Source organism: Dermacentor andersoni, chromosome 6 (assembly GCF_023375885.2).
Source record: "Dermacentor andersoni chromosome 6, qqDerAnde1_hic_scaffold, whole genome shotgun sequence".
NCBI classification, from domain to species: Eukaryota; Metazoa; Arthropoda; class Arachnida; order Ixodida; family Ixodidae; genus Dermacentor; species Dermacentor andersoni.
In genome coordinates, this window is record NC_092819.1 from 141,250,107 (window position 1) to 141,394,285 (window position 144,179).

Genomic DNA, 144,179 nt, shown 5'->3' on the forward strand with positions numbered 1-144,179 from the left:
GTTATAGCGCCCCAGCGGCCTGATGATGACACGCCTGTTTCCCAAACATTGCTCTAGAAACAGCCATCATTCGACAACTGTTGATCTGTTCTTAGAAGTGAGAATTGTGCCAGAAGTTTTTAAATGAACAGTACAATATGATGATGAACTTGTTTCGTAAAACTTCATACGAAAAGTGTGACGAGCATGTGACACCCCCTCTGGCATAATTTTCGTTGCACCGACAGGCTTGGTGGGCAACATTGGTCGCAGCACCAAATAAACACTGACGAGCACACCTACTCGCGGTCAGTCATCGTTTCACCACCACCACGCTGCAGAGTGTCTCTCTGATGGAAGGGGCCTCGAGCCCTCCCTCACCCCCAAACCCGAGCGGATCGTGACACTGGCGACGAGTACGGCCCACGGATCGACCCACGCCGCCGCGAATGGCGAAGCACCGCCCCCCGTTCCTGCCACCATGCCGCTGTACGGGAGGCTCGAGCCGTTCGAGGGAGATGGGTCTGCCTGGCCAGTCAGGAGGAGGAAGTCAACGTGTCCTTTCGGGCAAACGACACACCCGAGACGAAACAGCGGGACATTTTCCTGGCAAGCTGTGGGACCCCAGTCTTTAGTCTCTTGCTCGACCTCCTCAAGACGGCCACACCGCATCTTAAGACGCTGAGTGACCTGCTCACCATACAGAGCCCGCATTTCAGCCGGGCACCGTGCACGCTAATGGAGCGGTTCCGTTTCGACAACCGGAGCTGCAGGGAAGGAGAGACCCTTGGGCAGTTCGTCGCTGCGCTACGAGGGTTAGCGAGTACCTGCGCTTTCGAGGACCAGTAGGACTTGATGCTTCGGGACGGTTTCGTCTGCAGCATGAACAACTCAGACATGCAGACATGACTCCTAAAGCTTCCTGACTCCTAGGTGGACGACGACGTGAAGGCAGCACTGGCGATGGACGCTTCGGCCAAGGACGCCGGCGAGATTGCACGTGCGACCGGCTCGCCGTCGGCAGAAGCGGCGGACAATAAGATGGCGACAAAGGGCAGTAGCTGCGGTCGCTGTGGTGGCGTTCACTCCCCCTCACAGTGCCAGTTCTCCGAAGCACACTGCTTCACGTGCGGGAAAACTGGGCAACTGGCACGGATATTCCAAGGGGGAGGATGAACAATGGTCAGCGGCAGCAGCCTGGATCCAGCCCAGGTTACACACAAGCCCGTGGGTAGGGTAGCCGTCATTATGTACGCAGCGGGGATGTGTGGCAGCAGGACCGCCGATCTTTGGCATGTGGCACACTGGCCTTGCTCCGTTGTCTGTGCCACCGTACATGCTGACCGTCGATGTCTGCGGGGGCACCCCATTTCCATGGAGCTGGACACAGGGGCCAGCGTGTTGGTCATGGCTGGGAAACTATTCAAGCATACCTTCCCGATCATGTCTGTCAAGGCTTCGGGCGTCATGCTGCGCAGCTACTCCGGACAGCTCTCCCAGGACCAGGTCCTGGGTCAGGCCCAGGTCAGCATTCGCTTCGGCGACAGGGAGGCAGTCCTTTCCCTTTACTTCAAGAGGTCGTCGCCGACGAGGCTAGATCGACAATGGACTCACGCACTGAACGTTTGTCTGCCGGAGTACCAGGAAGGCGTCCTAGATGGGGTGAAAGACTTCCCAAGCCAACTGACTGATTTCAGGTTCCTGTTTCAGCCAGGGGTGGGCACATTCGCGGGCACGTCGGCCGGCATCTATGTATCTGAGGGGAGCCTGGCCTTGTTTTTTCAAGCCTCGCCCACTGCCGTTGACCCTGAATGAAGGGGTCGCCCAGGAGCTGCAACGGTTAAAGCGAGAGTGTATCCTGGTGCCCGTCAAGACGTCTGAAAAGGCCGCTTTCATTGTACCCGTTCTCAAGCAAGACGGCAGTGTCAGGATCTGCAGGAATCTTAAGGTTACCGTCAACTCCATCGCTACAGTCGAGAAGTACCCGCTTCCAAGGATCGCAGATCTCTCGTCATGCAAACGAGTAGTGATGAAGCGCTGGTAGGAGACACCACCTGTCCTGGAGCACCGAGACCAGAATGGCCAGGAACACTCTGTGTCAATTGCTTCTCGTCGGCTTCATGCTGCAAAGCGACGTTACAGCCAGCTGGAGAAGGAAGGCTGGGCCGTCATGTTGGGGATCCAGCGCTTTCACCAGTATCTGTGGGGCCTGAAGTTCTAGGCGATCACAGACCACAAGCCGCTGTGGGGGCTGCTGGGGCCTGACAAGGCTGTTCCCAAGCAGGCGTCACCTCGAATGATACGCTAGACCTTGAGGCTGCAGGACGCCAGCCTATCGTCCGGGAAAGGACCTGGGACCTGCTGATTCCCTGAGCTGCCTGCCCTCTGCCAGATATGCTGCTGAAGTGTTCATGCTAGCAAAACACGTACCCGGAGGTACTCTCAAGATCTTTGGCAAGCGACCACCCGGCACCCAGTTCTCTCCCAGGTGGTCAAGGCAATGTACCGAGGGGAGGAGTTGGTTCAGTGGGCCTGTAGGCACAAGACCGCCGAGCAGTGCCTACAGCAGGGCTGCCTACTTTGGGGCTCCTGGGTGGTGATCCCGCAAAGTCTCTGGTCCAGGGCCCTGCAGTTGCTGCACGCCGGTCATCTTGGCGTGGAAAAGACAAAGATGATGGCCAAGTCTCACGTTTGGTGTCCTGGCCTGGACCAGGACTTCGCTCACATGGCGCAGAGCTGCCAAGTCTGCCAGGAGCACCAGCGAGCCCCGCGTCATATGGAGGTCTCCATATGACCGTTCCCACAGAGACCCTGGTCCCGCCTGCATGTGGATTTTGAGGGGCCCTTCAAGGGCCATTACTTCCTGGTGGTGGTGGATGCCTTTTCGGAGTGAGTGGAGGTTCTGCCTGCCACCACTCTATCAGCAGGTTCGACCACTGCGGCGCTGCGGCAGGCCTTCGCCGCCCGGGGGTTGCCGGGCGTCATCGTGTCCGAAGAAGGTCCCGCTTTCGCCAGCACGGAGCACCTGGCCTGGCTGACGAAGAACGGAATCCTCTGGATAATGGTCCTGTCGTACTATCCTGCTTCAAACAGTGCAGCCGAGCGGTTGGTGCCGCTAGACCATCAAGCACAAGCTCAAGAAGAGCCAGGCAGGGGATTTCCGGACGGAGGTGGCCCGGGTGCTGTTACAGTACCGGACCATGCCCCCCGACATCACTGGCCATGCCCCGGTAAGCTCATGCTGGACCGGATGGCCAAGACACCCTTAGATATCTTGCATGCGGACCTCCGATCCACAGCGCTCCTGATGCAGCTCAAGCAAAAGCTGGCTGCAAACCAAGGGTGCCGTCCTGGGCCTTAGCTGGAGTCGTGAGCTCCAGCCTTGGCCAGGAACATCCGTCCTAGCCCACCTTGGTCCGCCGGACAGGTGGTAGCTCCTGCCAGCGCCTCATCGCTTCTCGTCCGCAAGCCGGACGGGACCACGTGGCAGCGGCACGCCGACCATGTTAGGCTTCGCCTTGAGAGTTGGCTTGCACCCTCGACTGCCACTTCAGAAGTCCAGGCCGCAAGGCGACCAACGGCAACACCAGTCGCTGCCAGCGAAGCACCGCCCACGGCAAGCGTTGCTAGTTGTGCGGCGCTCGTTCGGCCGGTGTCAAGTCCGGCGCCACTCTGAAGGCCCGTCACTGCGGACCCTCCGGACGGAGCGAGGCTGGCTCAGGCAGCACCCGGCGCTGCCACACCCGGCCCGCAAACACCGTTGCCCAAGCGGAGTACTCGACCGCTAAGGCCGCCGGACAGTGACTCGACTGGATAACAGACGCCATCGACCCGGTTAGGACGGCGGCAGTGAACCAGGCGTGAACTTATGCCATATTATACGTTGAGCCTGGGCGTATTTTGTTTGTATTGAAAAAAAAAGTATTGGTAAGAGGTCATGCAAAAAAGTGGAGTTAGGCGAGTTGGTACGGTAACATATTCTGGGATTGCAGCGCGAAGTGACACAGACAGAGGCTTGAAGCAAACAGAACGAGCGCTCCTCGTGTCTGCTTCTAGTCCCTGTCTGTGTCACTTCACGCTACGATCCAAGAATAAAGTCAACTTGCTTACCATCTCAAAGACATTCGATGACAGAATGTTCTTTCATGGAGCCTCTAATCAATGAAATTCGTGCTGTAGTATAAACATGCTAGCCCACAGAAGCAAATTGGATGTCTGAAAATTTTCAGTAAAACTATATTTCCTAGCTGCCTGTTTACTCCTTGTGAAGCGCAGTAGATGACTGTCTAATCTATGGTCACAAAGTGGAAAATTTGAGATCCTTTCCTGTAAATAACTAACCATACGTCTACCTGAACTCAGAAATACAAAGGTGAATCGCAAGTACTACAATGCTAAAAAACAGTAAATGCAATAACTAAATGAATTGGAATCCATCTTCATGTAAGACTAATCGTGTTAATTTTCTTTGTATTACACGAAAATCTGGTCCGAAAAAATATTGAAATCACTCACCATTGTGATTTGCAAAACGGTACAGGTAAGAGTTTAAGATGGAGACCCTCAGGCGGTATGTTGTGATGTTGTTTCGACAAAATGTTTCAAGGAGCCTTTCTTCTATATTGACTGCATGTAATCTTTAGTGAAACTCAAGGCATAATACTTGTTTACAGTCTTGTGATGAGACATGAACGTGACAGACGCGGGAGTTAAACGAAGCATTCTTATAAAATGCTGATGAAACTTGCAGAAAGAAAGTCGAAGAGAAGTTTCTACAGCCTCTCACAATACCGAGCTCTTGCTTATGAGCGTTGTAAGATTTCCTTGCAACATGCTGCAATTCTTTGGCAGACGCAGCTTGAATCACTGTATCTCAAGCTTTCGAAGCGACATCGCACAATAATTGGTAAACAAGTACATTTGAAGCCCTACCCCGACTGCACAGTCGCTTTCTTTTACACCAACAGGTGTAGATGGGTTATCACATCCGTTAGGCACAGTTTCTGATCATATATCGACGCATGAATCTCATAATTGCAACTTCTGCAAAAACGTACCTATGCAATTACTTGGGGACAGCACTAAAAGACGGTAGAAGGCTAGAGAACACAATCGCAGGCAAACAATTTTGTCTAAAGACGCGTGTGTATATATATATATATATATATATATATATATATATATATATATATATATATATATATATATATATATAATAAAAGGAAAGTTCCGGCTCTTCCAAGAGAGCTTTTAAGGCTATGGTGTCTTCACATAGGACGAACCCGTGCCGGATAAGGAAACCGGTGTGGCGGTGTTGGGGACCGCCGCCGCCGACGATCGGCTCAATGCTTCTTGTCGTGTTCCGAGGCGGGTTATGTATAGCCGTACACACGCACACGCACACACACAACCAAAAGCCGTCCAAATGGGCACAGTAATGACCCGCGGCGACCAGGAGATTCGGAGCGCGCAGCTCCTGCGAAGAGACATAAAACTTCCTTATGGGAGCCCCCAATAAGCGATAATTAATAACACTGCGCGTCAAAAGGTCAATAAGAACGCTACGCGGCAATGTATTACGCGTGCTGAGTTCTGTGGCAGACTATCACATGAAAGTAAGCACGCACCGCCTATTATTCCAGCACGTCCGGCACCCCGTATTATTCACGTGCAGACTCCGTAGTAATGTCAGTCAGCACGACGACCGCCAACCATGCTGCTGCTGTCACCACCGCCAAGTTGAGCTCTGAAAGAGAAAATTGTCCTCCATCCGACTGCAGCACGAAGGTGCAAAGATAACTCCTACGAGTGTTTTATAAAGGAAGCTTCGCAGTTTAAGGGAAATGTGTCCGCGTACGCACATCGACGATTTCTCGCTTTCGTGAACATTTCTGCGCCTTGCAGGCTTCTAAGAACAAATCTTCCAAGTTCATTATACTAACCTACCGCAGATACATGCATGATAGCCCGACAAACAGTTTTTCCCGAGTTCTTCGCTTGTCCGCACCCGTCAGTTCCGATGCATGACGTTGTGTTGCGTCCAGCTCTCGCTCACATTTGTCCGATCGTTAAATTCTACACACTCAACCTGTCCCGTACCCTCTACTGTCTGCCAAGATCGCAGAGTCAATACAGCCAATAGTCACTTCAATCATCTGCTCATCAAGCGTAATCATGCATATATGCTCGATTCGATCCACGAAAGATAACAGAGAACTTATTGCTCGGTGAGCTGGTTTTCTTTGAGTTGTCCTATATATATATATAGCACGGCGAGATTAACACAAGCACAAAAGAATTAAGAGTGTCCAGTCAGATATATATTTTAAATGAAGTACGCAGTGGTAGCAGTTTGTTAGTTTTTAAGGAAAGGGTGCTGTTCCTGCTTTCAGTGTACCAGTGTACTAATGGTTTGGTTTCAGTGCCGCTGTACTAGAGAATCCTATATATACCATACATTTCTTTTTTGTTTCTGCAAACCCGCAACCGATGATGCCGTATGTATTTAATCTGCCCTTTGACGTCCGATCACCAAATACTTGGGAAAGCCAATGCCGATTATGTGCATACAGATGCGAGCGTATAGCCTCTCGTTACGTCGCACAAATTTGATGTTAAATTCAAAAAGCTCTAACGTTTCAGGACTGAAACAGCATATTTTGCTACTTTCGCTTTTCAGTGTCCTGATTTGGTTTCTGCAGTACGACTATTTATTTTTATTTTATTGCTCTCTTCTGTTCCACCGTTTTCTAACATGCAAAGTAAAATACTTGGTAAGGTGGAGGGGCCACAGCTGTTTCTAACTTTGTATTGCATTAGATAGACCATGTTAAAAAGAAACAGACTTCTCAGATTATGTTACTAAATCCACTTTTGAACCAGAAGAAAAGGGGTAGACAGAGGGGCCCGATATTTGTCAAACATAGCATAAGAAGCCAACAAATAAAGACACCAAAGACAACACAGGGAAAATTACTTGCACTTAGTAATTGAATTAAAGAAATGATAAACCAGTGGAAAGGAAAAGTGGTGAAAAAAAGAGCTTGCCGCACGTGGAGAACGATCCACGTCTTCGCATTACGCGTGCGATTCTCTATCAATAGAGCTACTGCGGCGCCGTTCTCCCGTCCACTTTCCGTGGTATTGATGTCTTGCTAGTAGAACTAACCCTAGGAGTGTTAGCCAGCGTCACCACTCTCAAACCTTGGCGGCGGATGTGGGACATCCTTTCTGCCACAGGCGTCACGAGTACGTGATCTTTTTGGGTGAAGGCAACTGGTCAATAAACCCACACGTGCAACCTGAAAGCATTAATGTTGCCGAATTCGAGACCCTCGTTGTGTAATGATCGAGAAGAAAGGGGGTTTAACGAGGGGCCCGACATTTGTTAATCATAGCATAAGAAGCCAACAAACACTCTCAAACCTTGGCGTTTGTGAGTGTTTGCGAGTTAGTGAGTGTTTAGTGAGCGTCGCGGTAGCTCAATCGGTAAATCATCGCATGCGCAATGCGAAGACGTGAAATCATTCTCCACCTGCTGCAAGTTGTTTTTTCATCCACCTTCATTTCCATTAATTTATCATTTCCTTAATTTAATTAGCAAGTATAAGTAATTTCTCTTGTGTTGTCCTTGGTGTCATTGTTGGCTTCTTAAATAAACTTTCGCCTTAACTAGCACATCCGTTTTCGCCTTCTTAGAACGCGCGTTACGGGAAACAAAAGTCAAAATAATGAAGCAAAAAATCGACAATAACGGCGTATCCTGTCCTCGTAGGTGTACACATCATAAAATAGAGGCGCAGTCTTACATTTTCGCCGTGTGTAAATTCCTGCCCGTTCCGCACCCCTTCAGTCGGGTTACATTTATGGCGGTATATGGAAGGAGAGACCTAGCAAGTAAAAAGAAAATCGTAATTCGCAAGCGCATTCTCACGCTAACGGGGTGTATAGGTAACGACCTTGTCAATCAGCGGAGCAAGCTAGGGTAGCCATGCGCACCAAAGAGCTTCGTCGAAATTGCCTTTCACACACGAACCATCCGCAAAGCTGCTTCCCGGGCGCACAGGACGTTGTGCAAGACACACAAAAAAAAAGATGTGCCCCATTAAATGAAGCGCCGGCTTTCAGCGCCTGCACTCTCCCTCATCCCACCTGTATCCATGTATCTGTACGTATCTTCTCAGCGAACGCCATATGGTGCTGTTTCCGATGAACGAAACGCTTTACCGCTTCCACTGCGCACGTTGACCTGTGCCTACCCGAGCGCAACGACTCCATTTTACGTTTCTTCTTTTTCTATACATTTTAGCGTGCATGCCTGTTTCGTTTAAATGTTAAGATCGCTTGTGTAATGTTGAGCGTGAAAAATTTAGCGAGTCTAAACCCGCATGCACAGCGGTCCGTCAGCGCCGAGGCATTTACAAACCATCGTTGCAGCACCTAATGGTTCCCGCGCCTAGATTGGGCTGATTCATTTTCATGTAAATGCACAGAAATCGGTGACGTGCAGGAACGAAAAATTGCTTTTCCTTTGAACGTAAGCAGCACGTGTAGACGACCCCGATTTAGATATTGAGAATGTCTTAGTAAACACTACTTACTTCCTTAGTTCCCAGACATGGTTAGCTGCAGGCGGCATCACTTCGCCCTGCCCAATTTTGTAGCCTTCTGCCTATATATATATATATATATATATATATATATATATATATATATATATATATATATATGTGTGTGTGTGTGTGTGTGTGTGTGTGTGTGTGTGTGTGTGTGTGTGTGTGTGTGTGTGTGTGTGTGTGTGTGTGTCTTGCCTTCAAGCCAGCTGCGGTAGCAACTGATAGCTAGGTTGCCGGTTATGTTCCCGGCCTAATTAAGCGACCATATTTCTACGAGCGGCATCTTCCACGAGAGGCAACTAACAACGCAACTGAAAACTATGCATTTTATGCAAAATACACTCCAGCTTAGATATGAAACTTGAAATAGGTTCACCCGCCGTGATGGCGTAATGGTCATGGCATTGCGTTACTAAGACCGGGGCCGCGGGATGGAATTCTGGCCGCGGCGGCCCCATTTCAGTGCGGGTGTAATGTAAAAACGCCCGTGTATTGTGTATTGTGTGAATGTTAAGGAACCCAAGGTCGTCAAATGTAAGCCGGAGTACCCCACTACTACGTGCGTCCTAATAAAATGGCGGTGTTTGCGTGCACTAAATTAGCAAAATCGGTATGAAATTTTGCAAGACCACAAAGGCCAGCTTTGAAGAGCTCGTTCACACTTTTCGCCTCTGTTCTTAGTCCTCTGTTCATATACGGCCTTGCTTGCAAGCAAATTAAGGACGATGCCCAGACTCCGCACATGCAGGCAAGTCAATGGATGTACAGCGAACTTAAACTGCTAACCGAGTGATTACAGTATGTCTGAAGTACATAACGTTGAACAAAGAGTGAAGTAATCTTCTAAACAACGACACAATTGGTTTAACCTAACATACTGTACAAAGTCCCATTAGGGAAGTCGTCGGGAGCTTTGGTCATACGCGGCATACCTTATAGTACTGAATCTTTCGAGAGAGTGAATGGAGGAGGAGGAAAGAACTTTATTGGGTCCTGAGGAACCCCTTCCCACCCACTCTTGGTTTAGTGGTCGGCAGGGGTCGCGGGCCGCACCCACGTTGGGACGGGAAGCCCGTGAGCCTCCGCCCTTTCGTGAGCCCTCTGGACGGCCCGAAGCTGGGTCTGGTGGTCGTCGCTTCGCAGGGCGTCCATCCAGTCTTCTTCTGTGCTGAACACGGTGCCGCTTAACGCGGAGCATTGCCAAAGCATGTGCGATAGCGAGCAGTACGATTTTATTATGAGGTTTTACGGGCCAAAACCACTTTCTGATTACGATGCCCGCCTTACTGGGGGACTCCGGAGATTTGGACCACCTGAGGTTCTTTAATGTGCACCTAAGTCTAACTACACGGGTGTTTTCGCATTTCACCCCGAGCGAAATGCCGCCGCCGTCACCGGAATTCGATCCCGCGACCACGTGCTCAACAGCCCAACACCATATAGCCACTAAGCAACCACGGCGGGCTTTTGGAGAGAGTGAATGCACCTCGTGGTTTTGTCGACTTTAGCACAACTTAGAATAAGGGAACGAAATGTAGAAAAGAAAGAAAGGGCGAAAAAGAAAAGCAGAGGGCAGAGGGAGAAGAGAGAATGGAGGGTGAGTCGAGAGGACGGATGTGCCAATAAGACACAAGGTGGGGGAGAGAGACGCCAGTGAATGCATCCTTAACGAGCGTGTGGCTAAATCTTAAAGCCTGTGATTAACAGAGTTGCAACGCGACCCTACAACGATGATCCCATGCATTTGCTCTTCGTGAAATCGTCTCGACACGCGTCACCGCTTTTTCCCAACGCGCGAGGCTTGGCGCGAAATGGATGGCGCTAGCAGCAACAGCGCACGTCGGTAAAACCAGGGGGCGTTCCGCACGAGCGCGCGCTCGCGTTCTCGCTTACCCGGCGTGCTTTGCGCTGACCGGCCGATATCGGGAGGGCCTGTCGGCCTCTGCTGCTTCTGCCGCCCATTACCACTACGTTTCTGCCTCTCTCCATGCTTTCTCTTTTCCACGCAATAAAGCCGCGGTTGAATGACTAGTTTGACCTCGGACTTGACTCTGCCGCCGATCAGCGCGCGCTTCCCACGATCCCGAATCGACGTGCCCAAACGTGCACAACTTTCACCGAACCACTTTCGTTGCAAGCAGTGCAGGCGAGCGTGGCCAGTACCACTGTCACTCGATGAAAAGGCACGTGCGTCTGTCCTTTCCATAGAATGGTCGAGCCAGTATATACACCGGAAGGCAAGTATCGTAATTGCCGCACTATAGTCTGTAACAACCACGGCATATATTGTCACTTTGTAGGGACCGTGAAGAACCACAGGCACTATAGCAAAACTGTGAGTAACGAAATTACCGCGTTGTTTGGCAAACTAGTGCCCCCTCAGAAAGAACACGGGACACTCTAGCATAATGACAGCGGTGAGCAAACTCACTCGTAGCATTGCCGTCGCCTGGAAGAAAGGGCAGGTCGTTCCCATCTACAAATCAGGTAATAACAACTCACGTCTTAACTACCGACCGAATTCCCTAACCAGCCCCTGCAAGATAATGAAGCACATCATTTTCACCCAGGTCATGCACTTTCTTGACACTAACAACTTCATTCACCCACTCTAACATGGCTTCTATAAGGGTCTGTCATGCGAAACGCAACTTGCTACGTTCGTCCATCACCTACACGTTAACATCAATGCTAACACCTAGGTCAATGCTATTTTTCTGGATTATGCTAAAGCATTTGACAAGTTACCTCACCAACGCATATTACTGAAGCTCTCTCAGCTGAAGCTGCACCCCGACATATTAACTTGGATTTTTCAATTTCTCACTAACCGATTACAGTCATTGCATGTCAATAATTACACTTCCGCGCGCCTCCCTGTAAGATCTGGCGTCCCACAAGGTAGCGTTCTAGGCACCCTGCTTTTAGTTATATATATTAACGACCTCCCTCTTCGTGTTTCCTGTCAAATCCGTATGTTCGCTGACAATTGTGTCATCTACACCATAAATACTAACGACTCCGACCGCAGTATTTTACAAGATGACCTTAACAAAGTGCAAGAGTGGTGCATTGACTGGTTAATGGCCCTTAAGAGGATGCTTTAGCTCGGGCCCAACTCCGACGCGGCCTATTCAAATACATGTAAAACGCAAAAACGTTTTTCTGAGATAACCCCTACACCGATTTTCATGAAACTTGTTGCATTTGAGAGACAAAGTAAAATTCTAGTGACTGTTGGAAGTGGGATTTCAATTTGGGGCTTGAATTTTTTAAAAACATTTTCAAATATTTGACCGTTTGAAAAAAATAGAAGCACGAAGTTTACAAATTCATAGCTCGGGATCAAGTACAGATATCGCGGTTCTGTAAGGGACATCCATTAGTTCATTTAAAGCGGACAAATTTGGCATGTCATTTTGCATCTTACGTGAATTTGTTACGTTGGTTACAAGGGTTCTGCAAAAGCTGTATTTCGATATTACTAATTTTCTTATATTCATGTGTAACATATCAATTTTGTCCGATTTAGACGTACTATTCGATGCAATTAACAGAGTTGTATTATCATTTCTCGTGGTTTAGTTACAGAGTTGTAAGCTTGATAGTTTCGTTTTCTAAAAATTTTTGATTTTTGCCAATTTTTTATAAAAAAATTGACGACCTCACTCAAAAATTCGAAATCAACAGTCACTAGATTTTACGTTTTTATTTTAAATGCAACAAACCTCGTCCAATTTGGTGCAGTGGTGCCGAGAAAAACGAGTTCTCCTTTTACATGTATTTAGATATATGAGCACCCGAGCTAAAGCTTCCTCCTAACCCCAATAAATGTGATGCGCTTCACTCGCCGCCATCAACCCTTATACTCGCCGTATAATATTATACTAATACTACCTTATAAAAAGTGGACACATTTACATATCTTGGCGTCACCCTTTCATACGACTTAGACTGGCCTTCTCATGTCACGCGCATTGCTGCCTCCGCAAACGAAACATTGGGATTCCCTAAACGCCATCTGCGCCCAGCACCGCATCACGTTAAACTACTAGCATTCAAGACGCGCGTACGTACAAAGTTTGAATACGCATCGCCCATCAGGTCTCCACATAAAACTTACCTTATCAATGAACTCGAAAGTATTCAGAATGGGGCGGCAAGGTTCATTCATTCATCGTATTTTTATAACACCAGCGTATAACTCCTAAAAGCACAGCCTGCCTTAAACACGCTGTCATCCCGGCGTCGCATTGATTCGTTAATCCTCTCTCATAAGTTTTATTGCTAAAACCATATGCTAAAACCAGGCGGCATAATTTCACTATCACAAATGGTTTCATTTAACCAGGTTTCAGTCAAAACCCCCACCAAGTGAGGGCCGTAAGTAAGTCACAAAATTTCAAGTTTATCTCTTTTGTTGACAATGCTCCTGGCATTCAATGAAAGGATACCCAAAATTTGTCAGAGATCTGTGATCGCTATGATTCGGATCCCTTGCTGTCAGCAGCTAGAACTGGAACACGTGTGGAAGATGCATCATCCCATATACGTAAAGCATTTTTCCAATGCTAAGTTTATCATTTACGAGTGACACTTTCTTTCCCGTTTTGTCGTGTTTCGTAGTTTGCCATAGCTGTTTTCTTTTTCTTAGGGTTTCCAAAGAGTAATCATATTGAATAAAAATGTTCGTCCCTTTTAACTTTCGAGATCTGCTGAGCACCTTCTGTTTCTGAAAATAGTACTGAAAATAAAGAATAACCGGGCGGTTTCACGAGGATTTCCCAAGCCGGTGGATTCTGGCTACCGATTCTCAATTTATTCGAAGTCTATATCACAAAAAAACTTTATTTGTTACTTTGCGCCGACGTATCACTTCAGATTCATCCGGCCCCTCCGTAATTCCAAATACAACCAAGTTATTTCGACGATTTCGGTCCCCCAGTGCAGTAAGCTTACTTTGTTGCTGAATGATAGTGTTTTGAAGTCTCATGACATGATCATTTAGACTATCACTGGTACCAGCTTATACGCTCACTTCTTCAGTTTATTCTCGACTTTCTCTAAACGCGCACCGAATTTGTTCAGAATCATTTCAGTTTCAGTAAGTTTCAATTTCACTTCCTTTATCTGTGAAGCGCCTGTTATCTTCTTCTTTTCTTTTCTCATCGGCAAAAGGGCAAACATACAGAAAGGCACAGCCATCTTTCACACTTAACCAGAGCTTCCAAGATTGTATAATTAAATTTTTGCACTGCAAGAGCGACACATTGTTTGCCAGGAAGGAAGTAAACAAATCCACACTGAAACTAGAAATGTGTGAGCGTCACTAACGAAAGATGAAAAGTTAGATTAAAGGCAGCATGTGCTTGAAACGTGCGAGAACGGGTACTTCTCTCAGATTTCAATTTAGGCCTTCTTAGTAACATCCGCTCTTGCATTTCCTCTCTCTCTCTCTCTCTCTCGCTCTCTCTTTAGGATATGTTTTTTCAGCACTCGACAACGCGGCATTCTCGCAACAACGGCACATTTCAATAGCGCGTCAAAAGCGAACTGATATACATAACGCGCTTCCATGCACCTTCGTTAAAAGAAGAATTCCAGCCGCCTCGTGGGATTTTGCCGGCAGGAGTGGAAGCCTCAAGAGCTTTTTTTCTCGGCCTTCAAGGTGCTCACAGCGTTGCTTGACGAGACATCTTGCTTTTTCATGAATAGGCAGTGGGAAAGAAGAGGAATTTGTTATAAGCCACCGCTTTAATTTTTTCGTTTTCTTTTCCCAGAGCGAGAGATTAAGTTCCAAGGGTTTCGAGGGCTTGAAAAAAAAAGAAGAAAGAAGACGAGAGGGGCCTCGGTTGGGACGTGCCTATTTATCCTTCCAGCTTTCTGTCGTGCCTTCGCTTTGTCGAGTGGACGTGAAGAGTCCGCGCTACAAAATCACTTCTTTGGTGGTCTTCTTGCTGAAGGACAGTTTTCATGCAACGGTACACTACATGTGAACGCTTGGAGACTCCAGTCTGGGTCGCTGAAAATCAAAATAAACGCTTGCTTTCTCAGTTGCTTGAACGCGATATTCAGCTCAAGAGTTCAAAATTGTCACGTGGCAAGTCCTAGTTGTCAAAAGTGCGTATGCCATTAAGCCGTTCGGTCGTCTTGCTCAATAGCGTGGTTGAACTTTTTTTTTCGTGTATATATCTGCATACATAGGTAATTTAACTTTTTTTTTTTTCGTGTGCGTGTCGTCATTCTTCTTTCCTTAGAACGCGCGCCCACGACTGCACTTACGAGTGAAGTATCGGCGCCCAATTTCCAACGTGTCGGGGCCACCTGTGCCCGCATCTGGCTCTCAACGACTAAGAACGCGTTGGGCTTCAGTCAAGGCTTCTGAACTGCGACCTGCAGCTTGAGGATAAGAACTGCGAACAAAGGAGGGCCGGCACGGTGTGTGCGAAGAAATTGTCGCGCGCTCTGCAAGATTAAGGCGATCACGGGAAGTGGGCCGATGATTAAATTGGTTTCGCTAAAGCTATGTATGTGTACCTTTTTAAGCTTTGCGAAACGTACCCGCATCCTCAAAAAAAATAATAATAAGCAGAGAAAGAAAGCCTAAAGAAGCCACCGAGTGATCATCTGCGGCATGTTGGCAAATGTTTTAGCCTGGCTTCTTCGCAAATAATTGGCAAACCGTTGTTCTTATCCATTGCTTTCATGCGTTATACGTAGTTCGTATAGTCGGTTTAACCATGCAGTGTCCTCGGGGAGCCAAGCACGGTACCGTTTCTATATTCGTTTAATATTGGGGGTATATTATGGCCCTACCATTGTAATGTTGTACTGGCCCCTTATGTGAAGGCGAAGTTCAGAGTGTGCGGGCTAAGTGCGGACATTGCAGTAAATTGCGTATGGAAGCGATCTGAAGAGTTGTAAGTATTTTTATAGGAACAACGCGGATTTTCACCTGGTTCCCTGAGAAAACTATGAGAGCAACCAAGGTCAGCGCTATTTGTTCATTGCTTTGGCGAAGTCACAGGGGTGTGGACGAATTACCAACTTGGTAAAAATTTCCTTAAGAAGTTCTCGACATTGTTGTATCTGGGAAAGGTTTCAAACGAACCCCTCATACACGGGCAATGATCTAACGTATCTGATTGAACTACAGGCAAATGAAATTTTTGTTGCAACTGTATGAAAGAAAAATGTTAGCTGGAATTCGGTTTATGGTTCTGCGAACTAGGTCGCACAAGTCTGCTGTCTTTTTTTATTTGTTTCAGTCAAAGTTCAAGAAAACTGTTCCTTTACCATCGTTCGATGTAAATTAATTCTATTTATGCGTATCGGTAAAAAAACTAGATCTTACTTGCAGGCATAATAACAATCCTCAATCAGCCAATTGATGACTATGGGTTGGAGTGCATACGGCAAAATCTACAATCATCGCAATCTACCTGTTATAACATATGGGGCGGAAACTTGGAGGTTAACATCAAGAAGCTCCAGAAGAAGTTAAGGACCGCAAGAAAGCGATGGAATGAGGAATGTTAGGCGTAACGTTAAGGCGACCGGAAGAGAGCGGTGTGGATCAGAGAACAAACAGGGATAGCCGATATGTTATAGTTGACATTACGAGTAAAAATGGAACTGGGCAGGTCACATGCAATGCGTAGGGTAGACAACCGGTAGGTCATTAAAATTACAGAATGGGCACCAAGGGAAAGGAAGCGCACTCGACGACGACAACTTGCTTACTGCCCCGGAAAAAACTGAAAACCCTCTGCCGATGCATCGATGCAGGAGAGCCGATAAAGCAGCAAGGGTGCATGATAAATCGCCAGAGCCATTTTGTGGATTGCGCAGAAGCCGTGGTTTAATCTATACCAATGAAGGAAGGAAGGAAAAAGTGGAAAAGGAAAGGCAGGGGGGTTAACCAGCTTAGCTCAACCGGTTTGCTACCCTACACATGGGAGCGAGATGGGAGGGATGAAAGATGGGGAGGAGAGAGAGAGCACATAGCCCAGCACAAATATCGTCAGTTACAGTCCGTCACTCTTGCGTGGTACATGACGTCACTGTCACAGCCGCTTGTCCAAGCCCGTCTCTTTCAAACACCGAATTCCCGTCGTCGCCTTCAGCTGCGATGTCTTCTGTCGGCGACATGTGAAAATCGTTTCAACTGGAGATGGTCTATTGTCAAGGTGCGCTAGAACTAATGCCAGGTATTGTCTCTGAACATTATATTTAGGACAGTCGCACAGAATGTGTTCTAGCGTCTCCTCGCAAAGACAGGCACTGCAGAGAGCGTTGTCGGCCATTTCAATGCGAAATGAGTAAGATTTCGTGAATACCACCCCTAGCCATAAGCGAAAAAGACAGGGCGAACTTCAACATGCACAAAAGAAAGACTGAAGGAAGATAAACTTAGCGTCGAGCAGGCGAACAGGAATCTAGGTATCCACGCCAGGAATTGCCCTTGTAAAGCTCGTGCCGCAGAATTCAGATGCTGTGAAGTGCCGAAAAAAACACAATGACCAGCTGGTTCGGGAAATAATTGAGACAGCCGAAATTGCCAGACTTCATGACCAATGCATTATAGCACGCCGTCCTTGTTACTAACAAAAAAACAACTTGAGTTTATGCACGTACAGTCATTATCTTGAGTGCAAAAAAGAAGTGCGTGTTTCACACGATGCGCAATTAAGTGTCTGTGACACGTGTGGGCAAAGGCATAAAAAGCCGTGTTTCTTTCAAATTAACGTTATTTAAAGTCAGCGCTTGTGGTGTCGTCTTCTCGTCTCGTGTCCCGTCTACAAGTTTTGCGCTGTTAACACCAGGGAAAAAAAAATAGGTGGGTTGATGAAATTAAGAAATTTGCAGGCGCAAGTTGGAATCAGCTAGCTCAAGACGGGGGTAATTGGAGATCGCTGGAACAGACTTTCGCTTTGCAGTGGACGTAAATGTAGGACATAAATCGGCCTATATTTATCCCCAACTCTAGTATTTCTTGTCAGGTGTGAAGTGCGCGACGTGACGCGAGCCTGGTGCGTCGGATGGCCGGGAGAAACAGACGACGACAACGGCAACGGGCTGAGTGACTTTGGCAGGCGCGCGCCAAGCATCGCAACGGAAAAAAAAAGGAACAGGTGCTAATCGGTGAGGCAGAGAAACATTTAACAGAGAAAGGGACGACAGAAAAAGACGGGACAGAGTAGTTTACCACAGAAGGCAAACCAACCAACCAACAGAGCAGCGAGGGCGGAGAGGGCACGTGGGCGGTTGGAACAAGGGAAGGCGGCTATATGGTTTACATGTGCGACCTTTACCGGTGCTTGAACCCGGGTTCACGAGACCTCTATACCTAGCCGGCTCTATATATTCGCCGACGACCTGCATGGTGTCTTCCCGCAGCGGGCTGCGGTTTGCATGACAGTGAGCGTCATCGCGATTGGAATGCTACAGCACTTGCCGGATCGCGAAAGAAAAACCGCGGGCCTTGTACAATGGTTATTGCAGGCGTAACAGCAGCGTCAAAAAAACACCCACACAAGGTGGCTGTTTTTGGACGCTGGTGTTTTGCCTGCAATATGTGACCAACTCGCCCAAGAACTCGTTTTCCTGTTTTTCTACAATGCTGCATGTCGTCTCCTTTTTAGCTTCAGTGCAAGGAACAAAAGAAGAAAAAGCAGCTCTGCATGACATTTGTGCTGATTTACATGTACACGGCACATTTAATACTCGTTTTCCGAGCTCAAAATGAATCAGTTGCTATTTAACGTGACTCGGGCCTCGTGAATCGGGGCCGTGACGCTGGCTGGTGCTTGCTGACTCGGGCCTCGACGGATTAAGAAGCACATGGATGTAACTAATTTCACAACGAATTAAAGCGAACATAGCTGTTAAGGGCTAGTTCCTCCAGGATGATGTCCGTGTGCAGACACCAAACTCCCGATACGTGGGCCGATCCCGAACACGTGCAATACCTGGCCGACCCGCGGCGGACGGGAAGCAGGCGTTAGGCACTTCCCATACGTGAGCCGATCCCGAAGGCAGTGCAGTGCCGGGCCGACTCGTGGCGGAGGTACATTTCACCATTAAGGGGCTCAAATCGCTGGTCATCCTTCTTCGCAGAGGGGAAGGGCCCTGAATTTTGTCATCGAGGGAAGCCGTCCATCGTGAAGAGCCGGCACACATGCAGTCCTTATGTGGCAGCGGTCACTGAGCTTGGATACAGAGATTCATTCCATTCCTTAATATGCCGGTCGAAATTTCTGCGGTCAACTACTGCACACGCTTTCACTCTCCCGCTCCATATTTTGCAGCATGCACGGAGCACGATGCGTTAGCCAAAGGTCAGTTGCGTTTCCGACAGCTAGAAGCTGGGCAGATTAGGTGATGGTTTCGTATTCGTGCGCTTTTGCTGAGGCAACGTGAGCCGCGTAAGAGCCGCGTAAGCGCCGTGCTGCCGAAAGCGCCATCTCGTTTCTCTAGAGCAAACTACTTCGCGCAAAGGGTCAATAAGGAGCACGGCTGAGTGCAGCAGCGGCGGCGGCATGAAATCTGTCTGGAGGCGATCAGTGCCGAGAGATCCTTTCCGGCGGAATTCGCCGCCGTTGAATGGCATCCTGTGCTGCTCTAGCGGACGAATGTATCAGTGTGGGCGAGCCTCATATGTTAAACGGTTTGTCTATAACATATTCGTTGAAGCAAACATTAACGTGCGCGCGCGGGGCAATCTCGTAGTGAGAAGAAAGCTTTCTTCATTGTGGTGGCGAGGGGCTCACTAGGAAAGAAACAGCTATTTCTTCCTTCTGTTCCCTATGCACCTTCTCACATTTTTCTCCGTACTTCGTTTAAGCTCTTTCTCCTTGGTGCTAGATTGTAGGCAAGATTCATAGCGTGGATTCGCCTCACCGCATACGAGTTAGAGGTATCACCCTGTTCTCGAGCCGCAGTCTTTTTTTCTTTTCCGGAGCATCGGCACATTGGCTGAGAGGTAAAACCTCCGACTGATACTGTGGGACTGGGGTTCGAATCCAATACTGACACTGCACATTTTCTTTTTCTTCATTTCTTTCTAAAACCGCTAGGCACTTTGCATCCCTGCAATGAATGCCGGCAGAACTGCGCCAGCGGCAGGCATCAAAACAACCAGGGGAGTTCACAACAATTATCGCTGAAAGAAATCGGCCTATAGTAACGGCACTACTAAGGTTAAAGCTGAATTATTCGTTTGCTCAAGGCTGAAAGAAAAAGAAACTTCTCGCGCTTAATGTTTCACGATGTCAAGAAGCCTCAAACCGAGCCTCTGTTCTCTGAATGGAGCATAATCCGCGTGGGACAACGCGAAGGCACCGCAGTGTTCGGTTTCACTTTTAACACACAGCCAGGGCGGATAATTGAAAAAAAAAAAACTGTTTATGTGTGCCCATCCGAATGCAGCTCTACCAGACACGCGCCCTCCGCAAGTTTGGGCCCGACGCTCTCTAAACGCACACACTGTCGCCGTCATTGCGGTGCCCAATACCCAGAGCTTTGTGTTGGCGTAAGGGTTCGGTCTCTTGAACTGGGGCTCGCATAAGGGAGACTCGAAGAAAGCCCGAGGCTCCAAGCAAAAGGTGCGTCTCACATCTATAGGCTCCTATTTCCACCACTTTCCCTCTTTCCTACGCTGTCTGCTCGCTTCTCTCTGAAAAAGCCAGCTGAAGTCATGCGCCTCCTTTCATCTGGCTGCGGCAACAAATATGCGCGACCCTTTTCTATTATCGAAAGCATTCTCGCACCGGAGAAGGGCGAAACGCCGAGTATGTCGCGTCTAGAGAGTCGATGAGTCGGCCCGCTGTCAACCGAGCCGACATACGCACGCACGTGCACAAACACACACACACACACACTTGCGCCATCTGTGTGCGTACCGGGGGACTGAGTGTGCACACACGCCCACACACGCCGACACACATATGCACGCACAGACACGCACATAAAGTGGAGGAGGCAGGAGCCGCGACGGTGCCCACGCACGGGACGGATGTCGACAGTACACTTCTTTCGCGGCCCGCAGCGACAAATGAGCTGACAAATCGGCGCACCACGCCACCGCGTGTATGTGCTCACCACCGCGGAGCATGCGTGCGGACAGAGTGCCACCGAGGCCCACGCTGAGGGAGCCTTTCTCGGCCGCTTGACCGGTCGTTTCCCTGAAGCAGGGATGGGGCCCACCGCTACGTCCTAACCGCGCACGGTGGACAAAGTGGGAACGCGGAGAAAGGAGTCTCAAATGGCACCGTTTTTTCGTGAGGCGCACAGCCTCCTTTGCGTGCGTGCGGCCAAACAAAAGAAACATGCAGCGGCTGTCCTCGACGAGGGGGCGCGCCGACCAGGAGCGGGGCGGGATAAAATGGAACTGCCAGAGGAATGAAAGGCCACAAGAAGCACGGGCGAATGCGGCCGGCGAAAAGGAGCTTGCAGCCCCCTCTTGTTGGCGTCTTCGCACTCAAAAGGCGGGGACTTTATCGCGGTAAGTCCCAAAGGCAGCCGGGAGTCTATTGATGATGTCCCCTCGGCGACGAAGCCGCCGCACGGTTGGCACCGGATGGTGTAGACTTGGCTTCGCTGCGTGCGTATCAGCGTTGGCTTTCTGCTTCGTACTGCCGATACCTCAGCTGGCTGGTTTCTGCTAACGCGAGAGGAAGGATGAAAGTATGGAACAGAATGGCGGGGATTAGAAGACTTGCATGCCTGCGCCCTATAGATGGGGAGGGTATGCAATAGCCACCTGGATTTTTTGACCGTGTCGTCGTCTTCCAAACAGACGACCAGGCCGATATCTTGGCTTTATGGAATGGACGCTATTGCTTAACAAATGGCACTCGTAACTGCAGTGTTTCCAAAGCGCCGTATAGTAATACGAAAGCGAGTAGTATGATATCAGAAGCGTGGAACTATTACGTTTGTCTTTTGCGGTGTGTCCGGATTTCTTCCATTCTTTTGTAAATAATTTGTGAAACCCTCTGATAGCTATAAGAGCCTGGGCGCCAGAAAACGAGCATGAGGCATTTTAAGCATATCTTTTTTCCTTCCACCCCCACCCCACGCCAGACAAAAAGAAAAAAAAAGGAAGAAGAAAGGCTACAGGAAGGTTTGAGCCATCGGATGCCATAGTCGCTCACAGAAGTTAAACAGCAGATGAACGAAACAACATTTCGCACCCAGGTCATTTTGTCTGAATAGAGGCCCCAAAATAAGCGCCAACTTCTTTGTCGCGTTCCCACTGTCCTGCGGGGACCGGTTACCCTCACTCCCCAGAGGGTCAACAGGGGGAGCAAAGGCCGTGTGCCGCGGTAGCACTCTTCCTCGCCTCGGGTTCCTTTGTATGCTGGGCGTGCCAACAGGATCCAGACTGTTCAAGACCACGAGCGCTAACCGTAAAGTTCCTTCTTCGTGCACAAATGATCGAGGCGCCGTGGAGGATGACTTCATCACAGACTGCTTCATCTTCCGCATTCTTGTGCCGTCCACTGGACTCAAGAGCGCGACTTGCAAAAAAAGCGAGAAGGCTAAGCACTCGACGCGGTCCACGCATTGTATGTTTCGCGCTTTCTAGGCGGGAACGAGAAAAAAAAAGATAGAAAGTAAGGAGGCGTCGGGGGGGGGGGGGGGTAGTAGGGGGGGGAGGGGGGGTGCAGCAAGAATTGAAGGAGTCCGTACATATCGCTGGATACATTGCAAGGTAGATTTCACTGCGGCGCCAAGTGGACGGTGAAGAAGGTGCCATGCAGAGCATATTTTCGTCTTTTGTTGACAACTTCGAGAACAAAGAAAGCCCAAATAATTAAAACTGTAATGAAATAAGAATAGTTTCTTGCAATTTCTTAAAGTACGCGATACGCGAGCGTTTCCTACACTTTGATTCAGAAAGACGAACAGCCGGGTTCCACAGTACAATTCTTCTTCGGTTCATTTCTTGCTCTTAGCTAAACGTATTGTTATGAGATGCGACTCAGATAAAGAGGTGCCCGCGAGATGTGGAATCGAACGTGAAATTTGAAACAAGGGCAAAAGGTGCATCAGACTGGCGCCCAAGTCTCGACAACATGGCCCGCTGCAAAATCGCGACACCGACGTGAAATATGAGCGTAGTCGCCTTGGTCTAGTGCTGGCAAGTGCGCTTGTATTATAGTCCTCTTCACTGAATGAAGACGTTTGCCGGATGCCTGGACATCAGTCATCACACCGGCGTGTCTCCGGTTTGCTCGCATCTGTCGTGGTTGGCATTGCTGCACGGTAATCCGCCTCCGGCAGTGTACGGCCGCCAGCGCCGATTTGAAATAGTCGGATGGCTGGTATATACTGGGTAATTGTTCAGCGCATGTGACACGAAGCCTTTTGGTGTAATTCATCGATTCCTGTGATTTGCAGAACGCTTTGAGTGGCGTTCTTTTCTTTAGTAAATGTTTTAAACGTTCACTTACAATAGTTTGTACCTTCTGTGCATCGAGAACCATGACCCAACGTCCCAAAAAGAGAAAAGGAATTCGTTTTTCCGCATAATCTCATTTGTCGTGTCTAAGCCGTAAGAAACTATATATACAGAAATCAGAAATGCTTACAAAGAAATTAAAGGACAGCCAGGCGCAAGAAGTTTCACGCCCCTCCTCCGCACCCCGCCCGCTCACCGCTTGCAGGGTACAATGCAGAGCGTGTTCCACTGCCGCCGCACCGGCGGAGATGGTATCTACAAAGGCAAACACCCCTCCGTTGCTTTCAGAGCGCATACTTCGTCCGTTCGCAAGTCGCACGCCCATGGCTTCAGTCAAAACGAATCGGTCCGCGCCCCACTGGACGTTCCGAACGCCCCTCAAAGAGTATACAGTCGCGTACCATCCGCGCCGCCATGGAGCGCACAATGCATGCACGAGGTATGCATCGCAGAAAAGTGCAGTCCGCGCTTCACACCCCGCTTGCGCTGTGCTTCGCGGCCCTCGGTAACAGATGCAGCTTACTGCGTGAAACCGGAGACTCTCATTTGCGCCCAGCGTTGCGGCAGAGGCGGGGCGAGCGGAATCTGCGGTGCATTCTTGCCATGCGTGTATGAATGGTGTTCCAATGTCGGGAGCTCGGGTGTGACAGCAAAGGATGGGACACGGCCGCATTGGCAAAGTGGTATGAGCGATGTGGCTGCCAGTTTTGCATGCATAATAGGACACTGAAGCTAACATCATCCGGACCACTATATATACATCACACACACACACACACACACACACACACACACACACACACACACACACACACACACACACACACACACACACATATATATATATATATATATATATATATATATATATATATATATATATATATATATATATATATATATATATATATATATATATATATATATATATATGCTCTTTTAATCATTCCTATGTTAGCTTTCCTGAGAGACAGTTTTTCCAACTCATGGCTAATGATCGTTTTTGCAAACAGCCTGTATGCAAGACAGCATCAGCCAATGTTGTAAGTGCAGCAAAAGCTCGTTGTCCAAGTCACCAAACATTGAAACGGCATATATATAGTATGACTACATATCATGCCCTAGTTTGTATGTATGTTATTAAGAGAATTATATATAGGCTTGTTTATTTGTTTTGTTACAGCACAGTCTGTGCAGTTGACTTGGACGTGTCTAAGTATTTACGAAATGGGGAACGTGGTGTGGCGTATAGATGGACCATATAATTGCATCGTTGATTGGTTAAAATGGCATGGTGGGTTACAACCTTAGAAATGCCGCACCAGCAAGGCTGTAAGTGCACCCTTACTTTTCACAGGCTTAAAGAATGATAAACCGGGAAGCTTTAAAGCACATACTGTGCCTTCATTGCAGAGGCATGGAAGGCTGTGATTGTACATGGCCATGGTATCGTATCATGTGGGCACGATTTGTTGCTTTTAGGTAGAAAGTCATTCACACTAAAAAAGAATACTTGGTCCATGGCGAACAGCGGGCCTTCAGAAAAGAGCCCTTCTGGCGTTGAAAAATTAAATTTTAGTTTATCCTAATAAGCTCAGTGAGTGACATAAAGGTTGTTCGGTGTTCAAAATTCATTTATGTGGTGATCGTATTTTTTACGCTATGTGTAGTTCCTTGTGTTCGGTGCTTTGGCCAATAAAACATTTGACTTTGTATATGCACATGTGTGCTGACCTCAAGCACAAAACATTATGATTCATGTGCTGTTGGACTGCATAGTATTTGTACATGTCAAGTTGTACTGAATGCAATAGTTTGCGAAATTATTCACTCTTTTTGTGCATGTTTGTTTCCTTTGCTAAGCGACAAAGAGTATAGTCGATGCCACTATATAGGCTCCAACCTCTCGTACTTATCATTTCAATAAAAGAAAAATACAGGAGAGCCTGGGTGCTAATTATGTGTTAGTAGAGGGAAAAATAGCTGTGACATGGAAGGTCATTTTATCGCATGCACAGAGAATGCTGCTATAAGGTATGTGCAATCGTAAGCTATGCGAGAATGAATGAAATATTACTTGTGATATGTGGATTTGTACGGTGTATGTTAATGACTGCCCGATTTGCCACTATGCATTTTTTCTCGTGCGACAATTTCGTGTTCAAAACAGAGGCTGAGTCACTGTGGCTTCCGAACAACAAATTTCTGTGTTCCGTTTCAAAGTGAATATGGGGCTATCCGCATTTGTTTGACTACTTGCCGAGTGACTGGATGATAATAGGGCACGTCCACATTGCAGATTTACCTACAGAGAACATAGTATGTATTCGACACAAAGCTTCACCCATCAACTATCTGTTGGTTAAGGACTGTATGTTTCCGTATGTGATTCTATCGGTGTACATATAGAGCATCCGTCTATATGCTAAAAGATACTGGTTCTATTCTTACCTCAGTAGAATTTTTTTCTTCATTGAAGAGACCCTAAACCATGTGAGACGAGAACCTAACTACTGCAATGTTCCGCAAAGAAGCAAAGAATCTGTTGCATTATAACTCATATGCCTTTAACCGCCCCACCACCGATTTCTGTTCGCGCTACCGACAAAAAATCACTGTACAGAAATCCTGAGAATTGTCCACTAATGCGTACGCATTCATTGGCTTGGCTGTTACTTAGCGTTTGCTTTTGTTTCCCGAATTTCTGTTGCCCCCGTCCCCCAATTGCAAGTTGGGCCACTCCCAAATTTAAGGTCGCCCACCCCTAAATTTCAAGTTGTCCCATCCCCAAATTTCAACTTGGCCAACACCCAATCTTAAATTGGCATCTCCCCAATTTTAAGTCGTCCCACGCCCAAATTTATTGATGGCCCAGCACCAAATTTCAGTTGGCCCATCTCCAAATTTCCAGTTGGCCCACCCCAAATTTCAAGTTGGCCCACCTCCAAATTTTATGTTGGCCCACCCCTACTATAGGCTTCCCCATGCATGGGCGCTATAACGTAAAACTATTCCAAACTTTTCTATTCCAATTCTGCTATCAGCCCTCCGCGAATGGTCAAAAACTTTTTTCGACCACCTCCCACTTCACCTGTCTGTCGCGCGACGCCACGAAAACCGCAATACCTCCCCACCTGATATGATGTGTACCCACTGATTATGCATGATTTGACAGAAAAAAGAAAAACAGTTATTTCTGATTCGACCCCTTTTCGCCATTAGCCCTCGGCTATTGGTAAAAAGTTTTCGGGCTGCACCCACTTCACCTGCCTGTCACGCGACGTGACAAAACCGCACGAACTCACCGCGTCAAAGTGACGTGTACGCGATAAAGATGCAATATTATGCCGCACAAAACTGATTTTTTTTTTCGGAATAGCCGCAGGCTGTCCCGTTCCGAAAGGAATAAAAGATGGCTGCCGCCGATCGCTGAGACGCTGGCTACTCGTACCTGCCGGAGAGCATGGGTGTATTTGCGTTAATAAAACTTCTTGCTTGACCGTGTAACGTTTTCAAGCACTTTCGGCACATTTACTACCTCATTCTGCCAACTCTTATTTGCTGAGGGTTAGTTTTAGCGTCATTCTTAAGCTTCCGTTGCATGCCGCCGCGATTTTCGACCAGCCACTACAAGCTAAGTAAGGGAAAGCCGACCAATCACAGACGCCGGCACCACCCTCTTCATCCGGTTATCGATTTTCAGTGCACTGGCTCTGGCCCAGTGAATCCCTCTCCACTTGAGCGTTCTCCTCGCCTCTTGTCAGCCAATTAGATACTACAAGCCGCTCAGTGTAGGCAATGTTACTCGTTTTTCAAGCAAACAAAGGTGACCTCCTATGATCGAAGAGAGCGTTTGATTGGTCTGTTCAGACAACCCTGTGGGTGACCGCCCGGTGCTTGCGTCGGTGGTTACGCAAATGTGACGTCAGGAAATTGGAATAGAAACATATTGGAATAGTTTTACGTTATAGGGCCCCATCTTCTATAAAGTCGTGTGTATTCCTTATGAGCAAGGTGTCACATGTATTTTTCGCCTTATGTACATAATTTTGCTAACAAAACTGCCGGGGTACTCGCCAAAAAATGTTTACGCCTTAAAATATGATGGCGTTAGCTGTCCAACGGGCCCGCGACGTGGCGGAGAGGCTCGGCCTCTCTGTCCCGACGTGGGAGCGGCCCGCTGCGCGCTAGGGCGCGCCCTAAAGGACCCTAATAAAGTTTTTCATCCATCCATCCATCCATTAGCGTGCAGCGTGTTACAGCGCTCGAGCGTTAGTGTAGCAATAGCAGTGCTCCTTGTCAGCTCCGCGCAGAGGACGCTCACGACCACCAAAATTGTATAGCAGCGCTGGCAAATCCTTCCGCTCAATTCTACATATTCCACCCTTGTCCTCCACCGTTCATGGCCGGCTGGTCCTGTTGATAAAGCGGGCGGAGCGTTGCCCCCCTGTTGAAAGCGTGGAAAGTATCTCACCAGAAAAGGCAGCGCTAGAATATTGCGGCCCAGATACTCGCCCCGATCGTTCCTGTACGCGATCACCATTTTTTAAATAAGGCTTAATGATCAACGCTTAAATGGACCATCCTGAATTTGTTACTCCGTCTTCAGCTATGACAAACCCACCCGGTATCCACTAGAAGGATGATCTCTCGCTGACCTTTCCACGGCTACGAGCTTAGTCAGTAGATCCAGTGGTCTACGTTATGCACCGATGCCACCCAACAGCTCAACTACAGAGTTACTGCCAACCGTCATACATGTGCTACCTCCTCCTAAAAAAAAAGCAATGCACCGTATGAAGGCCACAATATGTTGATCCGAAATGGCAACAGCTAGCCAAACTATATATATGGTTGGGAAACGCAGCATGGGGCATTTATTCATTTAGATAAATCCTCAACTCAGGAATAATTAAGCTTCGGGCCATGCGTTCAAGACAGGGCAGCAAGGTCCTCCAGTGGATAAGTAGTCGCCTGCTGTCTGTGCCCATGCCGCTTAACTCTATCACATCTCCCCAAATATTTGCGCGGTTTCATGAGTGAACCGATACAGAGACTCAGTCGCGCAAATTTCTAGTTGCACATCCAGCATCGTAGTGTACCCCTAGTAAAAACCAGAACAAAAACCTGCAAACTCAAGATCCTCTTTGCTACTTTGTTCCGTTATTTCAAAGGTACTTGCGAAGACGTCACTCACGGTATTATTGTCAGCATGCTGAGGTGGCCGATATTTCGTGATGAATACGACTACGTGTACAGAGTATCCTGTGTGCGAATTGAGGGCAGCCGAAAGTCAAAGAAAATTCGCCGTCCTGAAGAACGCAATATAAATAGCCATTTTTTTTCTCCTGTGTGGCATACTAAAATTTATGCAGCTGATTGCGAGGCTCATTACTCTGCTTCACCTGGTTCACCGCGCCTGCAGCCAGGGTTGGAGCGTAAACAGACTCAACCACACTCCGCAATGCCAGCACGCCTAGGGACAAACGCATACAAAACGAGCAAAGCAACTTCTCCTCCGTAGTACCTAGGCGAACTCAGATATTCAATGAGCAAAAGCCCCCCCCCCCCACTTTTTTTTTTCTCTCTCACAGTGTTTACTCTCGACTTGTAAAGTCGCGCCCCTCTAGAAAACAGGATTTGTTATTTCATTTCTCTGCAGCAATTATAGAGGCCTGCATAGGCAGGATTAGATCACTGTGTTGCTTGCTTCAATGGACTTGTAAAAAGGGTGAGCTTTAGGTGCATTCCATACTAGAAGGCACGAAATAATTTTTTTATGTAACACAAGGAAATGATCATGCTTGTAGTTACGTTGTCCAAGGACTAAATTTTGGTTATAAAAGCGATTACATAACAAATGGGCAACACTTTGTTTCGTTTTAGGGAAAAAAATTGGAAATATATTATTTGAAGAACACCAGTAAAAAATGAAAAGCGAAACCAAATCTTCAGTTTTGTGTTTGTGCCCTCTGGTGGGAGACTGGAACTAAGACTTATATGACTTTAAAAGAGGGCAGGGAGCACGGCACTGAAACGCCACTAGCATATCGCGGGACGATAGATGCCTCTGATTAAACCACTCGGCCACGGCTTCCGACGATTCCGCAACGATAGGCTTGGGTTTGCCATGATGCCGCGTGAATTTGCACGAATGTATTTCAAAAATCAATTTTGGAACAGTAATATCCAATGTGTACAGAGTCGAGATAGGCATCAACCGGAAGCTGAGTCTCCGAACTATACTTAGACTGTAGCGAATATTACGATATCAGTCGTAGTTTTATCACAGTGACTGATTCTGTCTCGAAAATTTAGTACGAATTTTTGTCGTTTTCATAGGCTTCCATTGCTGAATATTTGATTACTCTGCCAACAAAGTTCATTTGACTCGTTTGGCTTGGCTTCTAGAACCCGTCTGTCACCTGCCTCTTTTTCAATTATTGACTTGCACCTCTAATTATTCGCGAAAAACGCGCTAGTTCCATTGAAAATGCAACTGTGTATCTTCGCGCCTCGGTTGATTGAGGTGCTAGTTGGTACGTGTCCAGAAAAGCTGGATATGTGATAATTACGATAAGACTGCCGTGACACAGAGTTAAGTATGAGTGGTTTCGACTAAATCATACCTGATTATACATATATGGGGTGCACGCTATAGTGGCTCTATTTCACTGAAGGAGTCCTGCATGTATATGAACACGTATGGAACGTCAAAATGCACAGTTTAGTTCAAACTCAGATCAGGTACAGGATATGAAATGCAGCATCCAATGTGCGTCTTTGTACGACACCACTTATCACTAAGGCTTACCTAACGCTGTATCCACTAAGAAGTCTGCCTGCGCTACGTAATTATTTACGAAAACAAAGAGAACGTCATGCTTCTGTTGGTTCGATCACGTTCTCAGCGGCCGAGTAAACTTTCTGACTCCGCCAGTTCCAACAGCGCGATCAGTTTACCTCATAGGGCTCGCATGGCCTTCTTATGGTACTATTTTTTATTATTATTATCAGCGATAAATAAAAGAGTTTCGACTGAGAAAAGGCCACTTATATTAACATATGCTAACCAGAAAAAAGAAAGAAAAGGCAACGAAATCACTAAATTTCTCAAAAACAAACCTAGGGATTACGGTTAAAGAATGAGAGAAAGAAAATTGAACTTATAAACTTCCCCGTAATTACATATTGCTACATATTGCAAATTTGTATGCTCTATTCTTGGAAACTCCTTCAGCCTTACATGTTATACACTAAGCAAATGACCCGTACGCCTGAAGTAATTCTGAAGGTGTGCCTGCTTTTAGGGAGTGCAGCAGGAGAACTTAATCCAAGCATTGGACTTTTGCGAATAATTTAGGCACGTTGGCAAATGCCAAAAAAAAAAAAGGACTACGCAGACCCAATGCCCATGTTGGAATCCATGGAAAGAAGCTTTCGTCAAACGCTTACGTAAATGGTATAAAACTAAATATGATGTCTACAACTGTCTTTAGTACGATGCAATGTTTTTTTTTTATGCACCGCACCGCCCACAACTATAATGTGATGCAAATATTATTTTATGCACTGCGTGTTCACAATATAAGCCAAGATGCAAACAGCTGTTCCTGCGAATGCACACGGTCAGCTGTCGACGCTGTGATGTCGCGAGGACGGTGGCATATGTTTGTCGAGGAACAAATGTTGAGTACAGATGTATGTCGAAAAAAGCACGACACGAAACAGAGGGGTAAATTTGACTATTATTTTTTACTCATTTCATTTCTGCGTCCACTGCCTAATGGAAGCACAGCGCGTGCGCACAAGATTCTCGTGCGAACGTCGTCTCGTGCATGAGCACGTGCTGGTCGATGTGAGGCACGGGCCTATTCGGCAAGACTGCAGTCACTGACACGTTTAGGAAAGCCCGAGGGGATCTGATAAAAAAAGCTTTGGGTTAAAAACCCCTATCATAGACACATTTTCATTTGGTAACGATGCTTAACTCGCAGACCTTTGATGTGAACAATCTTGCACATCGAGCAAAGTTACAAGTTCCCGGTTGAAATTCTGGTGCATAGCTCGACTCTGCGCTTGGAAGAAAGGCCGAAGTCTCTCGCGCATCCAAAAGTGGGTAAGGTGGGAGTAAGCACATGCTTATTTGCGGCCTCTACTCGGGCACAAAATCACCCATTTTTCCCATCAATTCCAATGCGTTTGCGTTCCGAATCTGCTGCCTCGAATCCGCTCAGTGTTGAATCTGTTTACAGCACTTGACGCGCGTTCTCGGGTGCGAGGCCGCCTAACTGCATATTAGCTTTTGTAATGAGTCGAACTTCCTTTTTTTCTTTCTATTTTCCCGTGAGGGAGGGAGTGACAGCGCGACAAGGTTGCGGTCACGTTGTTAGCAGGTGTGACGAAACTGTCCGTGTGCGGTCGGCAATGGTGGCTGCGGAGTCAATGGAGACTTCACGGAGTCAACGAACCCGATACAGAAGGAATAGCAGACTACACGGAGCTCGCGCGTCTCACGCGTGCGTTCCAGGTATCGCACAAAGAACGCGACCGAGAGGAACCGGAAAGCGTTTTGTGTACACAATGTTCGAGATGAAACGTTCGAACGAAATGGTGGGGAGCGAACGATGTTTCCACCTTCCCTAAAGAGCCTTCTGCATATCAAAAGCTGTTCCTGGAATGAGCTCCCCGCGGTGAACGCGGCTAAGCGAATTGCATTCCAGGAAGTCGATGTACCGGAGCGCGCGGTTCTACGATCCTTCAATGCACCGCCCGGCCATTACAAAAGGTCGAACAACGTGTAGCGTGGTCTGAAGCGTGCGCGTGGCTCGCAGAAACTTAAGGATGACATACGAGGTGGCGACAGTCTCACATTGGGATCGCGTCGTGGGGTGTCTTTGTCTGGAGGAGATTGTCGTCAACTTGTCAACCGTATTTGTCGTGGCGCGTGCTTACCCCGAACGCAGAGGACAGGCATTGAACGTCAGAACGCAGAGGACAGGTATTGTCGAAATATGCGCCTGTCCTCTCTTTTTTTTTTTTTTCGTGCATGTGACGCTGGTTGCAGCGCTAAAAGGTTTTGTCGTGGCGTCGTGGGAGGCTTAGTTACGGTAGGGGAGGCCCGTGTTTAGTGTGCGACGCCAACAGGCCATTCTTAAAAAGAAAGAAAGAAGAATTAGAAAAGGAGGGGAGACGACTTTCACGCTTTATTGCTAGCTATTGGAGGACACGCGACTCGGTGGCAAACCACGACTGTACTGTAGAGAGAACGGGAGGCTTACACTAAGCAGAGAGAACCTCTATGGATATTTGAGCCTAAAGTGTACATGTTTTGCTTCAGTTGAGGTCGTTGACCTGCGTGTAGTGGTTGACGTTGCAGCCCAGTCGGCGAGGTAAGTGCGCGCCACTGCAACTTCCGGGACATCACGACGCAAACAGTTTGGGCTACAGCCAACCTACACTTCACCGCGAGAGACAGTTACAGCTCTGCACTTTTATCTGCTATTTCCTTCCTTTAAAAGTCATATACTGCTACCATTGCCACGTACCATGCGGCTACGTCGGCTCAATGGCTCCAAATTGTGGTCCTTTAGCGTGACGTCTCGAGCTTAATACGCGGTCACATTCAGATCTGCAGTGTAATAAAACTCGCCAACCGAGGCCTCAGGGCCCTTTCAGAACCATGGCATTGTCGAGAGAGACGCTCAGACCCCCAGTATGGCGCCCGCAGTAAATGCTGCCGCGACAAGTTGAAATAAATGAAACATTCAATTAATTAGGATGTGCTTGACTGTGCTTGACAAGACGAAATAAAATAATGCGCAATGATTTCAACCGCATGTCCAAAACAAGAAAAAACTTGATGGATCTTGCCATGTTCGCAATTCTGATGAACTGGCGTGGCAAAACTTTCTGCAGTCCTTGTCACCTTCTCTTGTTCCCACTGTCTATGTCCTAATTGACAGTAATTACGTATTTCACATACCAGATTACATTGTCAACAATTTCGACAAAACAATGGAGTCCCTCAGTTGACGGATACTTCAAGTTAGCTACAATGACCGAACACGGGAAACCTGCCGCCTACAGCCAACATCTTCACAAGCGGATTGGTTTTCATTATGGGCGCTGACGAAGACAATTGTCCTTTTCAAAGCAGTTGGTCCCTATTTGTAAAATTTGGTTCTGAGTGTTTCTTTCCGGTGCTGATTCCAGAGAAAAGCGCTGTAGATGTTGATAGTGCGTGTTCAAGCTTCTAGCAGAGCGCTTATAAACTATACGACAAGGTGCTAAAGATCGCGCCACCAAAGTGTCCTGTTCGACTGTGTCGCATGCAATATGCGGGGTCGGAAATATTGCCATCAACATTTCGTTAAGCATTCTTGGTACACATTTACTTCCTCCGCAAGTTTCATTTTCCACGAATGGGCCTCAAGGAAACGTGGACGTAACAACACCAAAGCGTGCTGTGTTCTCCGCGTGAGTCTCACATGCAGTATGCGAAATGCTCGTTTACTCAATCACTGTAAAAGACAGTCTCTATAATATAAGCCCTCACTTTTATGCATTTCTTGCTGTGCATAAAATAGGCTTCATCTGCAATCATTACCACATCGAATAGTATCGTGTGAAAGCGCTGACTTTATTGTAAGTATGTTCGAGTCGCCGCAGCAGAATGTGGTCATGTATTTCAGATAAAAACGCAACTGCATCAAGACACCTCTTGCCGTCTCACGGAAATAAAATGGCGTGCCAAATAATTTATTGGGATAACATGTAATTAGGCACATGTAGAATAAAGGTACTCTCCTATACGGGCAGAATGGGAACTCTTAACCAACCGAAATAATTATTTCTTTATTTAGGCAAAAAAGTGATCATGACTCCGTCGGGTTTTTTTTTTTTCTTTTTTATGCAGTTAAGCTGCCTTACTCACGCTCAGCAATGTCAATACCATTCCAGCCAAAGCAGAGACCGAATTCACAAACCTTTCCCATCGTAAGATGCGCTATGCCATCAGACGCCCGCCTTCGCCATTAATATGCGCAGCATCATTTAGGATTGGCTGGCATTTGCTGGATTGGCTAACTTGCTGGATTTAGGCGGCATTGGCTGGCATCGCAATAGTGTAACAGCTTTTTGTAAATGTGGGTCCTGAAGTTAATTGTTTTAGAGCGCAGCTCTGAGGTGCCCGTTCCCGAGTTGAGCGTCCGCGTTTTTCCACCACCACCATCCGCGTCCCTTGGGTAACCGCGCGAACACGCTCGCGCCACTGCTTGCACATTCATTGTCATCTTCTTTCTTCCACAACTGTCTCCGGTGATGATGGTGATCTAAAGAAAGGAAAGCCGCTCATCATGCCAGCGTTCCCGTACTGCCCCTCACGCTCGTGCGTTCGTCGTCGTCGTCTTCCACAGCTATAGATCCGATGCTGCTCGTCATGCCAGCGTTCCCATGCATACTGTCCCTCCCTCTGCGAAGGCACTGACGTCACTGGCCCACTGCAAGTCGGTGTGTTGATTTCGGTCTCAGTTTCTTTGCCTCAATATATCGCGAAATGAAAACACGTATCGAGCAGCGCTCAAATTTCGCATTATAGGGAGTATATCGTAATCGTCGGATACTTTTCTTTTTTTTTTTGCTTACACACACACTCTGATCCACTTTCCAGTTGCAAAAGTAACGAACAATGATAATGAACAACGTGCAAATATTTCAACGATCTTTATTGTTTAAATATATACATACGTATACCTCTCTCGCTTGCTCCACTCGAACCAATTAAAACCTATTGCACAACCTTGAGAAAGCATATTTGGTCATTTCCCTCGGAGCATACAATACTCTGGCTTCCTCTCTGTATCACCGTGTTATATATTTGCTTTAGTTTGTATTTAAGATTATTGAGTTCCTTTGTACCTTTGTCGCCGCATAGCAGTTGCATGGTAAAGCAGTTGAACAGAGGCTCTTTTGCTAAAACCAGAGAATTACGTCTGAAATCCATAGGTCGGATACGTACGAAAATTTGCCCCCATGGACTGCATACGGCCGATTTACGCTTTTATTTTTCCACCGTGTTTCCAGCATTCCCTGGCTTTTTCATTGCTGAAAACATCTTGTGAATGGTACACTTAACGCAGCACAAGCGACGGTTCTGCAAGAAATGCTTGGTCTAGAGACAACGGATCATTTATTCAGCCTTTTCGAAGTATATTTAACGGCTGCGCACTATTCCGTAAGGAGCAAATCAAAGCAGTCTATGCAGCCAACATAATGGAAAGCATGCGCCTGTTTCGCTCGCAGAAGTTTAACTTCCTTGCAAAAGCACTCTGGCGTAGCGCAAAATTGGTATCTTTCCCAGCTTCAGTCTGCGCCATTTATAATGTGCATTTTATGATCCCCCTTCTATATGTGAAAAGGCGGCAGCGAAAAGAAGAGACACGGATTGAGACGAGACGACAAGGGCGAGCGCTGAACTTCGAACAGCTTTTATTCTGAATGATTCAAGAATATATACGTGATGTCCGAGCCAGGGGTTATCTGCGCATGGGCAAATATGCCAGCGTGATGGATGCCATGCTGACACCTCCTTCCCCGAGACTGGAAATCCGTTCAGCTTCTGTAATTTCCCGTCCGTGTCTTTTTTTTTCTGTTTTTGCCGTCTCTTCAGATAAGTACCAATACGCCCAATTCGTCGCACCTTTCTACATATCTTTCAGATACGCGAAAAGAAACCGCCCGTCCTGTATCTCATAGGGAGAATCATGGGTCCGCATTAATTTTTCATCTACACTGTCGAAAATATACATGTACAGCTTAAAAATAGAAACCCATTCGTTTTACTTTATTTCATTTTGGCGTGCATGGCTGCCATTCTTGTGATCTAGGGTCCTGGAAATAAAGGACTTGCACACCATTGTGTTTATACGAAGTTGTATGCCGTGTCCGTGTTTCGCAGGCTTACGTGTATCCCGCTAATATTTGCGAGGCCTAAAGAAGTTCCACGGCCTTGTATATTCATATACCTGAGATTGAAAGAAACAATTCTTAAAGTGTGATTTTGCATGGATTAGGTCTTCAGCACGCGAACGCACATCAAAGACGCATGCGCGGTTCCTCTGCTGCCGACGACACCGAGAGACAATGAGCAAGACTCAGTTAGGGTGCGGTGATAGCTATAGTTATCTGCTCTGAACACGTAACCAAGCGTATAACAAGCCACCTTGGCCGTGATTCCGGCCAGGCAGCACGAGCTGTGGCCACGAAACATTGCATGTGACCAGTGCTGACCTATGCGCATTCATTCTAAGCCGTGCCCGCTCCACAATTTTAAGCATGCTCAAGCAATTATCATAATATTGTCATATTTAATACAAAATATTTATACAAACAACGACTGGTAAAGTGCGATTCTTGTCATCTCTAGCTGCGTTGTAAAGGAACGTCTTCTGTACACAGATGTCAAGCCAGCACATGCATCACAAGCCTTGACTATAGGCTGCCTTGCTTTAGCGTAGATTGCTGGAGACCTTGTCGGTGGGCTTCTTTCGAGTCTCTGGGCGCTTGCGTCGACAGTTATCAACACAGCGGGCAGCAGTCCACAGGAGCACCTCGCGCAAGCACAGAACACACACGCGTGTGCATTCGCTGGAACAGCTCTTCGTACGCAGGACCTTGGACGCCGACTTTGCTTGTCCCTCGCGCTGCTGGCTGTCGATGAACTTGATAGGCCTGTCTGAAACAAGTGCAACCATGAAAAAGGGCCTCGTAAGAAACAGCGCAAATACACTTATCAGCTACAGAATCTTATTCAGCATTGTAATTTCGAGCTACGCTCGGAAATAAAAACGGCGCTAATGTAGCCACGTAAGGAGAAAAAAAAAACAAATATCTGCGAGCGCGCTTTGTTGTGCGGCAGTACCAAGACTTGCTGTCTCAGCTGCGTTGATTCAAAACTTTGCGTCATTCGTTCTTTATTCAAAGCAATTCCCCGTGTCTGCAAGCGCTGATTCAAGTGGGTCAGTTTTTCATAAAACACACGTTCATTAACGTTGAATATATGCTTGCACTTTCATTGCTTGATTCCAGTTAGTGACAGTCCTTATCGGGAAAAGGATGCCGCGCTTATTTGGCAGATTGTAATCGTAATGCGCACCGGGGTGACCGCTCCCTTTTTCTTCATGTATTCTTCTCCATTTCTCAAAGCGCCGGTGATCAACTCCTCTCTTATTAGTTAACATCTTACATGTCCTCCTATTTTTAGAGTTTTCTTTTACTAATCGCCTTTAGCTGTGTTTAAAGCCGGGGAACATATACCGGGTGATGAATTTAAATTTTTCCGGAATCTTTAAGAATTTCCTGTTGCAGATAACATAATTATAGTCCTTGAGCAAGATTATACAGAGTGAGCACGATTACTTGCACGAGAAAATGGAACTAAATTTCCCTAGTTGACTTCGGAATTAGTTACTTTACGGCAGTTACTGCAATTTATATAATTATTAATTGTAGACGGTAAGCTGGCAAGGCGTATCCGCTGGGAATTAATTTCTAAAATGGCACCGCTTGGAGATATGCGCCATCAAACTAGCCGTAAAAATGCACTCTTGTTCTTTGAAACCTTCTTTGAGACTTCTTTAAAAAACGCTCTTTATGCATTGAAGCACAACAGTAACTGAAACGCTCACAAATGTCGTACCACACTTTGGAAAATGGTATCTCGAAAGTAATGCAATCCTGGAAATCGATTTCAAGTGGATACGCCTTGGAAGCTCGCGGGTTACAATTCGTAAATTGATATATGTGCCGAAAAGTAATTGACAAGTTCATTAGGGGTCGTTTGTTGTTTAGATGAATATGTGTTTCAATTCCTGCTGGTAGTATTGTCCACCTTTTTGAAAGATGCAGCTATGCCATATACAACAGGCGGTGTTTAAAAATTCTGGACAAATTAAAAATGATCGTCCAGTATTCACACACAAACATATATATATATATCAAACCACACACACACACACAAACACACACACACACATATATATGTGTGTGTGTGTGTGTGTGTGTGTGTGTGTAACCACTGTAGCCTATATATTACAGCCACAAGCTACTATATATTAGTTCTGAGAATAAACTATCTTTGGCTGCGATCACTTCAGACAAATCATGGGATATTATGGGCTTCGGCTATGGTTGTATCAACACTTTTCCCGCGAATGAACAAGGGAAGAAGCAGTAGAGGTACGCTTCACACATATAATAAGACTTACTTGAACGCGTTCGGCGACGTTGAAGCAGTCAAGGTCCTGGAGAGGTTACATCAGCGAAACACGCCAAACGACACCGAGCTGCGCGTATACGTGGTGTGTTCTCAAGGACAGTTTCTTGGGGAGATGCGTGGGCGAGTCAGTCAATGATCTCCCGTAGCCTGTCACGAGAACTCTGTGTTCTGTGTCCGGAACGTGCGGCGTGTCCGCGGCACGTGTCCCGAAGTCGGAGGAGCATGGGGCTACGTGAAGAGTGCCGCAATTGCACATTCGCGATCAGCCTTGCACTAGGTGCAGCGCCACCTGCCGGTGCGCAGTCCTGCGGCCGTCTCTGCGGTCAAACCTGCGGGAAGGCGAGAAAATGGTGCCATACATGAAGCGACGGCTCCAATACGCGTAACTTCGGAATTCACTAAAAGCGTCGCCTTCACCATAGTATTCAGTCCTTTAAGGTCTTAAAGAAAATTAAATTATGGGGTTTAACGCACCAAAACCACTTTCTGATTATGAGGCACACCGTAGTGGAAGACTCTGGAAGTTTCGACCACCTGGGGTTCTTTAACGTGCACCTAAATCTAAGTACACGGGTGTTTTCGCATTTCGCCCCCATCGAAATGCGGCCGCCGCGGCCGGGATTCGATCCCGCGATCTCGTGCTCAGCAGCGTAACACACCATAGCCCCTGAGCAACCACGGCGGGTTTTTAAGAACTTCCTCATAAGAAAAATTATCTGATTGCATTGGCCGTGGTAACGTGGTAACAACATGAAGTCATTCGCTTACTGCGGATACTAAGGCACGTTTTGAAAATTTTATTTATTGTTCTTGATTTTAGTAGCAATAAGCTAAATATCCTATAGGTCGGCTGCATGCGCTCCAAGAACCAAGAAATCCTGCTATTGATACGGTTACTGAAAAAAAGATATTCTACATTGAGGCACTCACTTAAGCAACTTCGGCGACTTAATGAGATAACACGTAGAAAGCATGCTCAACTGCAAAAGCTTTGTTCGGCATTCATACTGTGCTGCGCAGTGTACCCGCCCTTAAACTTTATGTTAGGTAAACTTAGATTAGGCAGATCAAACTTCTACACGAACTCGAGCTGACAAGAAAGCACCCTATACTGACCCTTCAGCCGGAATCGGGCCGGTAACTGAGGCACTGAGTAAACAATACCTCACTATGAGTAAATGATTCGAAAAAATGCCCTTGAGTAGCCCGAACTGAGATACCACCATTATGACAGGCGGCTTACATGAACAGAAAGTTCGACTGGCAGTTTGGAGCCCATAGCCGCACTATTATAAAGTTCACATAAAGCAAATTAATGGTGCATCGATTGCCCCCTTAACCCCCAAAAATATTGCTAAAATTAAATACAGCTTCTCGGCGTCCATACGTACACGTTGTTGGCAGTTTGTTCAAGTATCGTTTGAACACAGAGTCTGTAAATGTATTCTTGTTTTCCTGTTTGTTTTTTTCTTTTTGGACAGTTACACATGTCTTTCGCGCTCGAATTATACTCCTCCTGACCAGTTGGCAAACTTCATCACACAGACTCATTCTTGCTGTTAGAACGTGGTTATCACCCCTCACGACAGCTCAGTGTTTAACGCGTAGCGCTGCTCACACCGAGGTCGCCAATTTGATAGCCGCTGCAGCTGCCGCATTTCGATGGGGGCCGAAGTGCGCAAACCGTCGTGAATATTAGATTTGGGTACACGTTAAACAAGCCCAGGAGGTCCAAAATTAACGCCAAGTGTCCCGCTACAATGTGCTTCACATCAATATCCTGGTATGGCACATGTATGATCTCCGAAAAAGAAAAAAAAACTTGGCTATCTTCGCAATACGACTCAAACGAATTCGCATACCGGCACTCGCAGATGCCAGCACGCACAATGCCCGACATTACACGAACAGCGTAGTTCCGGGACAGTTTATAAATGCCGCATGCAGATGTCTGTGACGGCCTGTGAGACCAGCGCGCAGAGCGAACTGCTATAGCTGGAGGGAACGTACGTGAGGAACAACAGGAACAAACACAGTGTTCGGACGCTCCACTTGTCGAAGAAAGGGCAGGAGTGGCTCGAATTTCTCGAGGCGCACTCGACCAGATGCACGCCAAGAGTGCGGAAGCTTAGTTAGCCTTCGAGTGAACTTTCACGCAATGTCGCCGGTAAAGCCATATACTTGTGAAGTTTCACGGAGGTGACGTTAGTTAGCTTTTAAAAAAAAATCCTGCACACGTGCGCTGTGGAGTAAAGGTATTCGTTCAAGACTCTTTGCAAACTATGTTCTCGAAGCGTGAACTGTAACTGTGTACTAGCTTTCAATTATTGCCGCGCACGCAAAACCGTCTTGAGCAGCTTCAGCAGCTCACCACATGCAAAAATAAAAAAAAAACTATGAGGAGGGCAGCACAATAAAGGAATAAAACACTAGCATAAGCAAAACGACTAATTAGCCCCCGAAAAATATAAGTGCCATCACACTTACAGTAGGCTGTACTATAGGGATATATATATTACATGTCTGTAATATATATTTCTCTTTCTTTTTTATTTAATCAACGGTGTCAATACTAAATCGCGGAACATATAGAAAATATGTCGAGGTGGACGCACCATGACCGGCTCAAAATCTTCCTCCCCTGTACATTTCGACGAGCAGCTTCGGGATGGATGCGGCGCCGATGGCCTTTCGGAAGAACACTTCTTCGATCGCCACCGGCGACACGGTGAGGAGGGTAGGTAGGGAGAGCAACAGCTTGCCGAAGCGAGCCATCTTCGTCGGGTTCGTCGCCTGCATGTAGCGGAACAGAGTCGCCTGCGCCTGGTCTTGCATGGCTGCCACGGCCTCGACGTCTCTCAGGGCGTGCGATTCCGACGCCTGGTCTTGGAAGGCTGCAGGCGCGCGAAGGAGAAAACGACGGGGCTTCTCAGATTTTCCAATCGTACTCATCACCGCTATAGACAGGGTTAAATATTTCAGCATCCCCAAACAATTGACTCAGAGAGAGAGAGAACAAAGGAAGGAAAGGCAGGGAGGTCAACCATATGGGCGTCTGGTTTGCTATCGTTATACTGGAGGTAAGGAAACGCGGGAATAGAAAGAGGAAGAGAGTGACCACTGAATGAACGTGAGAGGATGCACAGGAGCACTTTATAAGCAGTCTCTCAAACCGGTGAAGTACACGTATATACTGTGCTATTGCATGAATCGTTTTTTGTGCCAGTAACAGAGTTCTATATGGAAGTAGCCTGCGTTCTCACACTCTTTTACAGAATGCTGCTGAGCTCAGGTTGCATAAGAAAGTGTCAAAGCATGAGCTGTCACGCATCGCGTGAATGGATGTGAAACGTCGTCGGCGCAAACGAGGAGACCCCGGATTGGTCCAAATAGTGATCCAGAAGACGGTATACGTATGTACAGTCGGTTCGGCCCAGACTGTTTATAAGTTGTTGCACGGTATCAGCATTGGAAAGCATGGCGTGATTGTATCGATGCTTGGCTTTTAACGCGAACGCAGTTGAACGAAGTGCGTGTAAGTCTGTATAGTGATCGACAGCAGTATGCAGGTCAGAGAGAAATGGATGACAAGGGAATTTCGCCGCTGTACAATGACACTCACTGGATCTGTTGTGAATGGATAAAGCTTTTTTTTCACGCAGCTCAGTCAAGACAATCAAAATTATGGAGCAGTGTCTACATTAGCCATTTAGGGTAATTAGCCCAGCTGTACAAACTAAAAACATGAATATTCGAAGTGAGGACCGTCATTCGCTATAGCGAACTACTGTATTCTAAAAGCTGCCTGCTTATAAAAAACTGACTATTTGTTCTTGTTTTTCCGTTTCTGTTTATGCACAGGCCGACTACACGTACGAGCACCTGGTCATGCGAGCGAGAGAGAGAGAGAAAGGTAAAGGAAAGACAGGGAGGTTAACCAGATATTATCTCCGGTAGGCTACCCTGTACTAGGGAGGGGTAAGGGGATGCGATAGGTGAGAGAGAGAAGGATAAAATATATATATATATATATATATATATATAAGACCTACACACACACACGCACGTACACACGAATTATTTGTGTGGGCACTGTCACGCAGCCCACAAAGGCGTTCCTAGTGTTAGGCAGGTCATGCGAGAATTGAAAACTGATTATTCAAGCTTGTCCATCATTGTGATGCGCGTAATTTGTTGCACGCAATTCACTCTGCCTCCGGCTGTGTACGTCACAACGTGTATAGAACATCAGTGAACCATCCACACGGTCTATAAATTGACGGATGTACGCGAGCCCTCACTCAAAAAAAAAAAAAAAAAAGAAAAATCATCCTGCCAGGGGCAAAAATACAATAAAATAAACATTTTGCATGCATAAAAGCTACATCTCGATTGCTTATTTCATTTTTATGTCCTCCAATATTTTTTCTGCGCATAGTTATTTTTGTCAGCATGACAGAAGTGTTCCCTTCGCTCCCAGCACACTTGTACGCTGGTTGATAACTCTTTTGACGAAAGTGCGTTTTGTGTCGTGACAACTTAGGCGTATTGACCTAAATTTGTTGAGGGAAAATAAACGAACATGTTCAATATCTTCATCACCTGCACGTAACCACTCTATCTGTATTTTGCCGCCTAACTGATCGATTGACAAAAGCTTGATTTGGGCCAGTTGGTTCATCATGAGTGTAACTTGAAGCAGCGCGCAACAGGACGAGCGCTGTCCTGTTGGACAGCGTCCTTGTGTTGTCTCCCAAACACTGGCGCATACCTACTATGAGGGATTGGCCAAGAAAAAGGCGGTTTTGCGTTGTTTTCCTTTAGGGTTGTTTTCGATTCCTATATCCTCGTCTTCTTCGCGCTCCTTCAAGAGAGAGAAGAGAGAGAGGAAACATTTAATTGGACCATCCAGGTCGTTGCTCTTGAGGTTGAGTGGGTGGTGTCCACATTCCAGGACTCCACTGGCCATGGCTGCTCGACGTACTTGCTGGACGAGAGCTTCTTGTCCCGCCAGGGTATCGCCGGTCAGCTGTACCTCCCACCGCTCAAATGACGTGCTAGGCGTCTTTAAGTGTTGAGGTTTGCCCCCGCACCCCCACGAGGTGTGAAAGAGTGTAGAGCGTGTGTCGCCGTAACAGGGGCAGATGCCGTGATATGTATGTGGGAACATTTTAATGTCTGTGTAGGTTTGGAAATGTGTTGGTCTGAATAAGTCTTAGAGCTACTGCCTCTTCAGTGCTGAACTTTCTGTGAGGAGGAGGATAAATCCTGCGGTTGAGTCGCTGGATCTCGAGTCGGTCGCAGTAGTTGGATGGCAGGGGCACGAAGGAGAACGGTGGGGATTGATGAGACGATTGGTCTTGCCCCGCTCGGTTGATTAGCGCTCGAGCTAGAGCGTTCGCCCTTTCGTTCCCCTCCAGACCCGCGCGGCCCGGCGTCGACGTGATTTGATGGGATTCTTGCAGCCTCGGGCCTAAAATCCGACCCGCCAGCAGCGGTGTTCGTCCGTTGGTAAAGTTACGGCAGGCCTCCTTCAAACTATATTCGTGATAGAATTAATTGCCAATAATGCTGCACTGCAAGTGTGGTGACTTGCGCGATATCTTGCAATGTGCAGGGCTATTCTTGATCATCCTATTGTGTGTTACCCGGTAAATTAAGCGGGAGGAACAGGAAGTCTTCCACCGCGCGCTTGCATGCAAGCAGCAACAAAGAAATAAACAAAAGAGGAAGGCCCTTCGCAGGACTCACTGGTCTTGAAGAGCGCGATGGCTTTAAGGCATGTGTACTCCGTCGCGTCCACCTGCATGTCCTGAAACTTGGCGATGACGTCCTGAAAGTTTCGTATCTCCGCCATGAGGGTTGCCACGCGTTCTGACGTCGACGACTCCGCGGAAAGACCTGCGCAAAACATGGTCGAAAATATTCACACGACGGTTCAGAATGTATCCAAATAGCGTCATTATAGTAATTGAAGACTTAATCTTCGAGCACGTCAGAATAGTTGTAACTGTGACTAATCAAACGCAATCGACAGCAGGTTCGGTGAATGGTCGTGTTATTCTAAACCCTATAGCAAATTCCGCCATAACATCGAATTCTGCCCCATACCCGTCTATAGGATTTAGAAGCCCTATAACCCAATGAAAGCTGAAGAGACGGTGAATTTGAAAATAATGTCGGGACCCGGTGCTGAGAAATAAGTTAGCTGACGTTGAGGAAGCAGTTAGGACAGGTACACGCGCTCTGCAGTGGATTTGGTATATGAAGCAACAACTTCATACTTTCCATTGCGAACCATGGCCAATCCCCCAACGTGGGTGCGGGCCACAAGTGCAAGGAAGAAGAATGAGAATTAATACATACACTATTGCGAAGCTATATCAAACCACAAGCATCTCTCCTTTTACGGACGTATCTGCACACAACAGATAAAGTTGGACTTGTAGATGAATTGTGACCAATATGCATATATATGTTAAGCACGAGATAGGCAAGACTGGAAAGGAGTCAGATGCACACAGCGCCGATTTTCAACAGACGTTACTGGTATAAATATTACTTATCATATAAACACTCGTAATAACACTATAGCATGTCACATATTCCTGTTCCCTCTTATCTTCCTCCCGATACCTTTAGTTAAGCTCAATAAGAATACGCCACGACTGAAGCGAGATAGAAAGATAAGCTGCCCGCAACACGCGATCCGCTGATCACGCTGTGAATCATTTATACCACATACAGCCACTTAACACGTTAGATAACCCCAGAAGACCCAAAATTATTCCGCGGCCCCCTGCTATAAGGCGTGCCTCATAATCATATCGGTTTTCGTGGTTAAACCACCAAAACGCAATCTTGATTTTGGCAGCTGTTTAAGGCTAAACCCCATGAGCGCGATTTTGTGCGCGACGGCTTCGAGCGACGGATCGGGCCGTCGCGTGAGCAGATCGCTCGATCTTGTCGCGCGATCGCTCGGTTCTGCAAATATAGAATTCGTCGCTCATCGCCCGGAAGTGCTATGAGCGACTAGCCAATAGCGCGAAGCCGGAACTGCATGTACAATACTCAAGCACTTCTGTTTGTCGCACGGAACGAGCAAACGATTGAATTTTTATACGTGCAAGGATTAGAACCTACTGCAAGACCTTCAGAAATGCTTTATGCTACATTTTACAGTAAAACACATCAACTTAAGTTAATAAAGCACGCGTCACGCTAGTTTCGGCGCCTATATAGCTACCCTCATACCGGCAACACTGGGGAGACGTCGCTCGAAGTCATCGCTCGCACGGGGTACGACTTGTGCGACGAGCGAACGCGATAGCCATCTCCATCGCGTCGCTTGTCGCTGTGGCGCACAAGATCGCTTGCATGGGGCTTATACTTTAAAGATTGTCGGAAGTGATAAGGATGCACCACCAAGGTGCCACGAAACTAGATGCAATGACATGAATGCCCGGATGGCTTTGCTGCTCAGTCCTTTAGATGGTTCGCGTGCGGCATACAGTGCAGTGTTATTCGTTACACTGTGCAGACTCGAAATCCAAGCAGGACTTGGCTGAATGAACTCCAGCTTCCAATTTATCTCGACATTGTCGAGAGTGCGACTGCTTGCCAACTTGCTGGACGAAAGCAGGATTTTCTTTAAAGCACGCAGATCGGTTAGCGCATGAAATCGCCGACTTTCTTTATACATAAGAGGCAACAAAAACACTTGTGTGAGCCAAGCTTCCGTGACTTTGCACGATTGCGAGATAGATTTTCTATGCGCAGTGGCGCATAATTGCGGTCTTGTGATCTTACCTTCGACCGCATGCTGACAATTGAGCTAGAGGCACTTATAATGCGCACCTATTATGGTGCTGACATGTGTGTGTGTGTGTGTGTGTGTGTGCGTGTGTGCGTGTGTGTGTGTGTGTGTGTGTGCGTGTGTGTGTGTGTGTGTGTGTGTGTGTGTGTGTGTGTGTGTGTGTGTGTGTGTGTGTGTGTGTGTGTGTGTGTGTGTGTGTGTGTGTGTGTGTGTGTGTGTGTGTGTGTGTGTGTGTGTGTGTGTGTGTGTGTGTGTGTGTGTGTGTGTGTGTGTGTGTGTGTGTGTGTGTGTGTGTGTGTGTGTGAATTTCTGATAAAGTCTTTTCAGTTGATAGCCACGAAGCGCCCTGTGTTCTTCAGTCGTCTTTGTCCGTTCGCCATTTTTTCTAACCATTAAGGCGCACCAATTTTCACAGTTTCCCACTCTAATGAGGCAGTAAGGGCAATACAAAAGACAACAAAATGGCAATATTCAGCAAATAGCAGAACAACGATGTCAGCACCACAATGTCATCTCTGCATCTGAAGTTCTGCCTCAGTTTACTTACCGGCTGCGGCAAGAAGCGGCGCCACTTCAATGGGAAGCATGAACTGCGCCGCCGACAGCACAAACAGCTCCCGCCATCCTTCTTCCAGTAGGAGCACCTGAGAGAAATATTCGTTTTCTGTCAAGGTTTGAATAAAGCAGACCTCAGAAGGCATTTTGAACGGAGCAATACATACCTCGTTAAAATTCCGAACAAATTCAATCTGATGGACAGAAAATTCTCACCAATGCATTCTTTTTTAATATCCACCCAGATATTCACTAATGTGTTTGGGAGTTATATCTTTAACGTATTAGCTACATATTATTAGCGCAGTAGGATAGTTAACATAACTGGCACGTTCCGTAAAAGCCAATCATCCATCAGCCTATTCGGCATCGTGTGTGTGCGTATGTGCGCGTGTGTATGTGTGTGTCTGGAGGGCGGGAGAGCTACAGAATTGTTTTAAATCTCCCGTGGCAGGTGGTGCAATTCCAATCCTTGAACCGGACTACTCCAAAAGGCTGTCATTACACTCTAAAAATTTTCACACCCTTATGGGTGTAATGCGGGTGTATTCATCTTTTCACCCTTGTAAACACCCTTGAAACACCCTTTTTTAACGGAAAAGGGTGTTCAACAAGAAAACACCCTTGGAACACCCCAGTCTTTCTAATTTACACCCTAATTATAAGGGAGTAAGTGAACAAGCTTACAGTATATGATAAATGAACATTGCCAGTTAAGGCGCTGATATTGGCTATACATGAAACGCGCGCTACCTGCGCTTGAATTAGGTAGCTGGAATGATTAGATCGGGGCATCTAGGCAGCAGCGCACTGGCTCCGAACAGCGGTCAAAAATGAAGTTTCCCACGAATGTTGATATCGAACGGATGACACTAACGCGCAGACTTTGTATAGCCAGATATCTGCAAAAGGCTTCATATGATCAATGGCAAAAAATTTACAATGCTATCACTGAATACTTAAAGGTGTGCAACCGGTTAGACTGGGAATGGTTAGGAGTGAAGGCTAACGGTAAATAGCTCACCAACTTACGGTTTGTAGATGACATTCGCATACTCAGCAACGCTGCAGACTATATGCAACAAACGTTTGAGGACCTTGGCGAAGAAAGTGTAAGAGTCTGATTGAGAGTTAGTATGCAGAAGAGAAAAGTAATGTTCCGCAGCCTGGCGAGAGATCGAATGTCATGGTCGGCAGTCAGCCTCTAGAACCTGCGCAGAAATACGTTTATTGAGGTTAATTACTCGCAGGGGCCTCTGATCAAGGAAATTAACAAAAAAAATTAGCTGGAGAGCTTATGGCAGGCATTACTAAATCATGACCAGGGAGCTTACTGCTAATCATTGCTTTCTACCGTTACTAACGTATGGGGCCGAAACTTGGAAGTTACCAAAGAAGCTTGGGAAGACGTTGAGGACCGCGCAACGAGCGATGGAATGAAAATTATTAGGCATGGCGATAATAGACTGGAAGACAGCGATGTGGATTAGAGAGCGAACGGGGATAGCTGATATTCTGGTTGACATTAAACGAAGAAGTCGTGCTGGGCATACATTGCAAAGCGTAAGGGAGAGAACTGCTGATCTATTGGAGTTGCAGAATGGGTGCTAAGGGAAGGGAAGCACAGTCGAGAACGGCAGAGAATAATGTGGACGTGATGGAATTGGGAAACTTAAAGACACGTGGAACCAGTTAGCACAAGACAGGGGTATTGGAGATCGCTGGAGAAGCTTTCGTCCTGCGATGGACGTCAAAATAAGCTGATGATGATGATGATTATGTGACGACATCCATGCCAGCTTCGCGGCATGTCATTCATGTTATGTCATGCATGCGTGTCATGCACGTTCTGATAGCTCGATTTACGTCGATTGCAGGGGGGGGGAGGGGGCGGAGGAGTAACGGCGTGGCCAAGTGGGGCACGCCGGGCACTTGTAACGCTCACTGACAGTAAATTTTTTGCTACTATGGCAATGGCCCCGCTCCTTCCTCCTCCACGGTCAATTGGGACCCCCCCCCCCCTTCACACGCAAAAATTTTCTGGCTACGCCACTGTGGGGAGGGGGGTGTAGGATTGTTCTAGACCCCTCCCCCTAACTTGTCAACGGGGGAGGGGAGGGCAGCTGCCGCCGGGCCGCAAACCTTAGGCAGCCAAATTACCGGCTGCATTTCCATTTGGACGTGAATACTGCTCTAATGTCATTACACTGTAGGATTCGTGGCAGTTCGAGGGCATGCGACAATAAAAAAAAAACATACAGCCATCAGCAAGGCTTAGCTTGAGCAGATCTTTGGGAGCTGGGCAAGACTCTCACAAAAAAAAAAAAAGCTTGGCACCCCTCTTACATGCATTGTCAACTCTGGGTCACCGCTGACTGCACATTTCCGGTAAAAAAAAATCACACAGGAACTCCTCTCGGATTTGTCTAAGTATGTGTAAGCATTGTGACTCTTCCTCATCTACACGCAGTCCATGTCGTTATTAATGTTATGAGACTTGATCCGACGACTATAAGCGACAGCGCTGCGGCGACACGAACTGCTGAGGTCGGCGGCGCCAAGTGAATGGTGCAAGCAAAGTACTGCAGGTGGCGTGGCCAGGTGCGCTGGTGAAGTTCCGTTCGTTTTGAGCCGTTATCGCTCTTTAGCCCTTCTCATCCGCGTCGAACCATTATCAACCGTTCTCCGGCGGCGGCTGCTTGTGGCCCGGCCGCGCGAACCGTATCTTGAAAGCGAACAGCATTGTGGACAGAGTGTGCCCACTGCTGAAAACTTCGCGCGCTGTGTTCTCACCGTTTACTTCGCTTTGAAAACAGACGCGCGTACACCTATCTTGAAAGTGATCTGCGAAAAGCGCATAGTGCGGCATGAGCTGAAAGCTTCGTGAGCGCAGTGTTCTCGCCGCTTCGGTCGCGTTGAAGCGAGAGCTAGCACGAAGGTGAATTCACTCGCTGCTGCGGGTTCTATTTTGAAAGATATCGCGCGGTACGGAATGACGGACGGATGGTTTTTCTTGTTGGGTAAGTATAGAATGCTTACCTTATAAAAAAAAAATCGCAGGGTTCGCGAATTTCGCGATAACAACCAACACCAACCTACTCCCCCGCTGAGCGATGCCGTCTTGATCGCCCCCTCCTAACCCCGGGAAAAGGGACACTACCTCTCTATCTCAGTTGAAGAAACGATGATGAAACGTTAACAACGACAAGAACGACATTTTCTAACGAGTTGTCTTATGGCCTCCGAGATTTGCGCGCGAAGCTGGCGCGCGCGAACCTGGGAGGCCATAATTGGCCGCTTAATAGCATAAAAAGACAAAAAGATAATGCCAAACGACACAGTTAAAAATTCAAACAACGTACTGATCTTAGCTATACTGTTTGGGGAAAAGAAATAAAAAAATAGACAGCCGTAACACACGCCACTAAAGCCACCACCGCCGGCATAACGCGGAACCAACAGTTGGCAACATTGCTTCGTCCGCTTCGTCTCCGCAACGAGAGCCGCCATCCTTTCGCGCCGGCCGTTTTGTCATAGTTCTGTTTTTCTGCAAGTCCGTGCACGCAGCTAATCGGTAGATGCACGGGTGCACGGCGTCGCATTGCGACCTGCGGCATTTTCTCGTGTTCGCGCAATCGGTGTGAAACATGTCGCATGTGAAATATTTGATAGAAGTGCCTCACGTCCAAGTCAAGCCGCCGTACGAGTGTATGGCTGTGTGCCCCGTTCTCGGAAGCGTCGACGGGTTTCCGGCATGCGGATTTCAGGTACGTGCAAATGCGTTTCGCCCTCCTATTGAGCTCCGGAGCGAAGCGTGCAATATTTCATGTGAAAGATGCAGTGACCGTCATCATGGTGTGAATTTCGAGTGGCAAACGAGAACTGTGGCACTTAGCGCATACCGCGGCTGCTAAGTCAGCGTGGAAATTGTTTTACGTTATCGTAATATGTTGCTGTCAGTCTAATCTGCCGCTTGTGGACAGCTAGCCCATTGACTTTTGCTTGTGGCAACGATAGGTATATAAATGGAAGCGGTAATAATTTTCCAGAGCAGACAGTTGTTTCGCTCGATGTTTGGTCGTGTTCCATGGCGTTATGAAAGCTAGAAAACTAACTGGCTTGATCGTGCTTAGTTCCAACTCCAAAGGGCGTAACGTTGGCGCTGTATATGTTTGTTTTCCGTGCCGCGAGTACCACTTTCATGCTTTTGTTGCATGAGAGTGGTAGCTGCTGCATGCCGTCTGGGCAGAATACAGCAAAAGCTTATTTCCTCACTTTCATACGTATGCAATGTGACGTAACAAAATTTCCAGCGTTTTATTCGGAGCGTAAATATCCAGTATAGTTTAGGAAGAAACTCAAATTCTGTCTTAGCTTAGTAGGCGTGAAACAAGTGAAACTCTCATTCCTTTTTGAATTGTTCGCCCAAACCGCACCGCCCGCAGATGAGTCATCGGGTAATTGACAGTAGCTTCGCTACGTGAGTTGTTTTATGCGCCAATATTGCCCGGTTAAGTATCCTGTTAATTTATGCCGACGCTCGTTCATCTTGATTTTAAGCGATTACTATCCCCGAGTACCGGACGATGCCAAACTTGTTGCGAGGTGTAGCAAACGCGGGAAATTCAAACTAGCGTGGCTGCAAGTTCCTGTTTTTACGTTTCTTGCATTCAAAGCCAACAGACACAGTATCACTGATTTATTTCCATTTCTGCTGTACTTGATCAATCTAATGTGACAACTGCATTTGCTCTTTAATGTTCTCCATTTACTGTGTATTCAGCTTGGCTGCCAGAAAATGCTTGAATTTTTTGCAGTATCCAAGTGACGAAATATTTCACTGACGGCCGTGTGTGAAACACGCAAGATGACAAAACTGATAGCAAAATGATGAGATGTTTTTTTTTTTTATAGCGTTTGGACTCGACTTTTGGTGAGGATGTCGATCGACCTTGGGCCTGGTGACAGCACACCCGACATGGCCAAAGTGCAGCCTATCAGTTTAGTGCCCCCGAATGGACCATCAGCATCGGAAAATGAAGCAGAGCCAGGTAGGGGCAATTTTTATTTTGGAACAGAATACTGACAGCTGCCTCTTTTTTGAAGAACTAAATAACTTATTTACAAACCAATCCTTTCTCTTTGTGCAGCCTACATAGAATTGTTTTGTGCTTGTTATACAGATCTTCAGAAAGCAGTTCTTCTAAACCGTTTTTGCATGCACAAATGAATAAAGAGGAGTGCACTTTCTGAAGAAATTGATGCATTGAAATGTGCGTTCGACACACAATGAGATGCAAAATAACCAACAACTTTAAAGCGGTAAAAAAAAAAAGACAAGTTTGAAACATGTTCTAACATCATAGCCCGCCTTGGCATACGGATCTAAATATAACAGCAACCGAGATGCATGCAGAGAAGTGTTTGTAAATGTTTGCAAGATATGTACATTGTCTAAGAAATTGTTTTTATTTACTCGGAGCTTCTTGGTGCCATGGCAGTGCAGTAAAAGCTCAAAATGATGCCCCTGCTCCTAATAAAGCAACTTTAGATTTTAAAATTAAATTATGGGCTTTTACATTCCAAAGTCACAACCTGAAGTTTTGGGAACCTGGCCTTCTTTAATGTACACCTGAATCTAAGTGCATAAGCGTTATTGCATTTTACCCCCTTTGGAGGGCAGATGCCATTGCCTAGATTGAAGCTGGGACCAGCATGACTGAGCAGCATGGCATCATAGTAAGTGGGCTATAACACCAGGTCAAAATGAGAAATACTGCTTAGAGCTACCAACTTCTTGGCTCACAAGCACATTGCACTAAGTTAAAGGAGTATGGAGTACTGACAGCGACCGTTTATGTACCAATTTCTTTTTAGGCTGACTCTATTATTAAGGTGCGAACCTTCAATTAGTCAAAACCAGCCTAAATTACAGAACCAGCTCAAAACACGCACCATGTATAGCTGGATTTGGAAATGAAAATGGAGTCAATTCATGTCGCCGAAAATGGAGGTGGCAGTCACACTATTTCATGCATTTTGCCTAAAACATAGTCAATTATAATTAATCAATTTCTAAAATATTCTTTTTGAAAAGTTTTTTTCAAGCATGAAAGGAGGAGCCAAATGGTGTTCAGGTGCACGAGTGGCTAGTTGCACAGCACTTCTTGCATGTATTCACTGGCTTCTTTCAAGCTTGAAAAAAAAATTTTGCACCTATTGAGCAGTAGAAAGCTGGATTGGGAATTTTTCAGGATGCTCTACAATTTTCACACTGACACTTTTGCTTTGAATATAATATTTGAGCAGTTGAATAATCGTTAATAACTAATTACCTAATTAGGAAAAATGCAAGAATTGGTTTCACTTCCTCAAAACGATGGCAAACGTCATTACATTGGTGCTGTCCAGCTACGTGGCACTTGTACATATTTAAAGCTTGCACGTGTCACACAGACCACCTGGTAATTACAAGGCATATATAGAAGTGGCTAAGTTGTGTGAGCCAGCCATGTGTAGCGAATCATGAGAAACAGCCATGTCTCTTTGACTTAAGGGCATGATAAGATTTACATGCTCGACACCTTGTATCAGTGTGTTCTAGGCCTGTTCATAGTTTAGCTGCTACATAAACAATATTTCTCCACGTGTAAGCTCATATGCATCTTTCATGTACATTGCCTCGTGTGTCCAAAATAAACCATCCTCGCGCTTCCTTCATTAAGACTTCATCTGTTGCTGTGCTAAATTTTTAACATGCAACTGCACAAATTTTCATCTAGTTCTCATATTTCCTCGTTGTTTGGTGGCTTTATTTCTGAACAAGTTGTTTTCGTTAAACCCTGTTGCACACAGCAGTACACAGCATTTCTGCCTAGAGTGGGAATTGTTTTTTTTTTCAGATTGACATTAATACACCTTGCCTGGGCAATGTAAGGCATTCTACATAACACGGCCCTGCAATAATGTTTTATATTGCATTCCAGCATCATGCAAAAGCTGTTTACTTACCAGATTAGAATATTTATAAGTGTTTGAAGTAACAGAACTGGAAGAAGCCAGCAGATAATGAGGCCAAGGAAAGCATAAAGGAACATGTTTTAAGTTTTTTATATGAAGTATAGAAATGATAAATTCTGGGTAAATGAAAGTGGATTAAAAGATATCCACCTGTGGGTGGGGAACGAACCCATAACCTTCACATTACGCAAGTGATATACTAACCACTGTGGTACTACGGCCGCGTTCGAGCGTTGACAATCTGAGGGGCCATTGTGGACGGTTGAATGCTGCCTCGGTGGCACAGTGGTTAATGCATCGCATGCGTAATGCAAAGGCTGTAGGTTCGTTCTCCCCCCATGCCTGGTTGTTTTTTTACCATTTTCATTTCCCTTTATCATTTCTACATTTAAATAGAAAATTACAAATAAGTTTCCACGTGCCTTTCCTGGCATCTTCCAGCTGTGATTCAGAAAAATTTTGACCATCAGTATCCTTTCTTCTCGTTTGGAAGAACAGGAGCTTCATTTGAGAAATAATGAATTCACCTTGTTCAGCATCTCAATGTGGTCTCAAATCTTATCACAGCATATGTATTACTAAGTGAAGCTTTTGTAAAGATGATGATATAGCATGGGACCTAATTAGTAGCCTTTGTGTACAGATATATGACTAGTCTAATATATAGGAGGATTTTAAGAAGCACTTCTAACACGGTCTGATCATGTGTTTAAAGAAGCTAATCTAGCATGATTTCAGGCATAACTGTTGCCCCTGAAGAATATTTGAATCATCTGCATTGGCATTGTTTTTAGAGAGCACCAATACTGCTTTGATTGAAGTAGCCTCGTGGAACATGAAGCATCACTTCTTGCTGAGTCAAGGAAATATTATCTGCATATCTGAGGTGCATGTGTCATATGCTCGAATGCTGTTTAAAGGCTGCTAATAAGAAAATTACTTCACTTGCCTTCCAGAGATTGCTTCAGTAGTCTATGCTACTCGATCATACACAATTTACCAGAGTGAACATTCATCACAGTTGGCTTTGCAATGTTTATGCAAAATACCACAAATGCCTACTAGACATGTGGCTGCACTAAAACTTGGAATTAATGACCAGTAAGATTTATAGGACAGAAAAACTGAGTTTATTACTCCAAAACAAAATGCCAGGCACTTCGGTTATTTCTGCCATAAGAGTTTCTTACAGTAATTACTAGAGGGAACTCTGGCGCTGCAGTCGTACCACCATGGGAATGGTGGGAAGCACATGGATTTGTCTGATATTCGAGCTTGTGAATTCAAACGTTCTTGTGGCTTCGTATATTATACGCTATATAAATTTTATTGTCGATTTCAGCGCAGTCTATACTCTTCGAAGTGCAGAAGACGGCGCCAACACGCACAATTGCTATTAATTGCAACGATTGAGCTTGTCCAGGTGGCCAAATTGAAAGGCGCCAAGCGTCTCAAGGCACTGGTATGCCCGCGATAAATTCATCAGGGCGTTGCACTCGCTTGTCGTTACATGCTTCCGTGGCTTAATGGTTTCAATATCAGACTTCTGTTCTAGAGTTCCAGTGTTTGAATCCTGTCATCGGACGATTTTAATGTTTATTTATTTATTACACAGTATTTGACAAAGTCACAAAGCCGTTTGAAGCCAAACAGATGAAGTTTAGGCAAATCCATGTACTTCCCATAATTTCCATGCTGGTGAAGCCGTTCTTGTTTGATCTTCTGTAGACACTAACGTCAGAGTTCCCTCTAGTAATTTTTGTATGAAACTGATTTCTGCACCTCGCTCGTGCAGAAGCGGCACCACACCCGTTGCGTAAACATGCACTACCTTTCGGCCAAGTGTGGGGAATGCTGTGAACTCGCCCTGTACAAAGCCTGCACTAAGTAAAACAAATCACAACGTGCAGTTGCTGCCACGTTGAACTGGTGTAATGAGTAGTGAAATGCAGCACCTCCTGAACTAGTTCAGAAAGTGCAGGTTAATCAAGTGGAGATTATATAGTAACAGAAGTTGAGTGATTCTGCATTACATTCGCGAAATATACTTCATGGTACTTTTCCATTTATTTCCTCAGTTATTAAGAATCCCTTTTGCATTGTTGGACGAAACTATAGAATGCCAACATATTTTCTAGCATTCACTGGTAGCAAACATGTAAAAACTTGTTCTAGTTTCTGGATTGCCGCTTTAACCATTAACCCCCAAGTTAATTCCGGAAAAATGCACCAAATTTTCCAAATTTTTTACGTACTCAATTTTTGGGTGTCATTCTCATTCTAAAAATATATTACTTCATTGGTCTCTGGTTAGAAATAACACAAAAATAAGAGCTGCTCTTGAGGGCAGCTTTCCCTCAATGCCGACTGTAACTCATCTTTGACAATAACAGCAGCATAACATCGGGCAGAAAGAGTGTGACTCGTCATTGGCGATATTGGTACTTCCTCCAGTCACTAGTACAGCTTGGGATCAAGGGTTAAAGGTTGCGACTTCGTTGCTGCCCAATTTTAATTCTGCAGCTGTTAAACTTGGGTGTAGCGTGTGTATACGTGTGCATGCATTAAAATGACTTCACGCTAGAGCAAAGCAACTGTAGCGCAGAGAGGCATTAGTCATCTTTATATATTTGCTTTGTAAAGATGCGCTAAGTTTATCTTTTGCAGATAGACTTCGCGCTGTTTGGCCAAAGATGCCCTTGTGCTACTAAAACCTATCAATTAATTAGCTTTTTGCAGTAGCAGGTGCTTATTCCTTTTTGAGGATCGGTGTGTGAGTTTTAATTTGTTTTTCTTGAACTGTGCAATTCCCACTCACAGGACTGCATGTCATCTGAGGTGTTCCTTTTTCAGTCAAGAATGTTGAGGTTTTGTTTGTGAAACTCGATTTCTTGCCTCAAACGAGCTTGTACAAACTGACCAAGCTGATAATTCTACCTGCTCATATGTGAAATATGTTGCGGTTATGAGTCCTCATAATGAATGACACATAGCATAAAAATTTTATCTATTAAAACAATTTAATGAAATTTTTCATGTCTTTCGTGTTCGTGTTCACTTCTCTACTCTCGTGTTCTGTCTGCATGCCTCACCTCTTTTTTTTTGCATATTAAATATTATATAAACTTAACCATGCTTTTTTACCACAATGCAGGGGGAAAAGGTTCCGGTAACACCATGCATTCAGTATGGTGGCCCAGACGTGTATGCAAGCAACCTCCTTCACGTGGACCAAGAACTACTCCGCAGTGTCTCGCAGACTTCCATGCGAAGCCCTCAACATTCTCGTCTCAGTGTAATGGCTGCTCATCTATCTGCGTGTCCATCACCAAGACGGCCAATTGTAAAGCTCCTGTACCCGTTTAAGAAAGCTTAATGATTTTTTATTCAGTTTTCACGGTTGGCCGTAGAATCTTACCATTTCTGATGTTTCTAACATTTTTACCTGGCACAATGTGGTGCAATAACTTTAAACCAGTGTAATGTATTTAAGTGATGCTCACTCTAATGTCTATCTGGTTTTGTTAGTGTTTAAGAAATTTCAATGTCTGATCAGGTAACAGCATTTGAATTTGTCATCGTGGCTCATTTCAATGAGCTGCTAGGAAATAAGACGCAAAACTTATCACACGCCAGTTGTAGCATTTTTTTTTCATGACTACAGTATACACGTTTCAAAAGATGGAAAGTGGGGAAAAAAGCCTCAAGAACATAATCATCCTAGGATTCTCATGTCCTTACAACTCTGCAATGACTAATGCCTCATACATCTTGGGAGCACATTGGTCGCAATGCCTAGAGGTATACTTGATAAGAGAATAGCTTGCACCCAGATTTGCCACACAGTTGATGGCTGATGGCTTTTGTTTGTCGACTTCATGTTACTACTATGTATTCAATATTCATTTAGATGTAAAGGACACTACAGGCACTGAAGTACCAAATGGCACTTGCATTTCAGGGGACAAAGTGCCCAGCATACCTGTCACAAAACGTGTTCTAGGGGCTACGTTGCCTCTATAGGTAAATCGACACCAGATGCTTTGTGTATAGTGTAATCAGTGTACTTGTCTGGAGTGCTTGAAAGATGTGCTACGGGCTGTACTGGCACTGTCGGAAGATAATGCATGGTTCTAGAAAGCCTGCAGCTGAGCATCTGCCACCATACTGAAGGAACTGTACTAATTTATTGTGTTGATGTTGAAATTTAGGAGCTGCAATGAATAGTTGTAAATGTGGCAGCGTTGCCAAACTAAAGCACAAATTACACACCTCGACTCACACAATGCACTCTGAAAGTTTTGCTACGTGGTATCTGTGTTTGCAGCCTGACCTTATGGCACCTTTACGAGCAATGGCAGGTGATTGCTGCTGCTGAGGCTTTCTTTATCAACTGGCAAGTTGAAAAAAGAATGCTGTGCCACCAGTGTGGCTGCACATTCCAAGATGCAAGCTATCTTGAACCAGGTGTTCGGCAGACAGTACATGTGCAGCCAAAACATGGTGTTTGAGCCCTGTAGGCAACTAGGGTTCACAACTGCCCACAAGTGTGCTGTCAACAGAAAGTTGAGAACAAGCAGCATTTTTACCGGTGTTCGAAACATTAGTGCAAGTCATTCTTTCACCAAGGCTGGTAATCATGCATATGTAACGAGAACAGGGCATTTGTTACACACAAGGGATCATGTGTCAAGTTTAATTAGATCAGTAATCTATGAGATGGATTTATAAAAAGTATACCTTTTGTTCCTCAGTGGTCCCTTGGAGAGATGACCATTTTCGGCAGTTTAGTTTTGACTTTTTATGTCTAGATTTGGTGTGCATATTTCAACTATAGCTAACAGTCAGTGCTCTGTCCTGCCCAGTTTTTATGTTGTCTTTGTGATAGTTGCAATATTTTGCAGTTCAGCTGCAAAATATTGTCTATACTATTATATATTGTCTATGCAAGTATATGTCTTTACTATTACTAGTTTTCATGTTCAACTTTTGTGCAGTGCTTACTAGTTATTACTAGCCATGTTTTGTTCACATATGCTCTTGGATTGTTGCGCGAAGTGACACAGACACAGACTGCAAGCAGACAGGACGAGCGCTAACTTTCAGCTAACTATATATATATATATATATATATATATATATATATATATGTATATATAGGTGATTGCAAAAAAACGCAGCATAACAACATGAAAAGGTATGAAGACATCAGTTAAACATTAAGGAAGTAGGGAAGTCAAAAAAGGAAACAACAAAAAGACACTACTTCAGATTAACACACGTGTTGTGAAGATACTGAAATTCGCATTCTAACAGACAAAGATGCATGGCTAACGCAAGTCTCTCCTAATCTTTTAATGTGGAATGCCTCGATTATTTCCCGTGTGGTTTGACATTTGTGTCTCGAAAGAATTTTTGTGTCTTCAAACAAAGGTTTACAACCGCAATTGAAACAATGTGACGCTAGATGTGAAGCATTAGGATTGTAAAGTGAATGTGTTCTTTTAGTCTAATATTAATGCACCTGCCGCTCTGTACAATGTAAGTCTTCGTGCACTTGAGAGGAATCTGATAAAGTATACCAGTGTTACAAGGCACAAAAAGGGACACATGTCTAACGCCGCAATCATCTTTTCTGTTTAGCCACCCTGTTCAAGTTTCCTATTTATCATAGGCACATGATAGACAACTTGCGGGGCCAAGAAAACTTCATTCAAGTCATATCTATTGGCCACGTTCCATAAACCATGGGATAATCTATGTACATAGGGCACCACAGCAAACTTTTTTTTCTGTTTTTCTTGTTTCTTAGCCTGGCCTTTTACCCATTTTAAAAGCTTTTCGCAGGTTAGTGATAATAAATGCACAGGATAACTAGCCTTCTCGAGCCTATCTATTTGTTGTGAAAAACTGTTTCATATCATGTCGACATGACTAGCTTATTCAGCTCTTAAGTTTGCCATTACTAATCATGTCCACACAATATGAAACTAAGTTTTTCACAACAAATAGATAGAGAGGCATTCCACATTAAAAGATTAGGAGAGACTTGCGTTAGCCATGCATCTTTGTCTGTTAGAATGCGAATTTCAGTATCTTCAGAACACGTGTGTTAAACTGAAGTAGTCTTTCTGATGTTTCCTTTTTTTACTTCCTTACTTCCTGATATGTTTAACTGATGTCTTCATACCTTGTCATGTTCTTATGCTGCGGTTTTTTGCAGTCACCTATATATATATATATATGTTCTTCGTTTCAATAAAAATTTAGTTGAGAGTTAGCGCTCATCCTGTCTGCTTCTAGTCTGTGACCGTGTCACTTCGCGCTACAATCCAAGATCATGTTACTGTACCAACTCGCCCAACTTTCTATCCTTGTGTTAACATAGACACACTCAGACTTGTTCTTACTTATGTGACCGGTTATTTTTGTACTTTATAATAAGATGCAGTGCTTTTCGAAGGAAAACGTGATAGTTCGTAGTGAGGTTATTTAAAAAAAGCTGTTCTGCTTAAAATTTAATTGAGCAAGCCTGTGCCATTATTCGGTGCTTATGTCTTTGTATTGGTATGGTTTTACTCCTTCTCGTCCTTTTTAATTTTAAAATGTGCAAACATTATTATGTTACCATTTCCCTTTAATGAAATCATAAATACTTTTCTTCTGACATTTCGTCACAGATTTTACAATGATTAGGTTCAATTGGGTAACCTTAGACCAGCTGATTGTTATTCTGGTAGCTTAACTTACAATGCCTGTGGGGTATTCAATGCAAGCACATGGTGAAAAATAAACTAAATTATTGGGTATAAGCAGGTCACTGGCAGTAAGTGGAGCATACATATATTTCAGGAAATAGTGCATGCTTATATATTGAACAGCATGTACAGCTACACATGCTGTTTTGTTCGTAAATGCTGAAACATTATTCTAAGTGGAAGCGCTTTGTTGCACTTTGTTCTTTGGCTTACAGTGCTACCTTTAAGTCACATATGTGAAAGTACTAGTAGAAGCATCCCGTGGAGATAAATGACAACTTTGATGAATAGAGGTATAAAATATGTGCTTAAAACGGCAAAAAACTGCATGACAGGCAAACGTATGCCAATCCATGCATTGCGTGCGCCCTATTGCATTCAATATGAGCTACAACAACGAGCTGTGGTGTCTTTCCCTCCTGGTCGAGCTGGTGTTGCGAAAATGTTTGACCAAGAAAAGTGGAGGTTTTTAATTTTTCTAACCATGCTTAACCATGCTTTTGGCTGTGTGCTGTTTCCACGGAGTGATAAGTACTGGTGCACCAAGGTGTGGGAGATCCTGTGTCCTTAGTGCAGCGCGCGTCGTTATTGCGCTCTGCATCCTGCTGGCAGTGTACTATCACTGCAGAGGAAGATTACGAAAAGCATAGGGTGTGTGCATTGCTGTGATCATGAAACTGAAATTTTTTGCCTGAAAGGGTCGCACGTTATGCTACCACATGACGGACCAGAAGCGCAATATGACGACGCCTCAGAGATTCTGGCTCATACTGAACAAGGTAGTACCATAGCTAAGGCTAGGCAGCATTCACAACAGCTAGTCTGCTCATTAACTACATGGCTGTAGTGAACGCTAAAATACTTGCAGGGATAACACCCTTTTGGAAGGGTATTGTCCATGCTACACCCATATTGAAAGGGTGGTGTCTGTGTTACACCCCATATAGAAAGGGTGTTGTTTGTTTTACACCCATAGGCAAGGTGACGTCATATTAACACCCCTTCTTTTGTGGGGTGTTAATTTGCACCCCTTTGCTTGGGGTCTAGCAATACACCCAAAAAGGGTGTCACCCATGGGACAAGTCATTTACACCCTTAAGGGCGTTAAATTTTTTAGAGTGTACTTCCACGCGAAGTGCAAGTGCGTCATCAAATTATTAACAAAATTTCGCTTATCGTGTCTTTGTACTGCAGTTACCTCACCGCACACATTGCAATTTTCCAAGTGTAACCGGCCAGCTTGCAAGGCATATGCACTCGGTACTAAGTCTCATGCAGACGTTATACAGACGAAATCTGTTGTTCGAAAGACTTCTCTGCGTCGTCCAGTGCATGATCATGATATGAAGCGTCACTTTCGTCTAATCCTCGCATATGTAGTCTAATCCAGCAGAACCAATATCACGTGCGTGTGCCGGGCTTCCTGAAGCGCGCGTTTGTCTTCTCAGTCCTTGGCACCGGAATGCACCGGCGCGTGCGAGAAAAGCGAGAAAGACAGAAAAAAAGAGCAACAAGGCCTCCCCTACCTGATCCTTCATCGGTAGCAAGTTGATCGCGGTCACCGTCTTCATCCACTTCACGTTCATGAAGAGCAGCCGCGCCGCAGACTCGCAGATGGTGTCCGGGAGGGTGGTCAGGAATTCGTGAGGGTACTGCGAATGTGGAAGTTGCCATCTTGAGCTCTTCTCTGTCATATCCGAATGCACATGTGTGTTATGCGTATCACTTGTATATCACTTATACATATATATATATAAAGAACAAGCTACTACAAGAAGCATGCGTTTCCTGCACTGGCGTAGTTATGTATACTTCTTTCTGTATGCGCTCTTGGTACTCTTGGTACCTAAGGGGACACTACAGGACAATCCTAATTTGTGCTTAATCAGTAGACTATTCGTCTCAAAGTCTCTCAACGTTTTCAGCGTGGCCATATGTCACTTTCTTGAGTAGAAGATTGGCGCCGAAGGTTCCGCTGCCGCTCTTCAATTCGAACCATCCCGCGACAAAACGGGCGGGTTCTCGCAATCTACATATGACCTCTATTTAAGGCGTTCTCTGTGAATCGGCCAGTACTGACGTCACAGGAGAGGTACCATATATAGACAGGTGGCACCCCTGATTTTCCATTATCGTCATTCTGTCGCTTACAAAAGCTCTGTTCTAGCTCGGATTGCCAAATTTTTATTTTATTTTGGAAGCCTAATATTTCAATCTAGCTAGACCTGTTATGTTCCTTCGGGGTTCCTTTATATGTACTGGATTTAATAATATAATGTAGAGTAATGTTTCTTTAATTTCCATTACTTTTATCATCCAGCTATCACAGCCGTCTGGTCTATGGCGATTAGATGGGAAGAACATGGCCTGGACAATATATTTACTGACGAAGCGCGAGAAGTGACATTTGTATGGAAACGTCATATTATTCGGGGCGAGCTTTGGTATTTTGCTTTCAACCTGACACGTGTGCGTGCGCACGCGCGCGCCTGTGTGTGTGTGTGTGTGTGTGTGTGTGTGTGTGTGTGTGTGTGTGTGTGTGTGTGTGTGTGTGTGTGTGCGTGCGTGCGTGCGTGCGTGCGTGCGTGCGTGCGTGCGTGCGTGCGTGCGTGCGTGCGTGCGTGCGAACTATCCCTGCCTTAGTACAGTGCTACAGTATAGGTGCCACGGCTTACTGCGTGCGCTGTGAGGTCTTCGCACTTATGTTCGCTGTCCTCTCTACATGATACCGTCCCTGTTTCATACAGAGAGGACAACGCCCCTAACTTAACCTAACGCTTAAGGATATTAACTTACTAAGGCTAGGTTAGGTTAGGTTGTTGTTATTAGATCGTCCTAATGTCCTCAGTTACGTTAATGATAGTTAATGTTAAGGTTAGCTTAGCCTAGCCTAGGTTAGGTTAGATTGTCCTTACTTGTTTTCCTAACAAATTTCCGAGTGTGCAGGGATTGGTCCAACCACTCGGTACCGATAGGAAGATGGGCCATCACCGCTGCATTAGGCTGCATGCAGTATATAGCTTCCCGCTCAGCGCACGACACCTTGTCCTGTAGCACTGCAGCTGCATACCTTCGGCGTCGGGTGGCACAGTCCCGCTCCTGTCAGTGGCCTCAGAGCCGGCGTCGAGTAGAGGGCTGCGACGGCCGCAGCGCTGCATGCGGCGTCGGGTGTCACGCCCGCGGAACCCAGCAGCGCCGGGTGAAACGCAGCGAACGGGCTACCGGCGCCCGCCGCGGCCACCGCTGCTCCGGCGGTGCCCAGGAACCCGGCGGCTGCGGTGGGTGTCAGCGCGGAGGAGGGACCCGGAGACGCGAATCCCGGGGGCCTCAGTCCGCCTTCCTTCAGGTACAGCGCCACCTGACGGCGCAGCGTCGAGTTCCGAGGTCCACGCTCGTGCTGAACAGCTGCGTCGAGAGAACGCAACGGACGCTTGTATGCAGTGTCTCCTGGCAAATATTCGCTGCTTCAGTGTCTCATGTGTTTCGGCGATGGATGAGCGAAACTAACAGTAATGGGGGATGGGACACAAAAGAAAAAGAGCAGGTGACGGCCAAGACTGATAACGGTGGCGTACGTGATAAATTACGTGATAACGACAAGTAATGATACCCAGTCACCTAAACTTCTCTCATTATAACCTCTGAGGTAATATATTTAGCGCATATGTAGTCATTGCAGATCTTTGTAATGGTCAGTGTGAACCATCAGCTTCAAGGTTCTTTATAAATGCCAATGCCGAAATGAATTGCCTTTCAAGGCTGCGTTTTCTATGGAGAGCTTTAGTCAAGCGTTGCGCATTGAAAGTACGTCAAATGTCCATGTATCTCGCTGCCGATTTCGGGGATCGATATTTCGAATCTGCTGGTATACCCTCAGGATGTTATGTCTTAATTACCGACAGCGGCTTTGATAACGGAATTGTCAGACGCATTTTGCTATTGCGCGATATCTAGCTAATATAACAGCCTATTTACAATTGTCGTACAATTTTTCACGCCCGCCATTGTTCTAAATCTTGGCCACTTGGAAACTGACAGTTCGTCGCGAATAGTATACATCAGTTTCCGAGCTCATCTTTGTCGAAATATCCCGTAGATCAAGATGTGCTTGAACGTGAGGAGATGGTCTGCCTGAGTCAAAATCGCGCCTACATACAAAGATCCCTCCAAAGGAAATGATGTCATCCACTGACGCGTATATCGCGCGAAGCCACAAAGGAAACCGCTAGTGTTTCCTGCGTGACTTCTTGCATACTCCTGAGTGGGCGGCAGTTTTTTGTCCTAGTCGTAACACTTAATTCCTCCGCCTTTCGGGCGTCAGCGGAACCGATTTGCTACAAACATGGCCTCCGAGATCAAAGGCACAAGCAGCGCGCACGTTGCAAAGGTCTCTGATCCACTGACCTTCCCTGTTCATGCCGGCCTCGATGCACTTGCGCAGGCGACAGGCGCGGCACTGGTTGCGGTGCGTCTTGTCCACGGGACATCCGTTGGCCGCCGCTCCCCGGGCTTTGCACACGTACTGCCGGTTGCGGCGGATGGAGCGCTGCACGCAGGACGAGATTATGGATTCGTGCAAATCCTTGGCGACTCCGACGCATTTCGCATGTTGCTCGCGGCACGCGCAAGAGTGGGGTAATGCAATGTGTCTCACCTTGAAGAAGCCCGCACACCTGCAAGAAGGGGGGAAAAAAAGCAGGAATAAGAAAACATTTCGATAGACAGAGACGGTATCTACAAGTAAGAACGGTCCCTCCACAGACTTAACACAATAGCGGGCTTCAAGAGACGTCATACTTTCCTCGTAATGCTTCCGTCTCGTTCAAAACGTCAGGCCCATATTGATCCATTAGGAAACACGACCCGAACGTGCGCACACAGGCTATAAAAGAAGACTATTGCCAGTCACTATTTCTTTCGCGCGTCTTCTCGGTAGAGAGCAACATATTAATGAGGGAAATTCTCAAGAGTCCCCGGGCGGATGATCGTTGTCCTTTCGCTATAAAAAAGAAATTTTTACATACACAGTGACATATAGCCGCTAAGTATTTTGTTGTTCCTTGTAGTCAAGCAGAAGGCGGCTGCCGTGCGCGACTACATCAGGATAAGCTTGACATGCAATGTTCAGGCATATTTTTTCCTACGAGAGAATGCGTGCTTAGCGCGGCCGCCAGTGGGTCACGCACACCAAGCCTGCCGCCATCCTCCACCTCTCACCCTCTTTCTGGTTAAAAAAAAAAAAGAATCAAGCCCCCACTCATGTCAGGCGACCTATCCGCCACTACTGAGATGCAGACAATGGCACCGCGCCATATGTCACTCGCAGTCGCCGTCACCGAGCTCCCCAAATCATTCCCCGCTTCCCGCGACTCCCCATCCACAACGCCCGAATCGCTTTGCCCTGCTTTCCCGTTCGCTCCCCATTCATGCTCCCCCTTAAGCGACCGGCCCGGCCTGGCAATGCGACCGGGCGTTATTATGTCAAGCTACGCAATTATGCCAATTGCATGCACGCGTCCTCGCAGCGGCGTTTTCGCGACCGCTCACCAGGGGGCTACAGCCAATGACTGTATCATCATCGGTGCAGTACCGCGTGGATGGGACGCAACCCGCAAGACAAGCGAAATATGCTCGTAGAAGCGTGGCCCAGCATACCGTAGAACTGCAGGTATGTGGCGATAATGTCGCCCCATCAATCCGGAGAGTATATATCTGCTACTGGTGAGCCATATAGGGCCCCGTTCACCAGTAGTCGTTTGAAATGACTTTGATGTTGCTGCCATAGCCAAGGACATATGGTGGCTGTAGGTTCGACGTACAGGAGCATACAGAGAAGGCACGCTCAAGACGCGATAGCTGTGACAAGAAGCACTTTAGTTACGGACTAGTACCCGACGCTGGGCACCAACGTAGGCATGGCCGGAACCCAGCCTTTGCCAAGTCTTCCTGGCCAGTCCTGCGTAGTTCTGCCTCTTTCCCGCTTGCGAGGTCGCAGTGACTGCTTGTGCGCTCAGTGGTCAAGAGGTCCCGCAAGACGTTTAGCGCTGTATGGCATCCTCACTTTCAAGAAGACAATTTTGTCGCTATCTCTTAGCCTGCTGAATCAGTCCGCGACACAGGCAACTGAGATTACGCCACTCCCTGGGCACCATTCAGGAAGGACGCAAGACCTTTCTGTGGCATAGGGAATCCACAGCCGATCTCACGGTAGTGCTTGGCTATATCCCTCAATGCTTTTTCCTTTTCCTCCTTCTTCTCTCGTGTGCGGGCCGCCAGTCGGCAGCCTCCGCCGCACTGCATACAACTGTATTGCATGCAAGTGTCTGAACGCGCGCATTCAGCCGCCGAACGTGACGTGAAATGGCCGCACAAAACGCGCCCGCCGGCTTAGCGCCCACTCAAACGCGTTTCGTTCGTGCGAAACCGGCCTCGCAGACACGACACAAACGTACAAAAAAGATTTAAAAAATTATAAAGCTCAACTGTGTAGACAGAAAGCACTAGGGTGGCGTGTCCTATAATCCGCCGCTGTTTGATCCTGCAGGGAGAGCATTCGACCGGATGGCTTATATGCGCGTGCCCTGCTGGTTTTGAGCCGCCGTATGTGTGTTGTATAGTGTCGATCCAGCTCCTCTCTTCGCCTCCTGTGGCGAAGTTATGCTACTCTTTGCGTCATTTTGTTCGCTCGCTCCCTCGTCCATTCAGATTTCAGCGCGCTCGCGTGCGCCGAGTTAGAAAGACAGCTTTTTAGACCGCGCAGAGCTCTTTTCACCAGCGTCACATATGGAAGAGCTACACCGCGCGAGGATTCGCATGGAAGGCTAGATACCCCCGTCGTCACGCAACACTGTGCTTCGCGCTCAAAGCGTTCACCCCTTTCCATCGCTGCCTTAGATATTAAGAGCTAGAAATTAGATGGCCGGAAATAAATCGGTCGGTATAAGGTTACCAATGTACGCAGTAAATACGGACATGCGTCAGTTGTCGCCACTGTTTGAGATGGCCCAAAAAATAGAAGAAAAAGACAAGTTGAAGGGCTCGCGTTTTGTTCTCATGCATTCGCAGCCTCTTGCCAAATAATATGCGAAGATGACTCAAAACTACCGCACACTTGCCGCCATTTCAAGTTATTCCCCGCGCGCTTGTACTAGAGGGACATGTATACAGCTAAACACGGGCGAGTGTTCGTACAAAAGTGAAATATATTGAAATCGTTTTTTTTTTTTTTTTCAGAAGTCACGGCAATTATGGACTTAGCGGTAACCTGGTAATAATCGCACTGTTCATTGACTGGGCTATGTAACGCTCACTCTCTTCATGGCTTCGCTTCTTCTGAAAAAGTCGCTACTTTCTGTAACTTGAGGGCCAAACCATCCGACACGTCAGAACACATGCTCCGTATATAATAAGTTATTCGAGCACACTTATGTAAGGCTCACGCGTAAATGTACGGCCACCTGAGTCCCGTGCCCACTTTTCACGCGCTCCGTTCAAGCTCGCGCGGAAACAGCGGGATTTGAAGCAGGCTCGCCCTGCGGGAGGTCGCATGATTCCCTTTGTTATCTCTTCTATTTTTTTTTTCGCCTGCACTTCGCAGACACCGGCGTTAGCCAAACGTTAGACAGAGAGGAAACGGCCCGAGCCCTGCATTCGCAGCAGGCGACGACAAAGCAGAGCAGCGGATATTCACGGTCGCATTTAGGGAATAAGTGGCGGAGGGGGAAAGAAGCGAGGAGGGTCCTCGTAGTCATTATGCCGGGATGCGGCGTTGACGCCGGCCACAGGCAGCAACGCCCGAGTCCGTGAAAGCTTTACGGTTTCGCGCCATCCCCGCAGCAGTCCTCACTGCTTCTTTCGCCGTCGAGCCCCCTCGCTCGACACCCCGCAGTCCTCCCCTAGCTCCCGCAGTCCTCCCCTCACACAAGGAGCCTTTCCGCTCCTTGTGAATTTAAAGCGTGGGGTGGGACCATTATCCCCAGCTGCAAGTGGGGTGGGGGGTGGGGAACTCGCTGCTTCTACTTTTCTGGAAGGGACATGCGCCGTTCGGGGCTTCGAGCTTCGTTTCGGGCTCAGTAAATGTTGCGCTTGGTGCACAAAATTTCCAAAGCAGTTTTTTTTTATTCCTTTTTTTTACTTTGTTACACTGTCGTTATCATTACGATTATCATCGTCGGGATCTCAAACTGCAGCCGACCGACTTTTGTAGAATGAAACGCGAGCTTCGTGAAACTTGACAAGGTGCCACGTTTTCCTTTTCATTGCTCCTTTTTTTTTTCTATGTTCTGCGGTAACACAGCTTGCCTAACCTTCTTTCACGATAACACAGCTGAGCGCGTCCACCTCCTTTGAATCTTTTTTTCCTGCTTCAGGGGCACGTTTTCAGTAGGGTGCACACAGTTACGTCAGTGAGGACGAAGGGTACTGTACTGGTGAACCTTTCTTAAGGGGAATTCGACTATCTATAAGTTCAGGGCCCTTGTTAGTGAAGACAAGGAATAATTTCGTGTAGCCGGCTCCGTATTGTAGAAGCTGTGTGTGCACCGGGCCAGCGCGAGTCACGTGTATCCCCGGTTCAATGACGTCATGCAATTCGCCGAAACCTTTGCACTGCCAAGAGGAGTAAAAAAAAAAGGAACAAAGCGATAATCTTCGCTAGTCGCTTGCAGTTGGCACACACGTTTAAGCCTGACGACAGTGGGCCCTCGAGGTCGGGGCATTCACAAGGCGCTGATTGCACTCGACTCAAATGGCTGAAGCAGTTAAGACAGTACATAGAGAAACAAATAATCTGCGTCTTTAATAGGCGCTGTACGGCTTCTGCTTCTATTCTATTAATTGAACTCTCTGTCCATTCTGTAACGTATAGCTTTGCAGTTTCGGTAAGCAGGAGCGCACTGTTCTGGTGTCTGCGGAACACAACGAAGTGCGTTTTGATAACTATGCTAGGTTGCCCGCAACGACACTTGGATCAAGGAACCGTGTTCACTTTATTTAGACACGCGCAATAAGTCCGCCGTACACGATATACAGACCACGCACTCACCCGTCACAGGCGAAGATGCCGTAGTGCTTTCCAGAAGAATGATCCAGGCACACCTTGCATGGAATATCCAGTAGGATGCGACCTGCACATGGAGAGCAAGAGGGAGAGAGAATGAGAAAACATACATTCGTTGCAATGCTTTTTAAGCAGCAGCGTTCTGTGTGCAACCGGTGATCACTAAGATCCCAAGGCGACGCTCGTGGTCTCGACTGGTTTGCGACATCATCGGTATACAGTCTACACAACCACGGACAACGTTCTTTTTACTTCAAATGATCACAATGGCGATATTGACAAAAATTCAAAAGCGCAATTTGCATTCATCTGACGAGAATTGCGCAATACGTGAAGTAAGGAACAATTTAGAAGAAAAAAAAAATTTCACGGAGTATAAATGCAGATCCCAACACGTGAAGGTGTTGCTCCTAATTTAGGCAGTCGTGCCGACGATGTGGCCAGCTGCAGATATAGGTTAACTGCTATACGATATTCACGTATTGTTCTCAATCGTCACCGTCAAGGCTGATAGTGTATTACAAACCGGCGCAATGATTCACCCATGTCCGCCATTCAGCGAGCGTCTTTATATTGCCCAGGGCTGCCTTTGGTTTTCTCGCCCCTAATATTACATCGGGGATTGCATGCCTGCCAAGAAAACCTGACACCAGAATGTTGTATTCATCTCACCGCAGAATCGTGACGAAAGAGTGTAGTCTACCTTTAACACAAGAAACTATAGCACCGTTCTTGACAGATACTGGCTTTACACACAGCCGTTCACGTGAGCTGCCCGGCGTTTACTCATTTTCCCTAGTTTATAGAGCATACTTGCCAATTCGTAAACAAGTCTGCGTGGTTGTAAACGAAAGAATAAATGAAATAATGCTGCTTTTTTCAAATGATAGCAGAATGCTTCCTCCGTGCATGAGCTATCGCACTAAAAAGACCAATAAATTCTTTCCTTTTACTTTTTTTTTTCTTGACGAGGTGGGCTCCTATACAGAAAACATAGAGCCACGAAGTCAGGTATTCTTTCTTTCCTTCCGGGCTTTTCAGACCCCCAACTCGATAGAGCAATCGTTCACGCCAGAATGCCGCTTTCCCGCTTTTTACAATCCGCGCGATTCCTTTGAATATATATATATATATATATATATATATATATATATATATATATATATAGAGAGAGAGAGAGAGAGAGAGAGAGAGAGAGAGCTCGTGGAAGCTCTGCGGCCACCACTTGACATATTGCGAGCTGTTTCCTATTTTACGATATCGAGCCTTTATTGCGTGACGCACCTTTATTGCACGTTTACCCCGTGAATATGGAGGTGGGAGGTTTGATCTGAATGCTACACCAGTAAGTTTCCTCTACATAGAGAGCCGTGCCTATAGAAAAAGCACACGTTTAACGGCTACGTCATGTCAGTTCTCTACCCCCGCGATCTTTCTTTTACTTTCCTTTTATTGCAGTTTCCCTTCCTTTTGATCGTCGACGTGCCGCTACTATAACACCAAGCGATCGCGCAGGAAGATTCAAAACGTCCTGAAGAGCTGGTCCGAGTGAATGTCGGCAGGAAGAAACTGTCGTGCAAACAATTAAGTTTTTTTTTTTTTTTTCTGTGGCCACACGAATTCAACCCACAGTTGTGATTTATCCGCCGTACTCAACAGTAAGCTTTTCTTTCTTTTTTTTTTCCTTTTACTGTCGTGGCTGGGTGCGTCATTTTGTACATCGTGAGTTTCAATTTCGAGACGCTTCTCCATCGAAAAAAAAAAAAAAGTTTCTATCATGAAATGTTGCTCGTTGCCCGCGTAGCGCCAGATCTTGACAGCCGCCTTCCGTATATAGATAAATTCAACACAGTTTTTGAACCTTGAGACGCCACGAGATGCCAAAAGAAGAGAGAGTCACGTATAGTCGACCACAGCGCATTCCGTTCCGTGGTATATAGAAAACCGAGAGGTATACAGAAAACTGCCAGGAGCCATATTCGACTGCTCAACGCACCGGGACCGCGTCGTGACGAATTACTTTCCCCGTGCACATACGAACTGCATATATACATACAGAATACATTGAAGACGAGTTGCGCCATCTGCTGAGCATTTGTGTGGCACTATATACATGTATGCCTCCCTCCACCGAGCACCGGCCGTCTTCAAGACGTGAGCGACGAAGCGACTTTGTCAACTTCCAGACGAGCATGCAGTGGCTCGAAGAACGCGTCTGTGCCCGTTGAGATGCACGCGTGAAACTTTTTCAGCCATAGCGCGCACTGGCTTGAAGTGTTTGAAGGAGCAAAGGCTCGAAGTTCGCTTCGTCGCCCGTTTCTATACGTAAGCGCTTGCCTTTTTGAATGAAAAAAAGCCTTCGCGCGGTCGCCTATAGGGGGCGCTGTAAATCAAGAGTCGTTGCTGGGATGACGACGACCATCACGTGCTCCTTTGACGCCGCAAGACTGGCGAGGCTTTCTCGTTCGGCGACTGCGCAAAGCCGCTTCTGTCTCGCCACCCGCGCTCTCGGCTAATTGACCAAGCCCTGCGTATATGCGCGTACGCGCTTCTTTTTGGAGCGCCCGCCCGGCAGCTGCGAGATGAACCCCGAGAAGTTCCGCTCCTTTTCATGGGACTTCTGGTGGCAAACGTGTATAGCTTCCATTCGTTTTACTTCGTGAGTTAAGAACGACGAAGAACACGAACCAGCGACATCAGCGTATAGTAGCATTTGCCGGAGGCTGTCTGCAGCTGCTGCTTTCATTCTTTTTTTCGTTTCTTTTTTGCCCTTATATTATTTGGGAGTGAAAAGCTCGACGAATCTTCACATGCAAGCGTTTTTCTCTGTTCGTTAATTGTGTGTAAGGGAGGTGGGGTGCAAGGGGGGCGTGAGACGACGACACTGTGAATGAGTGAATGACTTTTAGCTGGTTGGGTTGATGAATAGTTTTGAAATGAGAAATGTCTGCAGGCTGCGAACAAGACTATAACACCAAAAGTATTACAAAAATAAGGTTAACCTGGGAATTTAGTGCTTTACATTCACATATTCTTGCGTCTTCCTCTTGGTTTTCATGCCTCCATTTCTGCTTGATGGCATTCCTCTGCTCAAAACTTAACTTTGCCTCGATCGCAGTCTTGGTCCGTTCTGTGACGTAATGCCCGGGTTGTTGTGGTTCCCTCGAAAACCGGAGCAGAAGCCCAATGTCTGAAACTATCACCATTATTTGCGCTGTCCTTATGCTGCACAATTTAAACGAGACAATAGCATGAAAAAAAAGAAGAAAAAGGCGCGATCCCGGTCACTTGCTCAATTATTCCTAAATCTATACTTTTGAGGGGAAAGGGACGCTCACGAAAACATTAGGCTATGCCTTATTGCTTCTCAGGATGCACTTCGTCGAGAACTGAATTGGTGACGGAGAACGAAGGCTTAGTTTGATGTTACTGCAGACGTTTGCTCTGGCGGTATGTCGTATTTGCGGTACACTAAATTGATGTCGAAGAGAGTGTGTAGTTGGTATGATATTTTATTGTGAACTTAAACTGCGCTAGGAATGAGACACCGAGGTAGATGAATCTACCTCGGTGTCTCGTCTCTAGCGCAGTTTAAGTCCACTAAATTGACTGTGTCGATGCCACCCCGAAATTCATCCACGCATAAGTGTGGAAATGGCTCGCCGAGAGAAATATTCGATCATATATTTTAAAGAATAAACAAACCAACATGTTTCAATGGAAAATGGGCGATAATTCTGCTCGGCAATTCATGCGGTCGTTGTTGCACGAAGAATTTTAAGGTTATCCCAATTAACATTATTGACAAACAGGTTGTTGGGCCACAATGACGTAGTACGCTGCACTAATGGAAAGAACGGAAGTTAACGATATCCATGTGATGGCCAGGTCACGTGCGGAGTGGGTTCGGGGGCAGTTGAAGCACATGCATCGTACATACATTTCTTATAGATACTTCGATAGCGAAAGCACGGTTTGTTTAAGGAAAAAGTTGACCGCTCAGTTCTCTCTTTTTTTTTGATGCCAGGAATGTTAAGAAGGGCTTGGAGTGGATGCAGGTACCACAGCGGTAGAGATGGTCGTGCTGCAGGCATGAAGTTCGACGGTAAGGTTCCATGGTTGGCGGCGATAATCCTGCTAAACGCTGAACGAGGTCGAGCGGTAGGAAGGGAGGAGAGATGATGTAATGGAAGTCGGGCGAAGTGCCTTAATGAGAAGCATAGAGAAGGCATCCATGTTTAAACGGACGGTTCTGTCTCCTCCAAAAGTTTAGGTGGAGCAGTGGTAATTCCAGCGAAATCTATCACCATCCAGTTCAGGACGCTTTACATTACATCATCGACGGCTACTGAATTCTCAGCAATCCGTGTTTGCCTGGAGTTTACTAGTCACAAATCATCAGTCATGTTATATCTTTTGTGACTCGAAGGCAGCTTTCCAGTGTCTGCTGTTCCTTTTCGACCGCAATTCTAACGTGCAATTATAGCCGCAGATATCCTACTGCTACACCATCACGCAATCGACAAGGGACACAACATCATATATACCGATGGATACCGAGTCACTGAGGAATTTCGGGAAATCGCAGTGCGGATGACGCTGCTCGGTCGGCCCACGATGATGCACAAATCATACCAACACCACTATCGAGAACAGATGCAGGCACAAAGCTTCGCTCCGTCGCACGCGAGCTTACGCAGGCTCTGTGGAACATCAATGAATTCACCAACGCACGTTTCCACAGATTCGACCAACGTCTGCAACTACGTCTTCCGCCGGGGTTACCAAGAGCGAAAGCAACACTTCTGTGCCGCCTGTGACTCAGCGTGGCATTCACGAACGCCTTTACGCCTTCCGCTTTGGAATGGCCGAAAGCCCTGCATGCTTCCGACAACTGTGGCTGCGAGGAGACGATCAAGCACCTACCTGCTCTGTGACTGTCTAGCACGCACACTCTCCTTAGCAGAGTGGAATACCGCATATACAAGGCGCACAAGACTGCACATACTAAACCCTTCACTGCAACTCAGGCCTCCTGCTGGACTGCACCAACGCGAAGCGTCTCTTCTGTGTCGGTTGTGCCTGGGAGTTGCCTTCAGGAAAGCTTATTCAGCACTAATTGGAATGGCTGATAGTCCTGCATGTGATGTTTGTGGATGCGAGGAGAACATTGACCACTTAATTGTGCCATTGTCCTCAATTTCAAGCACAAAGACACTCTTTGTCCAACGCATTCAGGAAACTAGATGATCATCCTCTGCGTGAACAGACAGTACTATATACCACCGTCCCCGCCCAAAATCATCGGCTCAGAAGGGAGTGAAGGCACTTTTGTGCCTTCTCAGAACGTCTGGTTGGCACAAGCGGCTTTGACTCAACGAGTGTCTGTGCACGTTTCTATGCCCTCTCTTTCTCTCCCTTCTCTATCTTCCCCTCTTCCCTTCCCCCAGCGTAGGGTAGCCAGCCAAACTCTTGACTGGTTAACATCCCTGCCTTCCTTATACACCCCCCCCCCTTCACTCTCCACGATACAATGTGGCAGGTACTCGCGACGACGCTCGAAAAACTGGAGGATCGTCCATTCCCAGAGGAAAGAGTTCTAGGATACTGGTCCAGACGGGTTTCGGCACTGTAGGCATTAAGAGCTCTGCTCAAGTTCTTAAGAGCTTGTGAATTGTGCGACAGCTTTTGAAAGTTCTAGCGCGTATAGCATAACATTATTGTGTGGATTTACCTCACTTTCTTTTTTATTTGTTTCTCCTTTGACCTTTTATCCCTTTACCTCTTTCCCCATCACAGGGTAGCCACCCGGTACTTACACTGGCTAACCTCCCTATCCTTCCTTCTGTTTTCTATCTATCTATCTATCTATCTATCTATCTATCTATCTATCTATCTATCTATCTATCTATCTATCTATCTATCTATCTATCTATCTATCTATCTATCTATCTATCTATCTATCTATCTATCTATCTATCTATCTATCTATCTATCTATCTATCTATCTATCTATCTATCTATCTATCTATCTATCTATCTATCTATCTATCTATCTATCTATCTATCTATCTATCTATCTATCTATCTATCTATCTATCTATCTATCTATCTATCTATCTATCTATCTATCTATCTATCTATCTATCTATCTATCTATCTATCTATCTATCTATCTATCTATCTATCTATCTATCTATCTATCTATCTATCTATCTATCTATCTATCTATCTATCTATCTATCTATCTATCTATCTATCTATCTATCTATCTATCTATCTATCTATCTATCTATCTATCTATCTATCTATCTATCTATCTATCTATCTATCTATCTATCTATCTATCTATCTATCTATCTATCTATCTATCTATCTATCTATCTATCTATCTATCTATCTATCTATCTATCTATCTATCTATCTATCTATCTATCTATCTATCTATCTCTTCGATAGTGCGCTGTTATCCCTATATTTTTGTCCCGCTTGCAATACCTTGACAGGATGCGTGCAACAAGCTGCATGCTTATACAGCTAGGTGAGCTGAAGTTGATGCTTTAATAGCGACAGGTCTCAAAATCAACAGCTGTAAGAGAAGGAGGAGAAGAAGAAAAGAAATAGAAAAGGCAGGGATGTTGACTAGAAATCCGTCTGGTAGGCTAACTTACTCTGGGGGACGGGAAAGAGGAATAGAAAGATAGGATAGAGAGAGGGAGGGGGAAGGGAGGAAAGACACGGCGAGTTCGCGCACGAACGCGGAAGGCCTGAGCGAGTCAAAGGCGTTCACATAGGCCAGTCGCCCTCTAGAAAGACAGAAGTGCCTTCACAGCTTTGTGGGCCGACGAGCGATGGGGCCAGTCTTCAAGTAACACTTGCACGGACAACAGCCTAGCTGCAGATATTCATAAAAGTGCGCGCCTAAAATGCATAGGCCCGGGTACAATGACGTGTTTTTGCATAGAAAAGCAGGAACAAAAAGTTATTGGCATAGACTGTTATAGAAGTATACTTACCATCACAAGTACACAGGTTACGACGAAAAGGCTTAGGCTTTCTTTTCATCATAATCGCACATCTCTCTCATCATAATCTCATATTCTCTCCTTTCACCTGGGAATTACTGACCCGTGGAGGTGCACAGATCGCGCCCCGCATGCACTCGATCGCTCGGGCGTGCGTGTATTACATATGGTGAAGCTGCACGCAAAGGCAGCGTCCGTGGAAAAGGCGTTTCCACACGTGCGCCACGCATGCGACACCAGGGCGGGCGCCACGATTTGCAGACCGAGTGGCAAAACCGTCCCGGGGGTCGCGGGATTCGTCAACAAGCACGCAACGGGAGCGTATAATGCGAGGGGAGGTGCCGTGGCGTGTTGAACGAGGCTCCACGAGTCTTCGTGCGTTTCGCGAACTTGCGCAAGCACGAACCATAGCCGCCGCAAACACCTGGACGTTCGGCTTACTCACTATACACCCCCGGGGGGGATGCAGCTGTGTGCAGGTTGCGTGAGACACGTGCTCGCGCGCGCACTGCAAAATCGTTCACGCCGTGCAGCAGGATCGAGGTTGACCAGGTGTGAAAAGGAGCAGACCTTCTATCGCATCCAGATGCACGCAACTACGGAAGCAGCGCCGGGCCATCCAATTCTCTTTTAAGTACGTAGTTGCTGCGTGCGTGCGGTTTATTCTGTTGTACCTGACGGAGAGTGGCTCGTGCTGGCCTTGATCTATGTTGATCGATAGGTCAATGGCACAACGTTGCTCATTTTTCTCAGGTCATCTACAGCAGCTGCGCGCTGCTCTCGAGTCCTGTACACGTCGGTACTATGTTATAGTTTACGCCAGAGTATTTATGTCCGCAAATCGCACGGTTTCCTGCAATTCTCAACTTGATGCGTGCGGCTGCAAAGGACTGATCGCCAGTTCAGTGCAGCTTTAGTGAAGGAGTGAAAAGAGAGCGCGGCAACTGCGCAGCAACAATCATGTTTGCATGAAAATAACTATAATCATGAAGGTAAAATTACGTTTCACTAGAACTATCGCCAGCCTATTATGAGTAGCACGAATCGCTATATGTATGAGTCGGCCGTATCGACATAGGAATCGTATTACGTCACACGAATCGCTCATACGAAAAGCTATACGTATCGCGTCGTAATATTGTCGGAAATGAGGTCCAACATCCATCTATCTTAAAAGACAAATGTGCACGAAGTGACCATAAAGTTACAAGGCCCTGCTAAATTGTGTCAACGAAGAAAATCGATCGGCCACATGAAACACACGACGACTGGCAGCCGCTCAAACCAATAAGGACTGTAACTGACTCGCGCGGAGCCGAGTCATGTCGTTCTCTCATTTGTGGAGCAACGAAACTGGATTTTCTTTCCGAACAAGGGCGAGGGTGCGACTATGCTTCGTGCCATGAATAAGTACAACTTCAAAACTAAATGGGAATGTTCGTTTATTTTCGGCGTTCATTCGGTTCTTATTCACGCCATTGTTGATTTTGTGCTCTAACTAGCAAGCCAACGGTAATACGCACGCTTCCTCTGCCAAGCGAACAAAATTCCTCAATATTATATGTATATATATATATATATATATATATATACACATATATATTGTACATGCCCACAATACTTCAGCTGACATTCCCACAAATATATGAAATTGTTTCTTCCGGATACCTTGTAATGTGTTTCTTCTTTCTTCGCATAAATCACTATGATTCACTTCTTGCGATGCGGTGTACGGATCGTTCCCCATTTCAAGATAATTCACCCACTGATGATTTAGTTACTGATTGCAGCTCCGCTCTATATTACGAGAGTCTTTCAAAAGTTGTTTTTTACCATTATAGCTACAGGAACGCACAACATCGGGCCCTTCTTTTACTGCGAAATTTATGGTTTATACCTTCAGTCTATATTCGAAAATTTTTTGCTTTTCTCGTTAACACTGAGCCGCATTGTAGATAGATGAACTGATCCCACAACACACGAAGCATATCAAAACAAAAAGAACGTCTCATCGCATCTGCCATCAGTGTTTTTACAAATGCATGGTTCGCTCTGACGAGCTGTCGCAGGCTGCGGCTCATTGATGTTGCTTTTCGACGCATGCGTATAATGTATAGATCTACTCGCTGCCACGAAGTTTCCTGCAATTTCTAGGGGGAATTCTGGCGCTGCGATGGTTTAGCCACTATGGAAATGATGGGAAGTGTACATGGATTTGTGTGATCTTCATGCTCGGGATTTCAGGAATTCTTGGGCTCTGAACGCCTACACCAATATGAGCGAGTCCTTATGGGAGTGATGAAGAAAAATATAGGAGTATAGACAGCCTTCACGTGACGTCACGGACGCAGCCTTTTCATCATGCTAGTAGCCAAACATGGCAGCCATGATGACGTCAATGCACCGTTTCAGCTTTTCATACATTCTCTTGCTTTCTGGCGGTAACTGCTTGCCGCTTGATTATTACCGTTATCACATTGTAACTCGGTGCAAGACGCGTCTGTTGTGTTCTCGTGCTGTTAGCGTTCTTGTTTACGCTGCCTTTCGACTTGCTTGTAAGTCAAGATGGCGGCCACGATGGCGGTACAATGAAAGCTATCCATTGGCGTCAGATATATTGCGGCCTTCCTGATACGTTGCCTGCCGAGAAAGGCAATATAGGCTATTGTGGCGTAATCAGCCGTATACTGAATTCGTGCTTCTTTGCAGTTCTGTAATATTCGTTATAGAACTGTAAAATATAAATTTAGAACCGCCTACACAGTACAAGCACTAGGCGTTTAGCGCGTGCTTGATCAAATCACCGATAGCTGGCCAAGACAGCAAAAGTAAGAAAGCAACCAATAATCAAAATCCAAAGGACACATGCTCAACGTTGTTTTTGCCAGCTCAGTTCGTATACAATCCTTTGTAATCTGTGTTTCTTCGGTACACACCGGATATATGGTACACACCGGATATACACACCGGTGTGTACCGGTACACACCGGTACACACTTCGTCCTCGGCTTCTAGCGTTACTAGCACGTGGCATTACCCTTCTCTCCCCTAATAAAGAAGAAAAGAAACTGCGTCTCGATGCGACTACACGAAAGTTAAGCCAGAAAAGTTGAGGACAAGTTAAATATCACAGGGAGAAAATAAGTCAGCAAGACAACGGGCGTGAGGAAAGGGACCGCACCACAAACGTTGTGAATGGGAGTGCCAGTGGGGGCTTCACGATGGTGAGGTGAACAATGTCGGAGGAGCGCGGTCTACGAGAGTGGTACGATGTTTCGGTTGGGATAACTTGGTAGTTGACGTGACTTAGGCGATGCAAAACTATGTAGGCTTCAAAGCAACGGCGCAATGATTTTTTTCTGAGCGGCCTCGTTAACGTAGGGGGGTCCAAACCCATACGAGATCGCCCGGCTTGTATGTGATGCCTCGATGGCGTATGTTGTATCCACGAGCACCTTGACTCTGTGGAGATAAATTCGTTGCCGTGCATGGTGGCGTGCTTCTTCGGCACGCTGAGCAAAAGCGTCTGTGTCAGGTGTGGTCGTATATCAGACGACGTTGGCAGGAGCATCACGTCGAGCATGGCGGTGACGTCACGGCCGTACACACCAGACGAAAAGGAGGAAACCCGCGTGGTTTCTTGAAGCGCAGTGTTATACGCAAATGTCACATGTATATATACGGGAGCAGTTCGTCCCAATTTTTATGATCCGTGGCGACATACATGGAAAGCATATCTTCAATCGTTTCGTTGAGACGCTCAGCTAACCCGTTGGTCTGCGGGTGATACGCAGTTGCCGTATACAATGCGCTGTTCAACTCAGTTGCAGAATATCTCGGACCAACTGCGCGGCGATGACTATACAGCGGGAGCACCATGTCGAAGGACGATATTTTTGGCAAAGAATTTGGCTGCATCTTAAGCAGTAGCTAGCTGAACGGCTTGGGTATTGCAGTATCGAGTGAGGTAATTGGTGGTAACAACGATCTAGCGGTTATCATCTGTAGACGTGGAAACGGACCGAGTAAATCCTGCCCGACTTGTTCAAGAGGTCAGCGAGGAGCTCGTATACATACAGGCTGAATCACACCGCCTGGTTTCATTGGTGGAACTTTGCGACTTTGGCGATCTCGATAACTTCTGGCGTACTCCTTCACGATTTTTGTGAGTTTTCGCCAGTATATATAGTACTTCTGTTTGATCCTTGCCAGCGTATGCGTGAAACCAAGATGCCCGGACGTTGATGCGTCTTAGCATGGATGTAAAGTGTCGTCGCGGAGAGAAGCGCCAACAACGAGTAGGGCAACGGTTTCCGTAGGATGAAAGTTCCGCTTGTGAAGGATGTCGCTGCGTAGGCAGAAGGAGGACAAGTGACGCGCGAACTACCGCTGCGGTTGTTGGCGGCGTCCTGCATTGGTATTCAATCAAGGGTTGCAGCTCGGAATCTTGGCGTTGCTGTTGAACTAGGTTTATTAATGGAAGAGTACTAAGAAAACCACATTTCTCATCAGTATCTATAGCGGTGGGGGTTGGACGGGTGTGCAGGAGAAGTAATCGGCGTCGGTGTGCTTCTGATTCAGGACCACCAGGCATAGGGCGTATGTGTACCCAGCACCTCGACCAGCTTGTCGCGAGAGGAAAAGGCAAGCACTCAGTTCCAAGAGAACGGTCGTTTACTGTTAGTTTTCTCAGCCGACACGCACTTCGTCCTCGGCTTCCAGCGTTACGTCATACCCCGCGGCAAAATTAATAAGCAACCTGCTGGCAGGGGCCTTGCGGCTATGGCGTTGTGCTGCCGAGCACGTGGTCGCGGTTGGTATCGCGACCGCGCCGGCCACATTTCGATGGTGGCGAAACACAAGAATGCCCGTCTGCTGTGAATAGTGTAAACGGTAAGACCCCGAGGTAGTTCACACTGATCTGGAGGCCCCATTAAGGCATGTCTCATAATCATATCGTGGTCATGGCTCAAAAAAAGAAAAACTGCAATTTTCGTTAAACAATAACCGGCCTACGATGATAAATCAGTTTTTATATAGATGTTTTCGTGATCCTGTACAATTCATTTTGATTCTGCACGTACGGCAAGTGATAAAACGGAGGCCAAATAGAATGATGACCGCGCGTACGTCAGCTTGTGAAAACTTTCAACAACAAAATACGATGACGACAAAAATCACGACCGTATACGCGCGCGTAAAAGCGCGTTCGTTTGCATGTTTTGCGAGCCTTTTATTCAAGCCGCGCGGAGGCTGAGAGAGAAGCCGGATTCGTCGCGGCGCGCGAAATTTGATGAAGTTACGAAGACGTTTGTCAATATTTCTCTGCCCTGCGCGTATAACGACGCTCGTCGTTACGCGGCCAAGCACATACCCAGTCCACAGCTGCGACAATCGCACGGTGTCGCACGTACGCGCTCGAGCGCAAAGTTTTTATTAGCGCGTCGAGAAGGAGGGGAAACGAGGGAATGGCACGTTGTTTAGTACTTCGCGTATAGGGTCGGCGTCATACGGCTAAGTGAGATCCTTAAGCCTGCCCACGAATGAGTGCGCGACACTTTATAGAGCCGCGCGTGCAGGTCGCAAAGCGTGCTCTCGCGAGATGCCGGTGACACGGCCGTAATTCTGTCGCCTGAATCCGGGTTCGCAAGTCGAGAAGGGTAAATGAAGGGGAGGGGGGGGGGGGGAGTGAACGGCGTTACCGATTCAAGTTTCGACGAGTGACGTAACGTAGCTTGTGCGCACACATACACATCGGCGCCAGGAACAGTCAGGCAGCATGCGCGCGCTGCGCGAAGACAATAATTATTGCTCCGTAGCCCGACGCGCCACCGCAGCCGCGTTATACGGTTGTGTAAGCGTGTAGCGCGACGTTCTGTCGTATATGCGTGCGAGAGCGCCGATAGAGGGACAGAAGGTCGTAACAGTCAGTCACACTTCGTGCCCGCGCGCCGAACACCGCCACTCCATGGCTGATTTAGTGCACAAACGTGGCGCGGAAATAACTTGAGCTCACGCGGCAGTGGCGAACGCGCGTTGACTGTATTTATATATACACACACAAACACACACACGCACGGTGCACACGAAGGGCTGCGGGTGGGAATATATGACGCCACCCGGCTTGGGACTCCCAGTTGCCCGTTCCCGCCGCTCGAGGCGCGCTCGCAGTCGCCATTCGTTTTGCTGTCGCCAAGGTGCGCTGTTCGAGGTCATGCATCCAGACTCGGTGACGCGCGCGCCGCTCGCACCCTCTGTATATGTATGTATGTGTATGGCATACAGGCACGCACATATATATATATATATATTGTTACGCCCACAAAAGGCGTTACTTTGAAGCCGGGTAGAGTTAGAAGCGATGGCCTTGGTCAACTGAGCGCCTGTCGAGATTCAGCCAGCCAGCCACACGTCGTCGTCCTCGTTCACTACCCTCCGGTGCCCCCGCATACTCTTTTTTGAGGCGTGAACCCACTATGCACCTAAGCGCGTCACATTCGTGAACCCACTATGCACCTAAGAGCGTCACATTTCCCTCCGCGCAGACGAAGCCCGCCGGGCAAGTCAAACAGGCTGTCGAGAAATAAAGGGCTTTAAACGGGCGACATGCGAAAGTTCAGTCTTTGCTGACCGTCGGCCATTTGATGTGAGACGTGCTATGCGGTAGGTTAATTCGCTGATGCGCTCCGTAATAACATAGGGTCCAACATAGTGGGCCAGCAGTTTTTCACATAGTCCACGCTTCCTGGTTGGTTTCCAGAGCAACACTAAATCACCGGGGTCATATATCACGTGTCGGCGTCGGCGGTCGCAGCGTGCCTTCGAGCGGTCTTGTGAAACAAGAGTGCGTAACGAAGCAAGTCGTCGGGCTTCTTCAGCAAGACAGACTGTCTCTGATATACAAAGATTATCGTGGCTGGAAAACGGGAAGATAGTGTCTAGTGTATAACGAGGCGGACGAGCGTAGAGAAGAAAGAAGGGACTGTAGCCCGTAACTTCATGCTTTGAGGTGTTAAATGCGTACGTAATGAAAGGTAGCACGCTGTCCCAGTTCTTATGATCTGACTCGACATACATGGACAGCATGTTAGTAAGAGTTCTGTTCGTGCGTTCCGTAAGGCCATTTGTTTGGGGATGATACGGGGTGGAATGTCGAAACCTTGAAGCACATAGACGAAGCATCTCTTCGACCACGTCTGCAGTGAACTGCCGCCCACGATCGCTGATGATGACTCTGGGAGGTCCATGTCGGAGAATTACAAAACGCAGCAGAAAAATACACACTTCGGTTGCAGTAGCCGATGGTATTGCAGCTGTCTCACAGTAGCGTGTCAAGTGATCGGCACACACGATAATCCAGCGATTCCCATCGGATGAACGCGGGAAAGGACCGAGGAGGTCGATGCCAACTTGCTCAAAGGGAGAGCTGGGGGGTGGCACTGGATGGAGTTGACCAGGAGGAGCACTCGTCGGACGCTTATAACGTTGACACTCGCTGCAGCTGGACACATACTGGGCGGTCGTCTGGCGCATTTTAGGCCAGTAGAACCTTTCTTGGAGGCGGTAGAGAGTTCGCGCAGAACCCAAATGTCCAGATGTTGGATCGTCATGCATAGCGCGCAAGACGGAGACACGGAGACTCTCCGGGACCACCAGAAGATATCGTGGGCCTGTAGTAGAATAGTTCTTTTTGTAAAGAACCCCATCACGAACACAGAAACGAGTGGATGGTGCTGATTGCCTTGCAGTAATGAGCAGTGGTTCTAAAGTTCTGTCTTTTTGTTGCTCGACCTTGAAGGTATTTATATCAGGAAATCCCGGCTCCAGTGATGCGATATAGCAGTCGAAGTTGTCCGCGTCGCAGTCCGTCGTTGGAAGCGGCATGCGCGAGAGGCAGTCAGCGTCGGCGTGTCGGCGGCCGCTTTTATAAGAAACCGTAAAGTTATATTCTTGTAAACGGAGTGTCCAACGCGCAAGCCGGCCCGACGGATCACGGAGATTAACCAGCCAGCAGAGAGAATGATGGTCTGTCACCACAGTGAAGGGGCGCCCGTACAGGTACGACCGGAAGCGCTGTACTGCGAAAATAACTGCAAGACATTCTTGCTCTGTAACGGTGTAGTTACGCTCGGACTTACTTAAAGAACGACTCGCATAGGCGACGACGTGTTCTTTGGTGTCGACGCGTTGAATAAGGACGGCGCCGATGCCAATACCGCTAGCGTCCGTATGAACTTCTGTGGGAGCCGCATGGTCGAAGTGTCGGAGAATGGGATGAGACGTCAGACGAGACTTTAGCTCACGAAAACTAGCTTCACATTCAGGAGTCCATTCAAAGGGAACGCCCTTCTGGAGGAGGCATGTCAGCGGATACGCGATGTTGGCAAATCCACGAATAAACCGGCGGAAGTACGAGCAAAGCCCTAGGAAACTGCGTAGCTCTTTTACATGGCGAGGTTGCTTGAAGGCTTCCACCGTAGCAGTCTTCGCTGGATCAGGTCGTATACCGTCCTTATCCACTAGGTGTCCCAGAACGAGTGTTTGGCGCTCTCCAAAATGACACTTCTTCGAGTTGAGCACCAAACCCGCTTTGTCCAAGCAGTCTAGCACAAGATCGAGACGTGCGTTGTGCTCACTGAACGTGCGCCCGAAATTCACTACATCATCTAGATAGCACATGCATACTTCCCACTTCAAACCACGCAGGATGTTGTCCATGAAGCGCTCGAAAGTTGCAGGCGCATTACAGAGCCCGAACGGCATCACATTAAATTCAAAAAGTCCATCTGGTGTTACAAATGCCGTTTTCTCCCTGTCTGCCTCGTGCATAGGAATCTGCCAGTACCCCGACCTCAAGTCAACAGACGAAAAGTAAGACGCTGATGAGAGGCAGTCGATAGCATCATCAATACGCGGAAGAGGATATACGTCCTTTTTAGTGATGGTGTTGAGGCGGCGGTAGTCAACACAAAATCGCCATGTACCATCTTTCTTTCTAACCAGGATCACTGGCGCTGCCCACGGACTACAGGATTCTTGGATTACATTCTTATTTAGCATTTCGTGGACTTGGTCATTGATCACCTTGCGTTCCGATGGTGAGACTCTGTATGGTTTCTGCCGCAGCGGTTGGGCAGATCCCGTATCGATGCGATGGTGTATACGAGAAGGAGGAAACAATGGTGGTCCCTCTTGCTGGGAGAAGTCAAACAGTCGGGCATGTTTTAGCAGAATATTCGCCACTTCGTGACGCTGCTTAGTGCTGAGCGACTTGTTTACCATAGTCAGAAATGAGGAGTGCGCCGCAGGGCAGACATTAGCGAAATGGCGCTCATCCGCAGAATCAAGGGCCTCTGTAAGGATGGCGAGCGATAGCACGTGATCTTCATGGTAGGCGGCAAGTTTCAGACCCTGTGGTAGTATTGCAGGTTCACTCGAACAGTTTACGGCCCATAAGTTGGTGCATCCCTGAACAACTGACAGCGTGCAATACGGTATCAGTACATTCCTCTTGATGCAACTCAGGTGAACGGGCTCCACGGTAGCGTCAAACGTTCCGTCGGTGGTGGGGAAACAGGCGACTGAAACACACGTTGCGGATAACGGAGGCACAACTGTATCACGGGATACACAAAGCACACTTTCACGATACGGTGGGGCTTCCATAAACGCCGCAGCAAAGCTCGTACCTACACTGATTTCACCCGTTTTGCAGTCGACGGTGGCACCACACAGTTTCAAAAAATCAAGACCCAGGATTACGTCATGCGTAGAATGAGGTAGAACAGCGAACTCCGCGTTAAATATTTGACCACCCAAGGTAACGTCTACATTACACACGCCCACAGGATACAACAACTCCCCACTCACTCCGCGAAACGTATCGGCACGGTCCCAGCGAAACATCACCTTTCGTCCTAGGAGGCTTTTAAACGCAAGACTCATCACTGAAACGGTTGCTCCCGTGTCCACTAAGGCCATGGATGAAACCCCGTCAATTAATACAAACACCTTATTCTTAAACATACAAATGGTTGGAGGTATCTCTGTCGATATCGAAGATTGTCCAGCGACCTCACCTCCAACGGCCGCGCTGGCTAGTTTTCCGGAGGTGGCGACGGGTATCGACGCCGCGGAGAGGGCGACCGGCTTACACGAGGAGCGGGTGGTGGTGTCAAGCTGCGATCGGATGCTGGAGAACGGTTCCGTAGCGTCTCCGGGTGCTGGTGAGGCAAGCTCCCTAAATATGTGTGCGAGGGCGAATATGTTTCGCCCAGAGGAGCGCGGTAACGCCTAGACATCGTCGATCGGTCGAACCTCGGTGGTTGGCGGCGATTGCAGTACCTGGCAATGTGACCCAAGTCGCCACAGCTATAGCACACAGGTAAACGACGATCGATGAACTGCCCTTCGAAGCGCTCAGCCGTGGGGGGTCGTGTAGCAGAGCGGAGCGGCTGAGCCTGCTGCACAGGAGGAACGGTCGGTCTGCGTGCAAACCTGCTGGGGCGAGGGTGTTCTGCTGGTCGGTGTTCGGGCGTAAATGTGTCCTCACGTGGCCATGGAGCACCTCTGTGGTTGACGTCTGTGACACATACCGCCGGTTGCCAGGAAGCGCAGGGTGCGGCAGGCGCCATGTGTTGCGGGTAATAAGCGTCAGGTTGTCGTATGACGTCGCGCGCAAGTTCCTGGTGCCGCAGCAGTTCTTCACGCACGATCTGCCGTATAGTAGACGAAAGATCGGCAGACGGGCTCTCATCGACGCTGGCAATGGTTGTCACATTCGCCAGGCGTCCAAACTTTGGCACAATGCGACGTGTTTTCAACGTCTCAAACGTACGGCAATGACGCACGACATCTGATACGGAATCAACGTGTTCCCGACTTATGAGGAAATTGTATACATCTTCTGCAATTCCTTTGAGGAGATGTCCGACTCTGTCTTCCTCGGACATCTGCGGATTTACGATTTTGCACAGCTTGAGGATTTCCTCTATGTAAATAGTGCATGTTTCTCCAGGAGCTTGAGCTCTTTGGGCAAGTGTCCTCTCGGCGCGTTTCTGTTTGGCGTGGGTGTCGCCAAAACACTTCTTAATTTCCTCGACAAAGTGCTCCCACGTTGTTAGGGAGTCTTCGTGGTTTTCATACCACATCAGCGCTGTCTCACTCAGAAAGAGTGCAACATATTCAAGCTGAGTGACAGAATCCCAACGGTTGTAGCGGCTCACCCTTGCGTAGTGCATCAGCCACTCGTCGACGTCTTCGCCCACTTTTCCCGCGAACGAGCGTGGTTCCATGTAGTGCCGCAAAGGTCCAACTGGCGCTGACCTTTGAGAAGGTGAAACTACTGCTGGCATTTGTCCACCTCCGTCCTGAGCCATAGGGAAGGTCGTTGGCAAGAGACCGGCAAGACGACGGCTCCGGCGAAGTTCTAGGTGTTGCGACTCCGTGGTACGTTCTGTCGTACCCCGCACCTCCACCACTCTGTTACGCCCACAAAAGGCGTTACTTTGAAGCCGGGTAGAGTTAGAAGCGATGGCCTTGGTCAACTGAGCGCCTGTCGAGATTCAGCCAGCCAGCCACACGTCGTCGTCCTCGTTCACTACCCTCCGGTGCCCCCGCATACTCTTTTTTGAGGCGTGAACCCACTATGCACCTAAGCGCGTCACATTCGTGAACCCACTATGCACCTAAGAGCGTCACAATATATATATATATAGAGAGAGAGAGAGAGTCGACTGGAAGTGTTCGTTGAACATTGAGAAGTACAAATGAAAATAAATATTCACACGTTTAACAAAAAATAAAAAAAACTGTCTCGTCCGCGGTGGCCTGGCCTTCGTAAGAGCACACATATCTGTATATATGTGTGTTTGTGTGGGTGCGTGCGTGTGCGTGGTTGTCGTTCTTGTTTTTTCTGTGCAGGTATTACCTTTAACGCAGTGCGGAGTCGCCGGGGACGACATATTCCGGTCCGTTGTCCATAGCACGACTCGCTGGAAACGTGCAACACGGGTGTTCTCGTGGAAGGACAAGAAAGACGCTGTGTCGCTGCCGAGTCCTTACGCCAACACCCAAGCCGAATTCCCTTTCTTCAATGCAGCAGCAGCTGTTTCCTCGCCGGTTAACGCCTGCGCTACTAGATGGCGCCACCATTGTGGCTACTCCCGCGTACGTCGCGATATAACCCGATATTATATGTCTAATAATACTGGGTGAGACGTCTGCCGCATAACCCGGTACCTAGTAAATCCGAATACAAGTACCGATAGACTAAAACTGCTTTATGCAGGATGTTCAAAAACCTTCAAGAGACATGTACACGGTTCATATACTCGAAGTGAAAATGCAGACTGGCGAGAAAGAAAAGTCGTATAACTGCGAGAATCGCCATTAATATGTTTTATTAGCTAAAGTTCACTGATCGCCTTTTTTTGTGAGTCACATGATCGCACGTGCTGTAACTACTTTAGTGAAGTATGTTAAGACTTCAAGACACCAGCACTTATGCTTACGATCCTGAGACAACTGCCAGGTTCAAGATACCCGTCCCCATAATCACTGACAAAATGGACGGGTGTTTTCTACGCGTCTGTCCCTCATGGCTTAATGAAGGTATTCTGACGAAATGGTACAGATGGCTATGTGTGACTGTCGACACCCTTTATGTATGAAAAAAAATTTTCTGCACTGCTGCTCCTAAAGCACCTCATACTGCATTCATTCAATTAGACAAAAAACGTGCGCGCCAAGGAGTCAAATTCGAAACGAAGCAACGTCGAAATGCTATTAACGAACGCCGCGCCTTCGCAGGCCTGTCTCTCTATTTGAAAAGCCTAAAGGCCACGACTAAGGAGACGGGAGCCAATCTCCACGACAGTGGGGTCTTTGTATACAGCGTATATTTGCTCGTCTTTCCCGCAAGAGGACGCCCCCTGTCGTCACGCACGCAAGAAATGCTTCACGTATATATGCTTCCCTCTATACAAGGGCTGCCGTTGTGTGTATAATAACTTACAGGCAGCACGTCTCAGGAACAAAGCCCGCAGCAGCAACTCCGTGCGCTCCTCTTGAAGAATTCAGATGTCATGACTTAGCGACAAGCGGAGAACATATATAAGCTATACTCGACAGGGTGCGCTGCACCCGTCAGGCGACTCGCTTTTACGCTGTCGCTAATTTGGCTCCAGAGTAAATTGGATCGGCGCCTGATCTTAGAGGGAGCTCAATGAATGCCTTCTTTCAAAGCTTGTCATTCTATGACGCGAAGGCCTCTTTATCACATATAGCTTCGATTGCGTGCGTTCTTCTGAGGCCATAACACCCGCCAGTGGCTCCGCTAGCTGCGTACGTATTGTGAAGTAATTATATCGAATCCGCATACATGGGTATCTGCCTTCAGCCGTTTAAGGAAAAAAGATAGCTGTCTCAACTCGAATAGTCACAACTCCCTGCAAATTTAAGCTCGGTTCCGCATTACGTTCTCCTATATAGGGCACCGGAAAGACACGCGCATTCGGCAACACTCGTTAAACTTTGCACGCGCATCAACCACAATTTGACCTCACGCGGACATATTACGTGACCCAACGTGGAGATTACGTCAACTCGTCTGTTCTAGCGCGGGCGGTTGAACAGCGAGAGCGGGAGCTTCGGCGGCCATCTTGTACGCAAGAAAGAGGTATATTAGAGAGTCCAATTTCTTTGTAAACCTATCAGACTGTGGAATACCGGGTTCCCGGAGAGGTACATGCATACTGCAGCAGCAACAACATTAGCGACATCTGGTGACGCTGTGTGTAACCAACGAGCATGCAAAACTGCAGCTATCTCTCCTATGCCATATTCTACGCACTTCACTGCTGAATAAAGCATTGCATAACGACGTAATCGTTAATGATTGCTACATTTATGAATAATTTTCATTCATAACAGTGCTACGGCACACACACTTTTCAATTACATGCACTGTAGTTAGGCGAAACGCCACAAGATTTCGTTATACCAACGTTGCTATACTGCCATCCACGGCTCCGGTAACCCGGTAATCCATAAACTATCACGGACAAAATAAAACTCGCAATTTGCACACAAAAACGATAGTAAAGTTCTAGACTAATAATATATCGATCTAGCTCGGCATACTTTCCTTTATTGTCTCTCTGGAGGAACGAGAAACAGCAAATAAGTTTGTAGTAATGAAGTAATACCGTGCTACTTAAGACGCTTATTCGTAACTTAGCTGCTGCGTTACAGAATTGGCTATTCCAAACTAAAGCGCTGCTATAACTCAGCAAAGTTGTTACGAAAAAGTGCCGCAAGAACGCGCGTTATTAAAATATAAAAGGGCGTTCCCTCTCGATGTTGCTAAGTGAAAGTTAATTGTTGAAATTCGGGCAGCCTTCTGAAATGTCATTCTGTGGAAACGCTGCTCATTACGTTTAGTCCGTGCAGTGCGGTGAAGTTCGCCGGATAGCTGAAGGGACAATGTCCAGAATGACTGCAGTCATGGTTCGTCACCAACGAATACCATAAATCATGCAAAGCCGAATGTTTTCATGCGCTGAATGTCCATTGCCGCGCCCGCTTCGCGTTAAAGCAGCTGGTCGGGAACATGAATTCGGTATACGAAAACACAAATGTCATTGGACATACTTGGCAAATGTTTTTCTTTTTTTTTTTTTTTGAATATGGACAGCGCATTCCTCCCTATGCTCACGCCAGACATAAAAGAAGCAGTAATGATGTCACCTTGCCGCAGGAGCCGCGATTCGCTAACAGAAAGAACTGAGAACTGTGTATTCACTATATGTAGTATATCTGCTTTGTCAGATCGACATTTCGCCATTATAGTCCGCCTCACGTACGTTCAATTAAGCCTGACACGAGGGGCAAAGGAGAAACAGTACGAGCAGATGCGGTATTTCGAGCCCCGTTCCAGAGAAAACTGCTCGCGTGCTAACGGTAACGTTCATCACGGAGCAAACGGCGTCCATTGCTGCGTGATATTCCGTCTTTTTCTTTCTTTCTTTGTTTTTCGTCCGCTCGGTAATTCCGACCAATTCCAGCTATATAGCTCGTGCACACTTATTGCGTCTGCTACAATCACGGGTTCCTGTCGATCTCTATTGCCGACGAGCCTCTTTTTCGTTTTTTTTTTTCTCTCTTCCTTCCTCTCTTTCCGTCGGTATTTGTGGATATTCCAGGGAAAGCACAAAACCGCACCGGCGGCCTACTCAATCTTTCGCCTAGGCGCCCAATGTTCAGAGAAACCAAGCCGGGCGCTCACTTCAACAGCATTCCGTGATCGTAAATCATCCTTTCTTCAAGCGGCGTCAAGTGAGCTTACGCGGAAGGCCAAATGTGAACAGTGACGCGGCGGAGCAGAGAGCGATGGGAAAGGTGCGGCGTGCATAGCCCATGGCGGGGAGGAGGAGGGTAGCCTTTTTTTTTTTTTAGCAATGGAGCGTAATTAGGGCGCGCCAATTCCATTAGGTCATTAAGAAGAAGAGACCTGCGGTGGCTGGCACTAAATCGGAGAAGACGTCGTCTCGGCGTGCCGATACTGTGCTGAATAGACGGCAAAGTTCGCGCGCTAGCTCGACAGCAAGCTTTCAAAAGCGCGCCGTCGATGCAACAGCTGCTCCCGCTTCCGAAGCGGTCGCACGAGTGGAAAGAAGGACGGCGACAGAGAGAGAGAGAGAAGAGAGAGCGGGCGGGGGGGGGGGGGGGGGGGGGGCACGCTCCGCGCAATCACGGTTCCCGCATTCGTCGTTTCCATTTTCGCTTCTTCTTCTTCATCACGGCGTGCGAAACGCCGCGCAAGAGCCGCGAGCGACGCAATTGACGTTCCGCCGCCTCAACGTCAGGCCTGCAAGCGGCGGCGAGGCTAGTTTTCGCCGCTGGCGAAGTGACAGCGGAGGCGCTGGCGTCAAAAGCGCGCCGACGCCGTCGCGAAGTTTCTTATGCGCGCGGCACTCCGGGCGTCGTTCGCGGAAGCGACGCGTTTTTTTTTTTTTTTTCGACGCCGCCGCGTGAGTGAAACGTGCGTCTGTGCGCGCGCATGGGCGCGTGAGAGACGCATTCTGGCCGCAGTCGTGCTCGCATCAGGAGCCGCGCGCTCCGGGAACTGCCCTTGTGGCTGCGCGCGCTGCTTTTTCTCGAGTCACGGAGCGCGCGCCAGGTTAGCGTCTAAGAGCGGCCCCGCGGCTGTATAGCTCGGAGCCCGCGTTCGCCGAACTCGTTGACGAGTCCCGGCTGACGGTTTGTTCCACGGGTCACGAAGCGCGAGCCTGCCGCCGGCAAAGCCCTTTAGCAACGAGGCCACTAGAGTGACGAGTAACCTTTCCGGCTGGTTTCCCTGCTCTTTCTTCTTTTTCTCGCGCCTATCCCGGCCACTTTCAGACGCATATACGTGACGGTGTCCTCCTCGCGCGACAGGAACGAACCGAAACTATACCGGGAATCCCAGCCGCACCAGAAGCAGCGTGTGCTGGCGTGTTTCCCGATGAAGCATGCGGGTCTAACAGAGAAGCCGGAGCTGCATTCTCCGGTTGCCACTTGGTTTTCTCCTAGCTCGTTTTGTTTCCTTCGTCTTCGCAAGCGCGGACTAAGGCAAAAAAAAAAAAAAAAATAGCGGAGCCTATGCGCTTTTCTCTATTCCAGGCGTTTTCCTGAACCGTACAACTCCAGTAGCCTCACTTTCTTTTCGTTTGCTTGCTGTAGGTATTTACCGGGCTCTCCTTCGTGGTTGCACAGTCCGCTCCGGGAGAACATTATGGCCCAGCATAAGTGTCCAGTTCATCGGTCATACCTATATCTTTGTGAAGTCGGATGAACTCTAAATCACATCAACTAAGGACAACAACGGCTAGAACTGTCGCAACTCTGTATACGTGAAACTAATTGCGCTCCCCACACAGGTGTATACCATAAACGTTACATACATAAGCAAAGTTCCAAAGTGCTTCCAATAGGGTATAAGACATCGAGCGGTATCATAACTGCGTTAGTGAAACATCGTCGCACTTAAACTTCCCAGCCTACTCTGTATATTATGTATATAGCTTTCGGTGTTATTCAGACTGCCGCAGAAAATTTTGTACTCAGTCCCAACACAGCATTCATTTTTCAGCAGAGGCTTCTCTTTCCTTTTTTAATGCTGCTTCATGCACTACAACGAAATAACAGCTTTCTAAAGCTGTTAGTTTCTCTTGTGTCTACACAAGAGGAAGTCGAGCCAAAGTAATGGCGCTCTAGATCCTTCTCGTTTAACGCACCAACATTTTTTTGTATTGCATAGGCAAAGGAGGGAAATAAATAGCGAAGCAAACAATGCTACCATCAGGGAACGCAAGAAATGCCGTGAAAACCCATGCGTGTTATCGCGGCAGCATATAGGCATGTAGCGCAGTACATTCGGCGTTCACATTGTTAACGCGTCCCGCACAGCAAATATGGACCCTTTCTACGGCGATCCCTTTGGGCGCCGCCATGTTAGATTACGTGGTGACGCGTCCACTGTTTGCCTCAGCTGCCTCTCTTGCCTCCATGTTTGCAATGGATTCACGTGACGCCGGTGCTGCTCATCCAACCTCTGTTTCTGCGGATATCGTAGACGGTGACTGGGCAGACGACAATAAGCCTTGACCGTATACGCTTCATTGGACATGTAAGCGCTTCCAGAGCTCCTTGCGCCTTCTGCAAACTGCGCGAGCATTGCAACGTATATGGTGTTTGTGCTAGAAGCGGGACTAGAAATGTAGTTCAAGCTGTCCAAATGTCCCACTTGTGAAATAAATAAGCATCAGTGCGTTTTTATATACGTTCTTTTTTTTTTGGCGAACACTTTGAAGAAGGGCGTTGTCATGTTTCTGACCCAGTAACGTTCTTCTGATTGTTTATTTTGACCAACCCGGCGGCCACCCATCAGAGTTACCGCGGCACAAAGTACAGGCGTTCTTTTGTTGAACGCGCAGAAGGAGTGGTCTGTGAAAGTCCTTCAAGGTGCGGAAAAGTGCACGCTGGCCAAATTGGGAGATTTGTTAAGGATAGGTTAAGGGAGCACGCAAACAACGTAAAAAATGCGCGAGAAGGAAAAGATAGGTTTGCTGGCAAGTAATTGCCTGATTTGCAAGGACTGTTCGGCCAACCTTGAAAACATTTCCATTATCAAAAAGAGTAAAGCGCGTGCGACACGGGAAATCGCTGTATCTGAACGAATCTCTAGACTGGAGGAGGGATGTGTCAGCATGGCCTCCATCACGCTTGCAGACAAAGAGCTGGCATATTTACGCATGCACTGATGATTACCCCTCGCTCGGACAGCATGTGTATATTTTCGTGAACCATTCACTGTCATGTTTTGGAAGTTCAGCGCTCGTCCTTGTCATCCTGTATCCGTCCGTGTGTCTTTCTTTTGTGCGCTGCCGCCTTTTCAAATGTGTACCAACACGCCCAATTCACCACATTAATCGCCGCATTATATAATCGCTCGCGGGAGTGCTCAGTTGCGACATATTTGTTCTTGCTGCGCAGAAAGCTTGGAACGTGAATATTCTGTACACTTTTTAATATATATCTATAGCCTGTAGCAAATACCATAGCTAGCCACTCGCTTACTCTGTGGACCATCAAGAAACGTCCAGCTTCGAACATTCGCCGTCACCATGTTCAGTGCATTGAGGCCATATAGTGCGTCCATCCACTTACTCTTGATACCTTGGTGATAGAGTATATCCGTAAGTTTGATTGGGTTGGGGTGAATGCGTGTGGATAATGAGCGAGAAATTTACTGTGCCATGGGGAGAGAGAGAGGGGGGGGGGGGCTCTTTATTAGAAAAAACAGAGAATTTCGCCGGCGCGTATATAACCGCTGGCATGCTACTCTGTATAGGGATGGGGAATGGGATTAAAAGATTCCAGAGCAGGGTGGGAGAAAAAGAGAATAAAAATAAATATGAGATGTCCAAGTGGACCTGATACTAATGTTTACAGGTGACATGGCGGGTAAATTCAGGCTTTTGAACATGACGTCTGCAATCTTTATAAAGCTTTCCTATTAGACACGGCGCTACTCCCATATGTCTCGGTTTATAGCGAGCGATACTCCCTCTTGCCGACGTTCCGTGGTCGTTCTTTCTTTGGAGGTTAGCGATACAACGCTGGCGGTTGCGTGACTTCTTTTTTTTTATCTGCGAGAAAAGCCGCGCATCGCGAAGAGACTGAAAAACAGGCAGTCCTCATGTCGCAGCGGCCTATGACCTTGGCCACACAGGTTCATTCGATTCCTTAATGCGTCAGTCTTCGCAGTCAACTACTGCGCATGTCTTCCATCTATACTGTTCCGCATTTTGCAGTATATGTATATGAATAGAGCACACAGCGCGAACACCCAGTTGCCTTTCCGACAGCCAATCACACATTTCCAGTGCAGAAGCGGTAATTGTTCCGTATTCGCGCGTTTACGCTGAGGCAACGCGCGGAACGCCGCCGAGAGCGTTATCTCGGCCATTTAGAGCAAACTGCTTCGCGAAAAGCGTCTACATATATAGTCGTTAGGAGTGATTCCCACCGTTTCCAAAACATTTAACCACTGATTAACCATTATTTTGTTTATTGCGATAGCAATTGGCACGTACACGCCGTCGGCACGCCCCCGCCGTCGTCGTGCTGTATAGCTGCCGAGTGCGCATGCGTAGTTCGCTCGCGGAGAGTTCCAAGGTCTCCAAAGACTCAGAGATCGTCTAAGTTCCGACTCCACTTAATCGGCGTTATGCTCTCCACTGCTGGCACAACCGCATAGCGCGCACTGTAAGCACACTACATATCGTTCTTGCTGAGATGCCGCGTGCCCTGCATGGCCGGCACTGGAATTGACGGACAGTAAACACAAAGCCACGACGGCACTGGAAATTCAGAGCAGCACTCGCATTCCGTTTGCGCTGTGGTCAAGATTAAGGTCATCTCTAGTATTCCACTGCCCAATACTGCCGTTTTTTTCAGTCGTTCTCATGTGCAGTGTCATCGAGGTTCGACACCTGCAAAGCCATCTACTGGCGCTTCTCATCAGGCCATGCGTTGTGAGACACCAACATTGTAGCTGCCAAGACGGTGTTCCTTATTTCTAGCAGCATGCAGTCGCCTTGCGTATTGCATCACGCCAGCACGTCTAATTCGCGTGTGTTCTTGGGAAACCGTCCGAAGGGAACGTTGAGTCCCGCTATCGCTCCCATTGCTTTGATCTTCGGCCGAAACTGCCTTTTATCGCTATCCTCTCCCGTCCGCTGCATTTGGAACGCATATACGCAGGCACATCGCTTTCTCCTTCAAATTCCGTGTCGCTGACAAAGCAAACAGAGACGCTAACGAACAGAACAAACAGCAGCTTTGTTCAAGACACATCTTGATTCCTACCGACGCAGCCATAGAACACGTAATCACGCCTGGTACAATACACAAACCGCCTTCTGTATTCCTTCCCCCATTGTCACCTCTCCTGCCCCTTGCCAAACGTTCTAACGGCACGGCTTCTCGCATTGGCAGCTAGTCTGTCTCCGCGACGGACGGCAACAAAGGGAGACGGGGAATGGAGAGCCATTAAGTTCAAAAAAGGTGTCTCGTTCTCGTTAACTCGGCCGGCGTGCGCCCCGGCTCGCGATAGGCCGACAGCTTGACGCCCATTTTTTTTTTTCTTCTGTCCCCACATGGGAGTCGAGGAAGAAAGGGAGCCTCGTTTCGCGAAGGCAGCGTGACAACATTTGGCGCTCGTGGCGCCCCCCCCCCCCCCCCCCCCCATGCGTCTCTCGCGGCGCCTTCGCTCGGGCCTTGAAGCCAGAGACAACTGAAGCCACACGCGCGCGCAGGCGTCAAGTCCGCGGCGCGGTTAGTTAGGGGTAATCAAAGCGCGCGCATTCGCGAGGCGAAGGGAGGAATGGGGAAAGGGAGGGGTGCACGTTCTCGGCGCTGGCTCCGATGACTCGTCGCGCAGGGGCCTGTCGCCGTGCGTTGTCGCGACGGCGCGGAGACAAAGGAAATTGAGCGACGGCGAACGAAACTGTGGCAACGAGGAGAAGGTGCGCCGGGTGCCGTATTGACGGCTACGGCGACGCCCGTCTATATAGTGTTTTCTCTTTCGCGCGGGTTTATGCGCGCGCGTCATTGTGGAGTTAAGAAGGCTGTGTGCTGCTCACGGCGACAAGGATATGTGGGGCAGCGGTCGCGATGGCTTTACGAGACGCTGGCTGCCTCGTAAAGTATACGTGCTGCGCGAGCGCGCGAGTGAGTCGATTTAATGAACGCCGCCACATGGCGCATGCATGCAGATGTACAGGCGCTCGCTCTCCCGACACTTCGAAACGTTGCCGCGAGGATGCGAATGACGTGCCACCCGGGGCCTGTTCGCGGGTGTCATGTCGTCGGCAGACGACTTTTCGTGGAATCGGCGTACGCGTCTGTTTATGTCACGCCGCTATAGTAAAGCAAACATTAGGTTGAAGAAAAAGACAATAGGAGACGAGCTTCCGCGAATTTGATTGCCTTTTTACAGGGACCGGAGGATTTCCATCCCTGAAGACGACGTAAAGTCGGAAGCCCGACGCCATATATTGAGGCCGCATTAATGATACTGTAAATACTATAAGCGCAAGAGATATTCAAAGAAAAGAAACTCCGGCTACTCCAGTGAAGACTTCATACTGCACGACAAGCCCGCGTCCATAAGTATACCGAATTTTATACAAAATTCGTGTGCGTCCGTGCGCGGGCGGATGCTCGCGCACACGCTTGTGGTATACATGTATATGCATGGTTAAATCTGCGATGTCTTCCGCCTAATATTTACTTCATATGTTGCGGCCAAAGGTATGAGAGCTACACAGCCACGTTCATCGTTCATATATATATATATATATATATATATATATATATATATATATATATATATATATATATATATATATATATATTCATTCATTTATTTATACATACTGCAGCCCCTCGTGGGGCTATAGCAGGAATGGTTAATACACTATAATACAAGAAAGAAATACAATAGGCAACAAAAAAGAAAGTTCAAGTGCAATGTTGAGGGAGCACAGACAATGCTTCATTTAATGGGAGACAACGGTTGGTTCCTGGTAGCGAATTCCATGTTTCAATTGTTCTAGGGAAAAAGCTATACTTAAAAGTATTAGTGCGTAAGAAATGGTGTAATGTTAAGCGCGTGATGTCTCCTACTAGAGGAGATTTCTGCAAAGGTGATATATTCACTACTGGAGAGGCGACAAGATGAATGAATCATGCCATGAAAATTTATTAAAGAATTAACGTATCTCTGTTCGGCGAGAGATGTTAGGTTGAGTGAAGACATGACTGACGATGGTGAGAACTGGTGGTCATAACGTCGGTAGACAAATCTAATGGCTTTCCTTTGGATGGCCTCAACTCTGTCTATTTCATACTGCTTATAGGGATTCCAAACGATACTACATACTCAAGTATAGGGCGAACAATAGTTTTATATAACAGTAATTTAGTGTCGCGCGGAGAATTAGACAGAGTACGACGTAAATAACGGAGTTTTCGTAGAGCTTTAGTCGTAATGGAATCAATGTGCTTTGACCAGGACAGGTTAGTGGTGAACGTGAGACCAAGATATTTATATTCAGAAATGCGTTGAATTAAATTATCGTTGAATCCGTAGCTGAAATAGAACGGGTTAGCTTTATTAGAGAAGGACATAACGACAGTCTTACAGAAGTTAATATTCATTTGCCATGTTTCACACCATTTAGAAAATCTGACGAATGATTCACTAAGGCGAACATGCTCAGAGGGAGATGAAATGATGTCATACAATACGCAGTCATCTGTATACATTCAAATTTTAGATGATATCTCGCGTGGCAAATCATTAATATATAGTAAGAAAAGTAGAGGTCCATGAACCGAGCCTTGAGGGACGCCTGATGACACATCCACCACCGAAGAATTGATCGAGTTAAAGCTTACGAATTGAGAGCGGTGAGACAAAAAACTCTCTATCCAGTTCACTAATTGGGGGTTGTTAAGAATGGCATTTAGCTTGGACAGTCTTTAGTTTTGAGTGAAGTACGGTATCGAGAGCTTTAGAAAAATCTATGAATATAGCGTGAATGTGAAATCCCTTATCCAGGTTAGAAGCTATGTCATGCGTGAACTCGACAAGTTGTGTTATGTTGCTAGAACCGCGTCTGAATCCATGCTGTAGATTAGAGAGAATGTTATTGGATTCAAGAAATGTCATAATGTGTTTGTATATTATATGCTCCAGTATTTTGCATGAATATGGTCTTAAAGATATTATATATATATATATATATATATATATATATATATATATATATATATATATATATATATATATATATATATATATATATATATATATATATGTGAATGCGACAGTGGCGCATCGCACCCACGTATAAACGGCAGCAATGCTGTTAGAGGCGAATCGCGTACATGTGTAAAACATGAGAAAATATAGAAAAAGTTGGGTAAGTCGCCTCACCCGGTGCAGGGTAACGCTCGCGTATGTTGTTTAGCAAACAACAACAACAACAAAAAGAGAGATGTACTTCCCGCTTGTGCAGATAGATATACGCTATGTCGACTTCACGTAAAACTAAAGTTTCCGTCTTCACACTGGTAGAACAGAGTCCGCTCCCAGCTGGCGTGCACCATGCTTACTTGATATGGAAACCTCTTTCTTTTTTTTTTTTTTTATTCAGCTGCCGCCGTATGGTGGTTTCTCCTCTTCCATCAGATATGGGACGCCATACACGTCTGCACTTGGAGATTCAACTTTATGTACACAATACATACATCGACAGCTATTTACAGAGAGTCTGACGTAGCAACTCGACATGGCCGATAGTGCGTAACGCCGCTCGTACGTCCAGACCCTTCGTTCGCACTGGAACCGGCGCACTTAACTCGGCAGAGCCGACAGCGCTAGAGCCGCTTTCCTGCGTCCGGAACCCGCGTGAGATATCGGGAGTCCGGTTTTAACCCTTCGGTTGCTCATCCCAAATCCCTTCAAGGCAAATCACGGCACCCGAGCGACCTGATTGGGTCAACTGGGCTGTCCCTCAGGGGTCACTATTTCCTTCACTCTCTGCCTGCGCTTCTCGGAACTTTCAGTGAGATAGAAGGGGAAAAAGAAAGAAAGAAGAAATAAATAACGCACAAGCAGCTCTACTCCACCACACGTTAAGATCTCCCGTCATTTCCCAGAACACTTTCGGAGAAAGAAACACTCGAGCCAGCCGGTTCTCGCTCCTTAATTGAAAATCACGCGCTGCATTCAGCAAAGGACATCCCCTCGCCGAAGCGTGCCCGTCGATACACAATGCCGTCGTCCTTCTCGTGGTCCGTAGTCTTCGGCGGGCCGCGAAAACTGTCGTTCCAACGACGGACTGTGTCTCCGGCATGCCAGCCCGTCGCTCAAGCGCCCGCGCGTCGGATTAACACTATGCCTCCGGCTCTGAAATGGCCGCCTCGCCACCTAGGCATGCCCATTGACGCCCTAATGATGCTTTGCTCGTGGTCCGTCTCATAGGCAGGGCGCGAGAGGGCAGCCATTCACGATTCTGGTTCATGCTTCTGCTCCCCGATGCAAGATTGTTCTTACACCGCGTGTTCTGGTCTAAGCAGCTCTCCACGCCACCCCCTTCCCCGCGTCTTCCGACCACGCGCGTGGCATTTTACGATGCACCGGGCTGGCGACGCAGGTTCTCTGCGGCCGAGGAGTACCTCGTGGCCCACAGTTAACAAGTCCCTCGTTGGTTTTATGCGAAGCATATTACTAGAGCTCAACCCAGCTCCTCAGGCGCGGCGGTGTCGCCTTCAATACCACGTGACACCGTGACGTCACGACAGAGGAGAAACGGGGCTCCAACTCGCGCCGTCGCTCGCGGCGTCGCGGCGGTATATAAGCAGCTGCGCTTTTTCTAGCTGGCTTTGGCTCAACTCTTGCAAGATGGGCTGGGTGGGAATCGAACCAGGGTCTCCGGAGTGTGAGACGGAGACGCCACCACTGAGCCACGAGTACGATGCTTTGAAGCGGTACAAAAGCGCCTCTAGTGAATGCGGTGTTGCCTTAGAAACGAGCTGTTTCTAAGGCTCAGGCGTGCGTCGCTTGCTCAGGCGCACATTTCGTTGCCGCGCCGAACGCTGCGTTGCTCGACGCTCACCGCGTCCAATGCGGGGCGCGTAGTCGCTGCGCCGTAGCCAATTGTCTTACACCCCTTGGCGGGTCGACGGGAACGCTGTCGCGTTCCACTCTTGAAGGCGAAGCAGAATAACGCATGAGTTGTTTCTTCTACTAGCCGAACCAAATATAGCCAAGCAACAGCAGTTCACCAGGCTAAACAGTGGTTGAACAACTAAAATAAAGGCTAGTATGCTTCGCATCCTGGGCTTAACCTTAGCTAAGCCACAGCCATTTTTTTTTCTTTCCGCGAGGCTGGAAAAGAGCGACCATCCACATTTCTGGGTCGAAATTACTTTTCAGGCCACCCTTTAATTCCGTTAGTCAACATCCATTACAGTAAACGTGGCTAATTTCAAACGTGTTTATATTACGTATACAAATACATTTCTTTTATGTATGCGACTCACTACTGGAGCCACCGATGCCGTTGCCTGCTGTATGAAACTTAGTACAGCGTGTAACTAAGAAAGGTTCGATCCCTGAAGATGAACATCAATTTAGATTGGTGTGCACCCTTGAAGACCTCTATTCCTGTTGGTATTACGGCAATATGTATTATAGAAGTGAACACGAAGGTTAAGTTCCATTTATTGAATTTGGCTCAGCTATAGGAACCCTAGGGCCGTATACGTCATGAGATGTGGCGTTACAGATTTCAAAGATCTCAAGTATTTTAGAACACTGCAGCGTAGTCTATCCATTCCTGTCGATAAAAAATAAATTGGCTATACAGACCAGGGCGGACACCGTCAAAATTGGTGACGCCAGCGCGAGCTGTTGCGAGACGTTTATAAGGAGGTGTCGCCACCCATGCAGCTGTCATTTTTGAGTCCCCTTTAGCTTTCAGAGCGTCTTCTCGCGGCTAGATTGATTTTTTTTTCTTAATTTAGTTTCGTAGAAAGCTGCTTTACAAAATATAGCCCAAATTTCTTTCCTTTGGTGTCCCCTGCCATCTCTTTCTTTAAGTGCCTCTAAACTAAACTTGTGAGTGCACACAAGACAGGAAAACGACGAGCAAGGAGACGACAAACGCCTCTAAGCCCAAAGAGCCCAATTAGGTAGCGCGTTAACGTTGCGGGAGAGGTGTACACGCAGCATCCGTGCCCTGCTCCCCGCATATGAGCGACGAGGCATAAATTAATCTCGGAGAGACAATCTGGGACGCTGACGCGGAGTGCGGGCGTGTATGTCTTTATAACGCGCCGTAATGAGATATCCGACTGGAGCGCGCGTCGAGTCATGTGTGTTTATATACAGGACAGCGACGCTGCGTGCAGCTGTCTTCTGCCTGTGTGTACACTCGCGCACACGTATACATAGACATATATATATAGACCACGCCTGAGCGAGAATCGTAAAAAAAGGCATGGCGACGGGTAAACTGCGCGACCTGCACGAATGTACACGCGAATATATGCTGGGGGTGATGCGTTCCCGCTGGCGACGACGAGACGTTACAGGGGCCGTATTACACACACACACACACACACACACACACACACACACACACACACACACACACACACACACACACATATATATATATATATATATATATATATATATATATATATATATATATATATGCGCTGAAGGAAAACACAGATTATCGCAAGTGTATAGAAAAGCGCGGCGCACGTCATTCATGCGGAAGCCCGCAACGTGCACGGAGGGACGTTCGTGAAAGAGAAAATTAAGTAATAAGAAAATTAATGAAATTTTCAACAGCGAAGCTTTCTACCTGAGAAAGCCGATCGAATGGGGGGTTCCTTTGCAGTTTCGAGCTAAATGTCTGGCGGACGTTAATTCCTTTTCGAAAAAAAAAAAAAAAAAAACACGCGGAAAGACTGTGCGCGAAGGATAAAAGAGTAAAAGACGGGACACGCTTGGTGCTAAACTTGGAAACGCTTGCGCCCATATAACGTAAAACTATTTCAATATGTTTTTATTCCAATCTCCTGACGTCAAATTTCCGTCACCGCCGACGCAAGCGTCGGGCGGTGACCCGCAGGGTTGTCTGAACAGACCAACCAAACGCTCTCCTCATTTATAGAAGGTTACTTTTGTTTGCTTTAAAAACGAATGACAATGGCTACGCTTAGCGGCTTGTCTTATCTAATCGGCTGACAAGAGGCGAGGAACACGCTCAAGTGGAGAGCGATTCGATGGGGCCGAGCTATAGTGCACTGAAAATTGATGACCGCATGAAGAGGGTGGTGCCGGCGTCTGTGATTGGTCCGCTTTCCCTTACTTGGCTTGACGTGGCTGGTCGAAATTCGCGGCGGCATGCAACGGAAGCTTAAGAATGCCGCTAAAACACATCCGCAGCAAAGAACAGTAGGCAGAGCGAGGTTATAAACCTGCCGAAAGTGCTTGATAACGTTACACGGCCACGCAAAAAGTTTTTTTTTTTTGTGTGTGCGCAAATAAACCCATGCTCTCCGGCTGGTGCGAGTAGCCAGGGCCTTAGCGATCGGCGGCAGCCATCTTTTATTCCTTTTGGAACGGGGCAGCCTGCTGCTATTCAAAAAAATTTTCAGTTCTGTTTGGCATATTAATGCATCTTTAACGCGTACACATCACTTTGACGCAGTGAGATTTCACGGTTTTGTGACGTCGCCTGACAGGCAGGTGAAGTGGGTGTAGCCCGAAAACTTTTGACCAATAGCCGAGGGCTAATGGGGAAAAGGCATTGAATCAGAAATAGCTATTTTTCTTTTGTTCAGTCCAGTCATGCGTAATCAGTGTGTACGCGTCATATCAGATGGGGAGCTATCGCGGTTTTCGTGACGTCGCTTGACAGACAGGCGAAGTGGGGGTGGTTCAAGAAAGTTTTTGACCAATAGCGGAAGGCTGATTGCTGAATTGGAATAGAAAAGCTTGGAATAGCTTTACGTTATAGCGGCCATGGACACACCTAATGCCCATGAGCATTTTTGCGTTTGGTTCAATTTCCCTGTTATCATGGTGCTCATTCACTGTGGGTTATTGGGCAAAGTTTTGATCAAATTACAGAAGAGGACATTTAGTTGGTGACAAGAAAACAACGTTGAGAGGGTCTCCTTTCACTAAATGACAGCGTTAGCGTATATATGGATATATACCAATCACGGTTTTTGATTTCTGCATCCCGAGTCATCCTGAATACTTTTTCCGAGCTTATAATTGCATGTCGTGTAAGGCAACTCATGCTCCTCTAAAACAGAAAGATTGAATGTCGTTTGCATCGAATGGCATTTCTCTTTGATGTCATTATTCAGTTGCTACGCTGGAACGATTAATTCTACTGCGTGAAAATATGGTTTGAAATCGAAATAGTTAGCGTCAAACATTCGAAAGTCTTTCAGAATCTAACCCGTGTACTTACCACCGAAGAAGACCAGAAATAAAATAGAGGAACCACAATAATAATAATAAAAAGAATTGTACGCCTCAAACCGTTATCTTTAAAGGTGTCACTGATGTCTTTTTTTTTTTTCTAAATGGAAACCGGCTGCGCTTTTATACCTGATGAGAGAAAGACAACTGCGCGCAATCTTCCTGTGTCAGCCGTGTTTTCTGTTGAAGACTGAATTAAGATTAGAATCTCGATCAGTATTGTTTAGAGTTCGTTGGAAAGAGTATCGCTCCGTTATTTATTTACACGCGATAAAGAAATACATTTGAAACATAAATCTTAGTAACGAATTCTAATAAAACGGGGCCTATACTTCGGAATCGTTTGCATTATCCCTGTATCTCTTGTCTTTTATTCCTGTTCCCATGGCGATGATCGTATGCGAATGGCGTTAGTTTTTCCCGTGTGGTACCATGTTAACCCAATTTCATTTGTTGCAGCGCATTTATTTACCTGTTTCTGATATTAAATTTTCCCGGATGAACAAGAAAGGCCGTCTCTTTCCGGCGCATATATACAATTCTGATCTGTGACGCGTTTGCTCAGGTCACGTATATAGATATGCTCTGCGACTAAGACAACAATTGTAACATTTCTTTCGATAGCTGCTGGGCTTTGATGGCAGCAAACATTTATTTCCCCGAGATCTCATTTTCGGGAGCAGTGAACATTCAATCAGCACGTATGCACAAGCACAGAGCGCGCGATTTAGGAATATGCATACGCTTATGCTAAACAATCCACATAAGCAGGCATACCATTTCTTGGCACTTCCTCTCGGCAAACTTTGGTCGACGGCCATTTATTATTCCTTGTCATCTACTCGACACATTGCAGTGTATTGCCCCGCGAACACCAAAGCAGGAATGAAGAAACAAGTACCAAGAAAGCGAAGAATTAAATTTCAGTTCCTGCCTCGTACCCTGCCCTGTACCTTGCAGTCGCATGAAGGCGAATATGTTGCTTCTCTGCTTTTAAATAAAAAGAGGTTTCACTCTCTCTCTCTCTCAATCACTATCATTCTATATATATATACATATATATATACACAAAATAGTTATTTTGCGAATACGAATATGAATAATTAGAGTGTAATATTCGATTCATAGTTAAAGATTAAGGATATATATATATATATATATATATATATGCTGCCGATCTATCAGTCTAACGTGACGGGATCCTCAATAACCTCAGTAAACACGACATCCAAGCGGCAACGGCTGTTTTCGCAGGACTCATCTCTCATCTCCATAGTCTCACATCCCTTTATCTTATTCAGTGAAATTTTGAAGCGCCATCAGGCATTATGCAGTGTTCACTGCGCCTCACTCCAACGGATCCATTTCCGTTTGTCCACCGGGGCAAACAGGGCATACATACATTGAAGGACTGTGTGGAACTTAGCACACAGGAATGAAATGACGCACACTGTCGTCGGTTTCCGAGGCTGCTAACTCATTAGCATTCAAGCAAGTATAACTTTAACCACTCGTCTCTTACGCAAGAAAGCAGTGACAGAAATGGCGCATTAGGCAGGCGCCATTATAGGCAGGCAGGCGCATATCGATGAAATGTTATCTTGTCTGCCTTGACGCTAAGTTCGCACTGTTATCAGAGCCGTAACGCTAATGAGGTACACCCGCCGACGGAGAACGCGGTAGAATGCGCTGCGCGTGCCCACGCCAATAATCTACATACTCTATGGAAAGAACTATTTGAATGCCGATAGTGCTGCAAGCAAAAGGGCACAGCAACAACGACGAAGATGATGAAAAAAAGCAACGAACAAATAAACAGTAAATAAAGACTGCTTTTGGTATGATCAAAATGATGACAGGCTTTCTTTCTTTTTTTTAAGGGGGCAGTTCTTTCTCTTTTTCTGCTGGAAGTTTGACATTTCGTCAAACCTACCACTTCCATATTCCATATTATAGGCCACATTGTATAGTCGAGATAATTACAATCCTAATCAGCGCTAACCTCTCAGTATGTATGTATGTATGTATGTATGTATGTATGTATGTATGTATGTATGTATGTATGTATGTGGATATCAATGAATATGTGCTTACGTCTGAATAAAAAATCCAATTTAAAAATTTTGCAGTGGATCAGCAGGCACAGTACATCTTATAGCAGACATGCAGCAATCCAGTTACCGTGAACATGTTAACTCCTCCATGAGTCAAAGTTCTGATTATGATACCATGAGGTCACTTGAAGTGAACAGTACATAATCGGATTGATGGCGCTTGGCTGTTTGGGCATAGACAGCGAACCAGAAACGTGATTGCACCTTATATTCGGCTTAGCACCGCAAAACCACCACATTAATAAAATAAACCTTTACTATTATTATTATTATTATTATTATTCGTTAGCGCAAAAATTTAAGCTAACCCATGACAGAAGGATATATAACGCAAGCGAAATCCATGGCTCAAATTTTTATCGGTATTCAGTGTCTGAGTATTAGTGGGCAGAGCTGGAAACAAGGCGAGGATTATAGTTCTGACACACCGAGAAATAATCGCTGTGGCATAATGCTGCTTAGCACAACTTAGACATACACGTAATTTATGTATTGCAAAAACACGTAACATTTTTATACTTTGTCATATGCCAGGTGATCGGCTTGATGCAGGCAAAAAAAAAGAAATATGTTAATTTTCAAGATGGCCGCCGCTGTCTCCAAGTGCCCCTACCAAAAGATAATTCCAGGGTACCTCCCTTTTGGGTAATCAGTAAAATGCGTGATAACGCAATAATTACAACACATTGCTGAGTTATGCTTTAGCTTGCAACCAAAACACGTTGCTTCTTGCAGAACTAAATCTTAGCGGGGTTGAGGAAAACATACAGCAGTAACTGAACCATGTATTGCAACCTCAGAGAGAGCGTGCATAGGATGTTACGCCATACGACTTTCACGAGCATCAATTTTTATTCGAATAGCGCCAGTCAAAGTGTGACCTGTTCCACATAGGTGCGCCGCTTAAAGTTTTTGATATCTGACCGATTTCCTAAGTCATATGTTGCATAGTATGACAGATGTAAGATGCGGACATGGTTATGAAGCGTTGTCTTGGGCGTGCACCCAACCATGCATGATGGCAAAGTTACTACTAACCAATCAATTAACAATGCGTGCTTACAATGTCGGCGCTCACACAACGAAGTGGCAGATGCCAGTTCTGTAATAGATAAATCGACAAACACAAATTCTAGCAGACGCTTTCGCTTATGGGTAAAGTTTAAAGGTTGGGACAGTAAATTCCTGAGCAGTGTCAGCTCTTCCCACCTCCTCGCCGTTTTGACAATTGCTACAACAAACGAATCCGGCTATTCACAAAGGCAAAGCGCACGCACATGCACCAATAAGCACTTAGCGTGATGGTACTCACTGGACGTTCCCTGCGGCTTGGTTCCCCCGGCGGCCATCTCCGGCGGCGATGCGGCGAACAGCAGACTGCGGCGTAAACCCTCCGTGACTGCGTTGCTCGACGGTGCGCGATAGTAGACGAAGGAAACCACAGGCGACGACTCCGGGACGATAAAAACACGTCGGGCTTCCGAGCCGAACGGTCGATCACCGACGAATGATGGGCGACGCAGTAGCTCAGGAGGCAATGAGTTCTCGGTACAAACTACAAAGCGCGCGTGCGCAATCACAAGTCGAAATGCCGCTCCGTCGCCACTCTCAAGCGGCCAACCGACGACTGCCCCCTGCGGCATACACTCGTGGACGAGTCGGTGTGCCGGCCAGCGCCCGCCTCTTCCTCCAGGAAGCCTCGGGGGGAGGCGCGCCGCGGCTTTGCGCCGCCTTCCCGCCCAACGTCATTGGCCGCGGGCGGTGGCGTCGATTCATCTCGGACAATGGAGGCGGCGGTTGCCTGCCGCACGGCAGCCGCCGCCTGCGCAGCGCGGATCAGCGAGAGCGGATGGACGGCGCTTTCCCCCTCCTCGCCGGCGGCGTCAAACGCAGTCGAGGCACCAGAAGTGAACACGGCAACGGCGCCACCGCCGCGCAATCGCTGCGGTCTCCCCTCCCCGCCACTCGTCGCTCCAGCGGTACGACGCCAACGGAGAGAGAGGGGAAAACTAGCCGCGAAGCTGGTACCCCTGCGCGCCGTTCCGGACGCTGTACCGCTGCACCCCGCCAATGTAGGCATGGGTGAGGAGGTAGGAGAAAAAGGCGTGACGAGAGCTGTTTGTGCACGTCGGCTCCGGCGGCGGCGCAGGCTTTTTGGAGGAAGGCAGGCTTCGTGCACTCGCCCCTGCAAGCGCGCGGCGGGGGCATCTGGCGCGAGTCTTTTGCCTGCCCCGCGGTCGCCGCCGTGTTGCCCGTCGTATCCTCCTCGCCCGCCGCGTCACGCCGCTTCCGATGGGGTGGTCGTCGTGCGGCCACGGATGGCAGCGGACAACTGGTCCGGTGATCTGTGCGTGTCGGTCCCGTTGGGAGAAACGGATCGACCGGAAAGGGGATGAAAGACGCGACGGTTGCGGCGTTGCGGTAGAGTTCCGTTGCTCGTTTTTTTTTTTCTGTTGACGTGTTCGGTAACGCGCGTTGAAGACGACCAGTCGTGTTCGTGGAAAGCTCGTTCAGTGTGTAGAGTGCATAGGTGTCCCCACTGCAGGTGGCAACGTGGTTAATGCAAGCGGCAGGCGGCTTGTGTACAACGGCTATATTACAAAGACAACACAGCTTTGGGAAAGAATCGAAAAGAAAAATATATTCGCCCCACGCTATAAGTTACCAAGTAAATTATAGAAGGGCACTCAATGGCGCGGCAGGGCCGACAACGACAACGGTATGCGCGCCACCAGCACCTTACATTCAGTTCTTCGGAGATGGAATCCTGAACTTGAATTGCGGGAGTAAATTTTTCAGCGCGCTGCTTTTCTTTAGAGTCCGCGGCTGATGTCGGTTACGTGGACAACCCAACGACTAGCAACCTACTAAATATAAGAATAACTGTGGAAGAACGGCGTGCTTTGCATGGGTACATTTTGGCGCGGTATTCAATTCAGGCTGACGATACGCGCGTTCTGTAGACAGCTGCGTGCAAGCAATAGTTGGCAACAAAAATCTTACGTGTGGTAGTTGTGGTGGTGAAGCAACTTAATTCCAGCTGCTTTTTATTCACATGTTTATTATTATTATTATTTGTTTTGAACACATATACACAGGTATCAGGAAAGCGAAAGCGAGGAGCAGGCTGGCAACTGCCACCGGAAGGGGCACAACGCCTGCCTACTCTGGCGTTGTGCCCCTTATTCACAGGCTTACGACAACAGGCGGCGCCACTGAGCAGTGTCCCTGTATATGCTCCCGCTGGGAGTAGAGTTGCGTATAGGTCCGCCGTTGTGTTCCAGCTCTGCAGTGAAGCAACTTCTCGAGCGCGCGGGAGGCAAATGCAGCGCGGTGTTCCATTTGCTTTCATCTCTGCTGGTCGTGAGCAACATGCGGCAATTGTTCGCAAGCGGTGAGCAGGATGACACTTTCAAATGCAGGCTACGCTCGAGCGATTGGCGCAGCCGGAGGGGTGCCAACCCCCTGAAATATTTATTTTGTATGTACATACATATGCGCACGTATACAAACGCACACACGAACTTACATATAGGAGGAGGACCCCCCTCGATCCCTCGAAATAAAATCCTGACTACGCCCGTGGCTCGAACAGCTCAAAAATTCGCATGCGAACGCGCATTAGCTTGCAACAAAAAGTGGTGCAATGTTTTTCAGCATGCGTATGAAGTTTTCTCGCGGAGGCCGGAAGGCAAGAAACGTTTTAAAGGGTGTTTAAAGAAAACTTCACACACGTGTGGTGGACAATTATGTGAGCACATTTTGGCTGCCGAAACCATAAGGGAGGAGGGAAAGAGATAAGTAGAAGGCAGGGAGATTAACCAGAATAACGTCCGGTTGGCTACCTTACACCGGGGGAATGGGGAAGGGGAGAACAAAGATAACAGGGAGAGAGAGAGGAGGGAAGGAAAGAAGGAAATTGCGGAAGAAGGAATAATGAGCGTGGCCAAGAGAACTATCATGCCTGCAGTTATGTCAGTGACCGTTAACCATGACCGTCATTCATCACCAACCGTCATTCACAGCTGCTGCACGTTTTCGATATATGCGGTGGAGACACGTAGATTTCAATTGTTCACATGCGCACGTATTATGCAAAGTTTATTTTTATGATTCATACCGCAAACTTCACATCTGCTTCATAGCAGCAAATCTGCTAGTGGAAAAAGATTCAAGATGCACAAGCTTAAAGATCAAGTTTATTTCGTACAAGGGAATGGATGAGCAATGGATGGTGGCAGCAGGGGATGAGGGCTGGTTCATGGAGCCTTGGAGGGCAGAATTCAAAGCCACTGGAAAGGCAACAAGTTATTGAGAGTAACAGTTCTTTTTATTGCAGCAATCACATAAGATGGCAAACTTGCAAAGTAATTATTCACACATTGCAGACGTAATACAACACATTTTTCTTTATCTCTTTATGCTACTACGGTCAATTTACTATAACGCAGCGCTTATTAAACGTACAAAAATAATTTCACATTCCTCACGTCGACTAAAGACTGATAGAACAAGCAACATATTTCGGGCGGTAAATGCTGAAGCTATCACAGCTGTCTGATCAGCGGGAGCGCATGATGTTTTCGCATACTACAAAACAATGAACACAAGTACATTAATTGACCTTACATGAAAAATCAGAACGCCGACAAAAAATACAATAATAATAATAATAATAATAATAATAATAATAATAATAATAATGGAGTAAAGCCAGCATGCAGTGGATAAATTGTATCTGTTAGTATTTACTCTGTTTTGAACACACTGTTACAGAGCCGCAGTCAGAACAATCGTACAAGCTACACAACGAATTGGGCGAGTTCGTAAGTTAACATTGTTGGCGTATATGTACAGCGCGACACAGACGTGCCGTCCATTCTTTGTCCCGCGCCTGTGTCGCGCTGCACATATACTCCATAAATTGCACAAGTGAACAACCTCTCATGCCAAGCGTACGCATATCAGCGTGTACAGGAGTGTTACTCGAGATAAATGCTGCTTTATTGTAAACAAGCCGAACTCACCTCTGTAAACAAGGCGAATGCACCTCGCATATCCTGGTCCTTTCGGAGCCGGCCGGTCTCGTCCGTCCGCACGGCACTGTGTAAAAAGCTTTGCCACCTTCCGCGCGATTTGTGCAGTTTGGTGCGCTGCACCCCGTAATACTGATATACAAGTATGCAAATGACGTGTTTCGTACCACTTCACGAACGTTATTACCTTAATATCGTCGAATACCGTACCTGCAACCCGGAGCCGATCAGTGCAACGCACGCATGACTGTCCTCTGATTGCAATTTCGATGACACTGACAGAAACGAGTCGGCGCAGCGCCCGAAGAAGTTGGCTTTGCAGCGACGAAGTTGAACATTTGACGTCATTCTTGTACCACATGATAGCGCTCGGCGAATAGCGGTGCGAACGGCGCCAGAAAGGTTATGCGCTACTCTGCTCCCTGCGGGAGCATATACAGCACGGAGGAAGGAAACTAAGGAGAGGCCCTGACGTCACTCTTTGTGAAGCAAAAGTGAAGCCGGAATTTGGCGTTGCTCATGGCGATGCTCCGCCTTTTGGGCCACCCTCCTCTCTTGTTTACATCTTTCGCGAAACCACGCCGCGCTGCGCGTGGTGTCGCGCGCTCGCGCAACATCTGGCAGAGCACGGTGCAGGTAACACAGCGCAACAAGACACGGTGACTAACGCGAACCCGCCCACTCAGCGCCTTTGCCACAGCCAGAAACCTACCAGAGAAACACGTGTGAGCGCTCAAAACCATAACAACGCCGCCATTGTGGCCCAAAAGGCGTGGCCATACAACAACAAAAAATAAAAAAGCAGCAAAAAAATGAGAACCTACTACGTCATTTCCGCCACACTTTTCTCCTAGCGCGCGGAGGGGGTAGGGCCTCTCCTTAGTTTCCTTCCTCCGTGATATACAGGGACACTACGGATGGATGGATGGAAGGTAGGAGCGTCCCCTTTGAAACGGGAGGGTGGTAGTTACCACCATGCTCAGCTTTTTATTTTTTTAACTGTGTTGGAAGATATTAAAATTCGCCATTTTCTTTAAATACTTCTTACTGCACTTTTTAACCGTATATGTCACCTCTCTGCTTTTGGTCCACCAGTCTTCCATTCGCTTTTTGCTAATTTCCACCGCATATTTATTTACATGACTATTGTTACCTCTGAACCCTAGGAAACGTGACTGTGCCCGCGTCGACGTCGGGATGGATACCAGCACATTTTAGTATGAGGTGTTCTATTGTTTCTACATATTTACCATCCACAGTACATGTGTCTTCTTCTTCGTTAAATTTCTTTTGGTAGCGGCGCGTCCTAAGACATCCTGACCCAGCTTGGCGGTGCCGCACTGTTCAGCGCCGCCTGTGGCGAGCGGCGCGACACTGGGAAGGTGGAAAGACCGCGAAATTTAAGCTGTATGCGTACACTTGTCGCGGAAGGCCGCGCGTGTATCCGTGATTCGCCGTTTTTCGTGTACATGAAGGTGCAAGCATGGTCGTCCGTGATGATGCAAATACTTTTTGCGGGTTTAGACATATTAAAAGAATAGGAAAGTATTTCATGCTGCTGCATTAAACAGCGGAGACAAGCTGTACGCTACTTCATATGTTCTCTCCGCGACAAAAGTGGGCGACCTATAGACGTTTACGCGAAGTGCCGCTCGCAGCAGGAAAACAATTGTACGAGGTCATCCTGCACGTCAGTAAAGCCTACAGTGACACTAACATTGAAGTCACTAAACTGGCACCCTGAAAACGTTGTGCTTCTAATAGGTTGATCGATTTTTAATCGACGCCTCACTGTTGGCGACGCATGCCTCATTGGACTCCAGCGCATTGTTCGCAGCGACCTATCGACCACTTTATGCCCATGTTACATTGTTATTTTAGGTCGCCATACAGCTCCATCCGGACCGAGCAAAGCTGCACGGTCACACTGGATCGCGATTTTGCTCGATATGCATTCAGTATATCGCGATGCGCGCATCGAGTTCGAGCTTCACGATCGCGATCGTATATAGGCTGTCGTCAGCACCGCCATGCCGAGTGAGCTAAACTAAAGCAATTCGAATTGTTGGACCGTGCACATGTAGCAGTGATCATGCTTGATCGAAGTTGAGAAATTTGATCCAGTCAAGTGTGATTTTGATTGACAGTGGCTATGTGACACCACGGTATTCTAACGTTCTCTGTGCTTCGTCGTCTGACACGGCAACAAACGAAAGCTTTTGCGGTTTTGAAGCAGTTGTAAGCAATCTCTCATGGCTCACTGCTGAACACAGAACCGGGACGTATACTTGCCGACGTAATCGGCGCAACTACAAGTCGATGCGCGGATTGTGATATAATGAATGCATATTGAGCAAAATCGCAATGCAATATGACCGTCAGCTTGCCCCACTTTGTAAACGTCCGGAAAAGGCGTCGGGGTGTTGTCAGGATGACTTTCGATTGCGCTTTCTTCATTCACAAAATGATTAGAACATATCCTGGTTGATTCGGTTGGGACCCATTCGGAGCCATCTGCAGCTGAAAAATGAGATTTATTAACCACGAGATCAGAATTTATATGACGCGAATGTTCGTTTTTCATCATGTGCAGTGATTGAGGTTCATTTTGCCTTTTTACAAGGGCTGATTTCGCTTGCGAATTTGCTTGCTTGCATATACGCTTTGCTTTTGCAAGGCGGTTTTGCAAATGTAAAGTCGCAAGAAAAATCGCACCATGCGAAACTGCGCCTCTGACGCCAGCAGCCGAAACTACCTTGCATTGTTTATGAATTGGTGCTCGCCAGCATAAAATAAGCTTCCTCGGCATCGCCTGCGGAATGTGCTATAGAAGCGATTCGATCAGCTGATCTCACGCTTAAACTAGACAAGTGCCACTTTGGCTATGAAGAGCTCAAATTTCTCGGACACGTCGTAAGCGTTAGGATCGAGTCCGACCCAATTGCTGCAACAAGCTTGCCGCGGTAACCGCTTTTCCTCCTCCGGCCGACAAGAAGGCCCTGCGGCGTTTCCTTGGTTTGTGTGCTATTATCGCCGTTTGATTGGCAATTTCTCGCAGATAGCGGAACTCCTGACTCGCCTTGCAAGGGATGACACGCCATTTGCCTGGACAAATGAGCAACAGGCGGCTTTCGCAGAACTACTACAACGTATGCAGTCAGCACCCGTCATGGCACATTTTGACGACGACGCTGCCACCGAGGTACATACTGACGTCAGTAACATCGGTCTTGGCGTACTACTCGTCCAACGTCAAGACGACAATGAAAGAGTAATAGCTTATGCTGGCCGCTCGCTGTCCCGTGCCGAGGTGAACTACTGTATACCACAGAAAAAGAGTGTTTCGCGGTTGTGGTGATCGCGAAGTTTCGCCCTTATCTCTACGGCCGTATTTTCACAGTGGTGACTGACCACCATGCCCTATGTTGGTTGGCAAACATACGCGATCCCTCAGGATGACTGGCAAGGTGGAGCTTGAGGCTACAGGAATTTGACGTTGCTAACCAAATGCTGAAAGCCTTCGTTTTGAATGCCTGTATTTATCGCCAATTATCACGTCTTAATCTGCGTCAATAATGTATTTGCGTTGAGCGCGCCTCTGAAAGCAACAGCAAAGCCCTTCCTTGTTACTTGATGAAGTCATGTTACACACTTGGTAGGTAAAGACATCTCCTCTATGACAAACAGTATTTCCCACTAAAATACTAATTTTGTTACCAGAAGTTTAGGTGGACTTGAGTAAAATTTCATTTGACTCTTCGCTGCAAGCCTTTTTGTTTTTGGAAGCTCCAAGATAGAGCATATACATTTCGACACCTACATCAGGTTTTGCTACCATAAAAGCCCAGCGTACTTTATGAAGTACACTATCCATGCGTTTCAAAGAATAAAGGGTCACTTACAAAACTTTCACAATGTTTTTACACTCTGAAAAGATCGCCTGGCACAAAAAATCAACAAATTGTAACTGGTAGATTTTTCTTGCACTTTAATGGTTTAACTCCCCTCACAGCTGCAATCTATCTCTTTCGCCGTTCTAGATCGTAAGGCCTGCCAAGAAACATGCACCAATTTATCCCGGGCTGCAACCTTCGTGGCTGTGAGTCTTACGCAGCAGTATCGCCGGTTCCACTTGTTCCTTTTCGCACCTCCGTAATTTCGACGCTTGTCCATGAAGCGCTTGCCACTGTACTGTCGCAAGACGTATCCGAAAAGAAATAGGGGGGCTAATTAATAAAGCACAACGGCCCCAACCGTGGCCGACAGGAAGTGCAGTGCGCGTGGAGTAATACTCGTCGAGCCGGCCGAGTCACTGCAGAGTCACCTTCCCAGTACTGTCGCAACGCTGCGGCAGATGGCGCCAGCCGCAAACTCTACTGTGCGGAGCCTACACTCCCAAGGAACACGCGTGCCCTCATTACCCCGCGTGTCTGCGCCATTACCCACAATCTTTCTCGCGCGGCGGAAGTTTTTGTCCAAAGGCTGCGGGCGGCGGGGGTCCTTACACTAGCCACCACTCGTGCTTCGCGTGAACCACGTGGAGACGAAGTCCAATGTCCGAAGTGCTTCGCTCTGCGTCGGCGACGCAGGACAAAGAGTCCGCGAAAGGGTATATAGAGGCGCGAAGTTAACTCATCAACCTGAAGATTATGAAAGAGGGATCATGGACAACACGTTCCGTAGGTCTCTCTTGTTTCATCTGTGCAAAACTTCCCTTCGTGCTTACATTGGATTTCATCCCAAAGTTATGCCACGTGGCAAACCAAACGAACAGACAGACAGACAGACAGACAGACAGACAGACAGACAGACAGACAGACAGACAGACAGACAGACAGACAGACAGACAGACAGACAGACAGACAGACAGACAGACAGACAGACAGACAGACAGACAGAGAGACAGAGAGACAGACAGACAGACAGACAGACAGACAGACAGACAGACAGACAGACAGACAGACAGACAGACAGCATAAGCTATTACAGACAGAGAACATTAATTAGGTCCTGAGGTACTGTACGGCTCAAGGCGGTAGAGCAGCTGGCCGCTCCCACGTTGGTACGGGTAGGCCAAGCCTCACCGCCGCGTCTTGGGCCCTCTGGACCGCCCTAAGTTGATGAGAAGGTCTGAGCTCCTGAGCATGGATCTCCATTACTGTTCGATTGAGCGTTGCGGGCTCTGTAATGAGGGGCACTGCCAGAGCATGTGATCTAATACAAGCGGCGCCACAATCTGGGCATGTCGGAGCAAGACCTTCGATGAAATGGCTGTGGGAATGAAGACTAGGGCATGACCGGGTATGAAGCATGCGAAGGGTAGATGCCTGTGCTCTAGAGAGCTTCTCATGAGGAAGGGGGAGACCCTCCTACCCAACTGATCATGTTTGATGATCTCATTAAAAGTGACGTCCCTGAAGACCGCTAGATCTGAGTCTGAATATCCCCGAGGCTGCCCAGCGCGGTTCGCGCTCTCAGACGTGGGCGATCTCGTTCAGGTTGGCCATGGAGGCCAGATGTGATCTGAGGTGAGCCGGAAGCCAGGTGATTGTGTGAAGAGAACCATTCCTATGACCTAAAATGCGAGTTACTTCAGCTGATACCGATCCGGATGCAAATGCCCTGACAGCTGCTCGTGAGTCTGTGTAGATATGCTGCTTAGAATCGTCAAGGAGAGCGAGGGCGATAGCTACCTGCTCAGCCTTAGCAGGAGTGGCGTTCCTGATAGAAGCGGAGTGGAGAACAGACGTGTATTCAATCATAATGGCCGAGAAGTTTGCCGATTGACCACACTGCGCCGCGTCCACGAAGCATGCAGACTCCGGGTTTGCACGAACGTCTTTGAGCAAGGCTTCACCCCTGGCCCTCCGCCTCCCCGCATTGTTCTATGGGTGGACGTTGCGGGGTAAAGGAGAGACCGTAATGTAAGCCCTTGCTCCTTATTGACATTATGTTTGCGTTCCTCTTCTAGAGCTGGACTACACCCTAGGACGGCCAGGATGCTTCTACCCGCGGCCGAGGAGGAGAGCCTGGCCATCTGAGCCACATGCGGTGCCTTGATTATCTCTTCCAGCGTTTTGTGAATACCCTGTTGCATAAGCCAGTCCATGATAGTACGTGAAGGGAACCCTAGCACTCTCTTGATGATCTTGCGGATCAGGAGATTGAGCTTAGTCTTTTCATGACTCTGCTAGCAGTGCATGGCAGCAACGTAGATAATGTGGTTCATTAAAAAGCGTGGAACAACCTTAGTAAATTGTCCTCCCTCGAGAGCTGACGACTAATGATAAGCCGAACTATGCTTTCCGCTTTAGCTGTGATCTTGTTGATGGTCTGCCTACTAGTGCCATTAGCCTCTATAAGCATGACAAGAACTCAGATTACCTCTACCCTAGGGATCACATGACCAGAGCTGGTGCGAAGCTTTATATTGACGTCCGAGAGGGAGACCCAACCCTTAGGTTTGACACCCCTTCTCTTGGGTCTCTGCAGCAAAAGTTCCGACTTGCTCAGCAAGAGTCGGAGTGCGGTTCCACTAAGGAAAGCCTCAGTGTAATCCATAGCCTGTTGGTGTTGCTCCTCTACTCTACTCTCGCTGCCGGCCGTACACCAGATGGTGATGTCGTCGCCGTAAAGGGTATGATGTATGCCCTTCACTTGCGAGAGCCTCTTGGAAAGCCCCTGGAGAGAGCGATGCTTAATAAATGTGGTGAGACCACTTTTACGAGGGGTTCTGATTCGAGATCTATCTTAATCGTGGCCCAGTTGTTTTCGAGGAAGGAGCTGATGAATGTATGAAATCTATGCCCCAAGCCAAAACTAGAGATGGATATGAGAATATGCATGTGCGAGAGATTGCCAAAAGCTTTCTCCAGGTCAAGCCCCAGGAGTGCCCGGACATATGTCGTCTGAACGTCGATAATCTGATGTTTGATCAACTTCATGGCGTCCTGGGTCGAAAGTGCCGGCCGGAAGCCAATTATGTTGTACGGAAAGAGACCGTGTTCTTCAATGTGTTTAGAAATTCGGGTGTTTGTGACTTGTTCGGCCACGTTGGCTACACAGGATCTAAGCAATATGGGCCTGAGGTTAGACAGACCCAGGGGGCGTCCCGGTTTCGGGGTAAGGGTGACTGACGCCATTTTCCACGATTCTGGGGCGGCGCCCTAATCCCACACTCTGTTAATCTCGTCCGTGAGAGTTCGTATGGAAGCATCGTCCACATTATGAAGGAGCCTATTAGAGATCCCGTCCGGGCCTGGGGCCGAGCGCCTATTCAGTCCCATGAGGACCTTTCTCACTTCAGCTCTGCTGAAAGGTTCGTCTAGAGGCTACGCGTGCGAACCCTCGTTAGGAGGATAGTCGGCGTCGCATGAGATAAACCGGTAGATATTTTTGCGAGAGTATTTCGAGTATACCTTAGTGTGAGTCTTTTTGTTTGGCCACATGGCGAATTTGTCGATTGTCCACCTCTATAGTTGGATTTCGAGTTTGATTCATTGAGCAGGTGCTTAAGCAAGTTCCACTCGCCCCCCATGCGCATCTGGCCATCAACCGAGCTACAAACATCGTCCCACTGTTGTCCAGAAAGGGTCTGATAGTGTTTGTTCCCCAATCTCGTGATTCAGATCAGCAATCTTCTTGCGGAGCCTACGGTTGAGCTTTTATCCTTTCCAACTGACTAGAAGGCTGTTTTTAGCTTCGAGTAAGTGCGCTAGACGACTGTCTATCCTGTCGACCTTAAGATCTGTAACTAGGGATTTGGTGGCCGCAGCCACATCGTCTTTGAGTTGTGCTATCCAGTCGTCGAAAGATTCTGGTGACTGGCGGTCCTCAGCAGCCTGCTCCCTGATTTTGCGGAAAAGGTCCCAATCCGTAAATTTGAATTTCCTTGGGGGCTTGCTCTGTGCTTCCATCAAGGAGGCGAGAATGTAGTGATCACTACTGAGACCTTCGTTAAGTTCGTGTTAGGTTACCGACCCCAAGTTGGCCAAAAAGGTGAAGTCCGGAGTGGTGTCTCTGGAGCATGAATTGCCAATTCTGGTAGGGAAGGACGGATCAGTGATTAGAGTGAGGTTGTGGTCCGAAGCAGCCTGCCACCTTTTGCGTCAGTGTGGTGATATCCCCACTCCTGATGCGGGACATTAAAGTCCCCGGCAATAATGAGTGGGGCCCGGCCCGCCTTTCCGACTGCCTTGGATATGAACGACGTGAAGCATTGTCTCATGTCCCTAGGAGCACTGTAGATGTTGAGGATGAAGAGGCTGTTCCTAAGCTGCCCGCTTGGTACGACCTCAATTGAGAAATGCTCAATTTTATGGTGGTTAAAATAAAGATCGTGAACTATGGTGCTTAACTTCTTCGAAACAAGCTTGCAATGCAGAGGCCCCTTTTATTCTATCCGAAAAGACAATGAGACCTACAGCCCGATAGGGTGAATGAGCCAGTCAACATTTCTTGGAGTAGGATAATGTGCAGCTTGTTAGAATGAGATCTAATGAATTGATGAAGGACTGCTATATTGCGCTGGGTCGACAACAGTTCTATTGCTGAATTATGATGTTACCAGGTCGACCCTCCATGATTGATGATTTCAATGGATTTTCCCTTGCGGCGGATCTCTAACCGCCGAACCCGACGACCCCATATCGACCGCGGATTCGAGCGCTCTGACCCACACGCTCAGAGCATGCAGAGAACAAACACCTCGCCAAGGGACTTGAGCGTATTCTTCATTTCGGTCTGAAACTCTATCATGTCGGTCTTAAATTCCTTAAACTCAGATTTAAGCTCTTTCAGTCCCTCATATCGTAAGGGCTTTAACTGGGCTCTCTTCTTACGGGGCGCCCGGCTACAGGCGTCTTCGACGGGACCTCAATAGGCGTGACTAGTGTCCCCGATGGGGAGCCGACTGCGAATGCGCTCCTTAGCAAAGGTTTTCACGCTCGAGTTGTGCGATCTTAGCCGCGCCATGCTCTGGCACTGGTGATACGTCCCTCATTAGCCTGGGCGACGTTCCCTTGAGACAGTCCTTGACACAATTGGCCCAGCGACTCTCCCCAGCAGGCAGTGCTTGTAGTCGAACGGCAGGTGGTTCCCTGGATCGCCAGCGCTACCTGGAGCGGGAGTACCCGCTCTTGGACGAAGAGCGTGGCGCTCTGGACGTGGATCTGCTGCGCCTCCTCAGCTGGTTGGCACCAGTCCGCGCAGGCGATTTGGCGCGCTGACGTTCACGTCTTCTCATGCAAACCATACGGTACTTAGAATCGCTGCTTGCACATCTTGTCCGCTGTAGGGAGAGGCCCTCCACACAGGGCGCACTCGGAGGTGCACGTCTGATCCTCGGACGGGGACGGCCTCCCGCCACTTCTGCAATTCACGTCCTCAGCTCCGGGCAGACGTCGGCCCGGTGGACTAACCTTGCGCATGCGTAGCATACGTCCGTTTGTCCAAAAGATAGGTGAGGCGTGCAGACAGGACACAAGAGTAGAGAAGTGGACAACACGAACGTTGACTATCAACTTGAAGGAGCACTGAGGCGAAAAAAGAAAGAAGACACAAAACTCATCTGCGCAAGCTCAAGGATGGTATCACCACGTGTCAGTCGGGTGCATGTGCCGGTCTACGGGAGAGATAACTGTTAAGGCACGTAATCTCTTCCTTATGTAAAGTAATCGAAGGCTGACTCACGCACGCACTTCCACTATTATAAGTATGCCATGCCTCTACCATAAGACGCGTATCTTCAATCTTATGCCTGTACAATATCGCACATTCATCTAACTCTGGCGTGCAGTTACAACCTTGGCAATGTAGGGAAATATTAGAAGGCGATCCAACGTTTAACGACCTTTTATGTTCCATTAGCCTCTGATTGATACACCGTCCCGTTTTCCCTACGTAGAACAGGCCACAGCGAAGGGGAATTTTATAAACAACACCCATACGACAGTCAGTAAAACTGTTGTTCTTATTGTGCTTCACTGGACAAATATCTGTTGTTTTTTGCCTTTTACCTGCTCCCTTTTCCTCTGTACGGCAGCGCATATCTTACCTAGCTTATTGGGAGCAGTGAAGGCAACATTAACATCATATATACTTGCAACATTTTTAAGCCTGTGCGACACTGAATGAATGTACGGAATAGCCACTACTCTTTTTTTTTTTTTGCTATTACTGCTTTCTGTAATCACGTCTGTCTTCCTCGAAACCGAATTCTTTAGGCTCTCATCCACAGTGGCCACTGCTACGCTAGGATAACCTGCTTCTAATAGGCGCCGGACCTGCGCATTAAAACTGGCGCTCAAGAAGTCGCTGTCGTATGTTTCGATGTAAGACTTTAGACAAGTCAATGCACCTTTGGCGTCAAATGCTTATAACAGCAACCCACAAAGTTCCGCAATTGAAAATCTAAAGCACAACTTTTGAAATGTCAATGCACCTTTCACATCAAAATTTTATGAGATCTATATCCATAAAGTTTCGGAATTGACATCCATGCGCTCCGTAGATTCCGCGGCGAACCCGTTCACGATCCAAACGCCCTTGAAACTTTGTGCTCAGATGGGCATCGCTTGCGTTATGTGACTCCCGGTACATGGGCGTTGCCGCGAAATCCAGCCTGAGTTCGCAATGTTCTCGGTGAAATGTTATTTCGAGCATGAAAAAGACATTCTAGACAAAATCCAGAATACTTTCCGGCACCGGGGGTTGCTTTGGTCGGCGGTGCATGGGCAGCCCGAAAAAACTTCAGGGGGTTGGGGGGCTGAAGCCCTATAAGCCCCCCCCCCCCTCGGCTACGCCCCTGATAACAATCGATATCAGCGCTTGTACGTTGTACCTTCTTCATTACAAATGTTCTTAATGAATGTGCACGGTACCCGCCATGGTTGCTTAGTGGCTATGGTGCTGAGCTGCTAAGCACGAGGTCGCGGGATCGAATCCCGACCACGGCGGCCGCATTTCGATGGGGCGAGTCTAGCAGTGTTATTGGAGGAATTAGAGGGTAGTAAATGGGATATAATAGGGCTCAGTGAGGTTAGGAGGACAAAAGAAGCATATACAGTGCTAAAAAGCGGGCATGTACTGTGTTACCGGGGCTTAGCGGAGAGACGAGAACTAGGAGTCGGATTCCTGATTAATAAGGAAATAGCTGGTAACATACAGGAATTCTATAGCATTAACGAGAGGGTGGCATGTCTTGTTGTGAAACTTAATTAGAGGTACAAAATGAAGGTTGTACAGGTCTACGCTCCGACATCTAGTCATGATGACCAGGAAGTCGAAAGCTTTTATGAAGACGTAGAATCGGCGATGGGTAAAGCCAAAACAAAATACACTATACTGATGGGCGACTTCAATGCCAGGGTAGGCAAGAAGCAGGCTGGAGACAAGTCAGTGGGGGAATATGGCATAGGCTCTAGGAATAGCAGAGGAGAATTATTAGTAGAGTTTGCAGAACAGAATAATATGCGGATAATGAATACCTTTTTCCGCAAGCGGGTTAGTCGAAAGTGGACGTGGAGGAGCCCGAATGGTGAGACTAGAAATGAAATCGACTTCATACTCTGCGCGAACCCTGGCATCATTCAAGATGTAGACGTGCTCGGCAAGGTACGCTGCAATGACCACAGGATGGTAAGAACTCGAATTAGCCTAGACTTGAGGAGGGAACGAAAGAAATTGGTACACAAGAAGCCAATCAATGAGTTAGCGGTAAGAGGGAAACTAGAGGAATTCCGGATCAAACTACAGAACAGGTATTCGGCTTTAACTCAGGAAGAGGACCTTAGTGTTGAAGCAATGAACGACAATCTCATGGGCATCATTAAGGAGTGCGCAATAGAAGTCGGTGGTAACGCCGTTAGACAGGAAACCAGTAAGCTATCGCAGGAGACGAAAGATCTGATCAAGAAACGCCAATGTATGAAAGCCTCTAATCCTACAGCTAGAATAGAACTGGCAGAACTTTCTAAGTTAATCAACAAGCATAAGACAGCGGACATCAGGAACTATAATATGGATAGAATTGAACAGGCTCTCAGGAACGGAGGAAGCCTAAAAACAGTGAAGAAGAAACTAGGAATAGGCAAGAATCAGATGTGTGCGTTAAGAGACAAAGCCGGCAATATCGTTACTAATATGGATGAGATAGTTCAAGTGGCTGAGGAGTTCTATAGAGATTTATACAGTACCAGTGGCACCCACGACGATAGTGGAAAAGGGAATAGCCTAGAGGAATTCGAAATCCCACAGGTAACGCCAGAAGAAGTAAAGAAAGCCTTAGGAGCTATGCAAAGGGGGAAGGCAGCTGGGGAGGATCAGGTAACAGCAGATTTGTTGAAGGATGGTGGTCAGATTGTTCTAGAGAAACTGGCCACCCTGTATACGCAATGCCTCATAACCTCGAGCGTAGCGGAATCTTGGAAGAACGCTAACATAATCCTAATCCATAAAAAAGGGGACGCCAAAGACTTGAAAAATTATAGACCGATCAGCTTACTGTCCGTTGCCTACAAAGTATTTACTAAGGTAATCGCAAATAGAATCAGGAACACCTTAGACTTCTGTCAACCAAAGGACCAGGCAGGATTCCGTAAAGGCTACTCAACAATAGACCATATTCACACTATCAATCAAGTGATAGAGAAATGTGCAGAATATAACCAACCCTTATATATAGCTTTCATTGATTACGAGAAAGCGTTTGATTCAGTCGAAACCTCAGCAGTCATGGAGGCATTACGGAATCAGGGTGTAGATGAGCCATATGTAAAAATTTTGGAAGATATCTATAGCGGCTCCACAGCCACCGTAGTCCTCCACAAAGAAAGCAACAAAATCCCTATAAAGAAAGGCGTCAGACAGGGAGATACGATATCTCCAATGCTATTCACAGCATGTTTACAGGAGGTATTCAGAGGCCTGGAGTGGGAAGAATTGGGGATAAAAGTTGATGGAGAATACCTTAGCAACTTGCGATTCGCTGATGATATTGCCTTGCTTAGTAACTCAGGAGACCAATTGCAATGCATGCTCACTGACCTGGAGAGGCAAAGCAGAAGGGTGGGTCTGAAAATTAATCTGCAGAAAACTAAAGTATTGTTTAACAGTCTCGGAAGAGAACAGCAGTTTACGATAGGTAGCGAAGCACTGGAAGTGGTAAGGGAATACATCTACTTAGGGCAGGTAGTGACCACGGATCCGGATCATGAGACTGAAATAACCAGAAGAATAAGAATGGGTTGGGGTGCGTTTGGCAGGCATTCTCAAATCATGAACAGCAGGTTGCCACTATCCCTCAAAAGGAAAGTGTACAACAGCTGTGTGTTACCAGTACTCACATATGGGGCAGAAACCTGGAGGCTTACGAAAAGGGTTCTGCTGAAATTGAGGGCGACGCAACGAGCTATGGAAAGAAGAATGATGAGTGTAACGTTAAGGGATAAGAAAAGAGCAAATTGGGTGAGGCAACAAACGCGGTTAAACGACATCTTAGTTGAAATCAAGAAAAAGATATGGGCATGGGCCGGACATGCAATGAGGAGGGAAGATAACCGATGGTCACTAAGAGTTACGGACTGGATTCCAAGGGAAGGGAAGCGTAGCAGGGGGCGGCAGAAAGTTAGGTGGGCGGATGACATTAAGACGTTTGCAGGGACAACATGGCCACAATTAGTACATGACCGGGGTAGTTGGAGAAGTATGGGAGAGGCCTTTGCCCTGCAGTGGGCGTAACTAGGCTGATGATGATGATGATGATGAAATGCGAGAAAGCCCGTGTATTTAGAAGTGCACGTTAAAGAGCCGCAGGTGATAAAAATTTTCGGAGTTCCCCACTTCGGCGTGCCTCATAATCAGATAGTGACGTTGGCGCGTAAAAACCCCATAATTTAATTCTTTAAGGGATACGGGCGGTGCACGAGGCTGGGCCATACGTCGAACAAGCAAACGTGACGTACATGACATCCCGTTTGTTTCCCTCCTCTACCTCTCCAGAGAGAGAGAGAGAGAAAAATTACCGACGATTACGTTACTTCCTAATGCGAAATTTGAGCGCAGCAAATAAGCTGTTTCACCTTTTCGATAGATTGAGGCAAAGAAATCGAGCAACACATGTATGCGCTATCACAGAATTTTTTTTTTATTTTTCACACGTATTCCTTTAACAAAGACTCCACTAACAGTTCTTGACAGTCATGAAGGAAGCTTTGTGGTCGGAGAAATAGACTGATATATGTTCGACTTGGTACACCAATGCTTGATTCTCAAAGACGAGATCTATACAAGTGCCTCGCGAGGTTGTCACAGCCGTGGGACGCGTTACGAGCGAGAGGAACGGGATGTTCTCCCGCATAAGTGTTAGGAAATTGCTGTTTGTCTTTATGTCAAGCCGCCACCGATCTGGCTCTCTGATTGCCACCGCACAGGGCGAACGGCAGCGGCAATTTCGGCTCGGGCGGTGCACATATACAGATCCGCCGCCACCGATCTGGCTCTCTGATTGCCACCGCACAGGGGTTGCATTGGAGGAGGAGCGAAGAAAGGAATTAAGTTCGAGCCGGCGCTTTGACAACCGGAGACTCGCAGGAAGAGGGGGGAGGGGGGCGGCGTGTACACCCAGCGGCAAACGATGGGGGCAGAAGCGCGCGCAGCAAGCGGACAACACGATAAAGGGAGGAGGGAAGAGATAGCAGCGACTGACTGATGCCGCTGACGCCGATAGTGAGTCAACCCCAGCTGCGGAGTTGGTTTCAGGGACAACGCCGCCGATGCCGACACAAACAATATGATACCCTCGCTTCCGCAGCGCTAAGAACCAGGTCTAGCCGTGGGAAGGTGGTCACGTATTCGTCGACGTGCCGGGGCCTACGTGAAATAACCGGCGCGTCGGCAACTGAAGAGCACCCTATCCGCCACACAAGAACAGGGGGGGGGGGACCCTTTCCTCCTCTTTCTGCATGGCGGCGACGGTGTTCTATGCAGTCACGTTATCTTGACTCTCTAGCGGCGTCAGCGGCATCCAGCGGTATCAGTCGGTCGCTGCTTGCGCTGGGGGGATGAAAGGGGGGCGGAGCTGGTTACGAGGCCGACGACAACGCCGACGACGACGCGAAACCCAGGAACGGACGCCAAAGAGCTGCGCTCTAAAAAAACATTTATTTGGACCATCGAGGTCGTTGTTCTTGAGGTCGAGTGGGCGGCGTCCTCATTCCAGGACTCCACTGGCCATGGCTGCTCGACGTATACTTGCTGGACAAGAGCTTCTTGTCCCGTCAGGCCTCTCAGCTGTACCTCCCACCGCTCAAATGAGGTGCTAGGCGTCTTTAAGTGTTGAGGTTTGCCCCCGCAACCACACGAGATGTGAAAGAGTGTAGGGCGTGTGTCGCCGCACCAGGGACAGATGCCGCGATATGTTTGTGGGTATATTTTGCTGTACCTGTGTAGGTTTGGGAATGTATTGGTCTGGATAAGTCTGAGAGCTACTGCCTCTTCAGTGCTCAACTTTCTGTGAGGGGGAGGATAAATCCTGCGGTTGAGTCGCTGGATCTCGAGTCGGTCGCAGTAATTGGATGGCAGGGACACGAAGGTAAAGGGTGAGGATTGATGAGACGATTGGTTTTGCCCCGCTCGGTTGATTAGCGCTCGAGCTAAGGCGTTCTCCCTTTCGTTCCCCTCCAGTCCCGCGTGGCCCGGCGTCCACGTGATTTGATGGGATTCTTGCAGCCCCGGGCCTAGAATCTGAGCCACCAGCAGCGGTGTTCGTGTCACCCTTGAATTCGGGTCACCCTTGAATTGTCGGCGCTGTCTGTCGACGCGAGCCTTGCGTCGTCCTTCATGGAGTTGATGACTCATGTGCTTCGGTATGGGGTTCGCCTTGATCTTGCCTCTGACCTCAGGTGGGAGTGATCGTTGCCCATTAAGGGCACGGAGCTCCGTTGCCGTCACGGTAGCGGGCAGAGCCATCCTCCACCGGTCCATCCAGAATTTATTTTACCACCGCAAGGTGTGGACACTGTACCTGCGAACCTCTTCTCATGTCTTTTTGAGAAAACCTTTAGATATCTCCGCGCTCCGGTCTGGCTGTTATTCCCTGTATACCTCTTGTCGTAAAGCGACGTCTCCTTGCAGCAAAAAATGCCATCAACTGGCTTATAAGAATAAAAAAGATAATTCCCTTGACAGGTACAACTCACACCTTGAATGTGTGAGTTGAATGTGTCTGCGAAAGGGTGTGAGTTGTAGAAAGCAGGACACGGCAGCAGTTGCTGCTGCGTTTGCGAGCGCGGTCATGGCTGGCTGTTTTTAATAGCGGTTCCCATGCAGGCTGCTTTAACAGCACCACGCTGTCAGCTCCGTAGCCGAATACAAGCCTATACAGCTAATCTCCATTGTGGAGCCGGCATAAGGCGGCATATGGAACAAAAGTTACGCATTACCGCTTAAGAAGGAACTATGCATGCATGCTTTTGCCTATTTGAGTGAGATTTACGCAAGGTATGTAACATTTATTGTATAACCATCGATAATTATTCGTTCCAAAGTAAATTCGGGTACACCCGATACATGTTGGGTTGCATTTACATGTCGCCACGCCGCCATGTCGCAAAGCCGCCATGCCGTCGCGCGGCGGCTTTCACCACCGCACGAAAACCATTACGGAACTATCCTCGATTAACAGCTTCGCTGGAAAACATATATACATATATACTAAGCGTTATATTTCCGGTGCGTGCACAGCCCCTCTGCACCTTCACCCGCTCACACACTATATATATATATATATATATATATATATATATATATATATGTGTGTGTGTGTGTGTGTTTGTGTGTGTGTGTGTGTGTGCAACGCATTGCAACAAACACTATTGTTTATGCGGGAAAAGGTAATAATAAGATAAAGATAGAATCGATAGAAATAGAATAGAATAGAATAAGATAAAAGCGGAATACACAAACAAACACACACATACACACGCACACACGCACACAGAATAAGACAGACAGTGAGATTACAATGCATAAAAATACCCGATAGAGTGCATTGATGGCCACCGCCAGAGCTAAAGTGGTGCAGCGTGGCATGTGAAACGCGGCAGATGTGGGCTCGGCTTCCGCGTGCGTCATGTTGTCATTTCATCCACATTCAATCCCCTCTTTTTGTATGTTATTACACATTTAAATATGAGAAGGACACTTAAACGGAAACTAAAAAAGCACTCACTTGGTTTGAACTAATGGAGCATTCTTTAAAATCTGTGTGTTTTGTTAATATTGTGGTTGAGCGTTGATAATAAAGTGAAAATGAAGGTGAGTTTAACATTTTCTTTCTAGAGCGCAGCTCTTAATCGCCCGTTCATGCGGCGAGTGTCGGTGGCGGCGGCGTAACCGCACGAACGAGCACAACACCGAAAGATGAAAAACGAATGCGCAGCGGCAGATGAAAGACGCGAGCTGCTAACGGCGGAGACCAATGACAGTGGCCCCTCCCGTGACGTGCGCGCGGGAAACTGGTTTCATGCGGATCCGCCCGACAGCTCGATGCGTACTCGTATCTGGTCTCAGCCGGACCGATCGTTTCGTACTATCGCCCGCTCGCGTCAGCTCTCGCTCGCGCTTGGTTTGCGTGGTTTGGCCTCGATCGCACTTGTTTCGATTATCACCGTTTGCGATCGTTTTGTTATCTCACGGTATGCGCGACGCGGATTATGTAGCCCTTTCTAGAAGCCAAGCGGCCCGAGCGATTACACTGGAACCTGCTGCGAGTCATGTACGAAAGCCGAGGCGCTTGACCCGCACATAAGATTTCCGACTATCGCCAACTCTGCTACATGTCTCTCTCAAATTCTTTGCCTCAATATGTCGCGAAATGAAAACAGGTGTAGAGCTGCCCTCAAATTTCCCATTGCGGAGTATTGTAGTCGTCGGTGGATTTTTATTTCGAGTCAGAACCCAAGCGCCGGTATGTGATCGTGACGTCACAGATTTCGAAGCATTTCTTTTTGTATTTGGTCCTCTGTGGCTGAGTAAAACATCTTGAAATTTGCAGACTTCAGTCTTTGGTTCATTTACAATACAATTAAGCCCATCTTCGCAGATAAACATTAACAAAAGCCCGAACAGAGGCTGCCAAAATCCACGACGTTAACGACGCGCTGGTGCGGGAAGTTCAAGGCGGCGTGGCAACCCGACTTTCGTTAGAGCGTTTTTAGAGCGCAGCTCTCAGGCGCCTGCTCCTCCATCGAGCGTCGGCGTCGGCGTCCCTCGGCGTAATCGAGCGAACGAGAGCAGGGAAGGATTAAAGAGCAAACACAGATGGTGATACAAAGTGCACCCAAAACACCCACACTACATGCGTATGCAAAACACACACACACACATATATACTATATATACATATAAAATAACAGAAAACCGGGCGAGTTGAAAAGTCAATTTTTTTGCACAGCGCACAAACTAACAAAGACGACGGGACAAAGAAGACGACAGGGCAAAAGTTGGTCTGACGACTGAAATTGTATTTCTACAAGCAGCGGACTACATAACATCGAAAACGAATATATATCACGTGTACAAGAGACGTCACACAATCACGAACAATCAGTAAAAGCAACCGCGTCTTTCGATAAAGAACCGAAGTTTGGCTAACGCGCATTCCATTTTTGTTTGACGACGTTGTACGCCTCTCTGTGCAAAAATAGACACGCATTGACCCGCACACAACTCACAAGTACACACGAAAGAAGGTGCACCAATAATAAGGTATTCTGAGTGCTTTAAAAGTCGTAGGGAACCACCTGACCATGGTGTATACAGAGCAAAGAATACAAAGACCGTGGCAAACATGTAATTCTGTGCCTGAATATCTTGCACCACGATTTCCTGGCCGAATTGTAAGTATAGCAAACCCCCATAGACTGTTGGCTTTATATGGTCACTATATACATACATACATACATATATATATATATATATATATATATATATATATATATATATATATATATATGCAATGACCATGTAAACCCAACAGACGCCGAAATAAACGAAAGCACCGACAAAATTAGCTGTGGTCGAAAATTAGACGCAGAAAATAATACTGAAAAGGGAAACGGCGCTGTCGGCCTGTTATGTTCTTGTCTTCTTTCATTTGGTATTCTTCATTATTTTCTACATTTCATTTTCGGCCGCAGCTAATTTCACCGATGCTTTCATTGGAGTCGTGCACGGTCTGTTGGATTTATATGGTCTTGGTTCACAAAAATAGAGGTCCTCGGTTTTTCCTCCTTCTCTAGTTTATATATATATATATATATAGTTAAGGCTGCGGAAATCACGCTGGCCCCGGTAGTAAAATGAAAAAGCAGAGCAAGATGTACGTTCTATAACAACAGTATATTTGACTGATATTTCGACTAGTGGACCAGCCTTTGTCAAAGCGGCAACATTGACAAAGGCTGGTCCACCTGCCGAAACGTCAGTCAAATATACTATGCTTATTGAACGTACGTCGTACTCTTTTTCTTCATTCTATATATATATATATTGCCACTTACGGTGGTCTGCTACTGATCACCGCCAGTTGCACTTCGCTTGTCGACGCGGCAGGAAATGCGACGAGTGAGCTGCTGAATACATTGCAATGTGGTGAACGTGTTTTAGATCATGAATCTGGGACCTCAAAGAGATGCAATGTAATGCTGACGCATTTCTCTCGTATTTGCCCCTAAATAGTTACTCAGCTTTTGTTTTTTAGATAATGAGACTCAGCAAATATAGGCAGGGGTGTGCGAATACTCGAAATTTTGAATAACAAAGCGAGTAGTTTCCTATTGTATTCGTGCTTCCAATCGCAGTCACTATTCGTAATTGCGGTTACTTTTCGAATACTTTTCGAATATTTCAATACGTCAACGGCGCCCCATTAAACATCAAATTGGAGGAAAAGTACGGTAAGTTTTCACTCCCTGTGAGCATCCTATAGACATTAAGCATAAAAACTTGTGTAGTGCAGCAGGCTATACGTCACTTAGGTAGTCATACTTTACAGGCTGGACAGCGGTTATTTGCACTCGCTGAACAGTTTTGTGTGTTAAGCTCCTAATGCTCCGTTTGTGTTTTAAATGAACAACGCTTCATAACGTACTCTGTAAACGTAGAAACATGCTAACTTTAATTACTAGGATGTGAACATCGTTTTATATTAAATGTGATACATTATTCGAAAACTATTCGAAGACTATACTCGATTCGATTCCATTTTAGCACTATTCAATTCGCATTCGATTCGGTCCCAGAAATGACTATTCGCACACTCCTAAACATAAACTACCAACGGGCTGGCGATCCCAGTCATCGAAAATACACTTCAGCGATGAAGGAATGTAAGAAAAGAGAATCAAGTAAACAGAGGCACAAAAGAACTATGTAGTTTCTGTGATTAGGAAAGGACTACACACACACATCTATATATATATATATATATATATATATATATATATATATATATATATATATATATATATATATATATATATATATATAATCAATCGCACAAATATGTCTTCTTGAGTTCGCGGTATTTTACAGCCTATATTCCTCGTGCCGTCGTGCTGTGGATGCATCAGGTCATGTCGCGCGGCTCTTACACGAGCACATGTGGCACGTGTAATATTTATGTGTATGAGAAGTCTTCCTCCTTTGGCGCGGAGGCCCAATTGTGTGTGCGAGCGAGCGAGCCTTTTTACGCGCACTTGGCGGACGCAATTTCGAAGGCGCGCTTCTTTTGGGTAACCACTAAAAGAGCGACTGCATGCGAATACAGCGCCAAGATACGCTGGATGCGTGAAATGAACTCCCGAGAACGACGCAAAGTTCTTTACTCGCGGTATACACAGGCACGCACACACGCGCACACACACAGTGCCTGGGAATATACTATGAGGCGAGCGCACGGCAGAGGGCGCCGCGAGCGGCTTCCGAGAAGTCTCCTAGTCAAAGCCGAAGCCAGAGCCGTGAATAGCGGACGAGTTCACGCGCTTCACAGAATAACTTGGCCTCAATTGAGACCCGAGCCGCGCTCTGCTTTTGGTGACGGCGCGGCAATGGCGCGTGATAAATCAAGACGTCGCAGTTGCATGGCGTCCTCGCAGCTGCGTCTGTGCGAGGACCGCGAATGGCGAGCTTCAAGAGAGGGCCGCGTCTCTTCAAACTCCGCGCTCCTCTTAAACTTAATTGTGTAATATGCGGAAGCTTCTATTTTCAGCGTTGAATAGGCGCGGCGGCGTGAATGCTGCGGTGCGCATAGCCACCCATGGATTAGGCGCCCTTCACTGCTTCATATCAACTTGAGAGCTCAAAGGAAATAGACCGAAGGAGCGGATTCATTGGCAGGAAAGCTCCAAGAGCAGGAGGCGATGGCGTGTGTTCCGCTGAACGGCTTGGACGACTTCTTTAGGTTGCTTGACGTGTATTTTCTCGCTTTGGATATGTCCAGTTGACGAGTATATCGAGGCAACCTGTGCTCTGAAATAATTGCCCACTAAAAGAAAGTAGGCAGTATATCGGCCTATAGCTCACACCCTTGCACTCAAAGAAGTTTAAGGGTGTGAGTTACAGGCAGATTTACATCCTTGTTCAATTTTAAGATTGTAACTTAAATTGCAGTGTAGGGAATCTTTAATAGCGGACAACTCACGTTTTCCCGTCCCTACTCTGTCCGCTTATATAGTCGCTCCACAGGTTGCTGGAATATAGTTGGAAAGCTTCGTAATTTTTCTTGTATATCTTGCAGTTACGAGCAACAAAGTAGAAGAAAGGCGTGACGATATATTTGACGTAATAGTTCTGCGGAAACCCGCAAGGTGGAGGGAAGTGATTATAAAGGGAAAATTAGACATCCCTCCAATCGTAGCAATTGCTATAAAGGAAACCCATACGGGTTCCTCGAAAGAAAAGCCTCGCAGTTGAAGAAAAATTCGTCCTGGTCCGAGACTCAAACCCGGGACCACCGCCTTTCCGGGGCAGCCACTCTACCAGCTGGACTAACCAGGCGGCTAGCAGATGGAAGGGCGAAGTCGAATTTGTCAACAACTCGAAAAGGCAAGAGTTTGACGCAACAGCTCGGCGGAAACCCGCAAGGTGGAGGGAAGTACTTATAAAGGGAAAATCAGACATCCACCCAATCGTAGCAATTACTACAAAGGAACCTGTATGGGTTTCCTTTGTAGCAATTGCTACGATTGAGTGGATGGCTGGTTTTCGCTTTATAGTGACGATATGTTCTTGGAGCGATTGGTAAGAGCAAGTACGATTAGCTACGTACGTATTAGCTAATAGTGATACTCGTTATACGTTATCGCATGCGTATACCCTAAACAGGGAAGTACCGCCAGCCTTTCATCAACTTCACGAACTCTACGAGGAGCCAACGCGCCACCACCTCGAATGAATTCTGGGGTTCTACGTGCCAAACTCACATTTTGATTATGAGGCAGGCCATACTGGGAGACTGCTGAAAAATTTGGCCACCTGAACATCATTAACGTGCTGTCAATGCACGGCACACGGGCGTTTTAGTATTTCGCCTTCATCGAAATGTGGCATCTGCGGTCGAGGGATTTGATCGCGCGACCTTGTGAGGTGGAAATTAATCTTGGACCTATATCAACGCCGAAATATTGCATAAAATTCTTGACGGTCAAAGTTTGCTGGAAGACGGAATAGCTGACTTGAAAACAGAGAGAAAACACGATCGCTGAAGCAAGAGAAGTGTTTGACCGGCTTGAAAATCAGATATGGGAACTTCAATCCAAAACGGCTAGTATGAGCTCTATTGAAAACACGGTAAAAACAATCCATAGTCTGTGAACACTCACGCTTGCAAGCTCATTCATAATGTAGGTAGAAGTCTATCTATCTATCTATCTATCTATCTATCTATCTATCTATCTATCTATCTATCTATCTATCTATCTATCTATCTATCTATCTATCTATCTATCTATCTATCTATCTATCTATCTATCTATCTATCTATCTATATGTGTGTGAAGGTTGATTTTGTCATTGTTTGTTGGCTTCTTATATAGTTATTAAAAATCGGGCCCCTCGGTTAACCACCCTTCTCGCTCATTAAATAACGAGGGTCTCGAATCCGGCAACATTGATGTTCCTATGGGTGGGCAGCGCAACCCGGACGAAGGACGAGAGGCAGAACACAACACGAGCGCAGACTAACAACTGGTTTATTATTTCAAGCAACGGACTATAATATACAGAAAATGTAAACACGTGTAAAGTGACGTTTACAAGGGTGTTAGCCTATCTTGCCATTCAAAAATTCGGCTTCTTTATCCTGCAGAGTGATAGAAGGCTGGCTGACGCATGCGCCTGACGCATGCATGAAGTAGGCCTCTACAATCTCGCGGTTAATTTGATGTATATTTTTATACAGTATTTCCGTTTGTTCAAACATGGGTTTGCATGAGCAAACTCAACAATGCGCGGCCAGATTCGAACCTGTGCACCAGTTGTTAGTCTGCGCTCGTGTTGTGTTCTGCCTCTCGTCCTTCGTCCGGGTTGCGCTGCCCACCCATAGGAACATGTTCAATCACCAACTCGCCCAGCTTGCCGTCTTAATTCAACATTGATGCCTTCAGGTAGCATGTGTGGGTTTATTGCTTTCATCCAACAAGATCACGTACTCGTGACGCCGGCGGCAGAAAGGATGTTCCACATTCGTCGCCAAGAATTGTGAGTTGTGGCGCTGGCTAACAATCCCAGGGTTAGTTCATACAGTACCACATAAATAACCCGGAAAGTGGATTGAAGACGTGGGATCGTTTCCCACCTGCGGCAAGTTGTTTTTTCATCCACCTTCATTTCGATTAATTTATCATGTCGTTACTTCAATTAGTAAGTAAAAGTAATCTCCCCTGTGTTGTCCTTGGTGTCCTTGGTGGCATATATATATATATATATATATATATATATATAAGATCAATTTCGGTATCATTTCCTTCTTCCGGGATGTCACGAATAACTAAGTTTGACCGTATATATACATATATACGGTCTGTATATATACATATATATATATATATATATATATATATATATATATATATATATATATATATATATATATATATATATATATATATGTATATTGGCGCGCAACGAAGCATGGGCGGAACGCGCGGAGTGATAACAGGGGCGGTATATATATTGACACGTGTACTTATATTTATCGGGCGACCACGTTTCGCCGCCTAACAAATCTTATCGCACAGCGCGGGACGCGCCTGCATGTATCCGAAGTTTCTGGAACGTTATCGATGCTTCCATCCGGCTGTCTGTTGTCGCAGAACCTTGTGTTATCTGATTTCATCGCGTGACGCGAATGGTGTAGAACTTTGTGGAAGGCACGCGGGTCCGAAGGATTAGTCTGGAACATGCGATGACTGCTGTATAAAAGCCGACGCGCTTGACCCGCTGATGAGATTTTCGACGATCGCCGACTGTGTTCGCCGCTATCGTTGTGCTTTAAGTGTAGCCTGTTTTGTGGGCACAGGTTCGCCCAATAAAAGCTAGTTTTGTCTGTCACAGTACTGATACTGTGTTCTTTGCCGTCACGACCACGTGACAATATATATATATATATATATATATATATATATATATATATATATATATATATATATATATATATATATATATATATATATATATATATATATATATATATATATATACGTTCAAACTTAGTTATTCGTGGCATCCCGGAAGAAGAAAATGATACCGAAATTGATCTTAAGCACGAAGTAATTACAGAAGCACTCGAAACCGAGTTCGGCGTTAAATGGGTCTCCATTGGCCGTATTCACAGGTTTGGGAGGACTTGTCTTAAATGGCAGTTCATGATGTTCCTCCAGGATTACTGGGATAAAATAGTTATATATCTACTTTTTTTTTTTACGAACTAAATGCAACCAACGTTTTCGTTCAGAGCGGCTATTCGCAGGCCACATTGAAGAAACGTAAGCTGTTATACCAAAGTACCAAAGGTAATGGGGTAATGAGGTAACGGAATGAGGTAACAAAATAACGGCTTAAAGCTTTTTATCCCCGTACTGATCAACATGCGGCCTGACCAGCTCATAACAAACTTATTAAAATTCTCAGCATTAACACCCGTAACATCGTGAATAAAGCTAATCAGCTTCAACGAGTTCTTTTGTCACGCTCTCCACACACGCCAATTATTACTGAAACCTAGGCTTCATTGTGATGTCAGCGACGCGGATTCAAATGCGCCAGCCTACAATACAATTCGCCGAGAGAGAATTTCGAGTGGTTACTGCTGTTGGGAAGACGTCCGCGGAAACCATTCTGTATTATCGCCGTCAAGCGACACTGAAAGCCTGTTCCTAAAATTGAACATTCTTGGCCATTTTTTTTCGGCGTGCAGACCACCACACTCGACCCCCGATTATCAATTAAAGTTGAGTGAGCACATAGCTCAGTTCAATAGAAAACAGCTCATAGTGGTTGGTGATTTCAGCCTGCTAGGCATTGATTGGAATCGTATTAAATCTGGCGCTGGTTCTGTTATCGATGCAGTACACTTTTTCATATGATGCTCGATCAGAACCCTGTGCAAGTTGTTCGCGAATCTACGCGACTAGAAAACAGTTTTCGTTCACTCCTGCACCTCGTCTTTCTTGTGCACTGATTTTCCGATTATTCTGTATCTCTCGGAACTTGCTGTCTTGTCAGGAACTTGTTCTTTCCTTCTCGTTGAATGTTAATCATACCCATGGGGTACATGCGTCTAATGTTAAAGATTTTGCGCATGCCGATGATGTGAGCATAGTAGATTATATTATTTCCTGTTTTAGTGAGGTTTGTCAATGTCCCGCAGTTTCAGTAAAAGCTTAAAGTTATGAGTCTCTTCTGCCTTGATCACTTCATACAGAAGAAAGTTAAAAGCTGGCTAAGCATGCACCATAGAAGAATAGGCGCACTATTTAAAACGTAAAGCACAAACGTCTAAGAAAGAAAGGCTTAGCTTCTAGCAATGTAACGCTTCTTCGTGTCACCCTGTCAGAATCCATGGAACGTGCCAAAAAATTATTTTGGTGACACGCTACCTAATTTCATTAGAGAACATCCGCAGAAGTTTATTAACATTATTAAGGGCAGAGTAAAACGATAACGAACGTTATTCATGACAGCGTTCCATTACCGTATCCCAAGAGAATCGTTCATCTTTTCAATGGCTACTTCCACAGCAACCTCTCCCCTCCCAATCATCAGTCGGTTCAGACTTCGCCCTCATGCTGCTCTAATAACGCTAAAATGTCTCGTCTCATTGTACTTAATATGGTAGTCAGGCTAAATATAAAAATTTCTACCAATCCGCACTTTAATTTCAATACATTCCTTTGGCGTTACACTGATATTTCTTTTTGCGGTATGGTTTTTCTGTCTTCACTTAATTCTGCAGTGCTCCCGCCTGATTGGAAAGTAGCACGTGTAGTTCATACTTTCATAAAAGAGTGACCCTGGTTGAGTATTAACTAACGTTAGATTTTCATCTTGACCATTATCATCTTATGCTCTTGTAAATTATGGAAAATCACTTCTGTAGAATCCCGCAAGGAAGAGGAAAGTACATCGACAGGCAAAAATTATCGTTCACCCGGATTGTAGCATGAACCTGCAAAGTAACTTTGGACACCCAAAGAATGCATCATAGTTCAGTATAAATTACTCCTGGTCCGGAATTCAAAGCCGGGACCAACGCCTTATTAGGTTGGTCGCTGGACCATCTGAACAAACCAGGAGGCTGGGCACTAGGGCACTGAATATGGCAAATGAGGTCTGCGGAAATCAGCTAGGTGGAGTAGAGTACACGAAAGGCAAAATCACGAATTTTTCCTTTCATGTTCTTGTTAACTAAATGAGCACATTGTAGCTGACTACATTACAGTTTTCTTTAACGAGCACAAGATCTTATCACTTTATCAACATGGCTTCAAAAAGGAGTTCTCGTGGGTCGCCCAATTCTGCACGCTAATTAATTCTTTCTTTTTTCTAGTCTTCAAAGGGCTAGCCAGAAGGTAGGCGTTATATTTTTGGATTTTTGAAAAGCTTTCCATGTAATAGCCCCGGACAAGTTACTTTTAAAATTAGAATTTCTTGGTCTTTCTAGTTTCCTCATATCTTGGGCTTCTGCTTATTTAATGGGTCGCAACCAGTATGTATCAGTTGATGGGCAACAGTGTGATCATATTTCGGTCAACTCTGGCGTTCCTGAAAGCAGGATGCTTGGTGCACTACTTTCGAGGCGAAAGCCTTACGTGGCTCGATGCAATGGCTCGTACCCGAAAAAAGCGGCGCCTAGTAGAGTAATTCAAAAAATACCATGAGATGGAGTGATTCAAAAAGAAAGTTGACGAGTGGTACAACAAATATCAGCAGCAGCAATGGCTCATGCGCGAAAAAAAAAGAACATAATCTGAAATGGCTCATACTCCCGTAGACATGGATGGATGGATGCAAAACCTTAATGAAGGTCCTGAGGTACGCGACTCAGCGCGCTGTGGGCCGCTTCCTCGTTGGGACAGTCAGGCCATGCCCGACCGCCGCATCCTGGGCCCTCTGGACTGCCCATAGTTGCGCACCGGCATCGGGGCTCTTGATAGCGGAGAGCCACTTGTCCTCGTTGATTTGTTCTGTGCCTCGTAACGAGGGGCAATGCCAGAGCATATGGTCTAGCCTAGCGAAGTCATTGCAGTGCCTGCAAGAACTAGTGGCATAAGTGTCGGGATAAAGCTTGTGGAAGCTTGTGGATAAAGCCGGGCTGGGATACGAGCCTGTTTGCAATAATCTGAGGGTCAATGCCTGCGCTCTATTTAATTTCTTGTGAGGAAGGGGAAAGTCTCACCTGCCGAGATAAAAGTGCTGCGTAAGTTCATTGTATGTGGTCGGTTGATCTCTGTTCTCCACCACTGTGGGCCGGCTGTGGAGTTCTGCATGGTCGCGGAAAGCGAGACCTCGCGCCTTGGAGTGGGCCAGCTCGTTGAGGTTTGTGAGGCCTCCCATGATGGATCCCATGTGAGCGGGGAACCAGGTGAGAGTATTGGAGGCGATGCTTTTGCCGTCGAGGATGCGGCAGGCTTCCTTACACACGGTGCCGACGCTGAAGGCGTGGATGGCTGCCCTGGAGTCGCTGAAGATAATGGCATGTTTGTTCTCTAGGAAGGCCAAGGCAATGGCCACTTGCTCGGTTGCACGCGACGACATGCTTCGTACCGAAGCGGAGTTAACGGTCGAACCCCTGTGGTTTATCGACACTACCGTGAAATTGTTGCTGTTGCCATAGTGGGCCGCGTCAACGAAGCAGCAGCCGCCATGGAGTTCTGTCGCGCGGCGTAGGAGCGCCACTGCCCTGGCCTTCCTTCTTTTTACATTGCGCTGGGGATGCATATTGCGCGGGGCGGGGATATGGTGATGATGTCTTTCTGCTCTTTTGGAAGGCCCTGGTAGGCGTCTTCGACAATGGCCGGGGGGACGCCCATCTCTGTTACGAGCCGTCTGCCCGCCCTGGTGCCGGAGAGTCTGAGAATCTGTGCCCTTTCTTGTGCTTCTGCAATTTCTTCCAGTGTATTATGATACCAAATTGCAGGAGTCGGTCGGTGCGTGTGTAGTTTGGCAGTCCGAGTGCGCTCTTGATGCCCCTACTTATCATGGCATTTAGCTTGTCCTGCTCGGCCCTCTTCCAGACGTGCATGGCCGCTATGTACGTGAAATGGCATAACAAGAGAGCCTGGACTAGCCTTATCAGATTCTCTTCGCTCAGGCCTCTCCTTCTGTTACCTACCCGCTTGAGAGACTGATGACGCTATCCGTCTTCTTTGCTAGTTTGTGAACGATGATGCTATTTGTGCCGGCCCCTTCGACTGTCATTCCAAAGATTCGAATGGACGCGACTTTGGGAAGGGGATCTCCGCATTTGGTGTACAGATTAATGTCGATTTCAGTGGGGGGTTTCCAGTTCTGTGGCTTGCGGGCCTTTCTAGTTGGGCTGTAGAGAAGGAGCTCTGATTTCTTTGGGGAGCACCGGAGTCCCGTGTCTGTTAGAAAGCGCTCTGTAGTGTCGACAGCTTCCTGGAGTGCGGCTTCGACTTGTCCGTCACTGCCACCTGCACACCAGACAGTGATGTCGTCCGCGTAGGTTGTGTGACCAATGCCCTGGACCTCGCTTAGGTATCTCGAGAGGTCGACCATTGCCATGTTGAAGAGGAGCGGTGAGATGACTGACCCCTGGGGGTGCCTCTTCCGCTCAGCTCCATTTTCTTTGATTCCAAATCTCCAGCCTTGAGGATGGCGCATTGTTTGCTCAAGAAAGTCCTGACGAAGGCATGGAAGGACGAGCCTAGGTAGAGTTTGGAGATGGCGTTGAGAACGAACTCGTGACGGATGTTACCGAAGGCCTTCTCCAGTTCCAAACCAAGGATGGCTCTCGTGTCCGGAGTGCAGTATTCCAGGATTTGTATCTTGATAAGCTTCATGGCGTCCTGGGTGGAGAGGCCTGGCCTGAAATCTATCATGTTGTGAGGGAAAAGGTCGTTGGTCTTGATATACTCGGCAATTCTGTTATGGACGGCGTGCTCAGCCACCTTCCCTACACATGACGTCAGTGTGATGGAGCGGAGGTTGTCCAAGCTCGGCGGTTTACCGGGCTTTGGGATGAGTATGAACTTCGCCAACTTCCATTGTTCCTGTACAATTCCTTCCTCCCAAATCCGATTGATCTCATCTTCGAGACTCGATCGATGCGTCCTCTAGGTTTCGGAGAGCCTTGGTGTTAATGTGATCCGGGCCGGGTGCTGACCTACCATTGAGGTTATGTAGGGCGCGGCGGATTTCACTGATCTTGAAAGGCTCGTCCAGCGCGGAGTTAGGCTTCCCTTTGTATACTGGCTATCCCGCCTCATCGGCCACAATTTTGAGCGGCAGGAACTTAGCTAGCGTCTCCAGCACGTCCTCTTCCGAAGACGACTTCTTGGTTTCGTGGAGCGATTTAGCGAGGACACTTCTTTGGTTTGACTTGGTGCCGGAGTCGTCGAAAAAGTGTTAGAGAAGATCAGCCCGTCGATTGAATTGCAAATTTCGTCGTATTGCTGCCTAGACAGGGCTTGGCAGTGCTCGTTGATCTGCTTGTTTATCTCGGCTATCTTTTTTCTGAACTTGCGATTCAAGCGTTGGCTTTTCCACCTCTCGAGAAGTGATTGCTTGGCTTCGAGAAGGTGTGCTAGCCTGCTATCCATTTTGTCTGTCTGTAGATCCGTCTCTATGGTTTTGGTGGTGGAGCAGACATCTTGCAGAATTAGTGCGTACCATTGGACGACACTCTCCGGCTTTCCTCCACGGGCGGTGCGGGCCTTGCGAACCTCACAGAATTTGTCCCAGTCAGGGACCGAGAAGGCCTTCTTTCTTTTCAGCTCCACGTAAGCTGGTGGCCGTGATGTAATGATCACTACCGAGGTCTATGAGCAGATTCGACCACATGCTGAGCCAGCGTTTTTACCAAAGGCGAGATCCGGGACAGAGTGCCTGGTCAAGGAGGTGCCACGTCTGGTGGGAAAGGCTGCTCCGTCAAGAGAGAGAGTCCCGCATCTCCCGCCTCCTGCCACAGGCTTCTGCACTTGACCGTTTCATGCGTGTAGTTCCACGCGTGAAAGGGGGCGTTTAAATCACCGGCCACAACCAGTGGAGAGTTTCCGGCGAGTTTCGTTGCCCTAGTGATGATGGTTTTGAAACGTTGTCTGTGATCGCTCGGGCTTCTGTATACGTTAACTATAAATATACTGGAGATATTGGATTGACTTGGGATGACTTCTACTAGGCAGGTCTCCGTCTTGCTAGGCCAGACCCCTAGATCGTGTGCGAGGACAGTGAACCTGCTGCTGACTAATGTGCAGATTCCTCTGCTGTCCCCACGGAGAGCAAGAGCCTTGTATCCCTGGAGTGAAACCTGATCAGTCATCGCTTCTTGCAATAGTATAACATGTGGCTTTTCTTTGTGAGTGCGAACAAACTGCGGCAGGGTGCATCTTTTATGGTAGAGTCCCCTGCAGTTCCACTGCCAGATCCTAAATTGAGTGGGTTGCCCGATCCTTGCTGTATAGAGCGCCTTCCGGCGTTGCTACTAGGGTCTCGAGGGAGATGGTTCTACTAATCGGTCCGGGGATGTGCAGTGGTGGTGGCGTAGGTACGAATGCGCCATCCAGGAAGTACACGGGACGTATGCGGTTCGACGTCCTGATGTCCATTTCCTGCACCTTGGACTCTATCTTTTGGCATTCTGTTTTCAAGCATCGAATTTTGACGTTTTGCACGTCTAACTTCTAATCCACGACCAAGAGTCACCGATCCACTGTAGAGAGTCGTTCGTTTCTGATTAGTAAATCAGAAACTTTCTCTAGATCCTCGATCGTACGTCACTCTTCCTGCTTTCAGAAAAACCCGTAATTTTCCCTTTCTTAATCTCTCCATACGTCGCCGGGACAAATATCTTTAAGCTTCCACTTTTGCTCAGAACTATATCTAAAATGGAATGCCATGCCTTGTCACTGTCTTCACTGTGTAGAATCATGAGAGACTCATGTTCTTAACAGTTTGTTCTACGTAAAATTGCTGCTGTGTGATGTTTCATTTGTTTTCTTAAGGATTCATTTATTTTTTCAAATGTTTTACTTGCGTTCTAGCCTATTACATATTTATCAATGTACCTTGCTCCTCCTATTTGGGCCGCA

At 47.2% G+C, this 144,179-nt stretch overlaps 1 protein-coding gene and 1 long non-coding RNA gene across 3 annotated transcripts; one reads left to right on the forward strand and one right to left on the reverse strand.

The window, feature by feature from the left end:
- Positions 1-34,768: 34,768 nt before the first annotated feature.
- Positions 34,769-109,364, reverse strand: tll (nuclear receptor subfamily 2 group E member tailless). 2 transcript variants are annotated; one of them, XM_055066931.1, is made up of 11 exons: positions 108,627-109,364; positions 69,531-69,612; positions 65,142-65,160; positions 64,892-65,033; positions 63,558-63,892; positions 62,014-62,139; positions 46,702-46,798; positions 44,090-44,239; positions 40,954-41,232; positions 38,328-38,667; positions 34,769-36,792 (listed from the first exon to the last, which is right to left on the reverse strand). In XM_055066931.1, the coding sequence occupies exons 1-9, from the start codon at positions 108,955-108,957 to the stop codon at positions 40,964-40,966; spliced, it is 1,551 nt and encodes a 516-aa protein (XP_054922906.1). In that variant the 5' UTR covers positions 108,958-109,364; the 3' UTR covers positions 34,769-36,792; positions 38,328-38,667; positions 40,954-40,963. The 2 variants fall into 2 exon arrangements, with proteins under 2 accessions (XP_054922906.1, XP_050028145.1); XM_050172188.2 differs by having other exon boundaries at positions 34,769-36,796.
- On the forward strand, positions 49,866-56,981 carry LOC129382755 (uncharacterized). The gene is made up of 3 exons (XR_008610811.2): positions 49,866-50,476; positions 51,624-51,760; positions 56,884-56,981. It is a non-coding gene; the product is annotated as an uncharacterized lncRNA (long non-coding RNA).
- Positions 109,365-144,179: the final 34,815 nt, after the last annotated feature.

Excerpts from the sequence above, each read along its gene's own strand:
- tll (XM_055066931.1), bottom strand. The coding sequence starts at position 108,957 with ATGCCGCAGGGGGCAGTCGTCGGTTGGCCGCTTGAGAGTGGCGACGGA. Across the intron at positions 46,799-62,013 it reads TGCTACCGATGAAGGATCAG|GTGCTCCTACTGGAAGAAGG; the intron begins GTAGGGGAGGCC and ends TATTTCTCTCAG. Across the intron at positions 41,233-44,089 it reads CATCGCGCTCTTCAAGACCA|CCTTCCAAGACCAGGCGTCG; the intron begins GTGAGTCCTGCG and ends GCGCGCCTGCAG.